General features: G+C 56.9%; 10 protein-coding genes across 13 annotated transcripts; 5 read left to right on the forward strand and 5 right to left on the reverse strand.

The window, feature by feature from the left end:
* Positions 1-7,440: 7,440 nt before the first annotated feature.
* On the forward strand, positions 7,441-20,191 carry CCDC69 (coiled-coil domain containing 69). The gene is made up of 11 exons (XM_049778986.1): positions 7,441-7,475; positions 9,705-9,833; positions 9,908-10,106; positions 15,871-15,940; positions 16,152-16,252; positions 16,554-16,863; positions 17,370-17,431; positions 17,834-18,046; positions 18,176-18,295; positions 18,880-18,977; positions 19,880-20,191. The coding sequence occupies exons 1-11, from the start codon at positions 7,441-7,443 to the stop codon at positions 20,061-20,063; spliced, it is 1,521 nt and encodes a 506-aa protein (XP_049634943.1). The 3' UTR covers positions 20,064-20,191.
* A 3,339-nt stretch (positions 20,192-23,530) lies between these two features.
* On the forward strand, positions 23,531-43,926 carry ANXA6 (annexin A6). 2 transcript variants are annotated; one of them, XM_049778011.1, is made up of 25 exons: positions 23,531-23,587; positions 27,514-27,557; positions 28,284-28,374; positions 28,553-28,647; positions 28,733-28,846; positions 28,927-29,017; positions 29,576-29,655; positions 30,211-30,267; positions 30,389-30,482; positions 30,706-30,801; positions 31,455-31,513; positions 31,984-32,106; positions 33,767-33,825; positions 35,754-35,832; positions 37,343-37,424; positions 37,693-37,787; positions 38,105-38,218; positions 39,661-39,751; positions 39,986-40,065; positions 40,734-40,787; positions 41,650-41,743; positions 41,904-41,999; positions 42,473-42,531; positions 42,860-42,982; positions 43,531-43,926. In XM_049778011.1, the coding sequence occupies exons 2-25, from the start codon at positions 27,540-27,542 to the stop codon at positions 43,588-43,590; spliced, it is 2,004 nt and encodes a 667-aa protein (XP_049633968.1). In that variant the 5' UTR covers positions 23,531-23,587; positions 27,514-27,539; the 3' UTR covers positions 43,591-43,926. The 2 variants fall into 2 exon arrangements, with proteins under 2 accessions (XP_049633968.1, XP_049633969.1); XM_049778012.1 differs by having other exon boundaries at positions 23,557-23,580.
* Positions 43,927-48,071: 4,145 nt separating this feature from the next.
* TNIP1 (TNFAIP3 interacting protein 1) lies at positions 48,072-56,816 on the forward strand. Of its 3 annotated transcripts, none has more exons than XM_049778019.1 (17): positions 48,072-48,242; positions 49,547-49,696; positions 49,916-50,050; positions 50,297-50,379; positions 50,708-50,968; positions 51,576-51,670; positions 52,473-52,533; positions 52,917-52,997; positions 53,135-53,200; positions 53,349-53,480; positions 53,917-54,045; positions 54,351-54,482; positions 55,044-55,160; positions 55,275-55,364; positions 55,469-55,642; positions 55,893-55,983; positions 56,358-56,816. In XM_049778019.1, exons 2-17 carry the CDS (start codon positions 49,570-49,572, stop codon positions 56,387-56,389), a joined length of 1,806 nt encoding a protein of 601 aa, XP_049633976.1. In that variant the 5' UTR covers positions 48,072-48,242; positions 49,547-49,569; the 3' UTR covers positions 56,390-56,816. The 3 variants fall into 3 exon arrangements, with proteins under 3 accessions (XP_049633976.1, XP_049633977.1, XP_049633978.1); XM_049778020.1 differs by having other exon boundaries at positions 55,308-55,364; XM_049778021.1 differs by lacking the exon at positions 55,275-55,364.
* A 357-nt stretch (positions 56,817-57,173) lies between these two features.
* Positions 57,174-61,727, reverse strand: GPX3 (glutathione peroxidase 3). The gene is made up of 5 exons (XM_049778071.1): positions 61,593-61,727; positions 58,889-59,042; positions 58,083-58,200; positions 57,884-57,983; positions 57,174-57,796 (listed from the first exon to the last, which is right to left on the reverse strand). Exons 1-5 carry the CDS (start codon positions 61,665-61,667, stop codon positions 57,581-57,583), a joined length of 663 nt encoding a protein of 220 aa, XP_049634028.1. The 5' UTR covers positions 61,668-61,727; the 3' UTR covers positions 57,174-57,580.
* A 6,872-nt stretch (positions 61,728-68,599) lies between these two features.
* On the reverse strand, positions 68,600-80,318 carry TRIM11 (tripartite motif containing 11). The gene is made up of 6 exons (XM_049778032.1): positions 79,911-80,318; positions 71,311-71,406; positions 70,979-71,209; positions 70,178-70,200; positions 70,001-70,101; positions 68,600-69,640 (listed from the first exon to the last, which is right to left on the reverse strand). The coding sequence occupies exons 1-6, from the start codon at positions 80,316-80,318 to the stop codon at positions 69,093-69,095; spliced, it is 1,407 nt and encodes a 468-aa protein (XP_049633989.1). The 3' UTR covers positions 68,600-69,092.
* Positions 80,319-82,745: 2,427 nt separating this feature from the next.
* On the reverse strand, positions 82,746-89,846 carry TRIM17 (tripartite motif containing 17). Its single transcript, XM_049778087.1, has 7 exons — positions 89,009-89,846; positions 87,399-87,832; positions 86,806-86,901; positions 86,456-86,686; positions 83,788-83,816; positions 83,599-83,699; positions 82,746-83,404 (listed from the first exon to the last, which is right to left on the reverse strand). Exons 2-7 carry the CDS (start codon positions 87,825-87,827, stop codon positions 82,857-82,859), a joined length of 1,434 nt encoding a protein of 477 aa, XP_049634044.1. The 5' UTR covers positions 87,828-87,832; positions 89,009-89,846; the 3' UTR covers positions 82,746-82,856.
* A 3,443-nt stretch (positions 89,847-93,289) lies between these two features.
* On the reverse strand, positions 93,290-93,861 carry LOC126015538 (histone H2A type 3). The gene has a single exon (XM_049778079.1). It carries the CDS (start codon positions 93,775-93,777, stop codon positions 93,385-93,387), a length of 393 nt encoding a protein of 130 aa, XP_049634036.1. The 5' UTR covers positions 93,778-93,861; the 3' UTR covers positions 93,290-93,384.
* Positions 93,862-94,074: 213 nt separating this feature from the next.
* Positions 94,075-94,658, forward strand: LOC126015539 (histone H2B type 3-B). The gene has a single exon (XM_049778080.1). It carries the CDS (start codon positions 94,094-94,096, stop codon positions 94,472-94,474), a length of 381 nt encoding a protein of 126 aa, XP_049634037.1. The 5' UTR covers positions 94,075-94,093; the 3' UTR covers positions 94,475-94,658.
* Positions 94,659-99,154: 4,496 nt separating this feature from the next.
* On the forward strand, positions 99,155-101,596 carry RNF187 (ring finger protein 187). Its single transcript, XM_049778987.1, has 7 exons — positions 99,155-99,168; positions 99,303-99,378; positions 99,443-99,875; positions 99,936-100,345; positions 100,692-100,784; positions 100,917-101,132; positions 101,388-101,596. The coding sequence occupies exons 1-7, from the start codon at positions 99,155-99,157 to the stop codon at positions 101,388-101,390; spliced, it is 1,245 nt and encodes a 414-aa protein (XP_049634944.1). The 3' UTR covers positions 101,391-101,596.
* A 1,251-nt stretch (positions 101,597-102,847) lies between these two features.
* On the reverse strand, positions 102,848-109,853 carry ZNF496 (zinc finger protein 496). Its single transcript, XM_049778024.1, has 7 exons — positions 108,739-109,853; positions 108,440-108,623; positions 107,037-107,116; positions 104,969-105,080; positions 104,774-104,881; positions 104,586-104,681; positions 102,848-103,605 (listed from the first exon to the last, which is right to left on the reverse strand). The coding sequence occupies exons 1-7, from the start codon at positions 109,126-109,128 to the stop codon at positions 102,974-102,976; spliced, it is 1,602 nt and encodes a 533-aa protein (XP_049633981.1). The 5' UTR covers positions 109,129-109,853; the 3' UTR covers positions 102,848-102,973.
* Between the last annotated feature and the right edge of the window lie 9,285 nt (positions 109,854-119,138).

Consider the following 119,138-nt stretch of genomic DNA (forward strand, 5'->3'; position numbering starts at 1 on the left):
GTGCTGGAAAGTATATGAAAGAAGGAAGTTGCTGGGCCCAGAGAGATAGCACAGCGGCGTTTGCCTTGCAAGCAGCCGATCCAGGACCAAAGGTGGTTGGTTCGAATCCTGGTGTCCCATAGGGTCCCCTGTGCCTGCCAGGAGCTATTTCTGAGCAGACAGCCAGGAGTAACCCCTGAGCATCGTCGGGTGTGGCCCAAAAACCAAAAAAAAGAAAAAAGAAAAGAAAGAATGAAGTTGCATCAGAAGTTGTTTTGATACCCCATCTGCAGTTTTAGAAGGCAGAAAGCCAAGGCGGGGGTGTGACTTTCCTTTGGCCCTGAGCGTGGGCTGGGTAGGGAGCAAACAGGAGTACCTTGTCTGATGAAGCCCTAGGGAACTGGGCTGGCTGAGACCAGTTGCGCAGGCCAGGCAGGCCAGGTTGGAGCTGTGGAGCCCTGCGGGCAGGCAGGCGGGCCTTGTTACCCAAAGGGCTTCCCCCTGAAATGGATGGGCAGTGATTCCAGGAAAGTCGATGCAGGCAGGTGGGACCTACACAGCGAAGCCTGATGTCCTCATCAGAGGGTGGGGGTCCTGCTAAATGGAGCAACTTTGTTTTCTGATCATGCAGCAAATGACTGTTCAGAAATGAAGGTGCTGTGGGCCTGGTATAGGGCTTGAGGCTGGGGTTTTTCTGAGAGGAAGAGGGTGATGATGGGGAAAACCCTCTCCAGGCCAAGCACAGGTGGAAAACGCCTCCACAGCCGGACTTTGACACCCACTTCCCCAGTCACTGGGTCCCCAATGCACTCCCGTTTCTGCAAGGGCACACAGCCCAGACCCCAGCAACTCACCCACACTCCAAGCCAGGCTGTGACCTGGCTGGGTGCCCCTGGCTCCTGTTAGAGGGCTGGGGGATGTCGTCACACACTCTCAGACCCACACACTTACATAAATACACTCACACATAAAACAGATACACACACTTGGAAGGACACTCTCACACAGACACATTCATAGACACACACAGAATCAGCAGACATACTTTCTCACAGAGATGCACATTCACATAAACCAGTGCTTCTCAATTATTTTCTGTCATGCCCCATAGGAAGAAGAAAACATTTTTCGTGCCCCCCCACGCGACTGTAAATAGTATCTTTTTTTTGAGGGGGGTCACACCCGACAGCACTCAGGGGTTAATCCTGGCTACACACTCAGAAATCGCTCCTGGCAGGCTCAGGGGACCATTTGGGATGCTGGGATTTGAACCGATGACCTTCTGCATGAAAGGCAAACACCTTTATCCATGCTATCTCTCTGGCCCCTGTAAATAGTATATTATTAAAAAAAAAAAAAAACTTTGGGGCCGGGGAGATAGCATGGAGGTAAGGCATTTGCCTGTGTACAGAAGGTCGGTGGTTCGAATCCCGGCATCCCATATGGTCCCCTGAGCCTGCCCGGAGCGATTTCTGAGCATAGAGCCAGGAGTAACCCCTGAGTGCAGCTGGGTGTGGCTCAAAAAAAAAAAAAAAAAAAAAACAAGGGCCTGGAGAGATAGCACAGTGGTGTTTGCCTTGCAAGCAGCCGATCCAGGACCAAAGGTGGTTGGTTCGAATCCCTGTGTCCCATATGGTCCCCTGTGCCTGCCAGGAGCTATTTCTGAGCAGATAGCCAGGAGAAACCCCTGAGCGCTGCCTGGTTTGGCCCAAAAACCAAACAAACAAACAAACAAAAAACTTTAACCTGCAAAACAAAAATATATCAAACCATTTGAGCTGATTTTTTTTTTGGGCCACGCCCAGTGGTGCTTACGGGTTACTCCTGGCTGTCTGCTCAGAAATAGCTCCTGGCAGGCACGGGAGACCCTATAGGACACCGGGATTCGAACCAACCACCTTTGGTCCTGGATCAGCTGCTTGCAAGGCAAACGCTGCTGTGCTATCTCTCCGGGCCCTGAGCTGATTTTTTAAACAGAGGTGATGTCTGGATGAATGGCTACAATGAGCATGTTTTGCAATGCCTAGCTTTTCCAGGCGGGGTTTGAGACAGGACACAGCAACTCTCAGCTCCAGAGACATGCTGAGACATAAACACGGGGCTTAGCTTGTTAGGACAGTGTTTGCCGAGGTCAAATGCGCCCCCCTTTACGGAGCCTCGCGCCCCCCGGGGGGGGGTGCGCCCCACTATTTGAGAACCACTGATATAGACACAGACTTACACATACATACACTCGCATGGATACACATCGACACAGATACACACAAAGATACATAGACACACAGACATCCTCCCACAGACACTCACATGGACACAGACACACACACACAGACAATACACTCTCCCACAGACACGCTCACACTCAGCTACACACAGACACAGGTAGACAGACACTCTTGCTCTCCTGTTCGAGCGGGGGTAGCACAGCTGAGGACAGAGGGGTGCAGGGCCTGCTTGCCCTTCTGTTTGTCCATAGGTCCACGCAGGGGCTACTTGGAGGAGCTGAGCCTCCCGCCTTCTCCCGACGCTCTCTGCCCTCTGAACCTCCAGGCTCATCGCTCGGGGACTAGGGCTCTTTGGTCAAGAGCATCTCTGACTTCCAGAAACCTGACAATGCCTAGAGCAATGTTTCGGGGAGCCGAGCAGGGAAGCTAAGAGGGTTTGTCCTCGGGGAGCCCGACTGGGATATCATGCTTGCAACCCCTCGTAGGACCCCTCTGCCCTTGGCAAAGCAGCCCTGGAGCCACTTCAGAGCTGGGACGAGCTTGGGCAGGGGTACAAAGGCCACTTCTTCCAGGCTGGTCCACGAAGAGAGGGGTCACAGCAACAATGCCCATGGCCAGCAGGTGGAGCCACCCGGCCGGCCTACTTTACAGACTGACAGATGCGTGTACAAACACACACACACACACACAGAGGCATACAGACACAGATGCACACAGAGACAGACACACAATCATTCAAACACACAGGTTCATACGAAGACACAGACATACAGAGATATACAAAGACACAGACACAGAGACACAGACACACAGAGACACACACACAGGCATACAGAGACACAGATGCACACAGAGACAGACACACAATCATTCAAACACACAGGTTCACACGAAGACAAGACATACAGAGATATACAAAGACACAGACACAGAGACACACATAGATGCACACACAGACACACCCAAGGCATCTGTACTCGGTCCTAGAGAGCCGGGCTCCCGAATCCTCATGCCTGCAGGTCAGCCCTAAACTGGGCCTGCAGAGGGAGTTTAGCAGGCAGCTCTGGGTCTGGGAGCCAGTGAAGTCTTCCGTCAGGCAGCCACAGAGGGACAGACGGCCTGTTCTGTGTGGTACAGGACTTGTTGGCACCCTGGACCCCTGGTGCCATGGACTGGTCGTCTGAGGGAGGGAGTGGCCGCAGCCGGGCCCTGGAATGGCGGGGGAGCGAGGGTATTTTTAGCTTTAGAACGTGCTAGAGCCTTATTTAGACACGGGGCAAAAACTGCAGCAGGACGATGCGCTGCCCCCTCCTGGCTCCTCTCACCACAGCTTGCCCCCCTCACCTCCCTGTCACGCTTCTGGGGCCCTGAGTCCCAAAATAGCCTCTGAGCAGTCCTAGTCCTATGGAGGGACAGACCCTGCGCCTCTCCCACCGTGGAGCCTGGCCCTCAGTGGGGGTCATGACCCAGGCTAATCCTGAGTGGCTGGTCTTTGTGGGCCCAGGTGCCCAGCCAGTCTCTCCAGGCCATGGACCTGGGTGATGAAATGAGGGACATTTAGCCGGGCTCACACCGTGGGACCAGAGACTTAGCTCCACAGTGAAGGCTACAGACTGAGCAGTGGGTAAGGCCTTGCTTGCTGTGGTCGGCCCGTTTGATCCAAGTAGCACAGAGGGTACCCTGAGCATCACAGGTGTCCCCCCAAAAAATAAGGACCCAAAAGGTGGACACAAATAGTCTATCTAAATGGAAGTCACAAGTTTTTGTCACCTCACCGCAGTTTCCTGTCATCCACGGGCCTGCTATGACCCTTGCATCTGCTGCCCCACACATGCCCCATCAGACATGAGGCAGGGATGGAGCCCATCAGGGGCTGGCCAGTGTTAGAGCTCAAATCAGAGTGCAAACCCGGATGCTCCATCTCGAAGAACAACTGCCCCGGGGGAAGTCGTGCCCACAGGCCCCATAGGCCCCGAGTCATTCTTCCGGTTCAGCCTGGGTGGGAAGGCCCCCAGAGGGCTCCTCCCTCTTACCCCAGTCCTTCCCAGGTCCTTCCCAGCACTGGTCCCCTGTTTCTGTCCCTCGGTTCAGCCCAGCCCCCACCTCCTGGGCACAGTCACTGTTCTGGCTTCTGGCGGGCCTTCCTCCCTCTTGTCCCTCTCACCTCCCTATCTCCAACTTGGCCGCTGGCTGCTCGCAAGGAGGGTGATTCAGCGGCTGACTCATGCTGCCTGTCTGTGTGTGGGGGTGATGGAGCCCACAGTGTTGGGGTATTTTCCCCCGGAGCAGCCCCCAAATTCTGCCTTGGCTCTCTAGAGGGAGTTTCTGCTCCACCAGAAACACAGGCCTGCCCTCAGCCCCATCCCATTTGCGGGACACTGGCTCCTTCCTTGACTGTCTCCTGAAGGCCCAATGACACCCTCCCCCACCATTTGATGTTTTGTTTTGTTTTGTTTTGTTTTGTTTTGGGCCACACCCGGCAGTGCACAGAGGTTCCTCCTGGCTCGGTGCTCAGAAATCTCCCTTGGCAGACTAAGGGGACCATACGGGATGTCCGGAACTGAACCCGGGTCCATCCTGGGTTGGCTGCATACAAGGCTTGGCCCCTACCTCCTACCTCACCATTTGATTGGATTTATTTGGGGTAGTTGTTGGCCAAAACACAGCAGTGCTCGGGGCTTACCCTGGTAGGCTGGGCTGTGGGGGAACCAAGGATCAAACTCCTGTCAGCAGCATGCACGGCAAGTACTGACTCCCAAAGGGTCTTCAGAGACCCTCTCAGTCTTCCCCCACAATGTGGGGGAGTGGGCAAGGGGCAAATGTGCTTGGACTCCATTGCCCTGAGGGACCCCCTCTGCATCTGTGCTTTCCTAGGCCCTCCTAGCAGCTGCTGCTTTGAGAAGCATCACCCCATCCAGGCTCCTGTCCTTGGAGCGGAGCCAGCACCCTGATTTAAAAAGGTATCACAAGGTCCTTAAGAACAAACATGTGTTGTAACCCAAGGCCTGGTAACCACAGCGCTGCCCTGCCTGGAGGAAGCTGCACCGGCTCAGCGGAGCCCCGCGCGGCCGTAGTTCCCCGAGTAGCTCAGCGCTGCTTTCGGGAGGCGCGCTGCCGAACTGCAGGGTGTCCCTGAATGGCCCCAGCCCCCCTCTAGTGGACACAGCGCCCCACCCTCTCTTCCCGTACTCACACGTGCACGCAGACACCCCGTTTTCCTCACTGGGGTGCAGAGCCTCTTCCTGAATGTTGTCACCTCCGAGAGGAAGTGCAGGGACTATCCTGTCACATAGCCCTTTGCTGAGTCCTGGGCTTCCCTGCTGGCCCTCACTGGGTTTTCCCCAGGGCAGGCTGGACCAGTTGCATCTCTGTCACAACAGTGCGGGTGCAGTGGGGGGAGCTCAGCGCAGTTGGGGGAACTGAGCTCAGGCAAGTCCTTAGGCTCAGCTGGGGCTTCTGGGGGCCTCTGTGTGCAGAATCACTTGGAATCACAGTGCTTGTAGGAGTCAGGAGCAGCTGAACGCACCCCAAATCACCAGACTAGGGTTTGGAGGCGTGTTATGCCCAGAGGCTTCTCCACAACACAGTTCTGACTCCCAGCCCAGTGCACAGCAGGATGCAGCTGACCTATATCCACAGCCAGCAGGCCTTACACACACACACACACACACAATCAATCACACACACACACACAATCACACACACACAATCACACATGCTCATGCCACACACCATCACTCTCACACATACACTCACACCTTCCTACTTACACAACTCAAAACTCACACTCACACACGAATTCACACACACTTCCTGACCCAACTGCTGGGAGGAAAGGGGTGTGGGTAATTCTGGATAGAATCTACAGGATGTATCAGAGACCCCCAAGACTGTAGCTCTCCCCCCCCCCCAGATGCTTCCAAGGGGAAACTGATGAAACATACATTTCCATCAAAACTGGCAGAGTAGGGCCAGAAAGATAGCACAGTGGGTAGGGCATTCAATCCCTGGCATCCATATGGTCCCCCGAGCCTGCCAGGAGAGATCTCTGAGCACATGAACCAAGAGGAACTAACCCCTGAGTGCCACTGAGTGAGCTCCTCCAAAAAGGCTGACAGAATAGGGGCTTGAGAGGCCTGAGAGATAGAATGGAGGTAGGGTGTTTGTCTTACATGCAGAAAGACGATGGTTCGAATCTCGGCATCCCATATGGTTCCCCGAGCCTGTCAGGAGTGATTTCTGAGCGTAGAGCCAGGAGTAACCCTTGAGTGCTGCCAGGTGTGACTCCCCCCCCCCCCCAAAAAAAGAATAGGCGCTTGAGTGATACAGGTAGGACATTTGCCTTGCGTGCATCCAACACTGGTTCATTTGCTGGCACCAGCACAAGTGATCCCTGAGTAGTGGGGGGGGGGGGAGTGGCCCCAGAGCAAAACAACACACTCTAAGTCTCCATGCTGCCACTTTCAAACTGTTCTATAGGAAGTCACCACATTGATGTCAAAGTAGCAGAGAAGCCACCAAGCCATTAACAGAGAATACTCAGATAGCAACAACTTAGCAAACCTTCAGGCAGTGACTTCATAGTGAGATATAAACTTTTTGTTTGTTTGTTTTTTGGGTCACAGGCAGTGCTCAGGGGTTACTTCTGGCTCTGCGCTCAGAAGTCCCTCCTGGAGCCGGAGAGATAGCATGGAGGTAAGGCGTTTGCCTTTCATGCAGAAGGTCATCGGTTCGAATCCCGTCGTCCCATACGGTCCCCCATGCCTGCCAGGAGCAATTTCTGAGCATGAAGCCAGGAATGACCCCTGAGCACCGCCGGGTGTGGCCCAAAAACCACAACAACAACAAAAAAAAAGGAGTCGCTCCTGGCAGGCTTGGGGGATCACACGGGACACCAGGATTTGAACCACCATCTGTTCGAATCAGCTGCGTGCAAGGCAAACGCCCTACCTCTGTGCTATCTCCCCAGCCCATCTACAGATTTTCTTTTGCTGAAGTTTTTTTTTTTTGTTTTTTTTTTGTTTTTTGTTTTTTTTTGGGTTTTTGGGCCACACCCGGTGACAGGGGTTACTCCTGGCTGTGCGCTCAGAAGTCGCTCCTGGCTTGGGGGGCCATATGGGAAACTGGGGGATCGAACCGCTTTCCATCCAAGGCTAGCGCAGGCAAGGCAGGCACCTTACTCTAGTGCCACCGCCCTGACCCGCTGAAGTATTTTTTTTAATAATCCAATACCAACATGGTTACAACCATGTTTGTGACCATGGTGCTTACGTAAAGATATTATTAGAAAAAATAATAATCCACTACCAGTTAGTTGTAACAAGCAATAGTAAATAATTTCATGCAAGCTGGGGTTTAGTGGGAAACTGAGGATAATGGTGGAAGGAAAGTTACACCCGTGGTAGAATGGGTGTTGGAACATGGAAAGCCAGAAACAACTGTATTATAAGCAACTTTGTAAACCCGCATCTTAAATAAAATAATAAAAAAATAAAAAATCCAAATCAGTGGCCGGAGTGATAACACTGCAGTAGGGTGTTTGCCTTGCACGCAGCCAACCCAGGACAATGGTAGTTCGAATCCTGGCATCCCATAGGGTCACCCAAGCCTGCCAGGAGCGATTGCTGAGCTCAGAGTCAGGAGGAACCCCTGAGCTCTGCTGGGTGTGGCCCCAAAACAAGCAAACAAGGGGCCAGAGAGATAGCACAGCGGCGTTTGCCTTGCAAGCAGCCCACCCAGGACCTAAGGTGCTTGGTTCGAATCCCAACGTCCCATATGGTCCCCCCTGCCTGCCAGGAGCTATTTCTGAGCAGATAGCCAGGAGTAACTTCTGAGCACCGCCGGGTGTAGCTCAAAACCCAAAACAAAACAAAACAAAACAAAAAAACAAGCAAACAAGCAAACAAAAATCCAAATCAGTGGCAGGAGTGATAATACTGCAGTCGGGCATTTGCCTTGCAAGCAGCTAATCCAGGGCGGATGATGGTTCGATTTCCTGCATCCCGAATGGTCTCCAGTGCCTGCCAGGAGCGATTTCTGAGTGCGAGCCAGGAGTAACCCTTGAGCTCTGCTGGGTGTGGTCCCCAAACAAACAAACAAACAAACAAACAAGCAAGCAAAAACAAATCAAAAAGGAAAAGAAAAGAAAGGCTCCTTGCTAATCCCATAAACACTGTGGTCAGCCTGTCTCAACTGGCCCAGCACTGAGGTGGAGTGTAGGACTGGCCAGTGCACCCACAGATTGGCCTGGTACAAGCTCATTTTTCTCTCAAGGGGTGTCTCCATGAACACCCCAATACAAAGCCTGCCTTGAGAAATTTCTTCTCAAAAATGCAAATCTGGGCCAGAGAGAACGTTCAGAGTTGAACTTGTCTGCATGCAGCCAACCCAAACTACACGGGGTCCCTCAGGTCCCAGCAGCACGGCTGAGTGTGGGCCGAATCCCCCCCCCCACATACACACACAAACACAAATTTTTCTTAAGACAGGAGTAATGAAGACGAAGGTTAAACACAAAAATGAAGTTTAGCTTCTTGTCCATTCCTCTGTGACCACTACACACTTTGATTGTTGGGTTGTTTTTTTTTTTTGGGGGGGGGGAAACTTTGTGGTTGTTGTTGTTTTGGGCCACAACTAGACTGAGAATCGAACCCAGGTTGGCTGCTGCAAGGTCAGTGCCCTAGTGCTGTGCTATCCCTGCAGCCCCCACTACTGGCTTTGAAAAATAGAAAAGAACCAAGGGATTTGTTACATTTGTCCTGGTCTGCCCATTTCTGGATGTTCCACTGTGCTAGATACAGACCAACTGGCCTCAGCTAGCTGTTCCCTTTTGTTTGTTTGTTTTGGTTTTTGGGCCACACCCGCAGTGCTCAGGGGTTATTCCTGGCTATCTGCTCAGAAATAGATCCTGGGACTCCACGAACCAACCACCTTAGGTCCTGGGTGGGTTGCTTGCAAGGCAAAAGCCGCTGTGCTATCTCTCCAGCCCCCAGCTGTTCCCCTTTGATACTAAGCCAGTTGGGCCTGTTTGATTTTATCTTGTTTGTTTTGGGGGGCCACACATGGCAGTGCCCAGGGGCTGCTTCCCCTGGGTTCAGAACATAGGGAGGGAAGGTAGAATATGTGAGGACCAAAGGGATCAAACCCCAGGCCCCCTGATGCACAACCTGTACTGAGCTCTCAGCCTGCCGGTTTGTGTCCATCACGAGCACTGTGTGCTGAGTCCAATCACAGTGGTGCTCCTAAGCACTGTGGGCTGAGCCCCAAGTCCTTGTTTTGAGCCTGAGCACTGTGTAGGGAGCCCAACGCAGGGTGTGAAGGGCAGGTGGGCTGAGGCTCAGGAAGCGTCATTATTTGTTCGTCTGAGGGGCAAATCTCCTTAGCTACAGCTCCATCCCCTTTCTGGGAGCCACTGGGGCGAGTGCAGCAGGAGGGTCGTCTGCTTCTCTTGGGGAAAACTTGGGAGACCCCCAGTCAATCACACAGACACCCTGTGGGCAGAAATGGGGAGACTGCCACTGCAGAAGGGCTCCTCCCTGAGGCACTGGCACCTGCCCTCGGGCCTCATTTCCCTGCCCAGTTCTTGGCCCCGGGGGCCCTCCAGGCCCTGCCCAAGTCCCTGCGGCCTGGGTGTCCTCCCCGCCCTCCTCCCACACCCTCCCGACCCGGCCACCACCAGGCTCTGTCACCTGTGCCCCTGACAGCCTGCCCAGGCTCTGCTCTTCGGATATTTACGGCGCCCCCCCGCCGGCTCCTCTCAAGTCAGCCGGCTCCGGGAGCTTCAGTTTCGGGGTCCCCCAGCGCCCTAGCCGGCCGGCACAGACACTCTCGGACCCGGGGTCCCAGCGGAGAAGGATGGGCTGTGCACGCAGTCGGCCAAGCTGCTGCAGACCCCCCCGAAAGGTAGGGGCACCCACAGAAGTTTGCGCTGCTGGGAGGTCTCCTCACCCTCCCTGCCAGGCTTGCCACCCTCTAAGGTACCCCCAGAGCCCCCCTGCAGCCCTTCCCTGCCCGGGCTGGGTGAAAGACCCTCACTGACAAGACTTCTAGGGCCACTCAGCGCCCCCACGGAGGGCACAGGGGTCCCCGGGAACTGCAGGCGCAGGACCATGCCCGGTGCCCACATCTGAACCCCTGAGTCTACACCGCAGAGGCCCAGCCTGGCATGGAGGGCGCAGGGGCGAAGCATGATCCCCAGCCCACCCCCTCCAAGACTCACTGGGTCAGGGCCCTGGAGACGACTTGAGTTTCCTGTGACCCAGCTGGGGCTGTGGGAGCCAGGGTCCTCTCCTGCCACCCTCTGGGAACCCTCCTGTCCTGCTGCTTCTGCTGCTGCTGCAGCCTCTTGCCAGGGAGTTGGCATCACCCTCCTGAGGCTCTCTGGTCCCAACTGCCCTCGAGGGGTCCTGCTCCCAGCTGTGCTTGCATCCACCGAAGTGCAGAGACGTGGACAGGGTGCTGGCCTTGATGCCGTTAACCCGGGTGCCATGAGTCGTGACACCTCATGGGGCTCCTGCCAGGAGTGACCCCTGAGAACAACCAGACGTGCCCCCTCCCCAAGGTCACCAAGCTCAGACTTGAAACTGCAGTGGGCAAGTTGAGGCAGGCCTGGCCCTCTCCCACTACAAGGCCAGAGTAGTGGCTGTCTTGGAGGGCGTATCCTGGCTCTGAGGGTCCCGTTCTTGTTCTTTCCCTGGGCCTCAGTTTCCCTTCCTGGTTCATGCAAGGTCTGAGTTTTTGGAAGCGCCTTTGCCAGTCTCTTGGGGGTCCCGATACTCGGCTCTGCCTCCTGGCCCCCTCTGAGTAGTGTCCCGACTATCTCTGCCGGCGGTGAGTGGGTGCAGGGTGGGCATGGGAAAGGCAAGCAGAGTAGGCAGTGGGACCTCACTACCTTGCAGCTCTGGACCATCTTTCATGCCTGCCCCACATTCCTGTCCCCACTCTTAGTCAAGCAGGTGCTCACTCGAATGTCCTGAGCATCTGAGTAACCCCAGCTGTTGGGGTTACTGGGCTGGGCTCCGTGCATCATGCCACAGCCCGTGACTGAGGGACACCCAGTGGGGCTGAGCTGTGGGACCTTCTCTGTGGGGGAGGAGCTGGGACTCAGGCAGAACCAAACTTGGGGGCGGGGTCGGACAATTGGAGGAGAGCCCAAGTGTGAGGCAGAGCGTGAGTGGGCCAGAAAGAGACTGAGCGATGGAGCCAACTTGGGGGAGGAGCCAGACTTCAGGGGTCCAGCTGGATTCCCCTCTCCTTTGCATAGAGGGACTTGGGGGGCCTCCGGAGCTAGACCATGAGGTGCAGAGCCAGAACTGAGACCTCCCGTCTCGCAGGATTCCACCCATGGTCTTTCTCCCTGCTCCCAGGAAAAGTGGGGTGTAGGAGGGCGCATGGGACAAGGCTGGCCTAGGCGACTCTGACTCTACTAAGGCAGGGCTCAGTGGGTGAGGCCCTGTAGATCCAGGGTGCAGGCAGGGGGTCCTGGTACCCAGAGTGGGGGCTGAAGGACTGAGCCCTTTAGGGGGTGAGGGTGGGATTTGGGGTACCCTCCTACACAAAGCCAGTTCCCTGAGCCCAAGTGTCTCTTGGGCTCAAGGCAAGGTGTTCTGGTCCAGCACTGTATGGTCCAGAGCAGAATGGGAGGCTTGAAGCTCCAGTACAGAGCTGGGGTACATCAATGACTGAGTTCAGGGACGTGCCCCCTATAAAACTTAATATCAGGAGGGGCCGGAGAGATAGCATGGAGGTAAGGCACTTGCTATCACATTTGTAAGGACAGTGGTTCGAATCCCGGCATCCCATATGATCCCCTGAGCCTGCCAGGAGCAATTTCTGAGTGGAGTGACCCCTGAGCACTGCCGGGTATGACCCAAAAACCAAAAACCAAACAAACAAACAATCAAAAAGAAAACTTGATATCAGGAGCTAGAGCGATAGCACAGCGGTAGGGCATTTGCCTTGCACGTGGCCAACACAGGACAGATTCCGGTTAGAATCCCAGCATCCCATATGGTCCCTTGAGCCTGCCAGGAATGATTTCTGAGCTCAGAGCCAGGAGTAACTCCTGAACGCCACCAGGTGTGACCCCAAAAAACAAACAAACAAAAAAAAAGAAAACAGAAAACAGAAAACAAACTTGATATCATACTATGGCCCAGATACTTCTCTGTGAGAGGCCTGGGTGAAGGGTGGAAGGCCGAGGAGAGGTGAGCAGTGGGGAGGGGCAGGCTGCTTCCCCAGATGAAGAAGCAGAACCAGGGGCCCAGTTCCCCACTGGACATGGAGTTCAGGCCGAGGTCACGGGAGGGAGGGGGCAGGCCGGCCTGTGAAGAAGCTGCTTTGTTCTGTGCTGACATGTGGCTACTTTGACCACCCCGTACTCTTGGGCGAGCAGATCTCAGGGACATGGCCTGCTCCCGTGTTGTCTCTCAGAGCCCCTGCAAACAGTGCCACCCTGGCCCCTCTGGCCCGTGGGTGCTTCTTGGTACTGGGCACCAGATCCCACAGTCCTGTGTGCAGGGAGGTGATGGTCATGAGGTTCCACTTGCTGGAGACCACAAGCAGGGCTGGGTCCAGGGTGGCTTCAGGAGAAGTAGGAGTCTGGGGGCCACAGTGATAGCACAGCGATAGCACGTTTGCCTTGCATCCAAGACCTTGCATGCAAACAACCTGGGACGAATCTGGGTTCAATCCCTGGCATTTTATATGGTCTCCCGAACCTGCCAGGAGTGATTTCTGAGTGCAGAGCCAGGAGTAAACCCTGAGCGCTGCTGGGTGTGGCCCAAAAACCAAATAAATAAATAAATAAATAAAAAGAAGTAGGAATGGAGGATCAGGAATTCACATCAGGCCTGGGTTTGGGGTGCTCCAGGGTTGGGGCCCATGTCTCTTAGACTCTCCATTCTCTGGTCTAAGACCTGCCCAAGGCTAGAAGCAGGTGTCTGGAGAGGGGCAGGAGGGCCCCTCCTGGTGGTGGTGGTGGGGGAACTGTGTAACCACATCCACCATCTGTCTGGGGTGCTGGGGTGCGAATGCTCAGAAGAGAAGTGCAGCTGGGAGTCATTCAGGGTCCCTGTCATTGCTTCTGTGCTCCCAGGGCAGGTCAGCCTTTCCTCCGGGCAGGGCCTCCACCCACCCACCTCCTTCCTGCCCCTCCTATGGCCCTCCCACAGGAACGAAACCCAGACACAGCGGAAACCATAGGGTGGGGGCCGCCTGAGGTCCCTGGGGGAGCACAAATCAGCCCCCACCCACCTGCAGCTACAGGAAGGAAGGGAAAGAGCTGGGCTTCAGCCACCTGCGCTCAGCCCCTCCTTCCCACAGCCTCAGTTTCCCCTCTGGGGAACAGGAACTGGAACTGTAAGGGATGCCAGACACTCTGTGCTTAGCAGTCATCCAGGGGGTGGAAGCTGCTGAAGGTTCCATAAGCTTGAGTAAAAGGGCCACCCCTGTGTCAGCAGTGGCTGTCCCAGGTCTGCCCAGGAGGCTCAGAATGGCACATGAGGCCACTCAGGACAGAAGCCAGGGAGGCGGCCTCTGTTTGTGCAGCGCGGCCCTAGCCTTGAGCATCTCTGCTGAGACACTGCCCAGCCACCAGTGTGAGAACAGAAAGAGGCTCAACGAGGGGCCTTAGCAACCGCACAGAGGGGAGGGCATTTGCCTTGCCTGTGACCAACCCAGGTTTGATCCTGGGCATCCCATATGGTCCTTGAGCCCGCCAGGAATTTGTCACTTCTGGGCCAAGAGCCAGGAGTGACCCCTGAGTGCCACCGGATGTGGGCCAAACCCCTCCCCCTCACACACAAGAAGTTCCGAAATGCTAGTGGCCTCCTTCCATCACACTCGCCTGTTAGGGTCCGAGCACATGACGTCAACAGACCACCTCTGAAAACGTAAAGTGCAAAAGGGGCCAGGCTCATGAAAGAGAAAGGCCCCACATGAAACTAGCAGGCTGCTTATGTTTAGCAGGCTAAGCACTTTTTTTTTTTTTTTTTTTTGGTTTTTTGGGTCACACCCGGCGGTGCTCAGAAATAGCTCCTGGCAGGCACGGGGAACCATATGGGACACCGGGATTTGAACCAACCACCTTTGGTCCTGGATCGGCTGCTTGCAAGGCAAACACCGCTGTGCTATCTCTCCGGGCCCTTTTTTGCTTTTTTTGCTTTTTGAGCCACACCCTGGATGCTAAGGGGTTACTCCTGGCTATGAGCTCAGAAATTGGTCCTGGCTCGGGGGACCATATGGGATGCCGGGGATCACACCAAGGCAAGGTCTGTCCTGAATCAGTGTGTGCAAGGCAAACACTCAACCACTGTGCTATTGCTCTGGCCCCAGGCTAAGCATTTCATTGGTTAATATAAACAGTTTAACTTTCTCACAGTCCAAATTCCTTATCTGGTCTGATAGCATTCGGGCTGAAGAACAGAATGGCCTTTATTTTGTTTGTTTGGTTTTTGGGCCACACCCAGCACCCGGCAGCACTCAGGAGTTACTCTCGGCTCTGCACTCAGAAATCGCTCCTGGCAGGCTCGGGGCACCATAAGGGACACCCAGAATCAAACCCTGGTCTGTCCCAGGTTGGCCACGTGCAAGGCAAATGCCCTACAACTGTCCTATCCCTCCGGCCCATGGACAGCATTTATGACAAGAAGGCCTTGACTACTTCTGTGATACAAACTCACATCTCGTTTTCTGGGAATTTGGCCTGGGAATGCGAGGGGGAGGGCAGCCTCTGAGAAGGGAGGGGGAAGGGATGAGTAAATTTTTTTGGGGGGGGGTCACTCCCGGTAGCGCTCAGGGGTTCCTCCTGGCTCTACGCTCAGAAATTGCCCCTGGCAGGCTCGGGGGACCATATGGTATGCCGGAATTCGAACCACCATCCTTCTGTATGCAAGGCAAACGCTTTACCTCCATGCTGTCTCTCTGTCCCCCCCCCCTTTTTTTTTTTTGTTTGAGTAAGTTTTTTTTTTTTTTTTTGGTTTTTGGGCCACACCCATTTGACGCTCAGGGGTTACTCCTGGCTATGAGCTCAGAAATCGCCCCTGGCTTGAGGGGACCATATGGGACACCGGGGGATCTGTCCTATGCTAGCGCTTGCAAGGCAGACACCTTACCTCTAGTGCCACCTTCCTGGCCCCTTGAGTAAGTTTTCAAACTGCCACAGGCTCTGGGGTCCAACACACTTCTGGGACTTGGACTTGTCTAGTACTTCATGTTCCCTCTTAGAACCCAAGTGGGGACCCAGGACTGTGCGACTCCTGCCTGACTTTACTGGGCATCTGTGGAGCCAGTGACACACTGGACTGTTCTCCAGTCTGGGAAGCAGCCCCCCAGTAGAGCAGTCTCCACTCCGCCCTCCCCCAACAGAGCAGTCACAGCCCTGCCCACCGAGAACCCTTCCTTGGGGTTCCTTGGCTGGAGGTGGCAGCCATGTAGCAGAGGAAAGGGGGTGGGCTCTGAGCTGGGCCAAAATAAGATGAAAGGTGGGCATAGAGGTGACAGAGCAGGTGGGGGAGTCAGGTGGGTATGAGGAATCCGTCACTTTGGGGTCCCCAGCCTGAGGACAGGCTGCCAAGAGTCGGGTTCTGCCGAGGTCGGTGTCCCTGGCCACCCTTCGCAGTGTTCATCCTCTGTTGACTTCATGGTGGCATCCCGCTTCTTCTCCCAGCGGCGTCACGAAGCCCCTGAGCCCCCAGGAGTCCATCATCAGGAACAGAGGCCTTTGGGCCAGAACACAGGTGAGCAATTCCCTGAATGGTCAGCAGAGGGCGATGGAGGAACACGGTGTCCTGGGGCAGAGAGGGGGTGCTCCCCAGCTGAGCTCCCACTTCTAGAACTGGACTGCAGGGGATGGGGAGGGGGTGATTCTGGGAGGAGGCATAAAGCAGGCGTTATAGGGGGAGAGGAAGTGAGGAGGATCCCTGAGCTTCCTTCCTCTCTCCCCTACAGTTGCTGTTCAGCCATCATGTGCCCCCAAACAGGAACCCAGCACAGACCTGTCTTGGGTTCCCCAGCAGCACGAGAAGGAGGAGAAAAATTGGGCACAGCAGGTGTGTAACAAGGGAGGCCCTCAGCTCACCCTGCGGGGCCAAGAATGGCGTCCCCTGTGATGATCTGAGGGACAGAGGCAATCTACTCCTGGTTCGTGGATGCTTGGAAGTGGGGTTTGCCCAAGAGCCTTGGAAAGATGGGGTCCCAGGATTCCAAGATCCCCTTCAGCATCATGCTAGTATAAACGTATGAGCAGTCTGGCTGAGATCCTCTTTACCCCACTACTGACATCCAGCTCCCAGTCACCCATCACTGATCCCCTGAGTCCTGGCCTCCCATCACTGCCCCTCTCCCCTTCAGGTGGAGCAGGAAAAGGAGCTACAGAAGAGGATGGAGCTGCAGAGAAGTGTCTTGGAAGCGGAAGAGCAGGGACAGGAGGAGCAACAAGGTAGCCCCACATGCAGGGAGAAAGAAGTGCCTGTGTGCAGAGAGGGGGTGCCTGTGGCCCAGAACCTGCAGGAGCGTGCTAAGCTGTCTAAAACCCCAATTGTCTTGTGCATGGAGACAGCCCTCAATGGGAGGCGCAGGCTGAGGCCCTGCTGTGTTCAGGATCTTGAAACAAGTGCAGCAGGGAACTTCCCTGCCTGGGCCCTCGGGGAAGCACGTTCTGGTGGGTGACAGCTGGGAAAGCAGCCATCAGGCTGATGAGGTCGCCACAGACATCCCAAGGCACAGGACCCCACAAGTCCTACTCACCGGCGCTGAGAGCCTGGGAATTCCACTTAGGGATCATGCAGCACCCACCCCAGCCATCTCCCTACCCCAGGATCTTCATCTAGGAGCAGCAGAAGTAGGACCGAGTGGGTCCCTGACCCCACAGTTCTGGGCTGAGGTTCCACCACCATCAGGCCTGACAGTCAGGTTAGCCCAGCTCGGAGGGAACCAGGTGCTCCAGAACCCTGTGTGTTCCCAGACATGCCCTGTGTTCCCTGTGGGGTCCTCATCCCCTGGGAAGGGGTAACTCCCACCAGCTAGTGGGCCTCTACCAGTTCCAGGAGCCATAAGGAGGTGGCAGGGTCAATAGCTCAAGCTCGCCCAGAGAGAAGCAGAGTCCCTGTTCCTTGGTACTCCTGGGCTCTCTGTCCAGCGCCACCAGCCCAGAAGTCCCTTCTGCAGCTCTGCAGGCGCCCCAAGAAGAGAAGGAAGAGTCCCACCAGGAGGCCATCGCAGCCCTGCAGGTGAGATGGTGGGTGGGGCCTGTGAGGGAGGGGACTCTATATGGGCCTGGCCTGCAACAGACAGTTTTATGGGGTGGGGTATGTGTGAAGGGGGGCTCTGGGGGGCGGGATCTGCCGGAGGCGGTGTCCTTGTGAAAGGGGTCTGAAAGAAGTTGTGCTCCAAGTGACAGTGGGAGTGTCCCCATCTCCATGTATTCAGGTTTTACTGCTTTGGAGAAGGGTGCTTACTTGGGCTGTGAAGTTGTATGGAATGGAGAAGGGCCAGGAAGACTTCCTGGAGGAGGAAGGGTGGTGTGGGAGGGAAGGGTGGATGGAGTCCACGGAGAGGCATCTCTGTGGCTGCAGCACAGAGGGTTTGTGATATGTGGACAACAGGACCTGATTTCGACACTGTCTCCACAGCAAGGGGGCCCTGGGAACCCCAACAGGAGGCTGGTGGCCTGTGCCCTGAGTGGCTGTGTTTTGAGAGGCAGAGACACTGCCTCTCACCCCCTTGTCCTCCCTCTGGCACAGGAGACCGTGGACTCTCTCACCAAACAGCTCGAGGCCTTCCAAGCACAGATGAGGCGGGCAGAGGAGTCCGTCTCAAGTCGTAACTATAAGCAGCATTTGCAGGTGCCTGAGACCCCCCCAGGGGGACAGGGCAGGGCCTGGGAGCACTGCCAGGATGGGTGATGCAGGAGGATGGGCAATAGGGCACCTGGCCTTCGCCTGACTCCCCACCCCCTGGGCCTTGGCCCCCAGGAGCATGGTGGCCTCAGCGAGTTCTGGGAACGGGAGCTGGAGAGTTTGCATTTCGTCATCGAGATGAGGAACATCCGTGTCCGCGAGCTGGACAAGAGGCTGGCCCTCGCAGAGGCAATGGTGCGTGGGCTTCTCCGTGGGCAGGAGGGGGAGGAGGAGGGACCCCACTGGGAAGGAGCTCTCAGGGGTCACGTAGGTCTTTGAGGGGCTGAGGCAGGTCAGATCTTACACAGCCTCGATTCACCCCATTCTGTCTTTTAGTGGCAGGGTCTTTGGTGCCCTTGGGACACCAGGGCAGGTGTCCTGGCCACACAGGAGGGGACTTGTGTCCTGCTCTGGACAGAGGGACTGAGTGGGGGTGCAAGGTGTGATGATGATCCCGGGGCTAAGTAAGTCTCAGGCACACGAGGACAGAGTGAGCCAAAGCCAAATGCCTTGCAGGTGCCACTGGCTGGCCATCACCCCACTTCCCTCCCCAGACCCGCACCCCTAGACAAGCAGGACAGTTTCAGACACCCAATGGGGATTCCACAGGGCCCTTTCAAAGTAGCCAGGACAGTGACGGGCAGTGGCCTCACTGGCACTCTACAGGCTCAGATGCCTTTTCAGTCACGTCTCTTGTGGGGGGACGTTGTGTCTGAACCCCATGAGGGTGGGCCCCCATGAACGAGCCTACTGGTCTGAATCCGTGCCCCTGATGACAGAGAGAGCAGAACCTGGCACTGGAAGAGAAGGTCTGCGCCCTGCAGCAGGAGAACGAGGACCTGTGTGCCCGCTTCCGCAAGCAAGTGGCCATTTCCAGGTGAGTCCCCGCCCTGGGCCCAGTGTCAGAGGAGGTCTGGGATCACTGTCCCTTGGAGGGGTCTGTACTCCCCCTAGTGGAGCAGGGGATAAAGGAAGAGGGTTGAGGAAGCAGATACCAGCCTAGAATGAACTACTGCACAGGAACAAACATGGACGTCTGGAAGAGTGACATTGGGTGGATGAGTGAAAAAATGAGTGACTGGGTGGATGGAAATGATGAATGAAAAGAGAAATAAATGCAAGGGATGAGTAAATGACTGAAGCCGAACAATTGAATGAAAGGAAGAAAGATGAATAGAAGAATGAAAACAGATGAATGATCAATGAATGAATGAGATGAATGGAGATGAGAATGAAGTAAAGAAAAATGAATTGGGGGTCAGAGAAATAGCACAGCGGCGTTTGCCTTGCAAGCAACCAATCCAGGACCTAACCTGGTTGGTTCGAATCCCGGGGTCCCATAGGGTCCCCCGTGCCTGCCAGGAGCTATTTCTGAGCAGAGAGCCAGGACTAACCCCTGAGCGCAGCTGGGTGTGGCCCAAAAACCAAAAACCAAAAAAAGAAATAAAGAAAGAAAAATTAATTGAAGGATGGACAAAAACTGATGAATGAATGAATGGAAATGAAAGTATAAAGAATGAGTGAATGAATGAAACGAAAGAAATGAGTGAATGGCAACGAGAGAATGTAATGAATGAAGATGAACAGGAGATGAGTGGAGAGGAGAGAATGAGCCTGAGTAACTCCTGGGCCCTGGAGTCCTATTTTCTACCGCTGTCACTCTAGGCTCAGAGCATGGCTGAGTCCTGCCCTGTCACAGCCCCAGGAGCTGAACTCTGGAGCCCAATCAATGGGGAGCCGGGCTGACTTCAGGGCAGTAAGGCCCCCACCCCCTTGCAGGCAGCTGAGCGAGGACCTGCTGGCCACCCGCCAGGCCCTAGAGAAGGAGACGCGGCTGCGGCAGGAGCTGCAGCAGGAGAAGGAGGAGCTGGTCTTCCGAGTGCTGGGCGCACAGGCCAACCCGTCCTTCCCCCTGGCTCGCACCACGCCCACGCCCACGCAGGTCCCTTTCCTAGCCACCTAAGCTCGGCTGGTGGGACTCAGGGACCAGCAGGCGCTCCCATCTCCAGAGGGGGCTGCAGGACAATGAGCCCCAAATGCACCCTGGGGCTGACTCAGGGAGCGAGAGGGCTGCCCTGCTCCAGATGCAGACGGAGGAGCAGAGGAGGGGGGTCTCTCAGGGGATATCTGCACCCTCTTCCTACCAGATGAGGACCTTGGGCATAGACAGTCACCTTCTACAGGCAGGATCAGAGTGAGAGGTCAAGGGGTGGAGGTCAGGCAGCCCCAGGGGGGGCAGGACAGAGTCTTCGGGATTCCGGTGATCTGGCCAACCAACACCTCATAGAGAAGGAGCCAGCAGCTCCTTTACTGGGGATCTGGAAAGTGGGTGCCAGATCTCCTCCTTATTCCCCTACCTCTTCCTATCATCGCCACGTGCTATCTCGGCCTTTCCGTGTCTTGGGCTTCCCCCTTATCACCCACCCACCCCTTGGTTGAGGTGCAAGTTCTTCCCAGGAAGTCCTGCGGTGGGCCTCCCCCAGTTCTGCACGGAGGCCCAGCCACTTCCTGTCTCTGGCAGCAGTGGGGGCCCCAGAGGAGCCACACTTGGGCGAAGGACAGAACTACACCTAAATCCAGGGTGGAGTTACAGGCCCCTGCCATGCCAGGTGGCTTTCCGACCTCTTCTGGTGGGAGGTCGGGCAAGACAGGCCCCTGGGCATGGGCTGACAGGAGAGATGCCCTGGAAATGTCTGCCAATGGTGCCTTCCGGGAGCAGTTCTGGGGCGCCCAGAACTGCAGGGTTGCTGTGGAAGCTGTTTCTCAGACTGCACGGGACCGAGTCGCAGCCCCCAGCTTGGACCCTGAGTCACAGCAGCCTTATAGTTTGGCCAGTCACCTGGATTCCCAATGTCACCCCCAGACAAACAGAAGTGGGCGCTGCTCTCACTTGAGGGATCCTCCTGCTGACAGTGACCTGATAGCTGTTCAATGTTTGATCTGGTCTGGAGTAGCTTGGATGCAGGGGGACGAGGTGCTGGGAAACTTGGGGTGTTGTGTGTGCCAACACACATGCGCTCTCACACACGCTCACTTACACACATTCGTTCCCACACACAATTACACATCAACGCTCACACATCCCTGAGCTCTGGTGCGGTGATTTTCAAGAAGCCTGGCTCACAGCAGATGGAGCCACAATAAATCTGTTTCTGAGAGATAAAGCCGCCTTGGTGGTAAGTACTTCCATGGGTCTGCCTCTCCCTAAGGAGTGTCTGTCCACCCACCCAGCATATCTGCATCTCTCCACATATCACTGCCCTGCCGTGCAGAAGGACCCACTCACTTTGGAAAAGGGGGTTCTGGCATTGCCCCCCCACCCAACATGGCTTCTCTCTCCAGTCCTGGGCACATCCTTGGTCCCCACAGCTGAGAGCTCAGAGCAGAGAGTGCAGGGCACAAGACTGACCCTGGAAGATTAGAATGATGTATATGAGGGCTGAAGTAATAGCACAGCGGTAGGGCATTTGCCTTGCATGCAGGACGGTGTTTTGAATCCCGGCATCCCATATGGTCTCCTGAGCCTGCCTGGAGTGATTTCCTAGCACAGAGCCAGGAGTAACTCCTGACTGCCTGGGTATGGTACCCCCCCCCCCCAAATGATGTGTTTTTAGGGGGAGAGGTTGGTTGCAGGAGGCTCTGGAGGGCTGGCCTGGCACTGCTGGGAGGTCTGCAGTATTGAAAACCTGCAAGCAGGTGATGATACCCACATATCCCCTTCCCAGATATTCTCACCTCTGCCTACTCAGGGCTGGGCTGGGTAGGACATTGCCCTGAGCACACAGATCTGGGCATGGCATGGCCAGGGATCCTAGCTCCTCCCGTCATGCCTGTCTGTGGTCCCTACCTGGGGCTGGTCAGGGAAGGCCAGATGTCCCCTCTGAAAAGGTCACTGGGATTCAGAAGGGAGGGGTCTTCCTGAGACCCAGCTGCAAGGCGCCTGGTAGCTCCTTGGAATAATGAGAGATTCGCACACAGGGAGGCACCTGCCTACCCAGATTCCATCCCCGGCTTCCCATGCGGTCCCCGGAGCACTGCTAGAACTATTCTCTGAGCGTAGAGCCTGGTATAGGTCCTGAGCATCACTGGGTGTGATCCGGAAACAGAAACCAACCAACTAATGTGTCCCGAGCACAGAGCCAGGAGTAAGACCTGAGCAACACAGGTCAAACCAAGTCAACCCACCAAGTGTATGTTGAGGCTGAGGAGAGGGTGCCTGCTCAGTTCCATCCCTGGCTTCACGTATGGCCCCTCTGAGCCCTGCCAAGAGTGATCCCTGAGCACTACCAGGTGTGACAGACAAACAAACAAACAAACAACCAAAACCCCAGAAAAATGGGGCTGGAGAGATAACACAGTGGTAGGGTATTTGCCTTGCAAGCAGCCAAATTAGTTTGAATCCCGGCATCCTAAATGGTTCCCCGTGCCTGCTGGGAGTGATTTCTGAGCACAGAGCCAGGAGTAACCCTGAGTGCCTCCTGGTGTGGCCCAAAAACAAACAAAACAAGACAAAAAAACAGGAGGAAGAAAGGGTAGGAAAGATAGCTCAGCAGTAGGGCTTTTGCCTTGCACATGATCGGCCCGGGACAGACCTGGGTTCAATTCCTGGCATCCCATATGGTTCCCCAAGCCTGCCAGGGGTGATTTCTGAGCGCAGAGTCAGTGCTCAGTGCTGACGGGTGTGATCCAAAAACCAAAAAGAGAGGGAGGGAAAGAAGGAGGGAGGGAGGGAGGGAGGGAGGGAGGGAGGGAGGGAGGGAAGGAGGGAAGGAAGGAAGGAAGGAAGGAAGGAAGGAAGGAAGGAAGGAAGGAAGGAAGGAAGGAAGGAAGGAAGGAAGGAAGGGAGGAAGGAAGGAAGGAATGAAGGAAGGAAGGAAGGAAAGGAGGATAGGGAGAAAAAAAGGGAGGGAGGAAGGAGGAGAAGGAGAAAAGGGCAGAAGGCTGGAGGGGAAGGAAGGCTGGAGAGAGGCTGCAGGTAGGCCCTGCAAGGGAGCCAGCCTTTCCGAAAGCTGACTCTGGCCGGCTGGGGGGGACAGTCTCAAGAGACTTTTGGGTGTTAGTGGCCTGCCCACAGGACCCAGGGTGGAGGAGGCGGAGGAGGACCTGAAAGCAGTCCAGGGTCTCTGAGCCTCTCCTGGACCCTTGCCCCCAGGCTGCAGGCCTCCACCTGACCTCCTAGGCGGATTTGGGGGACACCAGAGAAGTCCCTGAGGTCACCTGCGCCGTGACCTTCAGGCAGGCCCCTGGGTCCCTGGAGATGGGGCGTCCCCGGGCCCTGGGGGCTGAGCAGGGCCGGGCCTGTGTCCCGCAGCTCCTCCTGGGTGTCGTGGCGGCCCCGGGCAGTGACATTCTCAGATTCCAGGAGAAAGTGGGGCGGGGCTGCTGTCCATTGGCCCCAGCAGGACACGTGTACCCCAAGGCGCCCCGACCTGCCGCCGCCTCCGCAGCCTGGCTAACGGGTTCAGCAGCTCCAGCCGCCGGTGAGGGGTGAGCCAGGCCGGGCGCAGGGCTTGGGGCGCGGGACAGGGGCTCGGGGTGCGGGTCCAGCAGGGTGCAAGGTGGACAGCGGGGTTTGGGGTGCGGGACACGAAGCGGGGGGCTGCAGGCTGTGTCCCAGGCCTGGGGTGCGGGGCCTGCCCGGGGAAGGGAAGGCCTGGGTGCTGGAGAAGGACCCTAGGGGCGGTGCCAGGAATTGGGGGATCCGGAATGGGGGTTCCTTTGCAAGATGCAAGAGGGGGTCCTGGGAGATCTCTCTGGCTTTGCTGAGGAGCTGGGTCTCTGCAGGGCAGGGTGTGGCTGAAATGACCTTCTGTACTGCTGGGGGACCCCAAGATCACACCCCCTGGCCACACCCTGCACCCTTTAGGCTCTGTCTGTCTGTAAAGCAGAAAGTGGGCTCCAAGGGCCCTTTCTCTGCTGCTTCCCCAGCCCTTGGGGCCTTATGCCCCCCTGAAATCAGCGCCCACTTCCCTGCGGTACCCACCCCAGCTGCAGTGAGCAGAGCCATCAGTTCCCTCCCCTCTCCTCTCGCTCTGCTGGGCTCTGGGAAGCTAGAGAGTGGCCCAGGACCTGGGGACCACCCTACTTGCTTTTCTTTTTTTCATCTGGGGTTTGCCGGAGTGGAGTAGAGGAGAGACACCCTCCCCTGCCCGCACCCCTGCAGCCACCGGCCTGGATGTCAGCGCCCCCCATGCTGGCCAGCCCCGTCCTGCTGTCCATCCTTCTGCAGCTGCCTTTGTTCCCGCAGGTCCTGGGCTGGGCGAGGCGGGGCCTGACAGCTGTGCCGTCGCTCACTCACCAGCTGTCTGCAGCCCTCACCCCCCACCGCACTGCTGGGCAGAGGGCTGAGCCCCAGGCCGGGGATGGGAGCCAGCACGGGCCACACCCAGCTCTCCACATGGGGCTCCTTCCTCTTGGGGACCGTTACCCCCTTCCTGCTCCTGTGGTCCCCATTTGGGTGTGGCCTCCACCCTCACTTCCGAGCCCCAACACGCATAGAGGGGCACTTACCTGACCACTGAGGAGGCCTAGGGTGGGGTATGGGACCCCACTGCAGAGCACGCCTGGTGCTTTGTGTGAAGCCCAGGTTGGTGTGAGGTGTCTGGGTGCCCCGGTGTGGCGAGTCCCCGCAAGGATGGGCAGCAGACTGGGTCCCGTACCTGGGGGTGCAGGGTTAGGGTGCACTGGTGCCAACCCCTCACTGCCCTCGAGTGGTTCCCCATGCAGATGGCTGTGCCAAGTTCTCTCACACACTTTCCTCCAGCTACTGAGAGACTGCTGGGGCGGGGGTCTCAGGACCCCAGAACGAGGTGCCTCTGGCTCTGTGGCAGATGCTTAGGCGAGTGAGTCTGTGCTCAAGGTGGCTGGAGGCACCATGTCACTTCTGTTGGGGTGCAGAAAATGTCAGGGTGCAGTGCTGGGTACATGGAGAGTTCTGGGTGCAGTGGTGAAATATTTGGGTACAAATGAAAGCACTGAGATGCAATGGGAGAGTGGGTGTGGTGGGAGGTACTGGGGTGTAAGGCATCCGTTCCCCCAACTTCCCCTAAGCCCAATTCATTCTTTGAGATGTTAATCACACCTGGATTACAGGGCCGACCCCCACCCTGGTGGGTGGGGGTCTGGAGAGTAAAGAAAAGAGTCTGGGGCCAGAGAGATAGCATAGGAGAGATAGGTAGGGTGTTTGCCTTGCACACTGTCGCAACCGACCCAGGACAGCACAATCGAGTGTGACCCAGAAGCAAAAAGCCAAAATAAATAAATAAATAAATAGATAAATAAATAGTCTGGGGCCAGAGAGATAGCATGGAGGTAAGGCGTCTGCCTTTCATGCAGAAGGACGATGGTTCGAATTCCAGCATCTCATATGGTCCCCTGTGCCTGCCTGGGGCGATTTCTAAGCATAGAGCCAGGAGGAACCCCTGAGCGCTGTTGGGTGTGACCCAAACCCCTCCCCCCAAATTAATTAAAATAGTCTGGCGGGTGGGGGGGAGGAGAGAGCAATAAGGAAGCATGGGAGCAGCAGAAAGGGAGACAGAGAGAAAGAGATGAGTTAAGCAGACATGGTGCAGAGTCTGCACATGGCAGAGATAAAGCTATGAGGGAATAAAGCGAGCTGACTCCAGTGACTGAATTATTTCACAGCTACTAGCCTTCTTTTTGTTTTGTTTTGTTTTTGTTTTTGGGCCATATCCAGAGAGGCCCAGGGGTTACTCCTGGCTCTGCACTCAAAAATAGCTCCTGGGTTGGGGGACCATATGGGATGCCAGGAATCGAACCCAGGTCTGTCCTGGGTCAGCCACGTGCAAGGCAAATGCCCTACCACTGTGCTATCACTCCTTGGGGTACAGTAGGAGAGTGTTTGAGGGTCAGAGGGAACTCACAGCTTGTTGCAGGCCTGGGGTGATTTGAGGGTTTTGCTGTACCCATGGAAAGTCAGAGGCAGGTGTGACTGGGTAGGGTATAAGCAGTGAGTTGGGACAGATGTCATAGGGGCAGATGTGATATGGCACAGATGTGACAGGGCACGGTGATGGGTCAGGAATGGACAGGTGTGTAGGGGCGGGTGTGACAGGGAAGGTGTGGCCGGTGTGAAGGGGCAGTTGTGACTAGCAGGTGTGAGGGGGCAGGTGTGTCCGGGCAGGTGTGTGAGTGGCTGGTTGGGGATCCCCACCCAGCACAACCCCTGGCATCCAGGCTGGGAGAGATTCTAGGGACTTGGCTGCCATCTGATTCAGTGAGGGGCACGGAGGGGCGGTTTCTGGGGGGGTCCTGCACCCACATGGACAGCTCCAGAGGTGCTCGGAGCCCGGACCGCTGCAGGCCCCTATCCCTCTCGAGTGTCCCCACACTCATTCTGAGTGCCCCATAGAAAGGGGCATCCGTCCAGCTGGGCTTCGTCCAGCGGTGGAAGTTTCCGGCAGACAGGCCAAGCCTTGCAGGCGCTCTCCCCGCCCCGCCTCCTTCTGCTAGCTAAGGCCGGCCCAGCAGCCGCATTTGGGGCCCTCTGCCCCCTTCCCTTCCACAGGCCCTGAAGTGGCAGATTTGGGCGGAAGGGAACCCCATTTTCACACAACCTGTTTGTGTCCTCTGTTGCCAAGGGAACTGCAGGGCTTCCTGCGCAGCTGTCCTCCCCTTCCCCCTGCCCAGGTCACTTTGCTCTGGGTGACACAGCGGCCTGGGGCCCAGGATGGCTGGGACCTTGGCCCCCCTCTGGTCACTGGGCCCTGCTCCTGTCCCTGAATCTTGGTCACTGTGTCGGCCACTGCTGGTGGACAGTGTGCTGCTACTCTTGTACTCAGTGACTATAGGCTCAGAGAAGAAGGCTACCCAGCTCCCTGAAGTTTCTCTCTGCAGGACTCAGCCCCCACTGTACACTGCAGCCTCCTGTTGTCAGGTTTTGGGGTCAAGTATTGAGTCTGTGCCCCCACCCACACCACTGCCCCCTCAGCTCAGTGTACCTGCATAGCCTCCCCTGCTTCCTGCACCTGTGGGCCTGACTCTGAAGGGACTGGGGACCGTGGGCTCTCAGACATGGCCAGTCCGAGGCCCTCCTCAGCCCTGGGAGATCTCTGTGGCTTGGTCCTCTCTCCTTGGACAGTCCTTATTGTCCTGTACACCAGAGGTCTGTGTGCTGCTCTGAGAGGACCAGACTGGCTGGCCTGGGTCCACAGGTGTTTTTTTTCCCTGACCACAGAGACATGGGGCGCTTCCCTAGGAGGTGTTGGATACGAATAGGATATGAATATGATGGATATGAATGGATAGGGTTGGATATGACTATCTGGTGGCTAGCAGAGTGCTTGTAACACTGAACAGATGGGCGGAGGGACGAGCAGAGTAAGGGTCACTTTGAGAAGGATGGACGGATGGGCAGAGAGTGGAGAGGGGCTCATCACCTTTCTCTTCTCCAGATTCTTGTGCCACAGAACCGGACACCATGGCTAAGACCGTGCAGGTAGGAACCAAAGAGTGGGGCCAGAGAGATAGCACAGCGGCGTTTGCCTGCAAGCAGCCGATCCAGGACGAAATGTGGTTGGTTCGAATCCTGGTGTCCCATATGGTCCCCCGTGCCTGCCAGGAGCTATTTCTGAGCAGATAGCCAGGAGTGACCCCTGAGCACTGCCGGGTGTGGCCCAAAAACAAACAAACAAACATAAAGAACCAAAGCACGCCCCTTCTGGGTCTGGGCCTAGGTACAACAAATGGATGGGTAGACAGACAGATGGACATATAAATGGCAGGTGGGAGTCCAGGGGAAAGGTGGAGCTCACTCCGCTTCCTCTCCTGTATCTATCTCAGCAGAGGATGGACAATGTGAACTTCAGGTCTGGCCTGACTCAGGCCTCCCTGTGATATTATTGTGTCTGCTTGGCTAAGTCCTGATGTCCGTCACTACAGGGCCAGGTCACAGGAAGCTCTGTGCTCTGGGGACCCCAACTTGCCCTAGGCCAGCATGGTCGATACATTCCAAGGAGCAGAGCTCAGGGGACCCATGCATGACAGGGCTGAGTGCTCACCTGGGGATGATGGTCACCCCCACCCCACCCACCCACACCCACACCCACACACACCCACCCACACACACACACACACACACACACACACACACATACACACCAGACAGGGCAGTGACTGTGGGTATCAGGGTGGGCACTGACCATTCAACCTCCCTTCCCTGCAGGGTGCTCGGTACCGCGGCTCTGTCCATGATTTCCCTGACTTCGATGCGGGCCAAGACGCTGAGGCTCTCTACACAGCCATGAAGGGTTTCGGTGGGTGCCAGGGGTGGGTGAGAAGGGTGGGTCTAGTTTCCCGGCTTGTGAGATGGAGCACTGGGCCCCCGGTGCACTCTGAGCCCTCCCCCAGTGCCCAGCATGCTGGGACAGCCTTGGAGGTCTTCCTGGATGTGGGGGAGAGACTGGTGAGGTGCCTGATCTCTGTCCCTTCCAGGTAGCGACAAGGAGGCCATCCTGGAGCTCATCACCTCCCGCAGCAACAGGCAGAGGCAGGAGATCTGTCAGAGCTACAAGTCCCTCTATGGCAAGGTGACTGCAGGGGCCACAGCAGGGAGCCTGGGTGGGTGGGGGACCCTCTTGGGGGACTCTGCACTGACCCTGACCCTTGCCCCAGGACCTCATTGCTGACCTCAAGTACGAGCTGACGGGCAAGTTCGAGCGGCTGATTGTGGGGCTCATGCGGCCCCTTGCCTACTGCGACGCCAAGGAGATCAAGGACGCCGTGTCGGTGAGGCTGGGGGACTCGGCCGTCCTGGGGGCAGCCGAGGGGCAGGGCCACTATGTACTGAGCCCCCCCGTGTTCCTCAGGGTGCTGGCACTGATGAGAAGTGTCTCATTGAAATCCTGGCCTCACGCACCAACCAGCAGATCCACGAGCTGGTGGCAGCCTACAAGGACGGTGAGTGTGGGGTGTGCAGAGAGGGCCGGCAGCGGTTCCTCTGTCTCTCTGTCTGCCCCTCCTCTGTCCAGCCCTCTGTCCCTCTGTCTGTCCATCCTTCTGCCCTTCTCTCTCCTACCCTCTGTTCCTCTGTTCACCAGCCTTTCCCTCCCTCCTTCCATTCGTTACTGTGCCCATCCATTTATCCCTCCATCTATCCCTCTCTCCATGAATCCGTTCATCTGTCCATCTCTATGTTTCTCTGTCATCTTTCTGTCCCTCCCTTGACCCCTTGTCCTATCGGTCTCTCCCTCAGAGGGACAGAGTGGATGGACACTTGTATCCTTGTGTGTTGGGGACATGGGTTCAGGTCAAACAGACAAGCTGATGATAAGCTCACAGGAAGGGGAGGGGAGGGATGCCCGAGGGCCAGGTGGAGGCCAGCTGGGCCAGCATAGGGTCAGTCATAGGGGTGACAGGGCCAGGGTCCCCTCAGGAATAGGGTGACGGGTGGATCAGGGCTTGTGACCGGAGCCCCAGGGACTATTTTCCCAGCCTGAGCCCAGCCCTTTCCCACAGCCTACGAAAGGGACCTGGAAGCTGACATCACGGGGGACACATCGGGGCACTTTCAGAAGATGCTGGTGGTGCTACTTCAGGTGAGTGGTGGGGAGATCCTGGGAGGGTCCTGCTAAGGGTTTTTGGGGTTCTGTATGAGTTCCAGGGTCCTGTTATGGAGTCCCAGGGTCCTGTTATGGGGTGTTTGGGTCCTATTAAGGGTTTTCAGGGGTGTGCATGGGGTCCTGGGTCCTGTTTTTGGGGTCCTGTATGGGGTCCTGGGGTCCTGTTATGGGGTTTTGGAGTCCTGTATAAGTCCCAGGGTCCTGTTAAGGGTTTTGAGGGTCCTACATGAGGTCCCAGGGTTCTGTTAAGTGTTTTCAGGTTCTATTATGGGGTTTTGGGGTCCTATATGGGGCTTTTGGGTCCTTCTTTGAATTGTCTGAAGCTTCAGACCTTTTAGCAATGAACCCCATCTTCCGTCTGGCTGCTTAATTCTTTGGGGTTCGCTGTGGGACCCCAAACGAAACGAAGAGCAGCAATCCTCACCACCTGGTACCTGTCTCTGGGTTGGGCCTTGCAGGAACCCGAGGCAGCCCAGGGGCACCGTAGGCAGCTCCTGGGGTCTCGAAGCCTGACCGCCATGTTGTCTGCAGGGTACCCGGGAGGAGGACGACGTGGTCATCGAGGAGCTGGTTCAGCAGGATGTGCAGGTGGGGCTGGGAGCTGCGTCCCTGAACTCACCCTACCCCCTCCTTCCTTCCAGCTCCTTGCTGTGGGGGCCTCTGGGCAGGTGCCGCCCACCCTGCTTGGGGCTGAGGGTCTGTCTTGTAGGACCTGTATGAGGCAGGAGAGCTCAAGTGGGGGACAGATGAGGCCCAGTTCATCTACATCCTGGGGAACCGAAGCAAACAGCACCTGAGACTAGGTGAGGAGCACAGGGTGGGGGACCCCACTTCCCTTCCTCCCATGCTGCTGGCTGCTCTGGACCGAGGGAGGCAGGGCCTGCCTATATGTGGCATGGCTCGTGTTACTGCATGAATGCAGCCCACACGTGCTCAGTATTGACACTTTCCCCTCTCTTCGTGGCCTCCCATGAGTGGAAGTGAGCTGAGCCTCATCAGGACTGTTGCTCCCCGTGTCGCCCCCAGTGTTCGATGAATACCTGAAGACCACCGGGAAGCCCATCGAGGCCAGCATCCGTGGAGAGCTGTCCGGGGACTTTGAGAAGCTGATGCTGGCTGTGGGTAAGTTGGATGCTTCAGCACTGGCCCCGGGACCCAGGTTCCAGTCAGGCCCGTAGCTGGGGACGGGAAAGGTGGTAGAACTGAGCAGCCCCTGTGATTGGGAGGTTGTGGGCTCTGGCAGGGTGAAGTACCACCTAGACAGGGGCTACAGCGGAGGGTCACCAGGAGTGGACTATCCAGGGGTCAGATTCAAGTCAGCCTGGAGCTGACTTGGACAGGTCACCCCCTCTGGCCACAGCTCCCTCCTGAAAGTGGGGGGCCCTGACTGCCCTTTTGTTAGGGCAGGTGTGCAGAGATTGCCAAGGCTACCCTGTAAATCCTGGTCTTCCAGCTCTTCCTGCTGGTCCGAATCCCCCCAAGTTCCCTGCTTCCTCTCCTCCAGACCCAACAGTGTGAACCCTGGCAGCACTTTCTGCACTGCACCCCATCCTGATCCTCAGGACTGTAAGGACGAAGTGGGGTGTCACAGTCCATCCCCAACTCCATCTCTGCTGCTTCCCCTTCCTGCAGGGGCCTGGCCACAGACCCTTGGGGACAGGCGTAGGTTCTGAGTGACCCCAAATAACTCTCTAAATGACTCCCAATGAACCCAACTTACCCTGACTGATCCCGAGTGCCCCTATGTGGCCCCCTGACTGCTCTCCTCTTTGCAGTGAAATGTGTTCGCAGCACCCCTGAGTATTTTGCTGAGCGGCTCTTCAAGGCTATGAAGGTAGGTGGGGGTGGGGGAGAAGGACCAGTGACAGGGTCTCTGTCTGCCCTGACTGGGGACTCAGGCCGTGCCCCATGTCCTGAAACACAGAGCAGAATGAGGGTGCTTTCTCCTGGGAAAGCCATCACACTGATCATACCTCCACACTGCACTGGGGCTAAAGGGGGGCTCTGAAACCGTACCCCAAATGCTGAGGGTACAAACTCAGGAGTAATGTGCATACATGTATCATGCACGTGTGTGTATGTGCATATGCACATGCGTAACACCCAGACACACACATGTGGCATGTACCAGGGAGAGAGACATGCAGTGTACTGGCCTTTCACCCAAACCATAGTGCACACCGGGGTGGTGGAGCAGGAACATGGCTGGAAGTGATGTGGGAGGAAGCACAGACACCGTCCGCCCAATCCCCCTCATGGATACCATAATCCCAACCCCCTGACCCCCACTGTGCACCTCCCCAGGGCTTGGGCACTCGGGACAACACCCTGATCCGCATCATGGTGACACGCAGCGAGCTGGACATGATGGATATCCGCGAGATCTTCCGGACCAAGTACGAGAAGTCCCTCTACAGCATGATCAAGGTGAGAGCTGGTCAGCTGGGGTTCCCCCTGAGCATAAACGGGCAATTGTTGGGAGGCACCAGGGGGTGGTGGTTGGCAAATCCGGGGCCCCTAACAGGCAAGCATCTCCCTTGGCCAAACTTCTTCCTAAAGGGTACAGGTTAGGAAAGAGCAGCGCCGCTGGAAGGAACACACAGTCGCACAGAGGGAATCTGTCATAGAAGAGTCCGTTTCACTGAAGCCGAGCATGGGGTTCTAGACAGAAGGGGAGGAAGCACCTCGGGGTTGATCGATTAAGGACATTCATGAGTGAATTCCAGCCATCCCAGTGACCCAGACGCTATGCCAGATAGAGAATGGTTAGCAGTTGGGGGCCCGAAAGATAGCACAGCGGTAGGGCATTTGCCTTTTTTTTCCTCTTCTTTTTTTTGTATTATATATTTATTTAAACACCTTGATTACAAATATGATTGTGATTAGGTTTCAGTCATGTAAAGAACACCCCCTTCACCAGTGTAACATTCCCACCACCAATGTCCCAAATCTCCCTCCTCCCCACCCCATCTCTGCCTGTACTCTAGACAGGCTTTCCAGTTCCCTCATTCATTCACATGGTTATGATAGTTCTCAGTGCAGTTATTTCTCTCACTGCACTCACCACTCTTTGTGGTGGGCATTTGCTTTTCATGTGGCCTGGATTTGATCCCCGCCACCTCCCCCATGGTCCCCCGAGCCTGTCAGGAGCAATTTCTGAGAGTAGAGCCATGAGTAACACCTGAGTGCCGCTGCGTCTGACCCAAGGATAAACAAACAAACAAACAAATAAATAAAAGGATATACATGAGTGCATTCCCGCCATCCCTGTGACCCAGACTCTATGCGAGATATATAATGTTTAATGTTGGGGTTGGAGCCATAGCACAGCAGTAGGGCATTTGCCTTGCGTGCGGCCTACCCAGGATGGAACCGGGGTCAGTTCTTGGCATCCTATATCCCTGAGCCTGCCAGGAGCCAGGAGTGATTTTTTTTTTCGGGCCACAGCCGTTGATGCTAAGGGATTACTCCTGGCTATGTGCACAGAAATCACTCCTGGCGTGGGGGGACCATATGGGATGCCGGGGGATCGAACCTTGGTCTGTCCTAGGCTAGTGCTTGCAAGGCAGAGATGCCTTACCTCGAGTGCCACTCCAGCCCCAGGAGTGATTTCAGAGCACAGAGCCCTGAGTACCACTGTGTGTGACAGAAAAAAACCAATTGATTAATTAAAAAAAATGTTTACAGTTGATTGCAGGCACTCTTTGTTCCAGCTTTTTTTTTTTTCCTTTGTTTTTTTTGGGCCACACCCAGAAGCGATCAAGGGTTACCTCCCGGGGTTCTGTGCTCAGCAAACGCTCCCGGCAGGCTTGGGGGACCATATGGGATGCCAGGATTCGAACCACTATCAATCCTGGATCAGCTGCTTGCAAGGCAAGCGCCCTACTGCTGTGCTATCTCTCCGGCCCCTGTTCTAGGTTTATATCAACCTTTGATAACTATGTCCAGCCTGTCTGAAGGACAGTCTAGCAGACCTGGATGGTGATTGGGAGCATTAGGGAGGAACCACGTAAGCAAGAAGGAGTGTCAGCCAATTAAGATAATTAATTCTAATTAATTAATTAATTAACTGTCCCTCTCCCCCCAGAACGACACTTCCGGTGACTACAAGCGGGCTCTGCTGAAGCTGTGCGGGGGTGATGACGAGTAAGTTTCAGGGGACGCTGGTGCCCTTGGAGCCGGGAGCACTGCCCAGGAGGACCGGAGTGCTTAATGTGTGCGCGTGTTTGTACGTGTGAGTGTGTCAAGGGTGCCTGTGTGATATGTGAGATGGGCAAGTGTGTGCTTGTGACTGCATGTGTCCATGGGCACTTTGAGCGTAGGTGTGTTTTGTTTTTTTTTTTTTGGGCCACACCCGCTCAGGAGTTACTCCTAGCTATGCGCTCAGAAGTCGCTTCTGGCTTGGGGGACCATGTGGGATGCCGGGGATAGAACTGCGGTCTGTCCTAGGCATGTGTATCCAGGCCAGTGTTCACCTGGCATGCATGTAGCTGTGTTGTGTCAGTATGCGTGTGTATGTAGGGAGGGACACTGTGTGTCTGTGAGTGTATAGGTGTTACCCCTCTCCCAACTTCCTGGCTATCTTTTTTGTTTGTTTGTTTGTTTTGGGGCCACAACTGGGGATGCTCAGGGGTTACTCCTGGCTATGAGCTCAGAGGTCGCCCCTGGCTTGGGGGACCCTATGGGATGCTGTGGGCTTGAACTGCAGTCCATCCTAGGCTAACGCATGCAAGGCAGATGCCTTACCTCTTGCGCCACTGCTCTGGCCCCTTTCCTGGCTATCTTACCTGATGGTCAGACCTCCCACATCTGGGAGGGGTCTATGGAAGGTAACAAAGGGGTTGCCTGAGGGGTGTAAGGGAGATAGAGTGAGAGATTCAGGGAGAGAATCAAGATTCGGCAGGAGAAGCCTCAGGAGAAAGAGGCAGGATGGAGAGATCAGAGATGGCTGGGTGCAGAGAGGTTGTTTCGCTTAGAAGCCAGACATGGTGGCTAGGGCCTCTAGTAAAGCTGCATGTCTCCTGACTTCTACTGACTGCTTGTGGATCATTTTCTCGCTGCTACCCTGAACTCTCAGACCCTCTGGCTGGAAGGGGGTGCAGGTACCTGGCCTGGCTGAGAAAGGCCTCTCCATTATTATTAAATAGTTATTAAATAATAATATTTAAAATCTATTCATTTAATTATTACTGCAATTGGCGCCTGAACAGGGACCAGGGTAGCGGAAAGGAAATGATCCACAGCAGTCAGATTTCAGGAGACATGAACTTTATTATAAAGTCCTAGCCACCATGTGCCACTCTAAGTGAAACAGCTCTCTGCACCCGGCCGTCTCTGATCTCTCCATCTTGCCACTTTCTCCTGAGTCTTCTCCTGCCGAATCTCTCCCTGAATCTCTCTCACTAACTCCCTTACACCCCTCAGGCAACCCTTTTGTTGCCTTCCATAGACCCCTCCCAGATGTGGGAGGTCTGACCATCAGGTAAGAGAGCCAGGAAGTTGGGGGGAGGAGTAGCATGTATGCACTTGTGAGTGTGCATTTGTGTATCTGAGTTGCTTGCCTGTCTCATGTGTGGATATGTACACATGTGTATATGTGTGTAAAATCACCTCATGCACCTTATCTCCAACCCCAGATGAGGGAGTCTGAATCAGGGTAGCGCATGAAATAATCCAAACCAGGCTGAGGGTGAAACACGTGTCCTCTGGCTGTCTTCTACTTTGTACGAAGAGCCAGCTGCCTGCCAGAACCGCCTTTTTTATTGAGTCTAGAGCTTACCCCAGGGTGGGGCAGTAAGGACAGATGGCTCAGGCTATCCTGGGCCAGTCCCACTCAGGTTTCCAAGTAAGACAATCTCTGATTTGGGGGTAAATCCAAGTTGTAAACAAACACATAGAAACCAGGGATGATCTTGGTTTTAGGTAAAATAAGGTGTAACCCAACATATAGGGATGCGTCTGTTTATGTATGCGCACTGTGTTAGTGTTCGTGTGTGTGTGTGTGTGTGTGTGTGTGTGTGTGTGTGTGTGTGTGTGTGCTCCCAATGACCTCCCTCCTCTCCGCCCCATTCCAGTGCTGCCGGCCAGTTCTTCCCAGAGGCTGCTCAGGTGGCCTACCAGATGTGGGAACTTAGCGCAGTGTCCAGAGTCGAGGTCAGACATCCCTGCCCTGCTCGACCTCTGACTTCGCTTCCTCTGCTGCCCTTTGTCCAGCCCAGAATGGGAATTCTATCTTTACTCCAAGGCTAACCAGCCTGCTGCCTGCTTTTTCTCTCTCACATGCCTGATATACTCTTAACACACCCTGACACGCTCTGACACGGGACTGGGCTGGCCCCTGAGGACTCAGCCTGTGAGCAGGCATGGGTGGTCCACGGGGGTCTGTCCATCCTGCGAGACCCCGAGAGCAGAGGCTCCCAAGGCCTGTAGGTGCCCGGGGCTGGGAGAGAAAGTTTTGGAGGAGTAGGCAAAGGACGGGGGCCGCAGCACGCCCTAGCATGCATGAGGCCTCCTGGCCACACTACTAGCAGTGATCCAGGAAGTACTTTGTGTCTCGTGTTTGAGGGGGGCCTCCACTCAACTGTAAAAACAGGGCTGGTGAGACAGTGCAGGAGGTAACCTGCTTGCGACCATGACTCGGGTTCAAATCCCTGGTATCGTGCATGGTCCCCTGAGCACAGCTGTATGTGGCCCTAAAACCAGAAAACCAAAATAAAGATTTCCTGAGGGCCCGAGCCCCAAAGATAGGGCCCACAGGAAGAACCTCTGCTCTTAGGGTTCCTGCAGACCCTCTTCTCGGGGTGCCCTGGGATTGCTCAACCCTTTCTAACTCTTGAGGTGTGCTGTGACCGCTCCACTCTCCAGTACCTGTTGTTCCTTTACTCGAGCTATCCCACTGCTGCTTTGCTCTTGGGGACTCCATGACCCCTCCACTCTCAAAGTGTCCCGTGTCCCTCTGGCTCCCTGGCTCCCAGCTGCACTCTGGGCAGCCCCCTGATCCCGGACCTGCCCTTGCATGAGGCAGGTGAGGAGCCAGGCTAGAGTGCTCAAAGCAGGGGCCAGAGTGAGCAGTGGGGCAGAGGAGGACACTCTTCTTGCATGGGGTTGACCTGGGTTGGATCCCCAGCATCCCTTGTGATCCCCTGAGCATCACGGGGTGTGACTCAAACTTCACGAGTTGAAGACCTTGGCCAAGAGTGCCCAGACTTCACAGCAAGACCCCTTCAGCTTAGGTAGAAAGGGGTGCCGGTCGAGGTGTAGAGTTGGCACGGGAGATGGATTCTAGGATGCTGAGGCATGCACCCCACCAACACCCTATTTTCACCTTGTTTCCCAGGGTCTCTGCTTGGGCTTCGGCATCCCGAGAAGGCTGGGTGGGCAAGGGCGCCCGCATCCCAGCTGCAGGCAGAGATGGGCCTTGCAGGGTGTTGTGAAAGCAGGAACTGCAGGCACCTTGGGGTCTCCGGGTGCTTGGGAACTGGGGTGCCCTGTGCTAATGCCGCCACGCGCTTACCTCTTCAGGAAGCCCTGGGGAGGCGGTGATGGGTCCGTGCACCCCACAACAGCTCTGGGTGGCGCATCCCTATCCGCACCCCAGGCCAGCTCCTCCCTAGCAGGCCACTCCACTGGGCTGCAGGCCTTCAGTGTCTCCCCCTTCTTGCAGCTAAAAGGGACCGTCAGGCCTGCAGGAGACTTTGACCCGGATGCGGACGCCAAGGCTCTTCGCAAGGCTATGAAGGGGCTCGGTGAGGGCAGGGGATGTGGGACATTAGGGTTCCCAGCTGGCTCTGTGGCTCAGGCCCATGCCATGCATGATGGCAATGTTCACCCCCTACCCCAGGGCCTCCCCCTCCTAGGCCTTTGCGGTGGAACCAGGGGCAGGGCTGGTGGGGCTGAGAGTCAGCCCGAAACGATCCCAATCAGGTCCTGGGTATAAGCGACATAGCATCTCCCTCTGGACATGGCATCACCCTTGTCCCTGTTGAGGGCCCCCTTTGAAGTTTGTCTCTGCAGGGACTGATGAGGAAACCATCATCAACATTATCACACGCCGCAGCAACGCCCAGAGGCAACAGCTACGCCAGACATTCAAGTCCCACTTTGGCAGGGTGAGCCCCCCCCACCGTGTCCCCAACACTGCCCACTTGGCTGCCCACCCCCGCAGCACTAGGGTGGGAGATCCCCTCGAGGTGGACACACCTGGGTTCGTTGGGTGGGCCGAGCACTAGGGACAAACTGGGGCTGGGTGGCTCTAGATCTGCAGTGGGTGGGGCTGGAGGACGGGCAGGCCTCGGTGGGCATGGCTGTAGGATGGACGCCATGCCAGTCTGGATGGGCGGGTGTTGAGGGCCCGACAGAACTGTGTGTTGAGGCGAGGCTTCCACTTGGGGCAGCACTGAGCTGAGCAGGGCCTTTTGCTGGCCAGGACCTGATGGCCGACCTGAAGTCTGAGATTTCCGGGGACCTGGCCCGGCTGATTCTGGGGCTCATGATGACCCCAGCCCACTACGACGCCAAACAGCTGAAAAAGGCCATGGAGGTGTGTATGACCCTGTCCTCCGCACGCACGTGTCTGTCCTTCCCTGTAGGTACCGTATTTTTGGCTCTATAAGACACACCTGACCATAAGATGCACATAGCTTTTAGACGAGGAAAACAAAACAAAAATATTCTAAAGCAAATAGTGCAATGTGAGACGCCATCCAGAGACCATAGCGTAGCTGGGAACAACCGGCCTGCGAGGCCGAAGTATATTGACAATACGCCAGTCCACAGCTGGTTAAACACATTTACCTCTTTTTTTTATATCAAAAAATAAAGGGGCCGAAGCAATAGCACAGCAGTAGGGTGTTTGCCTTGTACGCTGCTGGCCTGGGATAGACCTGACTCGATTCCCAGCATCACATATGGTCCCCCAAGCTAGCCAGGAGCGATTTCTGAACTCAGAGCCAGGAGTAACCCCTGAGCGCCACCAGGTGTGGCCCAAAAACCAAAAAGAGAAAAAAAATTTTTTTAAATACATTTTTGTTAATATAAAAAATACCAAAGTTGGGGGCGAGAGAGATAGCATAGAGGTAAGGCATTTGCCTTGCATGCAGAAGGTCGGTTGTTCGAATCCTGGCATCCCATATGGTCCCCTGAGCCAGTCAGGAGCGATTTCTGAGCATAGAGCCAGAAGTAACCCCTGAGCACTGGCGGGTGTGACCCCAAAAAAAAAAAATCAAAGTCACAGCAGCGATCAACTAGTCATAAATGAGAGCTCTACAGGTCCGGAGAGATAGCACAGCGGCGTTTGCCTTGCAAGCAGCCGATCCAGGACCAAAGGTGGTTGGTTCGAATCCCGGTGTCCCATATGGTCCCCCGTGCCTGCCAGGAGTTATTTCTGAGCAGATAGCCAGGAGTAAACCCTGAGCACTGCTGGGTGTGGCCCAAAAACAAAAACAAAACAAAACAAAAAAAAACAAAAAACAAAAAAATGAGAGCTCTAGCTGTGGCAGTGAAAGTGTGTTAATCTGACAGCTCGTAGTACTATGTGGCATGTCTGCAAGAAAGGGGCATAACACTGTGGATGTCAAGTACATGCTCTCCTCCCCTGCACTCAGGCTTTGGCTCCAGGAGGCATTCACTCCAAGACGCACAGACATTTGCCCCATCTTTTGTGGGGAGGGAAGTGTGTCTATGGTATGAAAAATATAGTATGCCCTGTTCTGCACACGTGTCTGTCTCTGTCTTGCATACACGTTTGTCCCCCACAGTCAGGCCCCTGCCCCCCCCCCCAAGCCCTTCCTATATATTGCTTTTATCTGGTTGAGGGCGTTTCTTCGGAGAGGGTCTGCAAACCCTAGCAGCTAGCAGGGAGGTCCCTGCTGGGCTCTGGGTTTCTGGTCTGGAAGTTCATAGCACAGTGCCCCTCAAGATGCTGCGAAGAAGAGGGGGGACGGTGCGTGCCCAGGCCTCAACCCGCCTGCTCCCTCATCTCAGGGTGCCGGCACGGATGAGAAGACCCTCATCGAGATTCTGACTACTCGCAACAACGAGGAGATCCGGGCCATCAACGAGGCATACAAGGAGGGTGAGTGAGGGGTGGTGCAGGGAGGGCGCTTCCCCACGGCCCCCATGCCTGCTTGTGGCCACGGGGCTCGGCCACAGTCGCTGTGTAAGGAACCCGAGTGGTGAGTGGGTCACACGTCCAGACTCAGGAGAGTGGCATTTGTCGCTGGCCAGCTGGAGGCTGAGAGCCCCAAGATCCCACATACACCTTGTCCTGCCCCTCAGAGTTCACATCCTGAACCTCTCTCTGTCCCAGACTATCACAAGTCCCTGGAGGACGCCCTGAGCTCGGACACCTCCGGCCACTTCAGGAGGATTCTCATCTCTTTGGCGACGGTGAGGGACGCAGGGACAGGGACCGTATGGAACAGTTGAGGGGCGAGGGACCAGGGGAGCAGGGGATGCGGGGATGCTCTGCCTCTTCAGGAGGGACTCGTTGTGTAGAACAAACCTTTTCTAGCCTCACTTTTCAGAGATACCATGCTGCTATCTCCTTCCGGCAGCCTTTGTAGGTGCCTGTTTTTTTTTGGGGGGGGGCGGGTTGGGTCACACCTGATGGTGCTCAGGGATTACTTCCAGTTCTGCACTCGAAATCGCTCCTGGCAGGCTCAGGAAATATGGCTCAGGAGATATGGGATGCCGGGGATCGAACCCAGGTCCATCCTGGGTCATCTGTGCAAGGCAAATGCTCCAGTCCCAAGAATTTCTCGTGTCTCCCTGTCAGGGAATTCAACCCCTGTCTCCCGAGTGACAGGCGGGGATACTCACCACTATACTAATGAGGAAGTGCATCATGGGTCCCCCTTTTTGGCCTCCTCCTTTGACCCTGTTCACAGAAACAGGCCGTAGCGTGGTTCTGTTTCTTCCTTCCCTTCCCCCAGTGGCCACAGGCCACAGGCTTGCTAGTAGGTCAAAACGTCCCAAAGCCCTCTGACCCGGGTCGTGCTGTGCTGAGAGAAGGGTTGCCTGGGGTGCTGACCAGTCCCATTGTCTCTCCTCTTCAGGGCAACCGTGAAGAAGGAGGAGAAGATCGGGACCAGGCCCGAGAGGATGCCCAGGTGAGCTGCCGAGTCTGGGCTGTTCAGTGAGCCCCAACGAGCAGGACAAGCAAAGAAGGGGGTTCGGGGGGTGGTTATAGGGAACTCATAGGCTTGGCAGCAGGTGGAACATCTTATGGGAAGGGATCTGAACACTGTCTGAAATGGGGTGAGAGTCCTCAAGGGAGGGGCAGAGCCACCCATCAGGCCCAAAGCTGCTCTACGTGCCACAGGACTGCAGGGCCCAGGGCTAGGGGTGGGGCGGGTGTCCCACATGGGTCCAGGACTGCATGCACTATATGACTGCTGGTCAGGCCTTGCTGGCAGGGGCTGGACAGGCCAGAGGGGCAAGAGAGAATCTGAGGGGAGCAGCAGGACCCCAACCCAGGCCAGCCCACTTGTGGGTGCCCAATCCCTCCCCTCGTGAACACAGGTCCTCCCTCTCCCCCTCTCTCCTCTCACTTCATCTCTCTCCTCCTCTCTCTCCCCCTTCATCTCTCTCCTGGTCTCTATCTGTGGGTGGGGGCTAGGGGACCATCTTAGGGTCCGGGCTTGCTGGGGCCCCCAGCCTCAAGGGGCTCCTGGAACTCCATCTCTGACTCCTGCATCCTGCTCTCTCCCCTCCCACTGCCAGGTGGCTGCCGAGATCCTGGTGAGTGACCCCACCAACCCAGGGCAGGACCAGGGGGGCTGGGGGCTCCCCACAGCTTCTCTCTTTCCTTTGGGGCCTCTTGTGGAGCCCCTAGCAGTGCATGCCCTGCCCCTGCCATCCACTGACTGTCCTGCAGTCAGTGGGGACACCAGAGGAGAAGGCGAGGAGGGGTGGGCACTGCTGTGGCCCGACTCCTCTGGGTGACCAGCTGCGTCCTCGCTGTCTCTACAGGAAATCGCCGACACCACCAGCGGGGACAAGGAGTCCCTAGAGACACGCTTCATGACCATCCTGTGCACGAAGAGTCACCAGCACCTCCGGCGAGGTTGGCAGCCCGGCAGTGGGGTGGAGCTAGTGGGCACCAGCAGGGACAGAAGAGACCCCCAAGCAGCTGGGAGGGCACAGCAGCTGGGCAGAATTGGAGTCCCCTGCACAGCCTATGGGCAGGCGCAAGGGTCCCTGCACTGACACCTCCTCTTGGGCAGTCTTTCAGGAATTTGTCAAGAAAACCAACTACGACGTAGAACATGTCATCAAGAAGGAGATGTCGGGGGATGTCAGAGATGCCTTTGTGGCCATCGGTGAGCCAATCTTGAGACATGCATAGCTGATCACGCATGACACATGGTTCAGAGCACGGACATGCATGTCACATATCTCACAGCACAGGGGTATGGACATATCACATCCCCATAGCGTACAGACATGGACATGTTGTACACCCATAGCATAGAGACAAAACATGTCACATGTCTCACAGCACAGGGACATGGACATGTCACATACCTCATACCATCTGGGAAAGGAAGGGGTTGACACTATCAGGGAAGACGTGGCCAGGACCAATATGACCTCAGGGCACAGTAGCCTCGGGTGGCAGTAGCGAGAGAAATGGTACTTGAGACAGTACTTGGATCAGTACCTGGGAGTCAGTATTGGAGGGGCCATACATGGGAGACATAGCAAGGTGATGGTACTCAAGGCAGCACAAGGTCTGGTGTAGGACCCAGCGGCCATGGCCGAGCGTGGGTCCTGAGCTTTGCCCGCCCCACAGTGCGGAGTGTCCGGAACAAGCCTCTCTTCTTCGCGGACAAGCTCTACAAGTCCATGAAGGTGGGTGGCCCTGTCCTTCCCTCTAGGTTATCGAGCTGCCCAAGCCTGGGGTCATAGATGACCACTGCACAGGTGTGCCTGCCGTGTGAGCATGCCACTCGGGGACAGTTGGCCGTGTCCTTGCACTCCAGGGATGCAGTGCCTGTGTGCATGGCCACACCAGTGTGTGTCCGAGATGGCTCACCTCCGAAGCAGGACCTGAGACCCAAGTGCATGGCCTCTGTGGTGTCCCTGGTAGGGGTGAGCAGGAGATTCGGGGCCTAGGACAATGGCTGATGGTTTCGCTTTGTGCCCTGGTCTGAGCCGCTGTTCCTCCCACCGTGTCCAGGGAGCGGGCACCGATGAGAAGACGCTGACCCGCATCATGGTGTCCCGCAGCGAGATTGACCTTTTGAATATTCGTCGAGAGTTCCTAGACAAGTACGACAAGTCCTTGCACCAGACCATTGAGGTGAGGCCAGAAAGAGGCCCTCCTGTGCCCATTCCCACATAGGAGTGACAACCGGGTCCTGTGGTGTGACCGATCAAGTCATGGGGGAGGGTCCAGGGCCCCATGCAGGAGTGACTGACCAGTCACCCTGGGAGAATCCCGGGCGCCATATTGGAGTCATTGCAGGGACCAATTGAGTCATTGCAGGGACCAGCAGATTTGTGGCCACTTCTTTCAGCATTGTAGCTAGGTATTGTCCAGGAATCTGGAGACATGGTGGGGTCTCTGCTGCGTGTCTGGCCCCCTGGGTCACCCATGATAGAGCCCATGTGTTGGTGGGGAGCTGGGGGTCCCAGAGCGAATCAGGCATTGTGGCCTTTGGAGGGACTTGACTGTTTCCACATGACCTGACCCCCTCCATTCTGGGGTCCTCTACAAGCAGCAGATCCAGCCATAACCCCTCTGGGTCCCCTGGACAGATGGATGGGTTTGGGTGAAGAGGCACAGCTGCAGAAAGAGCTTCTGTGTCAGGCTGAGCCAGTGCCTCTGACCATCTCCTCTGCCCACAGGGTGACACCTCTGGGGACTTCTGCAAGGCCTTGCTGGCCATCTGTGGAGGTGACGACTAGCCTCTGGCCTGGCTTTGGCAGTGCCTCTGCCAAGAAGGGGTCATGGTGGCCCCATCCCCATCTGAGACCAGGGAGGAGGCATCTCCATGGGGTTCAGGACAGCCCCCTACCCCCACCACTTCTGCTCACGCCTGGGCTGCCATACAGCTGTTCCCAGAGCCCACGTCCACCCTGGTCTCCGTGGTGCTCCCTAGTTCTTGGCCTCAGCCCTATTCTTCCCGTTGATACACAGAACCTGCCACGACCCTGATCCCTCACCCATCCCAGCCACACCCGTGTCCCCTTCTGCCTGCCCAGGACCTTATCAAATTCAGAAGCTTCTGACCTTTGGGACAAGTGTCTGTGTTTCGGTGGAAGAGGGGATCACAGCAGGGCTGTGGTACCATGTGGGTGTCCCTGCCTACGCCTGCATCTCTGCAGCATTCTCAGTTTTGTTGGGATCCTATCCCCTTGGACACTTTTCCTGCAGGCCGTAACTCTTCGCCTGTGGCCTGGGGTCCCTTATAGCATGGAAGGAGCTGGATTCAAAGGTGGATGGTCCAGACCCCATTCCATTCCTCTCCCACTTTCCTCCATGGTGAGGTCTGACCTGGTGACACGGAGGCCACACGGGCACAGCCAGATTCCAAGATGTGAGGACCCATCATGTCCTTGTGTGTCCACATCAGGACATGGGACACTGCAGCCAGCTCTCAGGGTCTAGTAGAGGATGGAACAGTGGGACAAGGACAGTGGGGGCTGAACAGGGATAGAAGGATGGGCAAGAAGGGAGAGGGCAGTTTCCCCCAGAATGTTTTGGAAGTGGTGGGGCCTCAAGCCTGGGAAACCGGGCTCAGTGGCCAAGCGAGTGAGACGAGGACACCCTGGAAAAGGTGCTAACTGCTGGCCTCGGCCTGTCCAGCATAAACGAAGCCATACTCTGTTGGGTGAGCAGGCATGGGTACATTACATGGTGGGTTCCCAGGGAGTGCCCATCCATTTCTTCTCTCTCCTTCGTGCCTCTCCCTTCATCTGGGCCCCCCTCTGGGTCTGGCATTATCAGGGATGGGGTGGAGGGACAGACTCTCCACTCCCCACTTCAGTCTCAGTGCAGCAGTTACCTTGCCATGACTCTCACATAACTGTGTCCTCGAGAAAGCAGAGTATGCAAAGCACCGCCTGGATCTATTTTCTTGGACTTCCGTGTTTTGTTTTTTTTTGGGGGGGGGCATACCACTATACTCAGGGTTAGTTACTCCTAGCTCTTGAACTAAGAAATTCTGGCAGGTTTGGGGAACCATATGAGATGCTGAGAATTGAACCTGGGTTTGCCCCGGGCCAGCAGCCTGCAAGGCAAATGCCCTACTGCTGTGCTATTTCTCTGGCCCCACTTTCTGGAAATCTTACTTTTTTGGGGTGGTCACACCCAGTGATGTTCAGGGGTTACTCCTGGCTCTTGTGCTCAGAAATTGCTCCTGGCAGGCTCAGGGGACCATATGAGATGCAGGGAATCGAACCTGAGTCCATCCAGGGTTGGCTGCGTGCAAGGCAAATGCCCTACCACTGTGCTCTCTCTGGCCCTTCCTGGACTTCTGGATGGATGGGTTGCTTCCCTGGGGTGCTGGGTTGAGTCTGTATCTATCTGAATGAGAGCTGTAGTCTTTGACACTGGGCTTCCGAGCCTCAGTTTCCCCAGTAGAAGTAGGGCAGCACCCAGCCCCATGGCCACTTCTGTCCCCGCCCCTCCACACAACCCTCCAACATCCACTGCAGAGTCCCTTGTACTGGCCCTGGGGGCCATCCAGGATGTCATTTGAGGGCCAAGAGGATTGGGATGGGCCCAGGACCACCCGGCAGAGCAAGGACGGCGGGAGACCCTGGGAGGGGTCTGGCCTGTCCCATCTGCCCTGTCCCTTATCTGGAGGCCCCAGTGAGCAGGAGCAGATGATGGATGGCGAGACCAGGGAAGCTCCCACAATGAGGGAGGCTCAAGCACATCCCAGCTCCCCTCCCCAGGACCCAGTGCGGGTTTAGCGCTCTTGTCCCTCTGCTAGAAACACTGCTGGAGCTGGAACTGGTCTTAGCTGAGAATTCACTCCTTCCAGATTCACCCCACATTTCCAGGCTCCCCTGGACAGATGGGCCCTGTGCTGAAGGGCAGTGGTGCCAGTGAGAGGCCCACTCCCCTCCCGAGCCTGCTCTTCCGGGACATAGGCCAACTGGGCTTAAAAGGAGCCAGAGCGCCAAGTGGGGACCTCTGCAGGACCCCCAGTGTATGTGTCCAGGGTGGTGGGGTGTTGGGCCAGGCCGGACTTGTGCAGAGGATGTGTAGGGGTGAGAGCAGGGACAGGGACAGTCCTGGGGGCGGGGCTTGGGAATTCCCCTCCGTGGAAACCTCCGGTCCTTCCTGCTGGACAGAGCAGGGGCACCGCATGGCCTCCGCCCGCCTCGGCATGTCCCTTCCTGCAGCACCTGTGCGTAGGCCGCCCAGAGCACACTTGTGTGAATGAATATGACCGCACGTGAGCAGGGCAGCGTCTGTGACGTGTAGGCTTTGGAGAGCTTGAGTGTCTCCATGTGTTTGTGTCCAAGTCTGTGTGTCTGTGGGTGTGGTGGGTATTTCTTAACTCCAATGAGACGCAGGTCCTGATGGCATCTGAGTGGCCTCTTCCAAATAGAGTGGGACACCGGGTTGACCACTGGCCCTGGAGGGGCCCTGGCCAGGTCCACATTCCCAGAAGGCAGCACTGGGAAGTCCCTGGCGCAGGATGGGGAAAGGCTGTGTGGCAGCTGGGTTTCCCAGGATTAGGAAACCTACTTCCTTAGGGTGTGGACAGCATCCTCCGGGGATTGCCTATACCATGGCCCAGAGCAGGAAGCAGGTTGACAGAGGGGGACAGGTCACTCTGTCTCTTTGGATCGGAGCCAGGGTCTGAGGTGGGAGAGGACTGAGGCACTGGGGAAGATGGGGCCTGGGATACTGTCGGGTGAGGGACATTGTGGTGTGGCCCAGGTGCTGGAAGGTGCTGTGATTGGCATGAGTTGGTGAGGGGCAGGTCGGGGTGAGGTGTGGATGAGGAGGCAGGTGGTCAGAGGAGGGGGTGTGTAGGGCAAGGTTGAGCAGCAGGTGGGTGGAGCAGGCTCCTGGGGGGCCCTGTCAGGTTCTTGTCACTGTGAAGTCTCTCAGGCCAGAACCTTGGCACTACCAGCAACTGAGGGCAGTGTTCTCTATTGCTGGGGAGGAGGGCTCCTAGGTGGTTTTGCCTGTAGGTTCTGGGGCTCCCCTGGGGATAGTGAGTGTGTATGAGAGAGAGACAGAGACAGAGACAGAGACAGAGACAGAGACAGAGAGGCAGAATTCAAAACCCAAATAGTCCAAAGTCTATATCATTATATAGATTATAGATCTATATAGATCTATCTATATCATTAGCAATCATGTAATTTTAATAACAATGTAACAAAATTCATGAGACTCCAACATGAACTTAGGAGATGGTGAGAGTCAGAGTGTGTTGGGAGCTGGGTGTATTTGTGACTGATGACTAGGGGTATGTGTGTGTATGTGTGCCTGTGGTGACCTGGGAGCTGGAGACTGTGTGTGTGTGTGTCTGACTGTGTCTGTGTGTGTGTGGCGTATAATAGAGAAAGGCAGAATTCAAAACCCAAATAGTCCAAAGTCACCCAGATCATTAGCAGTCATGTAATTTTAATAATATAACAAAATTGGGGGCCGGGGTGGTGGCACAGTGGTAGGGCACTTGCCTTGCACTCGGTAACCTAGGGCAGACTGGACCGCGGTTTGATCCCTGGGGTCCCATATGGTCCCCCCAAACCAGGAGCGACTTCTTGAGTGTATAGCCAAGAGTAACCCCTGAGTGTCACTGGGAGTGGCCCAAAAAACAAAACAAAACAAAACAACAAAACAAAATTCATGAGACTCCCAATTTTAATAACAGGAACCCAGGAGATGGTGAGAGACAGAGACACAGAGAGAGACAGAGTAGAGAGATGGAAGCTGGGTGTGCATGATGGCCTGTGTCAGCCTGGCAGTCCCAGGGTTGGGGGTGTTCTGGGGGAGACCCCATGAGTCAACTGCTAGTCCCGCCCCCGCCACCACGCCATTGGCCAAACAGCCCGTCACTCAGAGAGAACTGCCCTCGCTAGTCCCGCCCTCTCTGGAACGTCATTGGCAGATAAGCCTGTCACTCACAGCAAAAGCTTCTACTAGTCCCGCCCTCTCCACGACCCTATTGGTCGAGCGACCCGTCACTCACAGCAAGGGCTGCCTCGCTAGTCTCGACCCCCCCCCTTGCGACACCATTGGCCTATCTACCCGTCACTCGCGGAGAGGGCCAGCTCTAGTCCCGCCTTCACCGTGACGCCATTGGCGGAACAGCCCGTCACTCGCCGGCACTCGTCCCGCCTTCGCCGCGACTCCATTGGTCGAGAAGCCCGTCAATCAGAGAGGGCTGCCACGTTAGTCCCGCCTCCGCCGTTACGCCATTGGCCGAGCGGCCCGTCACTCGCGGGGACTTTCCCGCGGGGCAGTCCCGCCACTTCCTGGTCGCTTCTCGGCCGGGCGGGTCGGGTCGGTCGGGTCGGTCGGGTCGTTCGGGTCGGGCGCCCCCGGGATCCAGTGGGGCCTTCGGAGCGCGGAGCCCAGACGCGGAGGTGAGGGGACCCCGGAGCCCTCGAGCCTCGTGGGGCGGCGCCTCCGGGGACTGGGAGATTGTGGGGGGTCCTGGGTGTTTTGGGGCCCCCCCAGGAGCGATCGAGGTCCCGGGGACGTGATCGAGGGAGGGCGGGGCCGTGATCGGGGACCCAGGGGTCAGGGGGGCCCGGAATGTGGGGGCCTGGGGGCAGGGAAGGGGCCTGGGGGCGTGGTGGGGGTCCCGGGCGACCGTCAGGGGGTCGGGGACGGGATGGGAGGGAGCGTCAAGGGATCCCAGGGAGTGATCGGGGTCCTGGGGAGGAGTGCGGGGAGTTATTATGGGTCCCCCCCCCCGGTGGGATGAGGGTCTGGGAGGATGATGGGGTTTTGGGGGGAATGTGGCAAGTAATGGGGTCCAGACAGAGTGGTCTGGGGTCCCTAGGGAATGGTGAGGGTCTCAGAATGATGGGGGGCTTGAGGGGAGTTCTTAGGGTCCCCCTGTTGTGATGAGGGTCTGGGAGGATGGTGGGGGTTTCTGGGGGGAATGCGGGAAGTAAGGGGGTCCAGACAGAGAGATATGGGCTCTCCAGGGAGTGATGAGGGTCCCAGGGGGAATTCTTGGGGATCCTAGGGGAATGGTTGGTGCAGTTGGGGTCCCTGGGGGAGAGTGGGGAGCATGATCTGGCTGAGTAGGATGGGGCTCACCCCTGTAACCCCCACATCACACACCCCACCTGGTGTCAGGGTTCTTTAGAAACTTCTCCTTCCAGGAGAGTGTGCAGGCAGGGGCTTGGTGGGTGAGGACATGACATGGGTGGGACCTGCTGCTGACCCTCAGAGGAGGCCTACTGCCTAGAAGGTACCCACTGAGTTGCCTCTCCTTTGGGGCCCCTCAGTTCCAGCCACCACCTGCGTCCCACTGGCCCTGGGAGCTTGCAGGTGACCTCTCCGGCTGTCTCTTTTCTGTGGTCACATGGCCCAGATCTGGAGGAACAGGGGCCATGATAAGAACCCTTGGGGGTTTTCTGGGGACTGTCCTTCAGGAGCACTGAGTCCTCAAAACCCTGCCCTGGGCCGGGGCCGGAGAGATAGCACAGCAGTAGGGCTATTTCTCCGGCCCCGACCCCCGATTCAGGACGGATGGTGGTTCGAATCCCGGCATCCACATGGTCCCTCGTGCCTGCCAGGAGCAATTTCTGAGCATGGAGTGCCGCCGGGTGTGACCCAAAACCCCCCAAAATTTAACAAAAACCCTGCACTGGGGTGGCCTCTTCGCTCAGGGTCCATCCCCTGATGAACTTGGGGCTGTGTCCCTGCAGGCGGGGCGGGCACCCTGAGCTGAGTTCATGGAGGGCAGCGGGCCCTACCGCATTTATGACCCCGGGGGCGGCGCGGAGGCTTCAGCCGCCTACGAGCGCCTGGTGGAGGAGAACTCGCGCCTGAAGGAGAAGATGCAGGGGATGAAGACACTCGGTAAGGGCCCTGTCCGCTGTGCGCCTGTCCTCCTTGGGGTACAGACCCTATTGCCTCCTCCACAGTCCCCAGCCTGCACCCTGCTGCCCCCTCCTCCCAGTGCAGGTGGAGGAGAAACGGGCTCAGACTGTGGTGCCTGTGCTGAAGGGAAGGACCGTTGGAGGCTGGGTTTGGGGGACCTGGGCTCCCCAGTGCCCTCACACTCTCCATGCCCCCCAGGGCAGCTGCTGGGCGAGTCCCAGATGGAGGCTTCACGGCTGCGACAGAAGGCGGAGGCCCTGGTGGGGAACAACAGTCCACCGCTTTCACCGCCTTCACCATCCTCTGCCCCCTCTGAGCCGGCTCCGCTGGCAGGTACAAGGGCCCAGCCCCACACATGGGCCCCATCTCCTGGCCGTGCAGGGTCACAGTGCCTGAGCCTGGGTGTGGCCTGGGAGTGTGTCCTGTCCCTGGAATTAAACCGGCCCCTCTTGGGTTCCTGCAGCACTCAGGGAGAGCACTGCCTCTGATCCCTGGAAGTGTAAATCTGGTGTGGTAACAGTTACTCGATGGACTCTTAAGCCCTGTGCCCCCCCCCCCCACCGCCTCTTCTCTCTGCAGGGAAGGACACGAGTGTCCCCAGTAGTCCTGCCCCTGTGCTGCTCAGAGACACACCAGAGCTGGCCCCCAAGCCCCCATCTAGCGTAAGTTGCAGCTGTGGCTGGCACAGAGTGAAGGGAGGGGTTTTGAGCGCCCTAGTGGTCGCCCACACTGGCACCAGGAACCAGGACAATCCCTGGGCTGTGGGGTGGGGGCCAGCTGTTGACTGACTGGACCCCCAGACTGAAACTATCTGAGGCCATCTCGTTGCCCCTGCATGTGCTTCTGGGGCTCACCCTGAGCTGAGCCTGGGGACAGGTGGAGGTGCGGGTTCCTTTGAGGATAGGTGGGGGGATCACCATCCCACTCCCCACTCCCAGTCTCGACTAGAGGAGGCATGCCTAGCCCCTAACCCCTGGCCCCTCACTCCAGGGCTCCTCCTCCGAGTTTGAACTGGTCTTCACTGAGGAGCAGAAGCCCCCGGGGAGAGCAGCCGTAGCCCCCCCAGAGGCGCGTGCCCCAGCCTCTGAGGATCTCCAGGTGCACCTGCAGCGACTGGAAAGCACCCTGAGCGTGTGCGCCCAGGAGCCCGACCACAGCCAGCTCTTCACGCACCTGAGCCGCATGGCACTCGAGTTCAACCGGCTGGCGGCCAAGGTGCACAGCAACGAGCGGCGCACAGCTGTGCTGCAGGTGAGGGGGGATCCGGGTGAGTGGGATGTCGGGGTGAGGAGGGGAACATTTAGGTGAGGAGGCATTGGGTGAGGGAAGCACCGACATCAGGGACATGAGGAGACCAGAGGGACTCTGGCTGGGATCAGTCCTGTTGGGGTGCCAGAGCTCCCCGGGTGGTGGTTGCTTGCTGGTCAGACAGAGGGTGGGGAGAGAGATCGGGAAGTACAGGGGTGGGGCAGGCCGGCACCCCTTCAGGACAGGTGACACCTCAGCCTGAGGTGGCTGCAGCTGCCTCATGCCCAGCCCGGCCCCCTTCCCTTGGCTTCCGCCCACAATCTTCTGCCTGGTCGTGAAGGTGGCTGTCCGCTGCACAGGACAGCCTGTCCGATGCAGGGAGACTGGCCCCTTCAGGAGACCGAAAGAGGGTCCCCCATGATGACCACTGATGGTCCCAAGTCTTCGATTACAGTCTGTTGGCCAACCTGTCACCTGCCAAGGCTTCTGGGTCGCTTACAGACCTTCAGCAACTCTAAATCTTGTGGAGCTGTGCTTGGAGGAGCACAGATCAAGGGGGAGGCGCTGGGACCCCTCCTGTCACCCCTGATCTGCCCGGGGCCTCCCACAGACCCTGTGTGAGCAGCTTCGGCAGGAGAATGAGGTGCTGAAGGCCAAGCTGGACAAAGGCCTGGAGCAGCGGAGCCAGGCGACTGAGCGGCTGCGGTGAGGGACTGGGCGGGCAGGGTGCAGAGACAGGCTGGGGTGAGGGATGGGCCAAGGAATTTGCGGGGGGGGGGGGGAGGCCAAGTTGGGGGAGGACATCGGTAGACAATTACTGGCTGAGTCACAGGGGCATTTTCTTGCTGGGGTGTTGATTAAAAATATAAACTATAAAGTTCATATAAAATATAAAGTTGAGCGAGTCCTCCCCAGGCAAGGTGCCTCTAGCCCCTATGGCTGAAGGGTCTAAAGATGCAGGGTAACGGCGGAGAAATAATTCGCAAGCAGTCAGTTAAAGTTCCATTGGATCAGCTCACTTTAGTTCCATGCCCTGCCTGCCATGAGTCTTTGTCTCCATCTGTCTCTGTCTGTCTTCTGTCTGTCTGTCTCTCTCTCTGCCATGCTTTTTCTGCCTCTCCTTTCTGCCTTTTTCTGTTTCTCTCTCACCTCCCCCCAGCCAGACTTTTATTCCTTATTTAAAACAGCCCACCCCATCCCAGGTGTGGGTGAGGGTCTGATCAGCCAGGTGGGATTAACATCTCCAAAGAAAGTTTAGGTAAAAGGCGTGTTGGGGAAAGGGCTACACTGGGACAAATCTTTGCTCCTCTCCTGCCCTTTGGGGTGCTCTCGAACCCTTCCCTGGCAGTTCCATGGCCTGGACTGACTGTGAGCGAGACTTGCAAACGGCTGAGTGGAAACAAGCTCTCATGCCGGTCAGACCGGGCGCCCCCTCCCGAGAGCTGGGTTCAGCTGGGGTACAAGCGGGGAGCAGTCCAGGACTGGGTCTGACCTGGAATCCCCACAGGGAGGAAAACGAGGAGCTGAGGCTACTGCTGGGCAAGAAGTCAGCAGGCGAGCAGCAGCAGGTTCGCAGGGGCAGGTGGGCTGGTGCGGGGCGGATGTCCTTCCCCACAGCATGGGGTCCCAGGGGCTCCCCAAACGAACAGCACAGGGTGTGGGGAGAGCTCTGGTCCCACACTCGGGGGCTTGGGTGCCTGAGGATGGGGTGCAGGAGGATGGCAGTGAGTGCACACAAGGGCTGCCTCTTGGGGCACATCCAATGGGCACTGTCCCTACTCAGGGATGTCCCTGAGTAGGCGTGTGGATAGTGGCCTGGCCCGGGTCACCCCCAGCCCTGTCCTCCAATACCACTACCAGTAGTTGTCAGGTTCCCCTGAACCCTGAAACCCTTCCGAGTTGCATCCTGGGGTGCAAGGGCCACCGAGAGACCTTGCATCTGTCCCCGCAGGCTGTAGGGACTGCGGCCAAGTCCCCTGAGGTGGGCACAGCTGAGAAGAAGGTGAAGATGCTGGAGCAGCAGCGCCTGGAGGTGGGTGGGCAGGACCAGACGGGGGTACCAGGGACCTCTGTGGGCCTGGCTGCTTTCTCCCTGGTGGGAGGTTGGGTCCAGGGTACCCCACATGCCTGTGGTTTGGGGAGCAAAGTTGAGCCACCCTGTTCTCACAGCTGCTGGAGGTCAACAAGCAGTGGGACCAGCACTTCCGCTCTATGAAGCAGCAGTACGAGCAGAAGGTAGGCCCAACGCCCACGCACATCCCCGACCACGTGCCAGCCAGTGGCTCCTGTGCCCGGCCACGTCCTGACCGGTTCACTTGTCCAGGGCCCGATGGTGCCCACTGGCCCAGCCGCCCACACCCTGCCCCCTGCCTGCCCTGCCCAGATCACCGAGCTGCGCCAGAAGCTGGCTGCTGTGCAGAAGCAGGTGACAGAGCTGGAGGCCGAGCGGGAGCAGAAGCAGCGGGACTTCGACCGCAAACTCCTCCTGGCCAAGTCCAAGATCGAGATGGAGGAGGCGAGTGATGCCATGGTGCCTCTTGCCTGGGCATGGGCTCTGGGCAGGGCTGCCTGTCCTCCAACACCCCCAGGGCTATGGGCCATGTTTCCCCTGATGTCCCCAGGACTGTGGGCCGTGTTCCCCCAGACTTGAGTGTCTCTTGCTTCAGTTTCCTTTCTGGCCCCTTTCCTGGCTCGTATCCTCGTGAAGAGCAAGTGAGCAGGCCTGGCTGTTGGGGGGCAGCACTGGGTCCCCACGAAGCTTCTGTTCCTCCATCCTCCCTGTGGAGCTGGGCCCCGGCTGGAGTTCTGTAGCCTGTCCCCTCCGCTGAGTGTGCCCCAGAATGCCGCCTGACCCTCTGAGGGTCCCCAAGACCCTGTGTTGAGCCATGGTGGGGAGGCTGGCACAGACCCCGCCCCTGCCCACACCAAGCTGAGTCATCTGCGCCCCACAGACGGACAAGGAGCATCGGGCGGCTGAGGCTCAGGAGCTGCGGCAGGAGATCCAGGCTCTGCAGGACCAGCTGGGACCGCTCGCCAGGCAGAGGGACTACCAGGAGCGGGAGATCCAGAGGCTCAACAAGGTGGGCGCCCTTACACATGTGTTCAGCCATGCTCTCATGCCTGCTCAGTCACACATGTATCCAGTCACTGCATGTGTGTTCAGACCTGCACACATTCAGAATCACTTGCCTTCAGAGTTCCCTCCACCCTGGACATGGGCCCCGGTGGCTCAATGTTGGGAGCCCACGTGCATGACCGGAAAGTTGAATGGCCAACAAGTGGCCATTTGAATCTGGCAGCAGCACTGGGTGGAGGGGTGGAGGCGGCCTTTGGTGGGTATCGGGGAAGGGTCCTGAATTCGGGCTCAGGCTCTTCCTCCTCACAGGCCCTGGAGGAAGCACTCAGCATCCAGGCATCCCCGCCGACCCCTACAGCAGCTTTCGGGGGTTCAGAGGCAGGGGGTGGCCGCCTTCGGAAGCAGGAGCTGGTGACACAGAACGAGTTGCTGAAGCAGCAGGTGGGTGGCTGGGGTGTCTGCAGTGTCTGCAGTGCCGGGGTCCATCGAGTCCATCCAGGTGGTTCCTCCTTCCAGGGAAGTCCTGGTCCCCTCTGCCCATGTGCCAGCCTAGTCCCTCTCTCCCCCTCAGCTTCCTTCCGGGCAGCTATATGCAATTGGGACAGTGCAGGGCAGGGGTAGCTGAGGCCGTCGCCGCTCCTGCCCTCCCCATCTGGACTCAGGAAGGGGGACACACTCCCGCCAAAGGGAGGGGACTAGCTCCCTCTTTGTTCTATACTTGGTGCTACGCTCGGGTACCCCCGCCGGGGTGCAGGGCTGGACAACCCAGAATCTTGGTGGTCCCTTTTCCGCACTGCCAGTGCCCTGCACTTGCTGCAGGGGACAGCCGAGTTGTCCCTTTCCCTGCCTGGGGCCAGGGAAGGCAGTTGAGAGGCTGCTTCCGAGCCCTGGCACCCGGTGAACCCCCCACTCCCCAAAGCCTCCCTGAAGCCCAGAAACAAGCCTCTTGTGGGGTGACTGGCCCCAAGGCCCTGCTGAGGCCCTCCCGCCTGCCCACCCCAGGTGAAGATCTTCGAGGAGGACTTCCGGAAGGAGCGCAGTGACCGGGAGCGCATGAACGAGGAGAAGGAGGAGCTCCGAAGGCAGCTGGAGCAGCTCCAGGCCCAAGTGGCCTCGCAGGTGCGTGCCAACATCTGGGGGACGCCACCTGGGGTTGAGCCCTTGAAGGGTGCTGTCCCCACGCCCCAGCCCGTGACCCGCTCTCCTGCCGCCACCCCCGCCCCGGGTGCCCAGGCTGCTACCAATAGCCTCCCTCCTGGGCTGCAGGTGCTGCAGGATGGGGAGGAACGAGAGCCCCGTAGGCGGCCAAGGCTGAAAGCGAAGGTGAGGGATGGGGGACGAGGGACAAGGGACAGGGCCTCCCGGGAGAGGGCGGGTGGTCCCATGAAGGGGCATGACCCGGCCCTGCCTTGTTCTTGTCCTCGCAGGCGCCCACTGAGCGGGTCTCTGAGCACCTCTGCGGGGCTTGCCCCTGCGCTCACCCTGTCCTGCCCGCTATGCTGCCAGCCCATGGCTATGAGGACTGGGCGCAGATTCACTACCCGCCTGCCCCGCCGGTGGAGCATTCGCCCCCACTGCCTAGTAGCTGCGTCTTCCGCCTGGTGAGGCCTGGCCCCTTCCTGCTTCTTCTAGAACCCTCCGGCGGTGTCCCTCTTGCCTGCTGTTCCCCTCCCATTTTCTTGCTCCCAGGGCACAGAAATGGGGGGCATGGGGTAGAGGGGAGGCTGCCATTCCAACTGATGGCCCTCATCCCTTACTTGTCTTCTGCTCCCCCTCTGTCCTGGGGGATGTATTCCCTGCTCTGCCGTCGGTGGGGCTGCTCGTGGGAGACACATGTCACTTTGTATGCAGCCCGAGTACCCCTGGAGACCGCCATGCACCAGGCTGCACCACCAGAGTCCACAGGTGCCAGGCTCGCCCACTGCCAGGCCAGCAGACCCAGGTGAGGTACCTTGTGCCCGCCCTGACAGCGGCACAGTCCCAATTTTCCAGATCAGCGTTGAGGGCAGGGATGAGGTGCACAGAGCAGGATGGGATGTTAGTGCAGAGAAATGACAGGAGGACACAGGGGAGGGCCAGTTGCTGCAACCCCGATACATGTGTGGGGTCTAGGACTCCTGACCCCGAGTGGAGCAAGGCTGGCCGTGGGCTCTGGGCACAGCCATTCTGGGGGGAGGTAGCCATGGGCACAGGAACTTGCGTCTTTAGACTGCCCCTTTCCTCTTGTCACCCTGGCAAAGACCGGGCCACTGGCCAGGGCTACCTGTGCCCATGCCCGGGGCCACTGTGAGGCCCTCACAGTTTGTGTCCATTTAGCGCCCACACAGAATGAACTGGAGGATCCGTAGTGAGCTGCTCCCCTGGGGCTCTGCTCCGGCTCCAGAGCCCCTGACCGCCTGACACGGAAGCAGCGCCATGGCCTTGCGCTTTAGTGGCCAGAACCCGCCAGATGACAAGCCACGGGCTGAGCCGAGCTGCCCCTGCTGGGACAGGCCTGTTGCTGCCACCGCCACCACCACCACCACCACCGAGGGGATGGCCTCGGGCTGCCCAGTGCTGCCCTTTGCAGGCCAGCAGGAAGTCTGTGTTCCTGCTGTCCACGCCGCTCTTTTGCTTCAAGCATGGGCACTTCAGCCCAGCTTTCGGGGGGTCTCACGGGCATGAGGTCACAGCCATGCCCATTGCAGCCTGGGCAGAGGCCATGCAGCTGGCTGGCTCTGCCCCAGACAGCTGTTTGCACAAATCCCTACCATAAACCTACCATGAAGGACAGCAGTGACTGCCTCTGGTGTTTGCTTTTGGGCCAGGGATCGGGTTGGGCCTGAGTGCTGCCAGGGTAGTGCTCCTGGACACCGGGAGGGGCACTTAGCTCCGCTGAGGGCAGGGGGACCTACCCCATGTGTAAGCCCTGTGACAGGACTCTGTTCCAGCTAATGCCCCCTCGCTCATTAGTCTCTGAGACTGGGAGCCAAGTCTGTCTTTGGGACTCTGAACTCAGGGCCCAGAGCCCTGGCCAGCTCCCGCCTGCCCCACTTGGGTCCCAGACTCCTCCCTTTCAGCCCCCTGGGGGATCAGCCAGGAAGTGCCTAGGAGTGGCCGTTCCGGGCAGGACAGAAGACATGGAGGCCAAGCTGCTGCGGAGGACTTTACTGGGCATGGGAGAGTCTGGCCAGGGGCAGCTGCCTGGGTGGCATCACCGTCTGTGGCTCGGCCTGAATGCACAAAGGCCCGGCTGCATACGGTTCGGGGGAGGCCCGCCCATGGGCTTCGGGCCCCGCCGTCATGGAGACGCCCCCACAGGGAACTGTCACCCTGGCTGCTCTTGGGGTCACCGTGGGGCAGGAGGACAGGAAGGGGGCAGGCTGGTGGGGTACAGGGTTCGGGGAGGGCCAGGCTGAACAGTTGGTCCAAGAGCTGCTTCTGTCCTGGGCTGGATGGCAGTGAGTCCATGAAGTCAGGAGAGGAAGGAAAGGGGCAGATGTTGGGTGTCTGGAGAGGTGCTTCTTCCTGAGTGGGTCCCTCTGTCGGGAGGAGTTCAGTTACTTCCCGGCTTCTGGCGCTGCCTGCTTTATGTAGGCCAGGATGTCTGCCTTGATGGTGCTGATCTGGGTGCGGTGGTGCCAGCGCATGATGGGGACACCATTGGGCCCCACCAGGAACTTCTCGAAGTTCCAGCGGATGTCACGCACCTTCATGGGCTCCCAGAAGAGGCGCGCGGGCTGGCCCACCAACTCTGTGGTGGGCGGGCAGGCATTCTGGAAGGGACAGAGGGATGGACAGAAGGCAGTTAGCCCGAGGCCTGTCCTACCCCGCCCTGCCCTGCCCACCCAACTTCCTCTCACCTTCAGGAACGTGAACACCTTCTGCTCCTTGTCCCCATTCACGTCCCCTTTTTCAAAGAGCTGGAACTTGGGGATAAAGCCGCCACCAGGCCGGACGTGCCTGCAATGAGGTTTCCGTGTGCATCACAGGGATGGTCTGGGGGCTTCTCCGTTCTGCCTGGTGCCCCCCACCCACCCACCGTCTCAGGCAGGCACTCACTTGAGGATGGCCAGGATCTCCGCGTTCTCTCCTGGCTCCTGCTTTCCGAATTGGTTGGAGGGGAAGCCCAGGATGACCAGCCCGTGGGGCTCCAGCTCCTCCTGCAGTGCATTCAGTTCTGGAGGGAGAGGAGAGGACAGGGCAGGAGATTGGGCCCACTGGAGCTCTGCCCCCTTCAGCCCTGCAGGCCGAGCAGAGCGACCCTCCCTCCAGTGGGCCTCTGGGGAATCCTGGGGTTCCCCATCCTCCGGTTGGGGCCTTCGGAAGGGGTCCAGTTCTGTCCCAGGTGAGGCAGGCGCCTCTGGGCAGTGCTGCTGACTGGCGCCAGTGAACCGCTGACGTCTCCCTCTAGGAATGGGCTGGACACATAGTCCAAGCACCCTGCCTGCTCCTACCTGTTCCATGGCCTGGCCCCTCCTGGGCCTGCTCACACCCCCTGCCCAGAGATCATAGAAGTGGGGTGAGCCCCTTCAGTATCACACACCGTGGGCCTCAGCCACCGCTGCTTTTGCTCAGGGCCTTCCAAATGTCCTTCAGCTCAAACTGCCCAACTCAATGGCCCAAGGAACCCCACAAAGTCCCTTTCCATCTTCTGCTGAGGCAAGCTGTACCCAGGCCCCAGTGAGGGAGCGTAGGACCTTACATCAGATCTTACGCAATCTTCTTCACCATGGCCAGAGGGAATTGCAGTGGGGCTGAGCAGGGCCAAGAGCCTCGGGGTCACAGCACCCAGCCCGCCCCCACACATTCCAGAAGGGTTCTGACACATGCCAGAGGGCAGAGTAACCCAAACCCAGGGCTCTTACCAACGTACTGGCCCGTCAAGCCTCAAAAGCTGGCCACGTTGACAAAGAGGACGTACTTGCCCTCGTAGTTCTTGAAGGGGATGTATTCCTCACCGTCGATGGCCAGGGCTCCATAGTCGTAGATGGTGCCAGTTACGCCATCCTGGCAGTCCACCTGTGGCACAAGAGCAGCCGAGTGGCATCACTGCCATACCCAGGGCGACCCCAGACTGCCGAAGCCTGGGTTGGTGGGCCGTGGATGCAGGCGAGCTGCGTCCAGGCATTCTAAGGCCCTGAAGAGCTGTTCCTGGTGCTGGTGGGGAGGGGGCAAGTGTCACGGTGCACTCAGCCACCTTGGAGAATGGAGTCGGGGCTCCGGATCTCAGTGAGCGAGTGCAGGGGTGAGGGTGTGGGAGAGGAGGGGTCCCTGTGTCCCATCTATCAGTGCTGTGGCAGCTACTGCCCATCCAGAGCAGGGGGAGCCCTCAGCAGAAGGAAGTGCCTAGAACACTCGTGGTTGTCACTGATGGTCCTTCTCAGAATATGGCCTCGAGGAGACCCTTGACCTGAGCTGCCAGTGTCCCTTTGTTGTTGTTTTGGGGTTTGGGGGCTACACCCGGCAGTGCTTAAGGGTTACTCCTGGCTCTGTGCTTAGAAATCGCTCCTGGAAGGCTTGGGGAACCATATGGGTTGCCTGGGATGGAACCTGGGTTCGTCCCAGGTTGGCTGCATGCATGGCAAATGCTCTGCCACTGTGCTATTGTTCTGGCACCACCAGTGTCCCTTTGGGCAAGGAGGGGGATCTCCCATTTCACATCTGTGGATGGGCCAGTCCCTTTCCTATCAAGGCATTCCTGCCTGCCACCCCTGGCGCGCGCGCATGCGCGCGCACACACACACACACACACACACACACACACACACACACTCTCTCTCTCTCTCTCTCTCTCTCTCTCTCTCTCTCTCTCTCTCTCTCTCTCTCTCTCTCTCTCTCTCTCCTGGCAGCACCCAGAGACAAGGACCAGGGCAGGGTCCAGCCAGACTGTGCTCCTGAACTGCTTCACCTAGAAACCAGCGGCCTTCAGGATCCCTGGGTGGGACAGGCAAGAGGACATGGGCAGGACAGGCAGCTTCTATGCTTACTGTCCCTCCCTCAGCGTGGACAGCTCAGATATCCCTCAGGTGCCCGGGAGTAAGGGCGTGCTGGCTGGCCTTGCCTCCCAGCAAATCTTAGCTGGATACATTGGAAAAGACCAGTCACCCCGCTCTGAGACCCACCTGTCCCTCCGTCCCTTATAGCTGCATTCCCTGCTTACAGGGCACCTGGCACAGCTTATCCCCTAACCTAGGGTGGACTTGGACAGTGAGGCCCTTCTTTAAAGGGGCTTTTGCTTTGGTTTGGTTTGGTTTGGTTTTGGGGCCATACCTGGTGGTGCTCAGGGGTTACTCCTAGCTCTGCACTCAGAAATCACTTCTGGGACCATATGGGATGCATTGAATTGAACCCAGGTCCATCCAGAATTGGCTGCATGCAAGGCAAACGCCCTACCGCTGTGCTATCTCTCCAGCCCCCTCAAAGGAGCCTTTAAAGTGACCATCCATTCAGGGGTCATTTTGCCTGTGCTCTGTCCACTCCACGAGGGATCTGGTCCAGGGCAAAGACAGCTGCTCAGCCACGCTCAGGCTGACTTCCCAAAGTGGGCTGAAGGTCCAGATGCCCTAAGCTGTGGCAGAATCATGGACACAATCACCTTCTACAGAACCCCACAATCAAAAGCTAGGAAATCGGGCCCAGAAAGATAGCACAGCGGCGTTTGCCTTGCAAGCAGCCGATCCAGGACCCAAGGTGGTTGGTTCAAATCCTGGTGTCCCATATGGTCCTCCGTGCCTGCCAGGGGCTATTTCTGAGCAAACAGCCAGGAGTAACCCCTGAGCACCGCCGGGTGTGGCCCAAAAACCAAAAACAACAACAACAACAACAACAACAACAAAAGCTAGGAAATCGAGGAAGAGGTGCAGAGCCTGAACTTACAGAGCCTATGTGTGTGTGTGTGTGTGTGTGTGTGTGTGTGTGTGTGTGTGTGTGTGGTACATGGAAATGCTTATGGGTGTGCTGTGTGGTCGTGTGTGTGCATATGCTTGAGTGGTGTGTGATGTACTTGTGTGCTTGTGTGGGGTGTGGATATGCAGGGCCTTCATCCTAGGAAAGAGATTCCCAGGCCCTCTAAGGAGAAGCCTTGGGTGGCCCTGTGCCCCACCCCGCAGGAGCTGGTCCGGGCAGTAGCTTGCTCTGCCCCTTGCAGCAGACACTTGCGAATAGACTCTGAGCTTCTCCCAGAGCGCCCAGGAAGCTGCGCTCTGCCTGAACCTACCTTCCCACCACCACCACTGTACCCGGGACCCAGAACATTCTCTGGCAGTGGAGGAGGCTGCTGTCCTCTGGGAATGGGACCTGTAGCCCCCGAGAGCCAGGGTGTGTGTGTGTGTGTGTGTGTGTGTGTGTGTGTGTGTGTGTGTGTAGCCCCCGAGAGCCAGGGTGTGTGTGTGTGTGTGTGTGTGTGTGTGTGTGTGTGTGTGTGTCCCGGGATCCCCATTGCTACATGGCCCCAGGGGATGCACAGACCAGCTCCCTGCATCTGGGTACTCAGGTCCTGGCAAGTAGAAGGGCTGCTGGAGCACAGGGAGGGGGCACAGAGAAGGAAGCAGGACCCTGGGGGACACTCACCTTAGAGTCCTGTCCCCGGCAGAAGCCAGCGAGGAGCAGGGGGAGAAGACAGGCTGCACCAAACAGCCGGGCCATGGCTGGGGCGTGTGACTCTGAGACCTCTGCAGCCTGAGTGAGGTGGCCCTGGGTTCTGGTCCTTTTCAGGCTCCTATGGTGACCAATCAGTGGCCGTGCTGGTTTCCTGCTGCCAATGGCAGGCAGCTGGACTGTCTGGGGTGCGGCTCCCATCCACTCCCTCCCTGCCCCGTCCAGGCCCCGCCTGGTCCCCCCTGCTCCCCCCAACTCCCCACGGAGAGCTAGCTAGCGCGGGTGGAGCCCAGGGGCCTGCTCCTTCCTGCACAGATCTTCACAGATACCCTCTGCCCTCTGGCCTTGGGGTGAGAGGATAGAATCTAGGATTTAAGTACGCACCAAAGCCTCTTTCCAGAACTTTCACCCTGGGTGAGTGGGGGGCCTCCCCTCTGAGTTACTTCCCCTCTCTGGACCTGTGTCCCTGAGTGTTGATGTCAGGGCAGAGGGGGCCCAGGGCCTGGCACATAGCAGATGTTTCATACTTGATGCTTTTATCGGCTCAGGGCCTGTTCAGCCGAGATCCTGTCCACAGGCTGTGGAATGAGCTGGGATTGAGCTCCCAAAAGTCATCTGCGAAGCTTCTTGTGCAAAGTCCTGGGAAGAGGCTGAACATCTGCCTCCAAGCTGGTTCCAAGGCGTCTGGGAATCAGCCAAGTCAACACAGAGGTGGGGTGGGAGTGGACATGGTGGGCCCTTGGGAATCTCCGCAGGAGGAGGGATCTCAGCCACAGCAGGTCTGTGTCCAGCGTGTGTTTGAGAGAAGCTGACATGGCTACTGGAGGGAAATTTGGGACAGGGAACTGTGGGAGTCAAAACCATGTAAGAGCCCCCAATGTGCCCTGAAGACTGCTCAACCACGGATTCCTGAGGCCCTGAGATGGGCCTAGCCAAGGGCAGCAGAGAGGGGATGCAAACGCCACCCCCAACCCTTTTGAAGCTCGGCCCTTCCCTCCCACCTGTGGTCACAGTCCCAGTGACAAACATCTGCACACCCGCCTGTCGGCCGTCAGGGCCTTAGCCGGTCACCCTGAGAGCCACTAAGTTCCTGGATCTCCCTGTCCTCAGGAGGGTCTTGGGGAGCAGGGGAGGTCCCCCAGGAGGGAAATGTGGGGAGTCAGGAAAGGGGTGAAAAGGCAGAGGTGGAGGCAGCACCCCCCATCTGCCTTTGGAAAGATTGTCTTCCTCTAGGTCCAGGTGTTGTCCTCTGGTCCAAGCAAGTCTACATGCCTCAGGCTCCGGTCTCCAAGCACAGGGGAGCTCAGAGACAGTCCTCTCCTCTGCACAGAGACTCAGTACTCATTCCTCCCTCCCCACTGTTCTCCTGCTGGAGTCCCCCCAAGCTCTCCAAGTACTCAATCTCCCACCTTCCTCCACCAGACTGTTTTCTCAGGTTCTCTTTCTCGCTGTAGCTCCCGGTCTTTCTCTGTTCTCCTTGATCTGCCCACAAGCTTCCTCCCGCCTCTGCACAAGCTCAGCCCTGTCTGGGCACCCCCCCCCCAGCACAGAGTGGGGTGCCATCCCTGCACCTGCTGACCAAGAGCAGAGGCACCAGCCAAGGTTGGTGCCAGGCTTTGGGACGGTGAAAGGTGGTGGTACACCCATACCTCCTCCCTGACCCCCGTTTTGGAAACCCAGATGACCACCATTCCCCTGATGGCGAAGGCTGTGTGTAGGTAGGTGCCGCCATAGCCCAGCCAATGTCAGCTCAGGCCCTCCTGAACCCAAGTGAGGCCTGGAGGCAGCTGGCTGGGAGTTGAGCCAAAGCGCCGAAGGTCTGTGTGAGGAAGACGGAACAGGGGACAATCAACAGGACAGGTGGTAAACACCAAACCAAGGCTGCGGACCACTGCAACTCTGGTTGAGTAAGCACCGGACGTGCGGATAAGGTCGCCAGGGTCCAGCTGGGGGCAGTGGAAGGGAGGCCCCGCCCCCACAAGCAACCCTCACGAACCCCAAACAGCAACTGTTTTGCAATCAAGAAGGGATTGCAGAACACAGGGCATTACTCCCGCAAATAACGGGCAGGTGAGGCGGTAGGGATGGCCAGGAGATGGGGTCCCTCGAGAGGGACTGCTGCAGGAGACCGGACTTCTGATCCAGGGTGACCAAAACACTGGGCCCCAGTTTCTTTAAGCTGTCCTGCCCCCCGATCTAACAACAGGCCTTCAGAGCCAGCTGCATTCTCCTCATTTTATAGATGAATACTCTAATGCATGAACTGGCTAAGTCAACTAGCCACAGTCCATACGGTTGGTGAGTGGTGGCCCCATGGGTCCTGGGACGTTCCCAAGACTGAGCCTGGTAGGGCGGCCAGGAGGTGATTCGGGCATGTCTGGAACCCACACTGGGAGGCACAGTGAGTGTGACTCATACACTGGTCATTGAAGACATGTTTAAAACATGTAAAACTGGGGGGCTGGAGCAATAGGACAGCAGGAGGGCATTTGCCTTGCACATGGCTGACTCTGCTCTGATCTCCAGCACACCCATTTGGTCCCCTAAGCACTGCCAGGAGTGATTCCTGAGTCAAGAGGCAGCAGTAACCCTTGAACATCACCAGGTGTGGCCCAACACCCCCAATTTATCTTTCTAGTATATAAAAATATAGAGTGATATAGACTTATACACACAGTAAACATCTCTTAAAGTTTACTCGTTTGTGGGAGGGACTGAGGCGATAGTACTGTCGGGAGGTGCTTGCGCGTGGCGACCTGGGGTCAATCCCCAGCATTTTATATGCCCCACTGAGGACTGCCAGGAGTGATTCCAGAGAGCAGAGTCAGGAGTAACCCCTGAGCACTGCTGAGTGTCCCCCAACAACAAACTTAGTCATTTGTGGGGTTGAAGAGATAGTAAGGTGGGTAGGGCACTTGGCTTGCATGCATATGGCATCCCATAGGGTCCCCTGAGCGCTGCCAGGAGGATTCCTGAGTAACTTCTGAACATAGCTGGATGTGGCCCTCAAACAAAAACAAACTCGCTCGGGTCGCTCAATTCATCTAAACGTCGTTCTAGTTGAAATGTTAATACTTTAACATGCTGGGTCAAAGAAATGTTATCTGGAGATGAACTGCTCGTTTCCTGTTTTGTTGCTTTAAATCTGAGCACGGAAGATGTGTGCGGCCGCACTGGTTTAGCTGTACCAGCACCCACAGTGTACGGTGCCCGCTGAGAACAATCCTGGAGTCACAGCACCCAAAGAGAAAGGCTGTAAGCACGGGCACAGTGGTTCCTGCTGGAGGAAGGTGGTTCCTGAGTGGCACAGGCTCGGTGGACTCCCACTGCTCTGCCTCCCAGCTCCACTAGGCCTGTGTGGGAGCAGAGGTCAGGGGAAAGGCACCACAGATAAGCTGCAGAGGTAAGCCGTGGGGCATGGGGTTGGGGTGGGCGGTGATCAGGGTGACCTTGTCCTTTACCAACAGCAGATGGCCCAAGTCTCTCTCCCAACTCTGCCCTTGCTTTTTATATCAATCGATCCACTCGCCTGCTTCTTTCCAACTCTCTGGCCCTCCCAACCCCTCCCAAACAGAATGGACAGGACGCAAGGTTTGAGCAAATATTTTCGCCATTTCTTGTAAGCCCTTGACGAGCGCCGGCAGAGGTCAGTGGCAAGTGAAGCAGGCCTAAGTGAGAGTGACCGGAAGAGAAAGGGCACGCTGGCCCTGTCTCCTTGGAGATGTCCAGTCTCCTCTGCTGCACCATGAGGGTGGGAGTTGGGCTGGTGGGTCTTGAGCTGACCAGCTCTGGACATTACTTCCTTTGCCTTCGGTTCAGGAACAAGCAGGCCTCAACTAGCGGCAGAACCCGTGAGCTGTGTGCTGGCCCTGGGAGAGACCCTCGGAAATGACGCAGTCCCTGCTGCTCCAGGGGCTGGGGCCGCTCAGACCCTGACAGACCCCCAGAGTTGGGACGTGTGAACAGGCTCCTCAGGTTGGCATTGGTCTAGTCCAATCTGGGCAAGGTGATCTAGGCCCAGCGAGGGGCCAGAACTCCCTTCAGGTCACTGCGAGCTCGGCTCCCTCCACACTCCCACAAGACTTGAGCTCTGAGCTATGACCTGCACTGGGTTCTGCGCAGCAAGCAGTTTCTCATCTCTTACGTTTGGGCGAACCCCAAAGCCCTCATTACGTTTCTCTGACCCCCTCCCTTGCCTTTCTCTTCCCTGAACCTTTTCTACAGCCAGTCGCTGCCCACTCGAGATAGGGCAACCTGACCAAGAGGTCCCGCAAAGGGCATCAAGTTCCAGGAATCCTTCCCAACATGCCCAAGGGGGGGGTGCTGAGTTAGTCTTTTTCAGCAACACCCCCCCCCCCAATGTCATGAGAACCCCTCCTACCAAGGTCAGGATTCCAGGACCTGCCACTGGGTACTGGTGAGGGGTTGAGTTCCAGGGAGGGCTATCATGGGGCTGTCTACGGGGACAGGGTAACCACCTTTCATGACTTCTGCTTGACAGCAGCTGGTCTGCTCCCTTCCTTTCCACATGGCCGCTCTGTGGGCGCAAGGGACTCACTGTGGGCCTGGAAGGTGGTCAAGTCACAACTGTCATGTGCGTCCCCAGCACTCGGTCTGAGTCCTGATCCTCCCTGCCCTGCGCATCACCTCTGCCACTTTTGAGCGGACGTCAGGGTCACTCGGCTAGGTGTGCTGTGTGCGTTGCGCCTTTCTTGGCTCCTTTCCTAGGACTCACCCAGGGAAAGGCAAATACACTGTGTCCAGAGTCCTGCCTGATCCTGCCCCAAGGTCGGCGGAGAGGAGACCGAGGCTTCAGGAGGGTCCCAGCTAGGAAGACCCAGGCCACTTCCTGCCCCTCAGCAGGTCCCCAGGAGGGCACGTCCTTGCAGAAAGGGATGGGGAGGTAGGCGGCTCAGCTGGCTAGACTGCCTGGCGCTGGAATCAGAGGAATCAGAGAGCACACAAGCGAGGCAAAGGTGAAGCCATCCTGGCCCTTTGCCCACCCTTGCCCAGGCCCCCCAGGCTGTTTATTAAACGCGGAGCTGAGGTGTGGTCTGGCTGGTGTCATTGTCATTGTGGTCATGCTTGGAGGGTGTCTCCCCATCTTCGGGAAGGCCGAGTAGGGGTGGGGCCGGGCTGGAGCAGAGAGAGCAGAACATGTGAGAAGTGCCCCCCCACCTGACCCTTCACAGGGTAAAGTGAGGCAGGAAAGCTGCAACCTATGTTCCTGGTGCCCTAGAGGAGAGGGAGAGGTAGAGGCACCTTTGGAGGCCCAGAGTGGGTGTTTATGAGCAAGCTCGAGTAGCAGCGCAGACTGGGATGGGCCTAGCTGCAGGCCCGCTGGGGGAGGCTGGGAGCTGCTGGGACTGTGGTTGCCCCAAACTGCTTAGGGTTGATGGGGATGGTGGTGGTGGAATGAACGCTAAAAGCTGTGGTGGACCCAAAGTCTCGATTACCTGAAAAGAATTAAAGTTTGACTCACCTGATGAACCCCTAATGGGCCCCTCATTAGAGCGCTGCTTGAGCTGGAATGCGGTAATAGCTGTGAAGGCATAGACCAAGAGCCAACTGACCCCGACACCTAACAAGTCCCCGCCTGGAAGAAACCCCCTCAGTGCTTCACCTCCACACACAGGGAGACACAAGTGTCCAGGATACAACATTCTGATCCCAGCAACATGTGGGGACGGGGCCAAAGGACCCACTGAGGTTACCCTCGCTCCCAGTGCCCAGTGGCCCCAGTGAGCTGGGTGGTCTTGGGGCTGGAAGTGGCTTCCTGCAGCTTGAAGGATGGACCAAGAAACCAAGACGCTTCGGGAGGGTCCAGGAAAGGGAGGGCATGTCCACACAGAACCGGACGCAAGGCGTTGGCTGTTTATTTTCAGATGTGACAGTCTTGTCTCACTCCACTTGGGGCAGGAGGGGCTGCTGGAGGCTGCGGCCAGCCCTGGCTGTGACCAGGTGCTGAGCTCTGAGCTCCGAGTTCTGGAGTGCTCCTTAGCAGAAATCCCCCATTAGGCCTGTCTTTCCCCGTTCTTCCTCCCAGTGAACCTCTATCTTTTTGGGGTGCTCCCAGGTTACTCCTGGCTCTGTGCTCAGAAACTGTGCCTGGCAGGCTTGGGGGACCATACAGGATGTCAGGGATTGAACCTGGGTCTGTCCCAGGATGGCCAGATGCAAGGCAAACGCCCTACCACTGTGCTATGGCTCTGGCCCTACATTTACACTCAGTAATCACTCCTAGTAGGCTCGATAAGGACTGATCCGGGGCTGGCTGTGTACAAGGTAAACTCTATCCAGTCTCTTGAAGTCTGCAGTGGAGAGTTTGTGTTCACAGAAGTAACAAGGTGCCATTCTTTTTTTTTTTTTCCCCCGGTTTTTGGGCCACACCCGGTGGTGCTCAGGGGTTACTCCTGGCTGCTCAGAAATAGCTCCTGGCAGGTGCGGGGGACCATATGGGACACCGGGATTTGAACCAGCCACCTTTGGTCCTGGATCGACTGCTTGCAAGGCAAACGCCGCTGTGCTATCTCTCCGGGCCCCAAGGTGCCATTCTTATGCTGTTCAACAGCTGAGACCTGGGAGGTGGCCCTGAGGTGGGAGCATCCAAGCAAGCACTCACCGTGAACCATACGGCTGTGAATCCTCAGCTGACAAATTTGCAGGCCACCTTCTGTCTTCTGTCTGCCTGCTCCTCTTCCCTCTCTTCTGTTCCCCGCTTCAGCAGCTAGAGCTGGTGTGCTTATCTAGCATGGTGAGCGGGACCCTGACTACGTGGCACTTGCTGGGCGGCACCCTCAGGAGCTGACACACCACATCTGACTGTTGGGATTCAATCTCACTGGCATGGCAAGAACCTTCAGGGCTGAGGCCCAGCTGCCTGAGGCCTGCCTGTCTGCTGTGGCGGTAGAAGGCCCGCAGAGAAGCCTCCCATAACTCAGGACAGCACAGCCAGGCCTCTGCTGCACCGGTGGTCATAGACGTTTATTCACTGGGAGAGCTGTGCTCAGGAAACCGGAGGTGGGGTGGGGAGGACAGGGACAGGGCGGGGACGTGTAAAGAAAGGATGTATCCAAGCTCCAAGGGAACAAACACCTCTCGACCCACCCGACTGGAGCCTGGCATGTTGGCATTCACCCCCACCCTGTGCTGGGTCCTGGTCATCGTCTCCTTCATTCCACAAGTTTTTCCACAGCCCCTGGACTGCCTCTGGCCTTTCCAAGACCACCTCAGGAGCCGCCTCAAGCCACCAGACCGGAAACAGGCTGGTAAGGCTCTAGGAGCAAAGCAGCCGAGGCCTCAGGTGTGGACTGTGCCCCGGGAACTGAGTCTTCGCAGCCCTGCATTCAGACGCAGCCATGCACGCAGCCTCCGGGGAGCCAGGTTGTCACTGGGCCCTGGGTTGGGGCCCCCAGGCAACTGACCAGAACCACGACGCAGATGAGCGAGAAGCCCACTCGCCCGGCCCAGGCCTCACGGAGCGACCAGGCTGTCCGCAGGCCCGCCCTTGGGTGTGCAGATGGTCATGGGGGTGGGGCTGCTGGACAGAGGGGAGAAGAGAGGCCGAAGTGTCCCTGAGAAGGGCGTCTCGGGGAAGGCGTAGAGCAGGGAACCGTCAGTCACGCTGTAGAAGGACAAGTGTCCCGCCTCGTAGTCCAGAAAGACGCCCACGCGCCGCGGTGGGTCTCTGAGCGGAGTGAAGGCCGGCTCTGAGGAGTCGTAGTGGCTGCCCAGGAAGGCCAGCACCCAGAAGCCGTTGCCCGCGAACAGCTCGCCTTTCTCCTTGCGATTGACATTCTCCCTGCACACGCCCAGGGCCCAGCTGGCGCGCTCGCCCACCTCCACTTCCCAGTAGTGCCGGCCTGAGCTCAGGGGCTCGCGGCCCAGCACGCAGGGCCCAGGGTCGAAGCGCTCCGGGCTGTCGGGCAGCGCCTGCCGCAGGGTCCCCCGCCGCACACTCCTTCCGTCCTCCGAGAGGACCAGCTCAGGGTTGGCGGTGTCTGCGTCCAGGGTCACGTCTCCTGCAGACAGAGCCCAGGATTAGCCAGCCCAGCCCCTAGGCGGCCACAACCAACCACCCCGCCTCCTCTTTCTAAAAAGACCCGACCTGTGGAAACAGTAACTCGGAATGTTCTAGAAAGTGGCCCATGTGGGAGGGTCTACATTCTACTCATCAAAGAGCAAAGTGGATGGACAGCACAGTTTCATCACATGATCTTTGCATGACAAACGAACTCGGAAGATATCTGACCAGTGCCGGCTGGAACACTCATAGCTGCTTTCCCCTACACAGCAGCCGACTTTCTGGCTCGTCCCCACAGGCCTTACACGAGGCCCAGTGCTTCCCCATCGCCAGCCCGGACGGGTCATCTGCTACCCACCTCGGAACCTGCGCAGGGCCTCGAGCAGTCCTGGGACTCGGCACACCGTTCGCATCTCCATGGGCACCACCTCCGGCGGCTGCAGCTTAAGATCTTGGACCCTGGAAGAGCAGGCCACGGTCATGCCACCAGGCCATGCAGCCTGCCCACCTCCCCGGGAGAGGCCTGGGATCCTACCTGCACAGCGTGTCCCTCACGTCCTGTGGGAGAGACACGTGTGTCAGCCATGGGTCTCCCCGCACCCAGGTCCCAGTTGCACCCTGCTCTCCTCTGGACAGCACATGCAGGCCTGCGGTCCTGCCCAGTGCCGCCAGCATACGAGGACACACAAAGGAGCAGTGCAGGATCAAGTGGCCTGTGGGATGTCTAATAGGGCCCAGCCAGGCCCTGACCCGAGTCCCCATATACTGCGTAGCCCAGTCATGCAGGGTGGGAGTGGCCCCGCCAGGGCCTGCTTCCAGGGCCCAGTTACTCACTCTGCCCCTGTCTGGGGCCACTGCCTGCCTTGGACCCGACCAGGTCCACCAGGCCCCGTGAGGATCTGAGGATCCTTAAGGCCAGGCTAGAGCATTTCACTTGGGATTTCTTTAGAGCTGACCTGGGTTTCCCAAAATATGTCAGTCCCGCTCCGAATAGCAACTGTGCATGGAGGTAGGGGAAGTAGGGGGATGAACAAAAGTCAGACCAGCCCCAGACCAGGAGGGGTGGTTTTTACCTCAGGTCCTGAATTATGGGAGGTGCCTTACTTTCCCTCCAGCCCCATTCCTCCCATCTGCAGACTGCCTTGCCCAAGTTCAAACTATAGAATGTAAAACTATAGGCAGGCTCGGCCAATACCTCAGAGCCACGGTCACCCCCAAAGCCCCAGGATTCCCTTCCAGGCGCTGGGAGCTGGGCAGCGAAGGCAGCCCTCAGGGCCACCCACCCTCCCTGCACACGACACCCCTCCCCCACACCGTGTCCTCCCACTCAGCTCACCTGCAGCAGGCCCAGGGCTGGCAGCTGGCAGCGCCCCTCCAGCTCCCCGATGAGCTGAGCCAGCTGTGTGCTCTGCTGGCCCAGGCGGGCCACACTCTCCCGCAGCGGGGGCAGCGCCTCCAGCTCCTCAGCTTCCAGCGCCTGCAGCAGCCGTCGCTCGTCCTCTTCCAGCAGGCGGCGCAGACGCTCGAACTCGCCGGCCACATTCTGCCGCTGGCTCTCGATCATCTTCTGTGGGAGCAGGCGAGCAGTCACCTGGGACGCCCCCGTGTGGCCTGTCCCTCCTGAGCCCCACAGGGCCCAAGCAGCCCAAGGCAGTGGCCCCCACTTGCCTGCCACAAGGTCAGTGTCTCCTCGGCCTGGGCCTGGAAGACAAGGGCATCTTCCATTTGCTTCCGCAGGTGCTCCAGGGATTTCTGCAGCGTCCCCTGTGTGGAAGAGGGTGGGGTGACCCATGGATGAGGGAGTCGGGCCAGAGCCACTCCACTGTGCACAGACATAATGCAGACGGGGACCCTCTGGGAGCGACAGATGGATACAATGGGTCTGGTCGAAATGGGACAGCCCGAGTCCCCTGCCTACCAGCTTACCCACCACCCCCGACCCAGTCCTCTTTGCCCCAGAGACCCCTGCTGTATGCAGTGTCCTCTGGAACTCCCACAAGCAGGCTCACCTGTGCCTTGGCTCTAAATCAGGCTGAGGCTTGGAACCAAAATAGGAGGGGCTGAGGGCAGGCACCAGAGTAACCGTAGAGGAGCCGGAGTGATAATACTCTGGGCATTTGCCTTGCACACAGACAAGCTGGCACAGACCCAGGTTTGATCCTGGCATTTCATATGGTCCCCCAAGACTGCCAGGATTGATTTCTGAGGTAGGAGTAACCCCTAAGCGCAGCCAGGTGTGGCCTAAAAACAACAAAACCTCCAAACCCCCAAAAAACAGAGTAACTGTAAAGAGCCAGACCTGCACTGGTTGTGCCATGTCCAAGTCCATGTCCCAGTTGGACCACAGAGGCCCAGAGGCTGCCTGGGACCAGCCAGACCTCAGGGAAAGCAGTTGGCACAGCCTGGGTATCAAGAGGGGCTGTGCCACCCCAACACGCCAGTGACAGGATCCCTTTAGCTAAAGGCAACAGGCGCCCTCCCTGTGCCAGAGGGAAGCAAGGGTGAGAGTATCTGCCCTTGGGGTCTGTCCCCAGAACTGACAGGAACAAGGGGCAAGGATGCCTGTCCTCAGGGCTAACTGACCTCACACCCGGCAGGCCCAGGAAAGGGATTTTCTCCCCTCCCGTGGGTGGCCAGTGTCACCAGGGACCTCAACAGGGTGCTGGGTATTGGCAAAAGTGGAACGGTGGGCCCCACAGGGTTCCCGAGTACACCGGGAGTGATACTCAGGCAGCCAGGAGTAAGCCCTGACTACAGCCTGATGTGGTCCAAAAAAAAAAAAAAAAGAGTTCAGGAAGGGAGAGGACGTAAAACCTAGAGCAACGTGGCACAGAAGCACAGGCTTTAGGTGACCAACCCTCAGCATCCACATAATTGCCTGAGCCCCACCAGGAGTGGACCCCCTGGCCAGCGCTGGGAGTAAGGCGGCAGCAAGGCTGTGTCTCTCAAAAAAACAAAAATCTCAAAAGTAGAAATCAATAAAATGTTTATTTAAAAAAATGCAAAAGATCAACCAAACTTAGAGCTGGGTTTTGTGCTCAGGACTGACTCCTGGTCCTGCATGAAGAAATTACTCCTAGAAGGCTCAAGGACCATGTGAGGTCACTGTCTGGCCTCTCTGTGCTACTTTTCCCAGGGACAATTCCCTTGAGATAAAGCCCCTTCGGAGACTTTGTCCCCTCAGTCAAGCACCTCCTGTTGACAGGTCAAAGCTTAGCGTGGCTATTTTGCACAGAAGGAAAATGCCTGAGATTGCCCTGACCGTTGCAGGGTGTATCCCCAAAACCAAAACCAAGGAAAAGTGGGGGTGGGTGGGGGGGAGAAGAGACTATAGCAGGTATCTACCCCAAAGGTTCAAAAACTATTCTGTTCTTTGCAGCACTAGTCACAGTTGCCCAAATCTGGAAACTCCAGCAACCCTAGAACAGATGAGTGGATAAAGAAACTGGTACATTCCATACATACAATGGAGTATTACTCACTCAGCTATCGGAAAAGATGAAGTTATGCCATGTGGATCATGCAAGTTGGAAAGTACCAAACTGAGTGAAGAAGTCAGCCAGAAGGAGAGGAGTGTGGGGGACAGCCACCCCTATATCCTCGGCAGAAATGGCCCAGCTGCACAACTTAAACGTATCCAACTGCCATCTAAAGACTCTGGACAGTCTAGCTGTAGGTACCCTCACAACGTCTCAAAATTTCACAAGACCATTAAGCTCAGTGCACCTGAACAGTAACACAAAAGGGTCAACTAACGCAAATCACAGCCCACTAGATCCTTAGACAATGGCTTTAATAACATTACTGAGAGATCAAACAACTATTTCAAATCAACCCTCTGTGATCTAACTTTTGATAATCCCATAGGCCTTTGTGTTGTAAGGAACACTATGACAAATTTGTTTGTGCCTGCAAGGCGGCAGGCTAGGGTAATGAGTGGGAAATTTGGGACACTGGTGAAGGGAAGGTCACACTGGTTGTGGGACTGATTTGAATAATGAATGCCTGAATCGTCTGTATATGAACAACTTGGTAAACCAGGGTTCTAATAAAAAAAATTTAAAGAGTGTAAAAAAAAAAAAAAAAAAAAGAATGGGAGAGGGCTGGAATAACAATAGTACAATAGGTAGGGGCATGCCTTGCATGTGGCTGACCAGGATTTGATCTTTGACATCCTGAGCACAAAGAGGAGTAAACCCTGAGCATTGCCAGATATGGTCCAAACAAATAAAAACCAAAACAAGGGGCCCTGAGAGATAGCACAGCGGGCGTTTGCCTTGCAAGCAGCCGATCCAGGACCAAAGGTGGTTGGTTCGAATCCCGGTGTCCCATATGGTCCCCCGTGCCTGCCAGGAGCTGTTTCTGAGCACACAGCCAGGAGGAACCCCTGGGCACCGCCGGGTGTGGCCCAAAAACCAAACCAAAACAAAACAAAACAAAAACAAAAAAAAACCCACCAAAACAAAAGGGCCCGGAGAGCTAGCACAGCGGTATTTGCCTTGCAGCCTATCCAGGACCTAAGGTGGTTTGTTCGCATCCTGGTGTCCCATATGGTCCCCCGTGCCTGCCAGGAGCTATTTCTGAGCAGACAGCCAGGAGTAATCCCTGAGCACGGCCGGGTGTGGCCCAAAAAAACAAAACAAAACAACAACAACAAACAAAACCCCCAAAAAACAGTGGTGGGGGAAAGTAATGTCCATAGACAACATCAACTTGGGACCTGGGGCTTCAGTAGGAAGTTTAAGCAGAGGGATGGGATGGACACTGTTGGAGAGGGTGGCGGAGTGATGACCTTTGCATGAAACCCTCCATGAGTGGACATGGAGGGGACAGCAGGTAGGCCTCTGCCTTGCATGCAGACAACTTGGTTTCGATTCTCAGCATCACAAACGGAATAAGTACTGAACATGATCGGATGTGGTAAACAAACAAAACAACAAAACCCAAAACGAACCGGCTATACTATACTGTACTGTACCGTACTGCAGGGAAGGCCCTTGCCTTAACCACAGATGACTGGCATTTGATCCCTGGTTCCCTAACAGGCATGATCCCTGGTCCAGAACCTGATATAAGCCCTGAGCACCACTGGGTGTGGTTCCTAAAATGAAAACAGTAAAAGAAAACTGTCTGGAGGCCACACTGAGTGCTTAGCGCTTACTCTGGAGAGGCTCAGGGGACCATGTGGAGTGCTGGGGATGGAAGCCAGGTCAAGTGTGTGCAAGGGAAACCCCTTAACTCCTGTCCCCTCTTGCTGGCCCTTAAGATAAACATTTTGCAATAAAGCAAATGTTTTGGGCCGGAGAGAGAGCACAGCGGTAGGGCATTTGCCTTGCATGCGGCCAAATTGGGAGGGATGATTCCCAGCACCCAATGGTCTCCCAGCCTGCCAGGGGCGATTTCTGAGTGCAGAGCCAGGAGTAATCGCTCAGCACCACTGTGTGTGGCCCAACAACCAATTAATCAATAAAGTTTAAAAAATAAAGTAAGGGGCCGGAGAGATAGCATGGAGGTAGGGCATTTGCCTTACATGCAGGAGGTCATCGGTTAGAATCCCAGAGTCCCATATGGTCCCCTGTGCCTGCCAGGAGCGATTTCTGAGCCTGGAGCCAGGAATAACCCGAGTACTGCCCGGTATGACCCAAACCCCCACAAAAATAAATAAAAATAAAAAATAAAATAAATAAAATGTTTTGTGCACTTTTGCAACCATCCACTACTCGTGAACATCAGGAACCAAAACTTCCCCTAGTTATCCTAGGCCTAGGGGAACACTCGATAAAACAAGACATTAATGACTACCTTTCACCCTAAAATCCACCTTGGTGGCCAACAACAAAACCATGGTGCTCGGACAGGCTATAAATCCTCATTCCCATGTAGGGCCATTCAAGCACTGTCCACATAGCCATGAGACAGGCAACGTCTGTCCCACAACAGTGCTTCAAAGAGCACACAGTGGAGGGGCTGGAGAGATAGCATGGAGGTAAATCAGAGTGACAATATAGCAGGTAGGCCTTGCGATTAGCTGAGCTGGGTTCCATCCCAGTCTCCAAGTAGTACCCCGAGCATTGCCCGGACTGATTCTTGAGCACTGCCAAAAACTAGAAAAAGGAAAAGACAAGGAGCACATATACCCACCCTCAACACCTGTGACTGGCTCTCTCCCATTCCATCTCCCCAAAAACATTTGCACTGAGCAGAGAGGGAAGGTCATTTGTAAGTTGCTAGTGCCCTAGCGCTCAGTGGCCTCAGTGCTTCCTGGAGCATGGCAGCACCCTAGGGATGCCCTGAGTGCCCTAGTGGGCCCAGAATGGGCTTTAGGTGCAGAAAATGACTTTTCTTCTACTGGGTGGAGAGAGCCATAATGGGGTGCCCCAGGACAATGCTCAGGTGCTGAGTCTTTTATTTTTTTTGGGTTTTGGGCCACACGGCGGTGCTCAGGGGTTACTCCTGGCTATCTGCTCAGAAATAGCTCCTGGCAGGCACAGGGGACCATATGTGATGCCAGGATTCAAACCAACCACCTTAGGCCCTAGATCGGCTGCTTGCAAGGCAAACACCGCTGTGCTATCCCTCTGACCCCATTGAGTCTTTTTTTTTTAACTCTACAAAGGTCTGAACACATTCCAAGACAAAGGTACCCCAGAAGAGAATAGAGCACACATGTCAGACCTGAGGGACAATTAGAGGGGAAACAATACAGCTCCCATTGGACGTGCACAGGGTGGAGAATACAACCCACACCAAGAACTGAGGGAATACTGTCATATTTAGAGTCACAGGGGAAAAGAACACAGCCCACACTGTGAGAGCTCAAGGGACAATGTCCTAGCCTGGACAGACACCTGTGGGAGAATGCCACACACATTCTCAGTGCTGAGGGGACACTATCTTATCCTGGACACTCTGGAGGGAGAAGACAACCGACTTTATGAGAGATAAGAAGAAAGTGTCCTATCTCAGATAGTTCTGTGGGGAGGGTGCTGCCTCACAGATGCCACTTGGATTCATTCCCCAGCACTCTGCAAGATTCCTAAGCTCTCCAGGAGTGATGCCCAAGTGCAGAGCCAGAGTCAGCCCTGGGCACTGCCAGGTGTATCCCAGAAAGACAAAAACAAAGAAAAGAGGAAGCCTGAGACCTGTTGGGTGTGGCCCTCCCCCTTAAAAAAAATCAATACAGGGGCCGGCGAGGTGGCGCTAGAGGTAAGGTGTCTGCCTTGCAAGCGCTAGCCAAGGAAAGGACCACGGTTCGATCCCCCGGCGTCCCATATGGTCCCCCCAAGCCAGGGGCAATTTCTGAGCGCGTAGCCAGGAGTAACCCCTGAGCATCTAACGGGTGTGGCCCGAAAAAAAAAAAAGAAACATTGGTGGGGGAATTGGTGCCGTAGTTCTGCAACTATAAAAAAAACAACAGCCTTGGTAGTATTATAAACTATGATAAGTCAATCAAAAAAAATCAATACAATAAAACACAGAAGTAGAAAAACAAATGGCCAATGGCAACAGATCTTAGAATTGATCAAGAAAAGTGAGCTTCCCCAGAGGTATTGATGGTTGGAGTCGAGATGTTGAAACAGTGGAGTAGTACAAAGGCATGAAAACTCTAGTCAAGTGTACTGTAAGTCAAAGTGTCTCAAGTTAAAAAAAAAAAAAGAAGGTTAAAGGAGGAAGAGCTTCTGGTTTCAAAAGGCACATTCATTCCTCAGCTTGAGGGGAAAAGGGCTCTGGTTTCTAGACTCAACCACACTTTGCAGAGAGAGGGTCAAGTGTCATGAAGATCTAATTAGTGAGGGAAAGAGAAAAATCAGTCCTGGAAGAACAGCAGACATAATTAATTTACCTTTGCCAAAAACAGAGGACGAACGAACTGGTTATAGTAGATATTGGACTGGAATCAAATGTCCACATGGCAAGGACCATACCTAGAGGTATAGATGAAGAATTCCATTGGCTCCACCCTCAAGAAGGACTTCAAACAAGAGCTAAGGGCAGGAGCTACAGAATGGGTGGGCAGGCATTTGCACGCCAACTCGGGTCCAATCCTGGTCACTCTGCAGGGTCCTGGAGCACCCCTGGGAGTGGTCCCAAACCTAAATAGAAAACAAGTGCTGGGGCCGGAGAGATAGCACAGCGGGGTTTGCCTTGCAAGCAGCCGATCCAGGACCTAAGGTGGTTGGTTCAAGTCCCGGAGTCCCATATGGTCCCCGGTGCCTGCCAGGAGCTATTTCTGAGGAGATAGCCAGGAGTAACCCCTGAGCGCTGCCAGATGTGGCCCAAAAATCAAAAAGAAAAAAAGAAAAAAAGAAAGAAAACAAGTGCTGATGTTCGCTCCAGGGTTTGTTATGCCCTTCTTACGAAATCCTTTCAGACACTTGCACCCCAGGTAGGAAAAGAAACTGTAGCTCGGAGACAAGTGCAAAGAGACAACCTGTAGCTTTCAGTTCTAAAGCCCTCCAACCTGTTTCTACTGGGAGGCCTGAAGGCATGCTTAGCACTAAGGCCACCAAAGAAAAGTCACACTGAGGGAGACCTTGGTGGTGCTGTGAGTAGGTCAGCAATGTCTTGAATCAAAGGCTGGAAGGTGCTTGTATCAAAACCATAAAGTGAAGTTCTTGAAAAGAAACGATCTGGTGTACTTATAGTTTCCCTGCATGTGGCCCCTATGGGGCCCAGTGCTGAGGACCCAAACCAGAACCCCATATGAGATCTGCCTCATGCGAAGAAAGAGTGCCCCTAACACGTATGCAACCTATCACCATATTCCTGGCCCTAACCTTTTAGTTACTAACCAAGACTATGACAAAAAAAAAAAAAAAGTATCAGAGTGGCAGTGCCAGGCGACAGGGCGACGCACAAGGAGCTTTGGGGAGCGGCGCTAATGCCTCTTGACATTGATACCTCAGCCAACAGGAAAAAGGACACAGCCCTCAAAGTGTGCAGCAGACCCCCCTGAACAAGCAGCGAGATCCACTCACACAACAGCTGCCAACAGGGAGGGAACGTGCTGGGGAACCACTTTGAAAGGTTGAGAGAGAATCCTCACTCCCTTTACTTTCTTTGCCTTTGTGCAGTTTGAGCACCCGCTCGCTGCACCTTCTTCTAGGGTCGGGATACCCCACGGCATTCTCTTGCTTCCTTCCCAAGGTCAGGGTGCTTGAGTGAGCGAGTGAGCCTGTTCCGTCCTGGGGGACCTGGAGTCTGGGACAGCAGCCAAGGAAGGAGGTGCTGGGATCCCTCATGCAGGGAAGAGGAATCACGGTGGAGTGGGGAGCACCTTCTGCACACAGGAAGCTGGCACCCTCATGCCAGCCACCCTTTGAGGTGCGAGGTGCACTCGGAGTGCGACTCTGGGCCAGCGGTCCTCAAACTATGGCCCGCGGGCCACATACTGTATTTGTATCTGTTTTGTCTCTTCATTGCAAAATAAGATCTATGCAATGTGCATAAGAATTCGTTCCTAAGTTTTGTTTTTTTCTAGAGTCAGACCCTCCAATGGCCTGAGGGACAGTGAACTGGCCCCCTGTTTAAAAAGTTTGAGGACCCCTTTATTGTCCTTCTTCTAGGGTCAGGATGCCTGGACACCCATGGCATTCATTCTCTTGCTCCCTGAAGTCAGGACTCGTGAGTGAGCCCAGTCCCTCCTGGTGGCCCAGCGCCCAAGGAAGGAGGCCCTGGGACCCCCAAGGGGAGAAGAGGTACTATGGTGGGGATTGGGGCACCTTGTTCTCACAGGGAGCGGTCTGTGCCGGCCGGCCAGCCACCCAGCGAGGTTCGGGGTGCAAGGTGCATGCAGAGCACGATTCTGGCCGCGGGTCGTGATGCCTGGACACCCATGGCATTCATTCTCTTGCTCTCTGGAGTCAGGGCGCGTGAGTGAGCCCAGTCCCTCGTGGTGGCCCAGCGCCCAAGGAAGGAGGTCCTGGGACCCCCAAGGGGACCGCGGTGGGGATGGGGAGCACCTTGTCCTCACAGGGAGCCGTCTGTCACGCCAGCCAGCCAGCCACCCAGCAAGGTGCCGGGTGCAAGGTGCATGCAGAGCACGATTCTGGCCGCGGGTCGTGATGCCTGGACACCCGTGGCATCCATTCTCTTGCTCCCTGGAGTCAGGGCGCGCGAGTGAGCCCAGTCCCTGGGACCCCCCAGGGGACCGCGGTGGGGCGGGGGCACCTTGTCCTCACAGGGGGCCAGCCGTCCGCGCCGGCCCGCGCGGTGGCCCAGGGTGGGTCAGCCCCTCGCGGGGCGCGGGTCCGAGCGGCCGGCCTCACCTGCAGCTCGTCGGCCGCCTCCTGCAGCGGCCGGACGCGGTGCCCCCAGTGGCCGCCGGCGCGCTCGCAGGCGGCGCAGAGCAGGCTGAGGTGGTCGGCGCAGAAGGCGGCCAGGGGCTCGCGGTGCGCGGCGCACACGCCCTGCGGCACGGGCGACGGCGGGCGCAGGCGGCGCGCCATCTCGGCCATCTTGGCGAGCGGCCGGTTGGGCCGCAGGTTGCGCTGCGCCGACGGCTCGCGGCACTCGGGGCAGGCGTACGGGCCGTCGGGCTGGCCCCAGCAGCGCCGGATGCAGTCGCGGCAGAAGTTGTGGCCGCAGTCCGTCATCACCGGGTCGGTGAAGTAGTCCAGGCAGATGGCGCACGTCGCCTCCTCCTGCAGGTTGGTCGACAGGTCGGGCGCCGCCATGGTCGCGCGGGCCGCGGCGGCGGAAGGCGGAACCGGAAGGCGGAACCGGAAGGCGGAAGCCGACGGGGGGCCCGACTGCGCGGCGGACCGCCCCCGGGGCTCCGGATTGGCCGCGCCGCGTCACGTGGTCCCGGACGGTGTCCCTTTCTTCCGGGTTCGGGTTGCGCTTCCCGGCGCGCGAGTATCTGGTTCCGCTCCAGCTAGGGCGCTGGCGCTCCCGGGAGGGATATCGGCGTGCGTCTGTCCGTCCGTCCCCCTGGGGCTGCCACCCGCCCGGAGCAGAGACCGTGGGGCGAAAGGGGCGTGTAAAGAGTGTGTGTAAGGAGCGTGTGTGCAGGCTCACGGGCACTCTAAAAATGGGGCCGGAGAGATAGCATGGGGGGAAGGCGTTTGCCTTCCATGCAGAAGGTTATTGGTTCGAATCCCGGCGTCCCATAGGGTTCCCCGAGTCTGCCAGGAGCGATTTCAGAGCATAGAGCCAGGAGGAACCCCCCACAATAACCCAAATAAATAAATAAAATAAAATTAAGTTTAAAAAAAGTCTGTGTCAAAAGGGGTGTGTGTGTGTGTGTGTTTATGTGTCAGTGTACGCTTATAGGCACTTTATTTTGTTTATTTTGATTTTTGGGCCACACCCAGCAGTGCTCAGGGGTTCCTCCTGGCTCTATGCTCAGAAATTGCTCCTGGGGCCGGGAAGGTGGCGCTAGAGGTAAGGTGTCTGCCTTACAAGCGCTAGCCAAGGAACGGACCGCGGTTCGATCCCCCGGCGTCCCATATGGTCCCCCCCAAGCCAGGGACGATTTCTGAGCACATTGCCAGGAGTAACCCCTGAGCGTCAAACGGGTGTGGCCCAAAAACCAAAAAAAAAAAAAAAAAAAAAAAAAAGAAATTGCTCCTGGCAGGCTCGGGGACCAGATGGAATGCCGGGATTTCAAGCACCGACCTTTTGCATGCAAGGCAAATGCTTTATCTCCATGCTATTTCTCCAGCCCCTAGGCACTCTTTTTTTGTTTGTTTGTTTGTTTTTGGGCCACACCCGGCAGTGCTCAGGGGTTACTCCTGGCTGTCTGCTCAGAAATAGCTCCTGGCAGGCACGGGGGACCATATGGGACACCGGGATTCGAACCAACCACCTTTGGTCCTGGACCGGCTGCTTGCAAGGCAAACACGCTGTGCTATCTCTCCGGGCCCTAGGCACTCTTTTTTTTATGAAAAAAAAAAAAAAAAGAAAAGAAAAAACAGAAACACTGGGGCCTGAGAGATAGCATGGGGGGTGGGATGTTTACCTTACACGCAGAAGGACGGTGGTTTGAATCCTGGCATCCCATATGGTCCCTCAAGCATGCTAGGAACGATTTCTGAGTGTGGAGCCCAGGAGTAAACTCTGAGCGCTGCTGGGAGTGACACAAAAACAAACAAAAAGAAACACTATTTTGTTTTTCTTGGGGCCACTCCCAGCGGTGCTCACGATTTACTCTTGACCTTACATTTCAAAAGTCCAAAAGAAAAAGAAAGAAAAGAATAAATAAAAAACATTTCAAAAGTCCCTCCTGGAGGCACAAAGGGCACCATATGGACCCAATCAGCAGCCTGGCCTTGTGCAAAGCAAGTGCAATCCTGGTACAATCCTGTACTATTTTTCTGCCCACCCCCCCTTTTTGTTTTTCTTTATTTTTTGGTTTTGGGCCACACTGGCAGTACTCAGGGGTTACTTCTAGCTCTGCGTTCAGAAACTACTCCTGGCAGGCTCATATGGGATGCCAGGCATTGAACCCGGGTCCATTCTGGTTCAGCCACATGCTACCACTCCCCAGCCCCTCTAACCCCATTTTGAACTTCTAATAGACTTTATTTCCCAAACAGTTCAAGAACACAGTAGTTGCATCATAGAACTATAGCGTCAAAACTTATCTTCTTTTGTTTGTTTGTTTGTTTACTGGCTCCTCCATTGTATTTTTTTCCCTAGAGCGCTGCTCTTGCAGGACATGAATGACCACCTGCATTTCTGGGTGCAGGGCTGGGCGAAAAGCCAGAGGAAAAGTGTCTGTTCTCCTAGAATCATGACTCAGATTTTTTTTTTCTTTGATTTTTTCAGTAGTGGGGCTGAAGCAATAACACATTGGGCAGGGTACTTACCTTGTATGAACCCGCCTGGAGTAATCCCTGAACACAGAGCCAGAAATTAACCCTGGGCACTACTGAGTGTGGCCCCAAAATTAAAAGCACTCACTATTCTACCCTGAGGTGGACCCTAGAAAGGAGTTTCACTGGAAACCCAAGACTTTTCTCTGCAAAGGACGGTGGATTTCCTGAGTGAACTGACAGGAACGGGAGAGGGCGGTGACTGCGGTGGGCGTCTGTAGGGGCCCATCTTTCGACATGTGAGGGTGCTCTCGCATGGTGACGGACTGGCAGGCAACACAAACACAGGTTCAACCTGTTCTGTTTATTCGTGATTTCTGTACCAGCTGTGCTCAGATCCCAGGATAGCCTTGCCCGCCCCAGGACCAGGGCAGTGGACTTGGCCAGAACCCTATCCTAACCCTTTACCCACAGTGTCACAGTCGAGATGATCATCTGGCCCGATTTAGGGGCCCCGAGACAGAAGAAAGGGCGCAGAGGGCCGGGGAAGACCGCCTGGGTGTAGGTGTGCAGGTGTGAACCGTCACTCAGTCTGTAGAAGGACACCTCGCCAGCTTCGAAGTCCAGGAAGATGCCCATCTGGCTGGGGGGCTCAGTTAGCGTGATGGGGGCCAAAGCTGGCACCACAGGCTGGTACTTCTGCCCTTTGTACAGCTGCACTACCCAGAACCCGTTCTCCGGGGACTTGGGGACCCGGTCCTTCCGGCTCACATCATCCCGACACACGCCAAGAGCCCAGAGCGCCTCGCCAGCAAGGTTCATGCCCACCTCCCAGTAGTGGCGCCCCGAGGAGTATGCTTCCCGGCCCACAGCGCAGGGGTATGCCAAGAACCTGTCCTGGCTGCAGGCTGAGCCGTCGGTCGCCATGCTCAGGTAGCGCCTCTGGCGGCTCTCGTACAGCAGGAGGTAGGGGTAGGCTGTGGCGGGGTCCGGCAGCACCTCTTCTACCAGCAGCGGGAAAGGGATCTTCAGGGTCTAGAGTGGAGCAAGTCCCTGCTTCTCCCACTGCCCAGTGCAGCTCTCAGGCCCAGGGCCTCAGTGATTGTGCTGCCAAAGCTGCCCAGAGCCCAGACTGAGTGGATGCCAGTTCCTCCCTGGAGACTGTAGCCAGCTGCTGGAAATGCTGGGCCCTGCTTACCTTGGAAACTCCTAAAGACTTCTATCTGCCCAGGGATACTGCAGATGGTCCTCAGTTCAATGGCCGTGGTCTCTGGGTACTGCACGTTCACACTTTTCTTCCTCCAGGGCACAGGAGTCTCACTGTCCACTCCAGGCTCACCAAGCCCTCCTGTGCCCATCAACCCCTCCACTGTGGGCAGCCACATACCTATTTAAGGGGTCCTTGTCCTTCATATCCTGGAAAGCCAAACAGGAGGGACAGAGTGAAGCTGCAGACCCTGACCCTCTGTGTGATCCCTGCATCTCATTCTGCCCACTTTCGAGTAGCCCGGAATGCCCCTTGGGTGGGCCCTGTTCCTGACTCCTGGGCTGGCACTGAGCTTAAGCCTGCTACCACTGCCAGCCCATTTCTGTGTCCCAGCCCCTGCTGGACACATAAAGGAGTCCCCATCACAAGTGGGCCTGGACACATGCCAGAGTGGGCACTGTTGGGTTCTGTCCATCAAGAGAGCATGGAGAGGGACAATGAGGAGAGTAATGAGTCCTTCCTGGAGGGCTGGGGGTTTCCCAGGACCCTTGTGCCTCTCCAGTCAACAGTGTGAGAAGAATCTGTGGGAGATTCCTCTTTGGGCTATGCCTAGGAACAGTGTGTGTGTGTGTGGGGGGGGCACAACTCTTCCCACACAACACCTGGAAATACTTGACAGTGAAGGCACAGAGTACCAGATGGTGCTTTTCTTTTCTTTTTTTTTTTTTTTGGGTCACACCCGGCCAATGCTCAGGAGTTAATCCTGGCTGTCTGCTCAGAAATAGCTCCTGGCAGGCACAGGGGACCATATGGGCACCAGGATTCGAACCAACCACCTTTGGTCCTGGATTGGCTTCTTGCAAGGCAAACACCGCTATGCTATCTCTCCGGGCCCAAGGTGCTTTTCTTTAGTGCTCCTAGGTTACTTTGGATTTGAGGACATGGCCTGAAGGAGCCTCCCAGATGCTCTGGGAGCCACTCTTGGCCCTTGTTCAGGCCCAGAGGTGGGGATGTAGTGGGGGATGAGAGATGGAGCTTAGTGCTTGCCAGACAGTCACCTCAGATTTATCTCCCAGCAACCAGCTGGCTTTGTTTTCAGAGGAGGGGGTCACTGTGGGGCCAATAGGTGGTGCTGGGGGTGCTTCTGCCTGGGTCCTGCCTGGGTCCCTGGCCTAGGTGGCTTTTTTTTTTGGCGGGGGTGGGGGGAGTTACACCCAGCAGTGCTCAGGGGCTACTCCTGGCTCTATGATCAGAAATCACCCCCGGAAGGCTCAGGTGGGTTGCCTGGATTCAAACCACCATCCTTCTGCTTCTGTATGCAAGGCAAACGCCCTACTGCTGTGCTATCTCTGGCCTGAAGTGGCTTTTGATAAAGGAGAAACTGTCCCTGTGGTGATGGCTGTGTCCCATCCTGCAGATCACGTGGGCTTAGTCCCAGAGTTAGACCAGCAGGTGTTTGATAGCCAGAGGCACCATATGAACATGCACAGACAGGAGCACATATGTGAGACTTGTGGAGTGGAGGGGTTAGAGCAATAGTACAGAGGGGAAGATATTATTTGCTTTGCATGCAGCTGACCCAGGTTCAAGCCCCATGAGCCTGCCAGGAGTGACACCTGAACACAAAGCCAGGAGTAACCCCTGAGCACCATTAAATGTTGTTTAACACACACCCCTCCCCCAAATTAAGAACCTGTGGGGCTGGAGGAATATCATAGCAGGTAGGGCATTTGCCTTGCACATGACCAGCCCGTTTCTATCCCTGGCATCCTATAGGGTCCCCCTAGCTTTCCAGGAGTAATTTCTGAGTGCAGAGCTACGAGTAACCCCTAAGCATTATCATCTGTGGCAAAACAAAACAAAAACAAACCCTAGAGAGGGTCGTAAAGCAGAATATAGGTGCTGCTAGGTGTTTGGTCTTCCACACACTTTGCTGTTTGTAGGGTACTTATCTGAGACCCACCCATTTCTGGGAGGGGTCTTGGGAACCGGATAGTAGGTGTAACCTTACCTGCGAGACCCTCCCATTCCTGGGAGGGGTCTTGGAAATGTTAGATAAGGCTTGAACCAAGGGAATTCGGGCTTTTGGCTTTTTGCGCTTTTGGCTCTTTGCCCTTTCTGCGCTGCTGTGCGCTCTGGCTTCTGGGTTTCTGTGTTCTGGTCTTTGACCAGCATGGAGCCCAAAGGGAAGATGGCTAACAGGAAATAAGATGCAGGGCTAGCAAAATATTGCTGTGCTTGAAAGGTTATGAATAGGCCACACACACGTGGTGGCTAGGGCTTGAATAAAGATGATGCTTCCTAATGCCTGCATGTGAGTGAGTCTTGATTACGCCGATTACCTGGGCCTGGAATCCGCCAGCTGGATGGGGATGAAGCCATGTGGCTGGGGCCTAAGCACAAAGGCCTCCATCCATCGCCATCCAGCCCCATCGTTAATTATGTAATACAACACTGTTGACTGACCTAAGGCCACTGAATCTGCCCCCAGCTTCCATCTCTCTCCTGTGTGTCCCAACCACCTGCCCTGTGAACCACCTCCTGGGCAAGGAGGGGAGCAGAGAGCACCAGAGTCCAGCACTGCAGCCTGCCAGGCCCCACTGGGGGCCCAGGCACCCCACAGACAACCAGGACAGGGCTACGTTTGGTGAAGCCTCCACAGTGGTGACAGGAGGGGTTGCAGTGGGCCCCCGAACTCATAGGACTGTGTCTTTTTAAGCAGGAGAGCAGTCAAACACAGAGCAGCCCCTGCGTCTCGGGCCCTCCCTCCAGGATAGGGTGAACGAAAGTCACATAACTGAAGACCGAGGCCGCCCCCTCAGTTGAACTGGAGCAGCTGTTCACCCACCTGGAGCATTTGCAGGGGTGCCTGGCCCTCCTGCTCTTCCAGCTGCAGCAGCAGCATCTCCAGGGCCTCGCCCTGCTGCTCCAGTGCCTCCTTGGAGCCCTGAAGCCTGGCCATCGTCTCCTCCTCTTCCTGCTGCAACACCTGCAGGAGCTGCTGCTGCTGCTCTGCTAGCAGCAGGTTCACCTTCTGGAACTCGGCTGTGATGCGCTGCCGTCTCGCTTCCACCTTCTCCTGTGGGCAGGTAGCCCCGATGAAGGGTGCAGGGGACTGGCCCCACACTGGCAAGACCAGCAGGGGCAACCATCACCTCACACACAGAGGGTCCCACCTCAGGGCATTCTGGCACCTGCCTGCCATGCAGCCAAACGCTGCTCTTCCTCCGCCTGAAACCTCCTGGTTTTCGCCATCTCCTTCTGCATGTACTCCATGTCTCCCTTCAGCTTCAACTGCAGGATAAGACCACTAGTATGAGAGCATGCCAGGGCAATGCCCACTAGCAGGGACTGGGACGTGCCACCTGCAAACAGGCCCCTGAAGCATGAGGGTCCTGTGGAGTTGAGAAGCAGCACTTACATTGACTTCTCGACAGCCTCTGAGAAACTGGGGGGGGGGTCCCTGTGTGCCAGTAAGGTTGATGGGCTGAGGGAGCTGGCAAGCCAGCCATGGTTCCAGCAGCCTCCCCAAGAGTTCATGCTCACCCTGACCCCAGCCACAGCACAGCTTTGGGAGTGGGGGAGGGAGGGACCCTACAGGAATAGTCCCACGACCCACACTGCCGAGCCTGCCCTGCCTGCTTGTCTCCCCATGATGGTGGAGATGCCCAGGGCCTGGCCACTGCCCCAACATAGGTTTTTCTCTTGTCCTGTCTCGGCTCCCAGGAGCCTCCTCTCAGCCTGGGGCTCCCTTGCTGGCCCTCAGCCTGGCCCAGGTGTCAAGAGCCCACCTTGTACTCCTGCACAATTTCCTCAATGGGCAGCACCCTGTGGGCCCGATGCTCCCGGGACTCCCTGCAGACCACGCAGATGGGGGCCTGGTCATCCTGGCAGAAGAGCTTCAGCAGCTCCCGGTGCACCGGGCACAGGTCACTGCTCTGGTACCCTGGCTGCTTCCGGGCTATCTCGGCCATCTTGGTCAGCAGGCGGTTGGGCCGCAGGTTCCTCTGGGGGGACAGCTCTCGGCACTCAGGACAGGGGAAGGAGCCCCTCTGCCTTCTCCTTCCTTTCTTGCCTCTGCCTTTCTCCCAGGTCATCTGGATGCACTTGCGGCAGAAGTTGTGTCCACAGGAGGTCATCACCGGGTCCGTGAAGTAGTCCAGGCAGATGGAGCAGGTGGCCTCTTCCTGCAGCTTTCTGGCCAGCTCCACGGCGTCCATGGCTCCTGGGCACCAATACAGCGTCTGTCTGCTGGGTCTTGTATTTTTTTTTAGGTATTTAAAAAATTATCTTTATTTAAGCACCATGATTACAAGCATGATTGTAGTTGGGTTTCAGTTATAGAAAAGAAAACCCCTGTTCACCAGTGCTACCTTCCCACCACCAATGCCCCCCCCCATCTTCACCCTCCCTCACCCCCTGCATGTCTTGGAGACAGGCATTCTACTTCTCTCTCTCACTACCACTGCACTCGCCACTCTTTGCGGTGAGCTTCATATCATGGGCCGGTCCTTCCAGCCCTCATTTCCACTGGGTCTTTCTTTACTTAAGCTCCCTTTTACGAAGGCCGTAGCAGCCCCACAGCCCCTGCTTAGTCAAGAGTCCAGTCGCCTGACTCTAGGGTCCCCCCAGTGACATCAAATCGAGCCCCAGTGTTGGGCAAGAAGACTGCCCGTCTTTCAGCCCAAGCTGTCTTGACCCTTTTGCTCTGTGGTCACCTGGAGTAAAGAGTGGTAGTAGGATCCAGTTTTAGTAAGTAAAGGGGCTCGGTGGGAAAAGAGTTTCTGCCCGGATGCTCCCCTTATTCTGCAGGCAGGCCTGGCCTTTGGTCTTGGTTTCTGATTTTCCCTACTGAACCCATCACCAGTGCCAAGCCCTCTGCATAGTCTTTTTTTTTTTTTTTTTTTTTTTGGTTTTTGGGTCACACCTGGCAGTGCTCAGGGGTTATTCCTGGCTCCAGGCTCAGAAATTGCTCCTGGCAGGCACAGGGGACCATATGGGGCGCCGGGATTCGAACCGATGACCTCCTGCATGAAAGGCAAAAGCCTTACCTCCATGCTATCTCTCCGGCCCCCCTCTGCATAGTCTTGAGTTCTCTGGGCGGGCGCCAGAGCCGAGCCCACCCCCACCTGCCTCCTGCATCTCCCCAAGACCCATTCGAGGGTCTTGGCCTACTTGGATTTGGGTCACATCTGTGCAGGGCCTTGGGGGTCAGCTGCAGCTCGTGGGGAAGCTGAGTGCCCAGGGGCGCACTGCAGACCCAAGGGGCTGCCAGACTGCAGGGTGGGGTCTCTGCTCACCGGATTCGAGGCTGGACGGGGCGTGGGCGGGGACGACCCCCCACTCCCCTCCAGGGCTGCGCTCAGCGGTGCGTTTCCTGGGGGAACTTCAGGCCACAAACCTGAAGGGAGCAAGGAGGCCCCACAAGAGCTGGAGCTGAGCGGGGCGGAGCCGAGCCGGGCGGAGCCTTTGTGGCGTCAGTGGTGGGGAGGGGGAGCCGTAGGTCAGCGGTGACCAGAGCCGGGCACCCCGCCAGGCAGGAGATGCGGGGCGCTTCGGTTGTGGGCCCAGGCGGGGAAAGAGTAGAACGCGGAGACCCGACCTGCAGCACAGCAGGCCGTATAGGGGCGGGCCAAGGTGGGGCTCAAGGTAACTCAGTCTATTCAACCTGGACCCCATCACCGCAGGTTCTCCAGGTCCAATCAGTGCAGGACTGTGGTTCGACGGGAGAGTTCGGGGGTCACCTGCTCTCCCGCTCTCCCGTACACCTCCTGCAAAGCTTCAACCCGCCCTTTGCAGAAATCAGGGTCTGTAGGGCTGCGAGAAAAGTGGGACCTGGGGGCCTCCCTCAAGTTGCTGATTTTGTAGACCATTCTGTCTCCATTGGGACAAGAAATTGGTACCGGCAAAGATGGCTCCTTTCAGGATTCCAACGAAGCCCAGCAGGGAGATCAGGTGTCTTAATTCTCATCAGGCCTCGGGACTGCTGGGCTCAGACCCGAGATCTCTCTGCCCTGCCTCCCTTCGGGCCAGGACAACCTCACTGTTCCACTTCCAGCTCTCCAATCAGTTCCCCCAAAGTACACAAATCCCTCGTTTTTCAAGACCATACAGCAAAAACCATGGGCTGAACACTGGGCACAAATTGGCAAGAGAAGGTCTTTGGGGGTAGAGAAAAACAGCAGGCATAGACCTCCTTTCAGAGGGTCTTGAAGGCCACTTCACAGCTACTGCTATGAATATTCCAGGCTTTGTGGTTTTTACCCACTCATTTAGGAGCCTTCTAAAAGCTGAGGGATCTTCTCAGCCCTCACCAACTCTGCTTGTACCAACCGGTAAAGCATCTGTGCCAGGGGTCTCAAACTCGCAGACATGGGCCATTTGCGGCCCTCCATACAATATTTTGTGGCCCTAGAGGAATCTTTTTTTTTTTCTTCTTTTGGTTTTTGGGCCACACCCGGCGGTGCTCAGGGGCTACTCCTGGCTGTCTGCTCAGAAATAGCTCCTGGCAAGCACGGGGGACCATATGGGACACTGGGATTCGAACCAACCACCTTTGGTCCTGGATCGGCTGCTTGCAAGGCAAACACCGCTGTGCTATCTCTCCGGGCCCTAGAGGAATCTTTTTTTGTTGTTTTGTTTTAGTTGTTTTGGTTACACCCCCCCAATATTCAAGGCTTACTACTAACTTTGCACTCAAGGATCACCCCGACTTTGCTTCCTGCAGCCCCCAGGTAAATTGAGTTTGAGACCCCTGATATACAGGAAAGCTATCTGGGCTCTGCACAGACCCTCAGCTGTGACAAGTTGTCCAAGCAGCTTCTCACCAACACGCTTGCCTGACCCTGCCAGCTACCAGTCCTAAAAAGCCAGACCCAGAATTTGCTTAAACCTAATAAACTTGGAGGCAGGAGAGATAGCCTGGAGGTAATGCATTTGCCGAGCTTGCCAGGAGCGATTTCTGAGCGTAGAGCTAGGAGTAACCCCTGAGCTCTGCCGAGTGTGACCCAAAAACCAAAATAAATGAATGAATGAATGAATGACTAAATAAACCTAATAAATGTTATAAATCCCTTAGGAATGAATGGCCTTGTCAGTGTGAGCCTCTGCGATTGAGCCTATAAAGCTGCCAGGGAAGGAAAAGCCTCACATCCTGACCTTCTTCCCAGGCCTTCATTGGATTCTGTGGCCAATGCAGAATGATGGATCCGTTTCTTTGGGCATGAGGTTGATACAGGAGGAGTGTGGGCAGTGGGCTCAGTGGAATCACTTCCCAGGCACCTAGCCCCTGATGAGGGAGGGCATTTCACCACCGCTTCCAGGCTGAGCCCTGCGGGAGAAGCAGGTGAGCAACAAGCTGGACAGCAGGAAGGTTTCCAGGCAGGTCTCACTTCTCCAAAAGCAGACAGGTTTGCACATGTTTGTGAGATGGATCCAGCCCCGACGACACCGGCCTAGGTGCATACCCATGAATGCAGTGTGCCAGTGGGATCGCCCTGGGCATGACACACACACTTTGTGTGGATGATGCACAGGTTGGAGTCTTCATACAGCAGGACTGGCTGCTGACAACATAGGTTTGACTCTGCCCTGACAACTTGTCCCCAAAGTAAGTGCCTGAACCTGATTTTACAGAGGCAGCTGCCTTCTCATTGGCTGTTCTGCATGATGAAATGAGGCAGTGCTCTGATCGGCTCAAGGGCATTGGGGCACCTGTCAGCTCCTCTCATGTGTGTGGTCCAGGCTTTCCAACGGGGGAAGGGATTCCCTGTCTCCCAGTTCCCACCTCAAAACCTTAGAGGGTTGATTGGGGGTCCAGTTGGGTTCATCGTGTGGGTGTTACTTGTCCCCAAGGTGTTCCTTTCCTTTCACCCAAGGATAGGAATGGGAGGAAGCATCTATAAGTTTGCAGTTGGCTTTTTATATGATGATGGTGGTGGGATAAAGGCCATCCTAGCTAAAGGACCCCTCCCCAACCCCTTCAACTTTGATAGTGCTAGAAATGAACTGGTTTTTTTGTTTTTGTTTTTGTTTTTTTGGTTTTTGGGCCACATCCGGCGGTGCTCAGGGGTTACTCCTGGCTGTCTGCTCAGAAATAGCCCCTGGCAGGCACGGGGGACCCTATGGGACACCGGGATTCGAACCAACCACCTTGGGTCCTGGATCGGCTGCTTGCAAGGCAAACACTGCTGTGCTATCTCTCCGGGCCCAGAAATGAACTGTTTGACTCAAGATGAGACTTGGGTATCTCTCAAGAGACAGGCATCGATGAGACCCTCAGTACTTCCCTTCGGCTTCCTCTAGCTCACCGTGCTCTCAGAGCAGTCTTCTTCACCCCTGAGCCGTCAGCCCATCTGGGTCCCTGAGCTAGCTCCTGAGGGGACAAAATAGGGATTTGCTCTCTCCAGGTTTGGATGCAAGTGGCGGGAAGGGGGTACCTATTATGTTCCCTTAACCCCAGGCAGCTCTGCCTTTTGTGGAAAGGGCCAGATTGGGGTGCCCCTGCTGGCTTCCTTAGTGGGTCCTCTAATTCCTTTCATCTGATTATGCTCCAGTTAAGTGTGTGGATGATAGTATGAAAGCAAAATGCCTCTTGGAACTTGATTTCCAGTGCTGGGACAGACAACAGGCTGAAAGATGCTGCCATTCTTTCAGTGTACCTTTCCTGTGTAGGCTAGATCTACAGCCCAGAATATCACTGAATGCCCGGGGATGCTGACTTGTACTCACCGTCACAATAGAAACCAAAAGCGAGGCCTAAGGATTGCAGAGGTCTGAATGTGTTTTTTGAAAAACACTATGACCCTGGATGACCGGGAGGGGGTGCTATTAACACCCCCATTCTCAGCGTGTCTTACCAAGAGGGAGGTTTCTGGGATTCTCCAGCCAACCTAGTATTGCATAGAGTTCACTATTGCTTTCTGAAAAATCTGTACATTACATAACCCAGCTCCTACCACATCCACAGTACGCTTACCAAATTCAGAAAATCTAGTCTCCTTATCAAGTTACAGATTATTTTATTCTGAGTTTAGCGATCAATTAAGGGAATCTTGGAACGTTCGACCAATCCTAATCAGTCTATTAGAATTGCTATGACTATGCAATCTACACAATGACATTTTCTTTGAAAGCTTATACCTGAAGTGAAATCAGTCTGTCAGGGATGTGGCTCAGTAGTGAAGCAAAAAATGCCTCAAAAATGTCAGGGACTTGATTCCCAGCACGACACCCCCCCCCCAAAAAAAAAACCAGATAACAAAACAATACAAAAAAAAAACAAAAAACAATCCAGAACCTAATAGAAAGATTATTTCTCTCAGCAACAACCCCACCCTCCCAGACTAAAGCAAGAGATCTTTAAAGGAAAAAAAAAATCTTGGCAATTTCAAATCAATACTCGAGACATTGAAAAGGAAAATCATAAGATTCTCTGGCTGGTCAGTCGCAAACGGTTTCAATATTTAATCATTCTCATGCCGGTGGGGGCCCAAGAGGAGCCAGCAGCATTCTGCTCTGAGCTTGCAGGCCGGGGTGGGGTGGGATGGGGTGAAGGGGGGGGCTTGACACCTTCAGGGTGGAAGAGATTCAAACCTGGACCCCATCTGGGTGGGCCTTCCGGAACCACGGCGACAGAACCGAGTCCACCCGGGAGCTCGGCCCGGTGCTCGCTCAGCAGTGTGGCTCTTTTCCCGAAGCGCTGGGTGGCTCTGAAAAGAGCCTTTGGGGTGTGTGTGTGTGTCCGGGGCTGGACGGGGCTCGCCTGGACCCGCGGCCTCACTTGCCCTTGGCCTTGTGGTGGCTCTCGGTCTTCTTGGGCAGCAGCACGGCCTGGATGTTGGGCAGCACGCCGCCCTGCGCGATGGTGACGCGGCCCAGCAGCTTGTTGAGCTCCTCGTCGTTGCGGATGGCCAGCTGCAGGTGGCGCGGGATGATGCGCGTCTTCTTGTTGTCGCGCGCCGCGTTGCCCGCCAGCTCCAGGATCTCGGCCGTCAGGTACTCGAGCACGGCCGCCAGGTAGACCGGGGCGCCGGCGCCGACGCGCTCCGAGTAGTTGCCCTTGCGGAGCAGCCGGTGCACGCGGCCCACGGGGAACTGCAGCCCGGCGCGGGACGAGCGCGACTTGGCCTTGGCGCGCGCCTTGCCGCCCTGCTTGCCGCGGCCCGACATCCCTCCGGGTACCAAAGGATGCAGAGGATGCAGAAGGATGCGCAGAGGCTGGACCAGCGCCGAGATAACGGTCCCGGCGCGAGCGCTTATATACGGCCGGGAGGGCATCCAGGCGGCGCGCTCCGATTGGGCGGCGAGCGAGCCAATCAGGAGAGGCCGCTGCGGCCCTCATCTGCATGAAGCTGACGTATCCCCGCCAGCTCGCCCAATCCGGAGCCGCGGATGCCCGAGCCTTCATTTGCATACGGGGAGTATAAATAACGGTGCGCCTCGGCGGCCGCTCCCGTTCTTCCCGAGCGACCCTCGCCATCTCATCATGCCTGATCCGTCCAAGTCGGCCCCGGCGCCCAAGAAGGGCTCCAAGAAGGCGGTGACCAAGGCGCAGAAGAAGGACGGCAAGAAGCGCAAGCGCAGCCGCAAGGAGAGCTACTCCATCTACGTGTACAAGGTGCTGAAGCAGGTGCACCCCGACACGGGCATCTCGTCCAAGGCCATGGGCATCATGAACTCGTTCGTCAACGACATCTTCGAGCGCATCGCCAGCGAGGCGTCGCGCCTGGCGCACTACAACAAGCGCTCCACCATCACGTCCCGCGAGGTGCAGACGGCCGTGCGCCTGCTGCTGCCCGGCGAGCTGGCCAAGCACGCCGTGTCCGAGGGCACCAAGGCCGTCACCAAGTACACCAGCTCCAAGTGAGCCCGCCGCAGGCCTGCCACCCCACCCCAGCCCCGGGGCGGCACCCAAAGGCTCTTTTCAGAGCCACCCATCTCGGTCCAGAAAGGGTTTCGAACACGGTGCGCGGCGAGAGTGAGTCCCCCCACTCCCCAGGGTTGGGCCCTGCGTGTAGGGCTCGGACCTGGTTGAGGACTGCGTGTGTCTGTTGGTGCAGAGTGTGGGAGCTGCTGCTGGTGGTGGACGGGGGCGGTGGGCGCCGAGAGGACAAAGGGAGCTCTTCCCCTTGCCCTCCCGCTCCGCCCCATCTCTGGGGGGCTGGTCTCCGGCATCGTGGCGCTTGTGTTCCTCGAGGGTGACGCCCCAGTGATGTCACCCGCCGAGCACACTGGCCACGGACGCAGCGACACTGCGCGCACCCTGCCTGGACCAGACTGTTTGATCCGGACAAGCAGAGCAGATTTTTACCTGGCTCTGAAGCCTAGAAAGAAAGCTTTCAGAAAGGGGGTTAGCAGGACCTGTGAGCCCACCCCTGCTGCAGAAGGGGAAGGGGAAGCCAATTGAAGATGGAAATCGTTTACTTTTTTCTTTTATTTTTACTTAAGCAGTTCCTCCTCCAACCACATCCTAAGTTCTTTGATACTAGAATAATGCGAAACTCGGAACTTTATATTTTTTGGGGGACATCTTGGCTGTGGGAAAAAGCACAGTGGTGCGAAGAATTTGCTCCAGAAGGCATATTTGCCCTTTTAGTGGCCCCACGTTTGTGTTTTTTTTTACCCCCTCCGTTTTTGAGGAGGGATTCCCTCTCCAGGCAAGTGCTGTGGGTAGGGTGCTTGCCTTGCATGCAGCTGACCCAGGAGTCAGTTCTGAGTACTGCCAGGTGTGGCCCCCAAAACCAAAATAAAGATTTGTGGACCACGCTGGATAAGAATTGGCTGCTGAGCAGAGATAAAGTAATAAAGAGAAATAGTGATAAAGGTATGGTATCCTTTCATTAATAGTCCAATTCAGTGTCTAAAGGAAAAGGGGGAGGGAGGGTGGAAGGGAAACTGGGACACTGCTGGCAGGAAATGTGCACGGGTGAAATTTGTACACTGTAAGATTGAAACTCAATCACGAGTAACATTGTACCATGGTGTTTAAAAAAGGGGTGAAGAAAAAACAAGACTTATATGTGGGCCATATAAAGGGGTAAGATACTGTAAGTGCTGACCTTTTACTGACTATGACCTTTTGCTGACTATGGTTCAGTCCTTGGCACATACCCCCAACACACTTTAAGCTCAAGGGCTACTCCTACTTCAGTGCTCAGGGAGCCATATTCAGTGCCAGGACTGAAATTGGGCCTCCCCCAGTCAAAGCCTGGGCTCCAGCCTGGTAAGCCATTTCACTACCATCAGTGATGAGACAATTCAGATGATTTGGGGGCCACATCCAGCAGTGGTCAGGGCTTACTCCTGGCTCTGCATTCAAGGATCACTCCTGGTAGACTCTGGGAAGCAGAACTCGAGTTGTACTTGATGACCCAGGTTCGATCCCCAGCCTGTCCAGGAGTAATTCCTGAGCACACAGCTGGATGTGACCCCCAAACAAAAAGAAACCTAATAGAGCCAGAGAGACAGAAGGGGTTAAGGTGCGGCCTTGCATGTGGCAGACCCCAAGATTCTTGGAACCCTGAAACAACTTGACTGACTGACTCCCTAGCAATGCCTCTACTCCTCCCCTCCAAGGTCCACAGACAGGCAACGGGAAGTGTGTGTGGTATGAGCCATTTGGGGGAGTTAGGGGGAAGAGACCCTAATAGGGTCCATCAGAATAGCTCCCAAGCCCCAATGGGTACAAACCAAAAGAAAAAAAAGGGAGGGAGACACCAACCCTGCGTGAGAAAAGAGGTTAAAATGGACAACATACGTGTGATTGCTCCAGCTGCTGTGTGGCGTCCTTTGTGACCAGGCATGACCAGTTGTGAAGTGTTTTTAGTACATAGAGTCCACACACAAGGTGGGTCTGCTTGCCTGCCTGTGTGATTAATCATACCATGCAGGGTAGCTTCTCACCTGTGCCCCACTTGTTTTTGTTCTGTGTTGGGGTCTCACCCAGCAGCATTCAGGGGTTTCTCCCGGCAGGCTCGGGGGACCCAATGGGATGCCGAGATTTGAACCACCATCCTTCTGCATACAAGGCAAATGGCTTACCTCCATGTTGTCTGGTCCCCTGCACCCTACTTCTGACAAAGGCACTCCTATTAGGCTTGCACCTATTACATTACTTCAAAACACACTATTGTGTATTCCTCTTCGGTCAGAGGAACACCATCTAATTTCAGACACTTTCGTTAAGTGATGCAGGGACAGATGATTGATGTTTGATTATTCCCAGGGGCAACTGGGCTGAAATCAGAAGGAAATTCAACAGTGGAGCAGAGTGGAAAAAAAGGCAGGAGGCCTATTTTCTGGAAAGCGAGGTCGGAGGGGGCCTTGGATGTGATCTTAGCCCTCACCCTCCCACAGTAAAGGAGGGTGAAGACCACGAAAATCTCTGACTTTCTCTGAGTTTAGGGCTTAGCTTTCTCTCTGACCCTGCCCACACCTAAGCTCATCACCCCAGCTGAGTTGCCTGAGTTGCCTGTCGCACTGTAGGCCAGGCTGAAAGCCCCTTTTTGAACCCAGAAGTGGCTCTGAAAGACTCCGATGGCTGCACTGCACTTCCTTGGAGCTGGTGTGTTTGGTGCACAACCTTGGCGCCCTCGTACGTGGCATGCCAGGCCAGCTTGCCGGGCAGCAGCAGATGCGCGGCCATCTGCACCTTATTTTTTATTTGTTTTTTGGGCCACACCCAGCAGCGCTCAAAGGTCATTCCAGGTTCCAGTTAACTCCTGGCTGGCTCAGGGGACCATCTGGGATGCTGGGCGTTGAATCCCGGTCAGCCACCTGAAAGACTAGCGCCCGACCCTCTGTGCTCTTACTCCGGCCGGCCGTAGGCTTCTGGCTGTCTTTCTATACCTTAGATGCCTTAGTCGCCGCCTTCTAGACTCGGGAGGCCCTGCAAGGCGAAGCAGCACCGGACAGATGCTGAGCTGGGGACACCCTGGGCGCTATTATATCATTTCTATATTTAAATGAAGGCTCCAAATTCCTCAAGCTCCATTGGACAGGAGCCTCGCTCGCAGAACTTATGTAAATAGAGGATGCCAGTTCGTCGAGCCTATTGGAGGATAGTCCAACCAATCCGAAGGCTTGTCTGAGGGGGGTCTGCTTTGCATCTTCCTCCAGGCCCCTTGCTGCATCCCAAAGGAAGGGGCTCGGTTTGGTCCCGGAGTCTGGACCACTTTCTCCAAAACGAGCACAGCCACGTTTTAATCCCTTGGCACGATCTTCTCTGAAGACAAGGCAAAGAGCATTATGGGGTTATACCTGTTCGAGCCCCCCGCCCCCATCACGAGGGACAGTGGGTTCTGAAGCCAAAGGGAAATGGGAATGGCAGGTTTCAACGGTCTCTCCTCCCATCTCCAACAAAGCCAAAGGAAGAGCGATTCTTGGGGCCGGAGAGATAGCATGGAGGGAAGGCGTTTGCCTTGCATGCAGAAGGACGGTGGTTCGAATCCAGGCATCCCGTAGGGTCCCCCGAGCCTGCTAGGAGCGATTTCTAAGCATAGAGCCAGGAGGAACCCCTGAGCGCTGCCGGGTGTGACCCAAAAAAACAAACAAAGAAACAACAACAAAGAAAGAAAAAGAAAAAGAAAGATGGATTCTTTCTAGAAGGCAGCAGGAAATGCAGTGGCTCCTTAAAGCCAAAAGGCAGACAAATGCAAGGAGGGAATAAATTGGTGAGAAAGCAAATACTAATCCTAGCAGATTGTTACAGTGTTCTCATCAGTCTCCTAATATCTTCTAATTAAGTACTGCTATTACTCCCTAATTATCCATCAGAACCCAGGGTTGTGGAAATCACTCGTCCCTGAATTGCCCCCTATTAAATTAATTCCTAATAAGCCGGGCTAATTTGCTTCCTTAATTCTTTTTTATTTTATTTTATTTTTGGTTTTTGGGCCACACCCGGTGGTGCTCAGGGGTTACTCCTGGCTGTCTGCTCAGAAATAGCTCCTGGCAGGCACGGGGGACCATATGAGACATCGGGATTCGAACCATCCACCTTTGGTCCTGGATCGGCTGCTTGCAAGGCAAACGCCGCTGTGCTATCTCTCCGGGCCCAATTCTTTTTTATTTTTTGACCACACACACCCTGCTGGCTTGGGCCAGCAGCCCCTCTTTCCAGCCTCTACACTGGCAATGCCCAGGGGACCCTGTGGGGATCAGAGGCTCAGTTGGCCACGTGCAAGGCAAGAGCCTTACTCTTTCTCTCTGGCCCTGCCCCATTAACTTTTCAGATAGAAACGTTAGAAATTCACATTTTTTCCAGCGTCCCCTCGGAAGCTCCATAGAAGTACAGAATCCTTGGCTTTATCCAGAGGTTCTGCATCAGACCCTGCATCTTGAAAAGATCGTCACTGGGCCGGAGAGATAGCATGGAGGTAGAGCGTTTGCCTTGCATGCAGAAGGACGGTGGTTTGAATCCCGGCATCCCATAGGGTCCTCTGAGCCTGCTGGGGGCGATTTCTGAGCGTAGAGCCAGGAGTAACCCTGAGCAAAGCCGGGTGTGACCCCTCCCCCCCAAAAAAAAGAAAAGAAAAAGGTCGTCACCATGCACAGAGCTCTGTGTGGTCCCGAGGCCATTTACCTTCTGATTTGAGCTCTAGATGTAGCATTATCTCCGAGTGCCAGCAAGAAACTCAATGTCCCACTTTTAGCCTGGTTCTGCTCCCTCAACCGCTCACTCACTGTCGTCACAGGTGCCAGCCAAAAAGCACAGATTTGAAGAAGCCCAAAGGGGAGGCCTTTGCCCTGGACAGCCAGAGCGGGAGCACGGTGGAGGAGAGCCAGAGGACCCCTCTTTTGGGTGACAAGTGATTGAATCTCCTCTTCATCCCAGGAGAGGGGGCCGGGCGGCCCAAAGGCATCGCCGCAAGTGGGCCTGGGGACGCTGCACGAGCCCGGGGGACTAGGCCCCCCGGCGGTGCGGTGCAGGGCGGTGCGCGTGGGCGTCTGCACGCGGGGAGGACCACGCAGGCCGCTCCCGGCCCCGCCCCGAGCCCGCGCGGGCCTGGAGCTGTCAGGTCCTAGCAGCTTACCAAAGCCCTGTAAGGCACCGCCGCCCAACGCAGCGTCGCTTCCACGCACGAATAGAATCGGCTGTGTTTGGAGCGAGGGTCCCTGGCGGAGATCCAGGCCTCGAGGGTCCGAGCCGTGGCCCCAGGGCGAAGCGCCGGGCTGCAGGCGTCAGGCCGAGGGGCGAGCATCCCTGCCAGGACCTGCCTGGAGCCTGCGGAGCGCGTCCCCCCCAGGACCGGGACTGGAGCGCTTAGGCCCGTCGGCCCGAGCTCTCCGCGGCCCTCGGCCTTGCTAGCACGTCCGGCCTCGCCCAGGGCCCTGCCACCTCGCCGCCCTGGCTGTCGCCGCCGGCCCCGCCGAGGCCGCCTGCGTCCTGTGCCAGCGCCAGCCCCGGGCGCCGGTGCGCGCCCACTGCGGCCACCGCTTCTGCCGGGCGTGCGTGCTGCGCTTCTGGGACGAGGACGACGCGGCCTTCCCGTGCCCCGAGTGCGCCCACGATGACTGGCAGCTCGCCCTGGAGCCCGGCCGGGCCCCGCTCAGCCGCCGCCTGCTGGCGCTCGAGGAGGCGGCCGCGGGGCCCGCGCGCGATGGCCGGGCCAGCGAGGCGGCGCTGCAGCTGCTCTGCCTCTCGGACACCGGCCCCCTGTGCACCTCCTGCCGCCGGGCCAACGACCCCGAGCCCCCCGGGTTCGAGCCGCGCTGGAGGAAGGCGCTGCGCGGCAAGGTGCGTGCGTGCGCCCTGGGCGCACGGTGCGCCCCGCGCGCTCTTGCAGCGTGGCCCAGGCCTCCGCGTGCGTGCGGGGATGCTCGGACCGTCCCTCCCGTGCCTGGGCCGCCCGCGAGGGTCGTCTGCTCACAGCCAGGGCACACGTTTCTGGCGCAGCGGGGTCTGCTTCTGCTCCATCCCGAGAGGGCGATGGAGAGGGGTCCCCGAGGCTGATGCGTTTTGGGGCTGCGCGCGGGCTGGGTGGGCGGGACGTGCCTTGCCTTACTCCCCTGCTTACCTGCACTGCGTTGGGTCCGGCCTCTGAGGCCCTCTGGGGGCGCCTCTTGACCCTCGCTTCCCCCAGGAGAGCAGGGAGTCCGTGGAGACCATGCGCAAGGACCTGAAGGATGCCCGGGATCTCCACGGCCAAGCTGAGTCTGCCGCCGCCGTGTGGAAGGCAAGTGGCCCAAGGGCAGTTTCTGGGTTCCCCCCCCCCAAATCTGGAGGTCCTTATCCTCCCACCCCTCCCTGCTGCGAGCTGGCCAGCCAGGAGGGTGTGCGCCGGGGACACAGGTGTCCCTTCCTGCAGAGCCACGTGATGGACCGGAGGAAGAAGACACTGACCGAATACCGGAGGCTGCGGGCCTTCTTCACCGAGGAGGAGCAGCGCTTCCTGCAGGAGGCAGAGCAGGGTGAGGGGGCTCCGGAGCCTGCCGAGCCCACCCAGCGCTTCGGCTCCCTGCTGCAGGCTGTCTTGGAGCTGGAGATGAGGCTCCGCAGCTTGGGCCTCGGCGTGCTGCTGCAGGTGGGGCGTCTGTTCCAGTGTGTCTGAGCATGCATTGGTGGGTGTGTACTGCAGCGTGCTGAGTGCCTGCTGCGTGGAGAGGGGGAACGTATGTGTCCCAGGGAGGAGGCAGCTTCATTCTTTCCCCACTGTCCTGCCTTCACCTCCTCCCAACTCTGGCAACCCTTCCTTCACTGTACCGTTCTCCCGCTATGAAATGGAGACGGAGATTAGGGTGCAAGCACAGGCCATCTTCCAGCCCCCTTCTCTCCACAGTGAGGTCTCCACACGCCAGCGCAAAGCGGAGGTGAGGCGCCACGACTCCTGCAGAAGCAGCAGCAGATCTTCCACCCTGCTTCACCCCGTCCGGGGGCCCCTGTCTGGTTGTCACCAGTTCCTCCATGTCCAGAGGCACGAAGCCCCTCCTTGCTGTACCCCTACCCACCAGCCCAGTGTTCCATCTCCTCATAAAGCTCTTGTGGCAACAGGTGCCTGAGGTCTGTCCACACCGTCACCATCACCCTCCCAGTCCCACATACAGGAAACCTGTAGGCACGTGGGACTGGGCATGTGCTGCTCACGCTTAGGGAGGGGTCAGGGAAATGTGCCCAAAGGTGAAGGATGAGCCCCAAAGGCCATCTCCCCACTTGCTGTCAGCAGTGGAGGGTCAGGGACCATGTTGTCAGGGAGTAGCTGGTCTGCGAGAGGAAGGCCCTCCCCTGCGGTAGCTCTGAAGCTCAGGAAAGCTTCAGACGTGGCTCATCGTCTCTCAGGATCCCCAGAGGTAGTCTGTGTCTCTGTGTGTGACGTGCATGTCAGTCTGTTCTGACATGAAGCCCATGACCCGCTAGGTCTCCACACCCCTGGTCAATCACTGCCTTACAGTGAGGAGTCCCTCTTCTCTGCCCTCAGAGGCATCAGTGCCAACTCACACAGACCAAGAATGAAATCTGAGCCAGGGATGGGGGATCCACCGAGGAAGGATGGGAACTCAGGAAGCTCCGGTGGAGATTCACCAGGCAGTTTTATTTCATCAGCTGCTCAGGGCAGGGGCTACTCTGGGCAGCGTTTGGGAAGCTAGAGCTTGGCAGGCGTGAGGCACAACAAACAGGACATCTTGGGACAAATTTGCGGGCCCGGTCCCAACGCCAAGGTGCCAGTTGATGGCAGACAGGGCGTAAATCTGCCTTCCCAGGTGTCAGCCAACTTGTGAAGGCCAAACTAGGTTTCAGTTGTTGGGCCAGGTTCCTTGCTTGGGCAGACTTGACAGGGGACATATGAAGGGGTGTGAGGAGACAGATCCTCAGGGGTCGCCAGGTAGTGGGGTACAGATCACTCTCCATGGTGGCCATGAGGCAGACCCTTGGCTTGTGGCAGAACAGAGCCACTCGCAGGCTGTTGGTGTGCAGGGCATTTCTTCAGCACCACACCTCTGCACAGGAATGAAGGGGAAAAAAAGACCCCCTCTGAAAGGGCTGGATAAATGCCCCGTGGCCTGAAGGTCACCTGCGACCGTGACTTAGACCCCAGGACAAGGGTGGGCAAGTTTGACACTGCTCCCTCTGTCCTCCTGCCCACCACAGCCCCGTGGCTGCACCTCATGGACAGATGAGACCCAGATGAGGATGACAGTCCCGACACCCAGAAACATGGCTACTTCTCTCCGGGACACACACGGCCAGCAGACCAGACTGTGCTCCTAGAGGGCCCACTCTGTGGATTCTACCTGAGGGGGGACTGGCCTGGGTTTCCCGGGCTGCACCTGTTGGGAGGCACCGTCCCCCGTGGGTGGGGTCACACCCGGCACATGGCTGTGCTCGCCCCCAGCGGTCACCCTGCCACCACCCACCCCCAGCGGACACTCAGTAAGAGTTGAGCGCCTGCTTGGAGCGGCGCTTCATGTGCAGCCGCTCGTGGCGGAGCAGGTTGTGGTTGTGCAGGAAGCGCTTGACGCAGTAGCGACACTTCAGGGGCCGGCTCGGGTCCTTGGTGTGGATCTGGCGGTGGCGCTCCAGGTGCTCGGGCCGCTGGAAGCCCTTTCCACACTGGCAGCACGAGAGCTGCACTGGGTCCTCCCCGGCCTGCGTGGGGGGCACGCACCGGTGCGCGTTGAGGTGCGCGCTGAGCCTGAAGCTCCGGCCGCAGACGCCGCACTCGAAGGGCTTGCGGGCCTCGTGGGTCTCCAGGTGGTCGTCCAGGCCCTCGCTGTCCCCAAACAGTTCCCCGCACACCGCGCACTCGTGGGGTGCCTCCTGCTCCCTCCGGCTGCGCAGGTGTCGGATGAAGTTCACTCGCCATCGGAAGACTTTGCCGCAGTTGGGGCACACGTAGGACTTGCGGGACGGCTGCGCCTCTGCGCCTGCCTTGTTGCCCCGCGTCCCCGAGGCGCAGTAAGGGTCCAGCTGTGAGTCCTCGTCCCCGGAGCTGGACAGCACGATCTCGATGCTCACCTCGTCGTCGGGGTCGTTCTGGGGGCACGGTGAGTTGGTCGTAGCTGCAAGAGAGCGGGCAGAGGGAGTCCGGAAATCGGGGTGGGGGCCTGACACTCTCTGTTCCCCCACCCAGTTCCCCTGGCTTCAAGTCCTTGCCTAACGCTGGAATTTTCCCTCTGAGAGCACCGACTTTCGCGGGCAAGGGCTGAGGGAGCACGGGCAGTGAGGGGCGGCTCTAGGTCCACGGTAGGAAGGCGATCACTGGACCCCATAACATTCGTCCCCTCTCTCAGCTCCTCGACACGGTGAGGAGGGGGGCTAGCAGCTCACACACATGCTCCCAGTACGGACACATGCTCCTAAGGTCACGCATGCTCACATCCATACATGCTTCTCATGATTGCGCTCACGTACACACCTCCGGACTCGTGCATGCTCACATTGGCTCCCAGGCTCATGCAAGCTGACATACGTGCTCTTAGAGTTCTTACATGCTCACATATAAGCCCCCAGGGGCTCACACACACTCACCGACATGCTCTCTGAAGCGCACATTTGTTCCCAGCAGCTCCTGTGTGGGCGGGCAACGCCCGGGAAGTGGGGGGGGGGGGGCACATCCTTGTGTGGTCAGTTGCAAACACACAGGGCCCTGAGGGGACCCCTTGGCCTTCCCGGGACAGTGCGGCAGAGGACAAGTCTTTCATTCCCATGGCCCTTTTTGCAGGGCCCTTCCAGCTCAGCCCCTGTTAACATCTCCCAGAGCATCCGGACATTGTGGGGAACACGGGGAAAAAGACACCTGCTCCATGACTGATGGCACAGACACCCTACAAAGGCACCCAGCTTCGCGGAACAGATGAAATGGGGGAGAAGCCAACAGCACAGGAAGGCCACAGGGCCAGAACGAGAGCACCTCTCGCTGTACACACAGCCATGTACGCCTAGATATACACGTAGCGAGCACACACTCACACCACATAGGCACATTTCACAGACAGGCACTCCCACTGATATACTCCCCCTGCCTCCCCCCTACCCATACCTTGGCAGGTGCCATGCTCGAGGGCCATCTGGGGGTCGCTCTGGACTTCAGGCACAGGTAGTTGGTCATCGCGCGCGCTCTCCTCCATAGGCAGGTCTTTGGGAAGCAAACAGAAACCCCCATTGGCGAAGCAGCCGCCGCCCAAGGGGGTGGAGGGCCCCTTAACTGGCTCCACCCGGGGCTCTCACCCGCATAGGAGATCTGGGGCACATCCTTCTCCTGCACCTCTGGCCACTCCGGAACCCGGGGCTCGTTCTCCTCACCCTGGGAGGGGAGCGGGAGGCCCATGGGGCCACCTGCTCAGAGAGGGGAGGACACGGCGTGTTAGGGCTGACCCAGGCAGGCAGAGTGAGAACTCCGGGGGTGGGGGGCTGGGGTCTTACTCGGCGGCAGGGTCATGCCACAGTCTTCCCCTATGATGAACTCTCCGTAGAAGCCAGTCTGCGCCGGGTCCAGCAGGGACCAGTCCTCTTGCGAGAAGCAGAGAATCATGTCCTTAAAGGGAGAGACCCAGTTCTGAGACCACAGGCCAGGACTGCCCAGACCCGATGACCAGCAGCAGTGAGCAGCATCCAGGCTGGGGAGCAGCAGGGAGGCGATGGGGGTGAGCCCAGGGACTCGGCCTCCAGAACGGTGAGAGCACCCACGCCAGGCCTCAGAGCCAGTACATTAGAGATGCTTCTCAGACCTGGAGCCTGAGGCTGCAGGGGCTGAAAAGTGAACAGTGCTTTAATCATCTCTGGAGGTACTCCACACAGTGCTTGGGAGACCTGCAGGGGCCCCCATGCCCCAAGGTGAAGGTGAAAAAATTCTTTGTATGATCAACCGCAAAGATCTTCCACATGGCATCTGCGGAAGATGGAGGGAGGGCGCTTGTCTTGCATGAGGCCAACTCACATGCAATCCCCAACATCCTACATGATCCCAAGCACTCCAGGAACGATTCCAAAGTGCAGAGCCAGGAGTAACCTCTGAGCATCTCCGGGTGTGACCCAAAACATAACAAAACAAAACAAGAGCCTCTGAGGAAACTTCCTGGGGATCAGACAGTTGCTTCAAGGGGCCAAAGAGTGTGACCGACAAGTGACTGCCTTAACTTGCGGGAGCTGAAGCCTTAGTACACAGGGTGAGTGCTTGCTTTGTACGTGGCCAACCAGAGTTTAATCACAGCACCCCATATGGTCCTCCAAGAACCGCCAGAAATGATTCCTGACTCTAGAGCCAGGAGTAGCCCTGAGCATAGGCAGGTATGGGCCTAAAATCAAAACCAAAACCAAAACCAACTTCCTTTTGGGCTGGAGAGAGGGTACAGTGGGTAGGGTGCTTGCCTTGTACACAAACATGGGTTTGATCCCTGACATCCCTTATGGTCCTCCAAGTACTCGAGTGATTCCTTAGTGCAAAGCCAGGAGTAATTCCTGAGCACCTGGGGTGCGACCCAAATCCAAAACAAACAAAACAAAACTAAAAAGAAACAGGAGAGAGAAAACATTTGGGCTTTATTTATTTTTGATATTTGGGATTTACGGCTGAACAGAGTTGAGCAGAATCCTTGAAAAGGACCTAGTCTGCTGAAAGCCCCGTAGTAGATTTTGTGCGGCCCCACGCTGAGCACCCCAGGAAAAAGGAAATGTTTGTAAAATGGGTCACAATGCCAAAGGGCTTTCAGAATCCGACAGGAAAGAAGCCAAACAAAACAAGAAAATGGTCCAAAGACTTGGGGCCAAAGCACAGTGGGGAGGGCGCAACTCAGCCCTGAGCCCTGAGCACTGATGTGGCCCCCAAACCAAATTATGCCAAGACAAAACAGCCCGCAAGCTCAAAGGGCAATTTTAGAAAGGTGGAGGGGGGGCAGTACACCTCAGGGAATGGTGCCTCCGATCCCTGTGAGTGAGGTACCTGGGTAATGTGCTGAAACCGGCACTGCTTAAACATGTTCGTTAAACATGGTTCATTAAACCAATTCAAGCGAAAACCACTGGTGACGAAGGAAGGAAGGGGCAGGTGGTTGCTGGTCCCAGAGAACCAAAAGGGCCACACACCAAAGTTCATGCACAAGATTGGGGTTCACCCTGCCCAGACAAGGAGCAGACACTCTGGGATTCCAGTAAGGAAGGAGTTTCCTGGCGGGCTGCAGAGGCCAAGGAAGCTGTGCCCATGGCCAGTCCAGAGCTCGTCTGTCCATGCATGAGTGAGGGACGAAGCACAGGAGTGGCCAGAGGCCATGGAGGGGTTACGGTTAAGCTGGAGCATGGGCCCATGGTTTTCAGGGTTATTACTTTCTGGCCAGCTATTTCCCATCCTGTGTCCAGCACTCGCCTTGAGTTACATTGCTGGAGCAGAGTCAAGAATGCCTAGAATACCACTGGGCCCCACCCATGGAAATTCAGGTCTCAGGTGGGCAGAGGGTCAGTGGGCCCAAGGTCCCTTCCAGGGCTGGGAGCCACTCACCGAGGGCAACTGCAGTGTGGCCTCCTGAGGTGTGTTCCTCGGGCTGGCAGGTTCAGGAAGGGCCAGACTGGTCTGTGGAGCTGAAACACAGGCAGAGTCCTGTATGCCTGGCGGGCCGGGGTGGCAGCACAGACCACAACGGTGGCCACAGATGGCTACTCTTGGCCACCTCTGCAGGGAAGAGCCATAGCATGGTGATCCTCAGGGTCCAGGGGACCCTCCTGGGATTGGGGAGGGGGTTGGATCCTGCTGTGGGACAGACAAACTCCTTGAACTACTGACATGGTATATAGCTCTGGGGCGGGGGGACACACTGTGCAACCACCTCGAAGTTCCTTGAGAGAAGTAGGTGGTGAGGTTGGTGGATGCTCAGGGCAATGTGAAAGACCTGGGACCTGCCAACCACTGTGGGGTTCATCGGGAGCCCCATCACCAGGGCCACAGGACTCGCCTAAGGCAAATGGGGAGTAGGGCTGCATTTGAAGGGGGCACACAGGTAATGTGCAGTCACAGTGGGGCCTAATCCCATAGGACTGTTCCTCTAAGCAGGAGCAGACAGAAGTGGGCAGCCCTGCCCCTAGGACTGGAGCTCCAGGACAGAGAGAATGAAAATGACACCCAGGTCACATGTGTGAGGCTTGCACAGGTGAGGGGTATGGGATATAGGTGTGATCTGTGCAGTTGTGGATAAAGTATTAATGTGTGCAGAGGTGAGGTGCGAAATGCATGTATAGGTGTGTGCGTGAGCTGGTGTGACATATGCAGATGTGAGGTGTATGTGGGTGAGGGTGGGAGATGACTCCTGGGTCAGGGGCTGGCTGCCTGGCTTCCTTCTGAGCAGGTGCAGTGAGTGTCAACTCTTGTCTGGGAAGATATATGCTCTGTGGGGACTCCAGCCGAGTCGGGGTGGGAGCTGGCTTTCCCCCTTTGCCCAAGAACCCCATAAAGGGCTGGAATATGTGCTCTGTGTGCTGGGACCCGAGTCTGAACCCCAGTACAAAGTGTCCCTCCCCTCACTGCACCCCAGGGATGGGCTCTGGGATATGCCACCAGGACATTCACATCTCATTTGTCTAGGGGTGTCCCGTGGGCCAGCTCCAGGGCTCACTCAAGGCACCAAGATTTCCTCTGTGGGGAACTCTGGGCCCTGGCGCGCAAAGCTCTACTTGGCCCTTTGAGCCACATCGTGGCTCAACCCCAAGACACCACCCTGTCCCGAAACCCTGCGGGACGATGAGGGCTGAGCAACACTCACGAGCCCTCCAGGACACCCAAACCTAAGCCCCGAAATTCAGCACAGAAAGATGAGAGGTGTAGCCGGGGACGGGGTCTGACATAAGAAAGGAAAGGAAGGAGTGAAGGGGACCTGCCAGGAGTCTGTGCACCCCAACCGAGCCCCATACCTGGGTCCCCGCTGGGCTGGCTGGGCGGCCTGCTAGGGAGCCCCAAGCCCTGTGTTGAGGCCGTGGCTGTGCCTTCCTGGCCCTTTGATGGGGGGCCCTGGGGCTCGGCCAGCAGCTGCTCCTGCTCCTGGTCTGGGGGACCGTCCCCGTCGTCAATCACCACAGGGTCCTCACAGTGTTTGAGCTGCAACCCAGAGAGAGCGTCGGGAGGGTGGCAGCTGTGTGGGGACTGGGGATGCCCCCTCTTGCCACCGTAAGTGCCCCAAGTAGGAGGCCAGGACTGCCCACCGCCTGCTCACCCACTGCCAGGGCCTGCCCGGCTCTCGCTCCAGCGCCTCCACGGCCGCCACCGCCTGGTCACCGCTATCGGGCTCCTGCGCACGCACCCACCCCTGGACCTCCCGCGGCAGCACGCCCAGGAACTGCTCGAGCACCAGGCACTCCAGGATCTGCTCCTTGGACAGCCGGTCCGGCCGCAGCCAGCCCCGGCACAGCTCCCAAAGCCGCTGCAGCGCCTCTCGGGGGCCGGCGGCCTCCTGGTAGCGAAAGCGTCGGAAGAGGCGGCGGGAGCACTCGGGGCTCGGCAGCCCCTCCACCGGGCTGGGGCTCTCTCCCGGTGGGCCCCTCATCTTCTGGGGCTCCTCGCTCTCCTTCGGAGCCAAGACCCGGGGACACAGGGCCGTGGGCATGTCGCTCTGGGTGGGTGTGTGCTGTCAAAGCCTAGTTCCAAACAGAAGCTCTGCTGCTGGGGCGGCCTGGTAGTGGTGGTGGTGGTGGTGGTGGTGCCGGGGTTGGGGGGCTGCACTTTGCAGCCGGCCCCCCGAGATCTGGGAGAAGGAAGGCTGTCCCTGGGCGCTGAGCCCTCCCGCAAGGCCTAAGCGCGCACCAGCAGCCCGCAGGCAGGCCACACGGTCGAGACTTTAGTGCCCACGTCCAGTCCTTGCTGTCCGGGCCTTCGGCAGAGTGAGCTGAAAGACAAGGTCGGGAGCACAGCTCGGTGGGGAAGAGAGGGAAGGAGGGACGGGCGGGGGGCTGGACGGACAGCACCCAGCACGCAGGACCACACTGGGGCCGGGGTGCAAGTCCCACCCAGCGCCTCTGGAGAGCACCGGGGGGGGGGGCGGGTGACCCCATCCACGCTGGAGTGGGCGGGAAGGCGCAAGCAGGTAGGTAGGAATCAAGCCACCCCTTCCGAGTTTTCCTGCCCTGGGGAGAGGAGCAGCTCCGACGGCACATGGGCAAGGGGATTTGCAGGATTCGGCGCGCCCTGCACGATCTGGACCACCTGCCCGGCTTGGGGCTCCGCTGGGGCGCACGGCTGGGCTTTCCCCAAGCTCTGGGCCCATCGGGGGGCACCCGGGGGCTCTCGCGGGGCCTTCGGAGGGGACCCTAGCCCTGGGTCGCAGAGAGGAGGGGAGGGAAGGGCTGCCCGCGCCCCAGCGCCCGTGCGCTCCTGGCTCCTTGGCGCGCCCGGGTCCTCACCGAACCTCCCCGGCTCGGGCTCGGGCTCGGGCTCGGGCTCGGGCTCGGGCTCGGGCTCCAGCCCCGGCCCCGCAGCAGCATCGTCCGGCGCGCCCGGGCCCAGGAGGCGGCGCCCTCCAGCTCGTCCGCAAGGCTCGTCCGGCTGCAACTGGGCGGGAAGGAAGGCGCCTGCAAGACACAGCGCACCGGCTCGCCCCAGCCGCGGCCCGGGGGTCCTCGGGGAGTTCGGGGTCCCCGGGAGCGCAGGCGGGGGTGCGGACCCCGAGCCCCCACTCACCGCCGGGCGCGTCCCCTTCGGGCCCGCAGGCCTGGCCGCCGCCGCCGGAGCGCGCCGGACGCGCAGGAAAGGAAAGGCAAGGCCGGGCCAGGCCAGGCCGGAGCCCCGCGCGCCCCGCGCTCCCCCGGGACACTTCCTGCTCCGCTCTAGGCCCGCGGAGGCCGCGCTCGGCATCTCAGTGGTTCCCTCCCCGCCCCCGGACCAGGCGAGGTGTGCGCGGGGGTGACACCCGACACCCCCGGACCGCCCCCCGCGCGCGCGCCCCGGGCGCACGGCTCGGCCGGCTCGGCTCGCCTAGGCTAGGCTCGGGGCGCGCGCCGACGGGGCGGGCCGGGCCGGGCCGGGCCGGGCCGGGCGCAGCGGCTCCCCGGGGTCTCCTCCAGGAAGTCCGCATACCCGAACCCCGGCCCCGAGCCCCGTCTTCTGCGTCCCCGTCACCCCCGGGCCCCTCCGCAGAGGCGGCGGGACGGAGCGCGCTGCGACGGCTGCGAGGGACTGAGTGTCCCTTCTTGGGGAAGGAAGGTAGGGAGGTGACTCGTGCAACGGGGCGCAAGCGGGTCAGGTTGTTTTGAGGAGCACCCCCTTTTCATGCTGGCTGGCTCTCTCGCGCAACGGGGTGCAAGCAGGTCAGGAGGGTTTGAGGACCCCCCCCTTCAGGCTGGCAACGGGGTACAACAGGTCAGGTGGGTTTGAGGACTCCCCCTTTCAAGCTGGCTGACTCTCATACAACGGGGTCTCATACAACAGCAGGTCAAGGGCTTTGAGGACCCTCCCCCCTTTTCAGGCTGGCTGAGTAGCGCAACGGGGTGCAAACAGGTCAAATGAATGGGAGGACCCTCCCCTGTTCAGGCTCTGGTTGCCTTACTCCCCAAGAAGCTGGTGGCACGGAGCAGGAGGAATGTGGAGGGACAGACCAGGCCACTGACACTGTGGAGTGAGTTCCCAGGATCACTTCCAGCTCCCCAGAGCCTGTGGGGTTGGGGCGTCTGGGCCACAAAAGGAAAGAAGAAAGCCCAGAGGGCAGCTGTGCTTGGTGGTTTTGGACATGCACAGAGGGAGTTAAGAGGCCCCGATCTGGCACCTCCACATCCAGCAGAGATTGAGGTTCCCTCCTCCTGAGGTGCCCTGAGTGAGGGGACTGAACTGCTGGCCAAGACACCAGAGCCCCTCTCGGGAATGACTCTAGTCCCCACTGAACGCCCCTTGGGCCCATGTGTCAGGTTTTTCGTGCCACCCCTCCTCACCTGGTAGGCAACTGTTTTGGAAACTAGCCCTTGGCCAGGTTTGTGGGGGTCCAGCCTTAGGGGGAAGGTGCACATACTAGAATGGGGAAGGGGTGAAGACCACCCCCCCTGGCTGGGGTGCGCTGTCTGTAGGTATGCCGTTGAGTGCTGAGTCTAGACGCAAAGACCATGCCCTGGGGCTGGAGAGAGAACAGTGGGGAAGGCTCTTATATTTTACACAGCCGACTTGGGTTCCATCCCAGGAGACCCTCCGGTCCCTGGAGCACCACCAGGAGTGATCCCAAAGACTAGAGCAAGAGTGACCCCCTAAATATCACCGGGTGTGATGTACCCCTTGCCAAAATTACCCCACAGATTCTGGCCTGGCAGTTTTCAGAGCCTCATCTAGACCTGCATGTGGGCTTGCTTGGTAAATAAGGGTCTTTCCCGCACTTCACTTCAGGAGTCTGTCGTCCTGGAGCCCTGTTTGTAGGGCCATCATGCTGGGACACACACAGGCTTCCTCGGCTGTTCTGGCTTTGGGCAAGGCAAGCACTTAAGCTGGGTTCCAGCTCTGACCCTACTGTGTTTCAAAATGGAAACCACCTTGAATTACCAAGTTACTCTTTTTCAGTTTGTTTCGTTTTTGAAGTTAATATGGGAATTTTGGGGATTCTGAATTGAGACCACGAGCACAGAAGGATCTGCCAAGGCTGTGGCATGCTCTGTTGACTCTGCTTCTCTCCTTGCCAGGGACTACCCGTCTCTAGAATTCCAGAGCCTTCCTAGTGCTAGGCTGGCCCCTCGGAGTTCCCCAGAACCCCACTGTGCCAGCAGGAGCTTGAGACTAGCTTTCCTGCATTGGGATGCCTTTCTTCCTCCAGAGATACCTGCAAGCCTAGCGCACTCTGCTGCCCTTTGTTACGAGGGGACTTTGGAAAGATCTGAGCCAGGCTGATTGCCGGACTAGCTCCGGGGTGCAGGGGTTGTGGGGGGTGCAAAGGTACAGAACCTGCAAGAAAGGCCTTCCAAGCACTGCAGCCTGGGTGGATCCAGCACTGTGTCATGAGCACAGGCCCATGACAACCTGTGGCCACATAAAGCCTCTTGACTGGGGCCACAGGTCTGGAGATTTCTTTTCTTTTCTTTTTTTTTTGGGGTCACACCCGGTGGTGCTCAGGGGTTACTCCTGGCTGTCTGCTCAGAAACAGCTCCTGGCAGGCACGGGGGACCATATGGGACACCGGGATTCGAACCAACCACCTTTGGTCCTGGATCGGCTGCTTGCAAGGCAAACGCCGCTGTGCTATCTCTCCGGGCCCCAGGTCTGGAGATTTCTGAACCTTCGAGAAGAGTGAAGTCAGTCTGCCCAGCCAAACCCTGTATGCAACGTGGGTCCCTGTCTTTGAGAGGTGCTATGAGGAGACAAGGAGAAGCCTCTTGAGAGAGAGTTCAGAGGGCTGAGCAAATATTTTGCACACAGGAGACTCAGGTTCAATTCCTGGCTTCACCTGGTCCACTAAGCAACAAAAAGAGTCACCCCTGAGCCCCAAACCTGAAGCAAAAGAAGCCAGGAGCAGTTTGGGCGTGGGCCTGCATTGGTGTGGTCGGAGTGCTGCAACAGACAGCTTTGCCGAAGAAGCTGTTCCAAGCCACATGGCCACTGTTCTCCAGCAGTCGGGCCAACAACACCAGGGCTGTGCCCACAGGGCATGGCATGGGAGGGAGGCAGGGTTTGAGGCAGCACCCTAGGGCTAGGACCCAGGCCTACCCTGAGAGCAGCTGGTTTCACCCATGGTCATGCTAGACAGGAAACAGCAGTCCCAGGTGTGCTACTGCTGGGGCGGGGGTTTGTTGTTTGTGTTCGGGACACACCCAGGGGTGCTCTGGGATCACTCCTGGCATGCTTGGGGCTGTGGAACCAAACGGGGTGCCAAGGATGAAGGAATGAATGGAAGCCACTTTTTTGTTTGTTTGTTTTTGGGACCACACCTGGCTGTGTTCCTCTTGGCTCTGTGCTCAGAAATTATTCCTGGGGCCAAGCGGTAGGGCATTTGCCTTGCATGTGGCAGACCCGGGAGGGACCCTGTTTGATTCCTGGCATCCCATATGGTCCCCTAGCCTGCCAGGGGCGATTTCTGAGTGCAAGGCCAGGAATGACTCTTGAGTGCCGCTAGGTGTGGCTCAAAAACCAATCCATCAATAAATAAAGTTTTTTTAAAAAACAGAACTTATTCCCAGCAGGCTTTGGGGACCTTTTGGGATGCTGAGGACTGAACCAAGGTCTGCTCGTGGAAGGCCCCACCTGCTGTGCTATCAGGCCTCAGGGCAACCACTTGCATTCTGCTGCATTATTTTAGGGCTTGAATTCTAAAAAGCCTGAAAGACTATATTGCCCTTAGGCCTGATCTCTCTGTCTGTGGACCTTCCACCTGCTTTACTTCCTGACGGCCATCTGCAAGTGGAAGGGATGCTGATTCTGGAAACTCACTGTACCCCCAGGCAGAGGCAGGCTGCTGTGAGTCTGAGTACTGTATCAGGGGGTACCCACCACACCCTAGACTCTCCCCAGCTCTTACATTTCTGGGGGAACTCTTCAAGGTGCCCAAAGTTGAAAGTTGATTCACTTCTAGGTATTGTGCTGCTCAGGGGTGTAGGCAGTCCAGCCCCCATGAAATGTACTAAACACAAAACAGGGTGTCTCTATGTGTGTATGTGTCCATATGGGAGTGAGTATGTTTGATGTTTTGTAGGGACAGAAGAAAATTTCTTTTAATTTTTTTCCTGTTTTTTTTTTTGTTGTTGTTGTTGTTATTTGTTTTTTTTTGGGGGGGGGCTCACTCAGTGGCACTCAGGCCTTACTCTTGGCTATGCACTCAGAAATCACTCCTAGCAGGCTCGAGGGACCATATGGAATTCCGGGGATCGAACATAGGTTCATCCTGGGTCAGCCGCATGCAAGGCAAACACCCTACTGCTGTGCTATCGCTCCGGCCTCCTCTTCTTTTCTATCTAGAAGTGAGCCAGCCCTCTGCTTTCAGGCCTTCTTCGGTCAGACTGTGGCTATTTGGTGGCATGCGAAAGGAGTCAAAGGCTTTACTTTCCCATAAATTAGGAAAGAGAAATGGCATTTGTGTAAGCTCCAACATGTGAGGCACTGAGCTGAAATTGGGCCCTCGCCCAGCTCCCCTAAACTTTCGGGGCCTAGAAGCAGGAAAATTCCCAGGACAGAGGGGCCTGTTCAGGGACAACCTTTGCACTGGAGCAAGCTCTGTCTCTTCGGGCCAATAGCAGAGACTGGGTGCTTCCCCCCTGAGAGATGCCCCCAGGTCCGGCTGCTGTTCATTGCTTCCCTCAAGTCCCGAGGGAGAGGGTCACTGGTCCTGTAAGAGATGTAGGTCTGCGCCAGCCAAAGCCTCCCCTTCATTTCCACAGTTACAGCAAGGCCCCAGGTCCTGTCAGCACCTTCTGATGGCATATCCACCCGTTTCTGGTGGAACCTTCTGGATAAGCCTTTGCAAGTCTGCCACTTACTTTAGGGGTGGCTGCCAAAAATTTACCTCATCTCCTAAAGTCAACTCGATTTCTAAATATTTGAAGAGCCACACCTGGTAGAGCTCAGGGCTTAGCCTTGGCTCTGTGCTCTGGACCCTAGGGAGATGCTCAGGGACCAAACGTGGTGCTGGGGGTTAAACTGGTGTTGGGGGCCAGAGCGATAGCACAGTGAGTAGGGCGTTTGCCTGCATGCAGCCGACTAAGATTCTGGCATCCCCGGAGCCTGCCAGGAGGGATTTCTGAGAGCAGAGCCAGGAGTAACCCCTAAGCGCCACTGGGTGTGGGCCCAAAACAAACAAAAAATTGGAAGAGAAAGCAGTTGGGGCAAGTGGATTGGGCTTGAACTTCACATTCAGGTGGAATGTAGGCCTCTAGGCCCAGAAGCACCCCTTTCTAAGATTTAATTAACACATCTTTGTTACTGAACAGTGCTAATTGTTCTAATGGCTGGCCTTCCTTTTTTTTTTTTTTTTTTTTGGATTTTGGGCCACACCGGGCAGTGCTCAGGGGTTACTCCTGGCTGTCTGCTCAGAAATAGCTCCTGGCAGGCACGGGGGACCATATGGGATGCTGGTATTTGAACCAACCACCTTTGGTCCTGGATCGGTTGCTTGCAAGGCAAACTCTGCTGTGCTATCTCTCCGGCACCTCTAATGGCCTTCTAGGCAAGGTTCACAGATACCTGAGTGTTCCCTCAGGATTGAAAGCCCTCAGCCTTCAGGCTCTGAATCTGCTTTCCCTAGAACAAAGCCTCAGGGCCTCCATCAACTTCCTGGGTTCACCTCTGGCTTCAAAGTTGGGGAAAGAATCCCTAACCACTCTGCATACTGGAGGCCTGGGTCCCTTCTGCACACCACAGGGTCTCTGGAGTATAGCCAGGGACAATCCTCGAGCACTACAACGTGAGTAGCCCTTGAACACCACTGGGTGAGGTGTCCAAAGAGCCACAAATAAGATCGAAAGGGCAGGAGGAAACTGGGGACAATTGGTGGAGGGAAGTAGACACTGGTGAAGGGGTAGGTAGGTGTTGGAATTTTGTAAGCTTGGAACTGAGTCATGTAACTCATGATGATTCAGTTTTGACTTTTTTGTTTGTTTTGTTTTTTGGGCCACACCCGGTGACAGTCTGGGTTACTTCTGGCTCTGCCTCAGAAGTCACTCCTGGGGCCCGGAGAGATAGCACAGCGGTGTTTGCCTTGCAAGCAGCCGATCCAGGACCAAAGGTGGTTGGTTCGAATCCCGAATCCCGGTGTCCCATATGGTCCCCCGTGCCTGCCAGGAGCTATTTCTGAGCAGACAGCCAGGAGTAACCCTGAGCACTGCCGGGTGTGGCCCAAAAACTAAAAAAAAAAAAAAAAGAAGTCACTTCTGGCAGGCTCGGGGGACCTTAAGGGATGTTGACCTTAAGGGAATTAAGCCTGGGTCAGCGGTGGTGTGCAAGACAAATGCCCTACCTGCTGTGTTATTGCTCCAGCCCTTCAATGGACTTTTTTTTTTTTGCTTTTTGGGCCACACCCGGTGAAGATCAGGCGTTACTCCTGGCTATGTGCTCAGAAATTGCTTCTGGCTTTGGGACCATAATGGGAGTGTGGGGATTGAACCAAGGTTTATCCTGGATCAGCCACGTGCAGGCCAAATGCCCTACTGCTGTGCTATTGCTCCGGCCCCATCAATGAGCATTTTTTAAATACAATAAAAACTCAAAAAAAAAATGAAGTTTATCTTGAGCAACTCTGGGGCAGGCAGGTGTGTTCAACTGGCCTCATGAGTCAAGTTTGGAATCTGACTGGTAAGGCAAATCTTGGCCTCGTCAGGCCTGTGTAATGAAAATATATCCACAAGGGCAGGAGAGATAGCACATTTGCCTTGCATGCAGCCGATCCGGGACCAACGGTGGTTTGAATCCCGGCATCCCATATGGTCCCCCGAGCAAGTCAGGAGTGATTTTTGAGTGTAGAGCCAGGAGTAACTCCTGAGTGCTGCTGGATGTGACCCCCAAAATACTCCAAAATAATATCCATGAGTTGGGTGAGACTCCCAGGCACTGTGCTTCCAACCCCTTTAGGTGGACAGGTCTGATGAAGCAGGGTAGTGGAGGAGAAATACTACACAGCGGTCAGGAAAGAGATTCAATGGAGTTAGTCTACTTTTTCCTAGAGGCGTTTCTCTGCCTTAAGTCTCCCTGCCTTGGGCTCTTTGTGCAGAGCCCAAAGCCAACCTCCTTTCTCTATTCAAATCAACTCCCAATCCCAGGTGGGTTTTTACATCTCAAAGGAAGGTTAGGGAAGAAGGAAGTTGGGCGAAACACTTTTGTTTAGGCTTTTACCTAGATTCACCTGCAGGGCCCTGCTTTAGTGCTCTGCATGGATATGAAAAGGACGGACGGGCTAAAGGCTCCTGAAGGTCCTGCAGCTCCATGCAAAAAACTGCAGCTTGGGGAAAAGAGTTTCCCACAGCAGTGCTGTTTCTTGGCCAGCCCTGGTCCAGGGAAAGGTCCAGATGCCGCCACAGCCTAGCAGTGCCATGCTGGGGATGGTCACCAGAATACAGGGGATGGAACCGGACAGTGCTGCCTCTGTGCAGACTGTGAGAACGCCCCCAGGAGCTCACCCCTCAACAAAGACCCCCGTTGCTCAAATCCATTTCTGCCTTTGCATCTTTTATTCTGCCACCTCATAGCTACCTTTCAGTATCCACAGTACTGAGGGCACCGCCGGGCACTACCGAGGGTGGTAAGCACGGAGCAATGCTAGGAGTGGCATCCGCTGTTCTGGGGGTGGAACCTGCAGTGCCCAGGAGCTGTGGGCAGCTGGCTCACACTCAGCTTCTTCGGGTCATCGGGCACAGGCAGCAGCGGTGTCCCTGAGTATGTCCTCTGGTCCCACTCACTGCTGCCACTAAACACCAGGTCCTGTCCCCACCCCCCACCCCGTGACCCTGCATGCCCAGGGGCCAGGAGCTGCAGTTGGGACACAGGCAGACACTCTGGGGTTGTCAGGGCCCGGGAGTTTATCTCTTTCCTATCCACCAGCCATGCAGCACGGGGAGGGCATGCCTGGTCTTGCCCAAGACTGCAGGGACGGAATTGTAGGAACATACCTCACCCAAATCCCCGAGTCCCTGCTTCATGAACTCTGCTGGGGGTGTCCCTGGTCTGCACAGAAATGGGTGGATCCAGGGACAGGAAGCTAGGGCTCTGCCCCGGGGCAAGGGGTTTCCTCCAACTCCCTCATCCCTGCACTCCACTCCAGCCTCAGTCTTTCCTTCCTTCTCTGGGTCCTGGCCTCCCCAAATGAGTGGTTCTGAGCGTATCCTGGAATCAGGTGTGCCCCAGTTCTGATTCCTGCAGTATCACATAACTCCCATATCCAGGGTGGACAGATCCCTCCCTAGTGTAAACACTAGGCCTAAATCCAACTAGGCAGTTGCTCAGTCCTGGCTGAGCTGTGACATGGTGTGTGTGTGTGTGTGTGTGTGTGTGTGTGTGTGTGTGCATATGTATATGGGGCATATGCAGGTGGACATGTGCACTCATGTATGTGTGTGTGTGTCTGAGCTGTACAGAATATGCTCAACACTCGTCGCATTGGATGTGGACCATGACTCAAGCCAGCATGGCACTGGGTGCCCACTGAGTCAGGCATCCAGCCTGGTGGGGGGCCTGAATCCTACTCCCCACTCGTCCCGTCCCTGTCCTGAATCCCCACAGTGGCTGCACGGACATGCCTACCTGTGTGCGAGTCACACATCGCTCGCTGTGGTTTCTTTCTTTCGGAGCCTCCTGAGACATCCTGTCCAGTTGGGCCAGCTGTCCAGTCCTGCAGCATGGGGGGTGGGGCTGGAACTGCACCTGGAAGCCTTGGGGGGCCTACGGGGATGAAGCTGTGGTCTCCTGAACCAAGGCTTGTTCCCTGAGCCATGTCCTCCCTGGCCTCTAGCTGCGTTCCTGTGATTGGTCTAGGGGCCATGCCTGGCCGAGCGAGAGGTGAACCAGGGCCTCTGACATGCAAAGCATCTGTTCCGACCAGCCGGACAACCTGCCGGGCCTCTAACTGGAGCTCTTATCTTCCTGTCTCTTCAGGGCGCTCTCCTCCCTGTGTCCATCACCCCTGCTTCCTCCGGGAGGTGAACCGAAGAGGAGGATGTGAACTGACTGAGGGGG

Source organism: Suncus etruscus, chromosome 8 (genome assembly GCF_024139225.1).
Source record: "Suncus etruscus isolate mSunEtr1 chromosome 8, mSunEtr1.pri.cur, whole genome shotgun sequence".
NCBI lineage: Eukaryota > Metazoa > Chordata > Mammalia > Eulipotyphla > Soricidae > Suncus > Suncus etruscus.

What these genes read in the sequence shown, in the direction of transcription:
- CCDC69 (XM_049778986.1), top strand. Translation starts at nt 7,441, where the DNA reads ATGGTTACAACCATGTTTGTGACCATGGTGCTTAC. An exon ending in CCCAAGTCCCTGCGGCCTGG is followed by an intron (nt 9,834 to 9,907) that starts GTGTCCTCCCCG and finishes TGCCCCTGACAG; the next exon opens with CCTGCCCAGGCTCTGCTCTT. An exon ending in AAGCAAGTGGCCATTTCCAG is followed by an intron (nt 18,978 to 19,879) that starts GTGAGTCCCCGC and finishes ACCCCCTTGCAG; the next exon opens with GCAGCTGAGCGAGGACCTGC.
- ANXA6 (XM_049778011.1), top strand. An exon ending in CAAGGCTATGAAGGGGCTCG is followed by an intron (nt 37,425 to 37,692) that starts GTGAGGGCAGGG and finishes TTGTCTCTGCAG; the next exon opens with GGACTGATGAGGAAACCATC. An exon ending in CCTTGCACCAGACCATTGAG is followed by an intron (nt 42,983 to 43,530) that starts GTGAGGCCAGAA and finishes CTCTGCCCACAG; the next exon opens with GGTGACACCTCTGGGGACTT.
- TNIP1 (XM_049778019.1), top strand. Translation starts at nt 49,570, where the DNA reads ATGGAGGGCAGCGGGCCCTACCGCATTTATGACCCCGGGGGCGGCGCG. An exon ending in CCCCCAAGCCCCCATCTAGC is followed by an intron (nt 50,380 to 50,707) that starts GTAAGTTGCAGC and finishes CCCTCACTCCAG; the next exon opens with GGCTCCTCCTCCGAGTTTGA. An exon ending in TGGAGCAGCAGCGCCTGGAG is followed by an intron (nt 52,998 to 53,134) that starts GTGGGTGGGCAG and finishes CTGTTCTCACAG; the next exon opens with CTGCTGGAGGTCAACAAGCA.
- TRIM11 (XM_049778032.1), bottom strand. Translation starts at nt 80,318, where the DNA reads ATGGCGGCGCCCGACCTGTCGACCAACCTGCAGGAGGAGGCGACGTGC. An exon ending in AGGCGGCCGACGAGCTGCAG is followed by an intron (nt 71,407 to 79,910) that starts GTGAGGCCGGCC and finishes TCTTCCACACAG; the next exon opens with GGGACGCTGCAGAAATCCCT. An exon ending in CAGCCCTGGGCCTGCTGCAG is followed by an intron (nt 70,201 to 70,978) that starts GTGAGCTGAGTG and finishes TCTCTCCCACAG; the next exon opens with GACGTGAGGGACACGCTGTG.
- TRIM17 (XM_049778087.1), bottom strand. Translation starts at nt 87,827, where the DNA reads ATGGACGCCGTGGAGCTGGCCAGAAAGCTGCAGGAAGAGGCCACCTGC. An exon ending in AAATTGTGCAGGAGTACAAG is followed by an intron (nt 86,902 to 87,398) that starts GTGGGCTCTTGA and finishes CTTATCCTGCAG; the next exon opens with TTGAAGCTGAAGGGAGACAT. An exon ending in GACAAGGACCCCTTAAATAG is followed by an intron (nt 83,700 to 83,787) that starts GTATGTGGCTGC and finishes TGTGCCCTGGAG; the next exon opens with GAAGAAAAGTGTGAACGTGC.
- LOC126015538 (XM_049778079.1), bottom strand. Translation starts at nt 93,777, where the DNA reads ATGTCGGGCCGCGGCAAGCAGGGCGGCAAGGCGCGCGCCAAGGCCAAG.
- LOC126015539 (XM_049778080.1), top strand. Translation starts at nt 94,094, where the DNA reads ATGCCTGATCCGTCCAAGTCGGCCCCGGCGCCCAAGAAGGGCTCCAAG.
- RNF187 (XM_049778987.1), top strand. An exon ending in ACAGCCAGAGCGGGAGCACG is followed by an intron (nt 99,379 to 99,442) that starts GTGGAGGAGAGC and finishes TCTTCATCCCAG; the next exon opens with GAGAGGGGGCCGGGCGGCCC. An exon ending in ACCGGGACTGGAGCGCTTAG is followed by an intron (nt 99,876 to 99,935) that starts GCCCGTCGGCCC and finishes GGCCTCGCCCAG; the next exon opens with GGCCCTGCCACCTCGCCGCC.
- ZNF496 (XM_049778024.1), bottom strand. Translation starts at nt 109,128, where the DNA reads ATGCCCACGGCCCTGTGTCCCCGGGTCTTGGCTCCGAAGGAGAGCGAG. An exon ending in CGGGCAGGCCCTGGCAGTGG is followed by an intron (nt 108,624 to 108,738) that starts GTGAGCAGGCGG and finishes TCTGGGTTGCAG; the next exon opens with CTCAAACACTGTGAGGACCC. An exon ending in CGAGCATGGCACCTGCCAAG is followed by an intron (nt 103,606 to 104,585) that starts GTATGGGTAGGG and finishes GCTCTCTTGCAG; the next exon opens with CTACGACCAACTCACCGTGC.